At 46.8% G+C, this 144,179-nt stretch overlaps 1 protein-coding gene across 1 annotated transcript; it reads left to right on the forward strand.

Moving 5' to 3' along the window:
* Positions 1 to 24,818: 24,818 nt before the first annotated feature.
* On the forward strand, positions 24,819 to 92,845 carry LOC141153066 (adrenodoxin-like). The gene is made up of 4 exons (XM_073637741.1): positions 24,819 to 25,057; positions 88,392 to 88,519; positions 88,651 to 88,780; positions 92,450 to 92,845. Exons 1-4 carry the CDS (start codon positions 24,891 to 24,893, stop codon positions 92,565 to 92,567), a joined length of 543 nt encoding a protein of 180 aa, XP_073493842.1. The 5' UTR covers positions 24,819 to 24,890; the 3' UTR covers positions 92,568 to 92,845.
* Positions 92,846 to 144,179: the final 51,334 nt, after the last annotated feature.

Raw genomic sequence — 144,179 nt, forward strand, 5'->3', positions numbered from 1 at the left:
ACCATCCAATTAGTAGGGGACCGCAGAACACCACTATTAGACCCAGAGCAGTGTCAAAAGGTTGTTTGTTGGATAGCAGATAATGCTTCAAGTCACTTTGCAACGACCACCACCCTGTCTTCCACACGGTCAAGTCTCAGTAGCCGTGAGTCTGGACCGCAAATTCCTCACCCTGATCCTCTCTCTTCCCACCATGCCGAGTGCCCGGAGACAACTGATCCCACACTTGGACACTCCGAAGAGTTGTTCACATTTTCGTTTGTAGATTCGGGCCTCTCGCCCGGCCAGCTTCAAGCGAGTCAAGAGAAGAACGTGTGTAGCAATGCCCAAATATTTGACCAGCCACGGTCACACGAAGGAAATGGTGGGAAAGTGCAATTACTGTCGCAAGAGGTGGATGATGATGATACACAATTGCCAGAATGTCAGGAGGAGGACCAGGGTGCCGAAGTGGAAGATGAGGTGGTGGATGATATAGCAACTGACCTAACCTGGCAGGGGGACATGCAGAGCAAGGACAACAGCACACAGGGGAAGGGAGGCATAGTACCACAACAGGCTGGAAGAAGCAGTGTGGTGGTCGCAGACACAAGGTGCGAAAGCATTCCCTGTAATGCCAACACGACAGAAGTTGCCAGTACAACTATTAGGTCTTCCCGAGTCTGGTTGTTTTTTAAAGACTCTGCCGATAACCCCAAAAAGGCTAGTCTGAACGGAGACCTATAGAATAAAGGGAGGGGTCCCTAAAAGAACTAAGGACTGGGACAAAAATGGGACACCTCCTAACAGAAGTTGTTGCAGAGCAAAAGACAAACAGACAAAAAGTACTAGAGGTCCCAGAGGACCAAGCGAACTAGACAGAGATAGGCACCGAAGCACCTGGCTAGAGAGACAGGCAAAAAACACTGAAGTCCAGCAAAGCCAGAAGGGCGGAGCTGGAAAATATAGGCAGCTGGTCACGTGACCGCAAAACACAAGATAGCAAAAACTAACAGGAGGGTTCTAATAGCAGGAGCTTAACAAAAGACGGTTTTAATGCCTCTTGGAAGAGTGATGGAGGTCGCAGTAGCTTAACAAGACAGTTTTAATGCCCCTTGGAAGAGCGGTGGAGGTCGCAGTAGCTTAACAAGACGGTTTTAATGCCCCTTGGAAAAGTAGTGGAGGTCGCAGTAGCTTAACAAGACGGTTTTAATGCCCCTTGGAAAAGTGTTAGAGGTTGCTGTAGCTTAACAAGACAGTTTTAATGCCCCTTTGAAGAGCGGTGAAGGTCGCAGTAGCTTAACAAGAAGGTTTAAATGCCCCTTGGAAGAGCGGTGGAGGTCGCAGTAGCTTAACCAGACGGTTTTAATGCCCCTTGGAAGAGCGGGGGAGGTCGCAGTAGCTTAACAAGACGGTTTTAATGCCCCTTGGAAGAGACGTGGAGGTCACAGTAGCTTAACAAGACAGTTTTCATGCCCCTTACAAGAGCCATGCAGTACAGCATATTGAAAACATTATTCCTAATATTGGGGAGTGGGTCTCCCATAGTCTTTGCCTATGCCTTCCAAGCAAAAGCTGCCAAAAATTAGGATGGAGGAACTTGCAATGCTGGCAACACGGAACATGGTCACCCTGGTGGTATAGTGGTGGTGGAGGCTGAGGATAAGGAGAATAGCAAAAAACAGCCGAAATGAGGAAGCGTATATCCATGTGTGGGTGTGAAGTGGTGCATGGGAATACACCTCCCGAAATAACACAGTGGATTTGACTTTATGTTACTCTGGGGTCATTTGGTGGTGATGAGAAGTCTGGCCCAATCCAGCCCTTGTTCATTTTGATACGGGTCAGCTTGTCAGCATTGTCAGTTGACAGGCGAGTGCGCTTATAAGTTATAATCCCCCCAGCGGCACTAAAAACACGCTCCGATAACACGCTAGCGGCAGGGCAGGCCAGGACCTCAAAGGCGTACAGAGTGAGTTCATTCCAAGTGTCCAGCTTGGATACCCAATAATTAAAAGGCACAGAGGAATCATGGAGGACGCTGGTACGGTCGGCAAGGTACTCCCTCACCATCTTTTGAAACTTTCCACTCCTTGTGAGAGTACCCCGCGCCTCAGGGCCTGTAAGCTGGGCAGATCTCAGAAAACTGTCCCAGAACGTTGACAGTGTTCCCCTGCCTCTGCTGGATTGGAGTTGCATCTCTCTCACCTGTACGCCTTGGTTGGTCAACGAACTGTGACCTCTGCCGCTAGTGTGTTCAGATGGGAACTTTTTTAACAGTTCTGCCACAAGGACCTTCGGGTACTGCCCCATTTTTGTACACCTCTCCACCTCAGGAAGAAGAGAGTGAAAGTTCTCCTTGTAGCGGGGGTCTAAAAGTGCCACCAACCAGTAATGACTGTCACGCAACATTTTGACAACGTGAGGGTCACGGTTAAGGCAGCGTAACATAAAGTCAGCCATGCGTGCCAGACTGGTAACGGGCAAGACTTCCGTGTCCTCACCAAGATGACGACTGACCATGCTCTCTTCCTCCTCCTCCTCCCCCCTGTCCTCAGGCCACCCACACTGAACCGACGGTATGACAGTGGTACGGGTACTACCGTCTACAGCGCATGATACCAGCTCCTGTTCTTCCTCCCCCTCCTCCTCCTCTCCCTCATTGTCTCCCAATGCATGTTGGGATGAGATGAGGCTGGCTTGTGTGTAATCGCCCATTAAGGCTTCTTGATCCATCTCATCATACTCTGGCTGCAATGCCTCCTCTTTAATTCATTGCAGAGAGCATTGCAAAAGAAAGACAAGTGGGATGCTGATGCTGATGATGGCGTCATCACCACTCACCATCTTGGTGAACTCCTCAAAGTTTGTCAGGATGGTACATATGTCAGACATCCAGGTCCTCTCCTGAGGTCTTATGTGTGGAGTCTGACCTGAATATTGACTGCCTTGTTGCAGCTGGTACTCCACAACTGCTCTCTTCTGCTCACAAATCCTTTGCAACATGTGGAGGGTAGAGTTCCAACGTGTGGGGACATCACACACCAGTAGGTGTGACGGAAGCTGCAAATGCTGCTGCAACACAGCAAGGGCGGCGAAAGCTGTAGCTGACTTCCAAAAATGAGCTGACAGGTGGCGTACTTTGACGAGCAGATCTGGCAACTCGATTTAAGAAACTGCTGAACCAGAGCCAGGCATGGTACATGTGTGATCTCGACTCGCCTCAAAGCAGCCACCAGGTTACGGCCATTGTCACACACGACCATGCCTGGATGTAGGTTCAGCGGTCTCAGCCACAGATCTGCCTGCTCTTTCACAGCTGTCCACAACTCACAAGCAGTGTGAGGTTTATCACATAAGCTTATGAGTTTCAGCACAGCCTGTTGCCGCTTGGCTGAGGCAGTACTGCAGTGCTTCCAGCTTGTAACTGATGTGGTGATATCTGAGATGGAGGCTGAACATGAGGAGGAGGAGGATTATGCACAGGAGCTGTACACTGTGGGGGCAACTCTGACTGACATAGGGCCCACAATCCTCGGTGTGGGGAGGATGTGTTCCATCCCAAGGTCCGACTGGGTCCCGGCTTCTACTATGTTTACCCAGTGTGCCATCAGGGATATGTACCGTACCTGGCCACAAGCACTTGTTCACGTGTCCGTTGTCAGGTGGACTCTCCCAGTAATTGCGTTGTTGAGGGCAAGGCAGATGTTTTGGGACACGTGCTTGTGTAGTGCGGGGATGGCACACCAGGCAAAATAGTGTCGGCTGGGGACCGAGTACTGATGGACGGCCGCCATAAGGTTGCGGAAGGATTCCGTTTCCACCTGCCTAAAAGGCAGCATTTCCAATGCAAGCAGACGTGAAATGTGCGAATTTAGGACTATGGCCTGTGGGGCGTTGGCTGCGAATTTGTGCTTTCATTCAAAGCTCTGGGATATGGACAATTGAATGCTGCGGTGGGACGTGGACGTTGATGCTGTTTCTTGAGAAACTGCCATAGCAAGTGAAGACTGAGAGGAGGGGGCATCTTTGCATGCAGTATGGACAGGGGATTGCCTTGCATGTGACTCGCCACCTGGGCCGTGGGGCACTCGGATCCGGGCAATAGGGAACGATGGGGGTAGTAGTGGCAACCCGGTTCCGTGGCTCAGGGTGGTCAGACCGGTGGTAGTCTGCGATGCGCTGTTGGTATGTCCGACTACGCCACCCGTGGATTGCGGTCAGTGCGGACCGCCGCTGCCAGGCAGACCGCTGGGGCTGATGATGTATGCAGCTGGGATGGTGTGACTCCCCACGGGAAGAGTGCGGCCCCAGGTCAGTATAATGGAAGATGGGGGTGATGGTGTAGGGCGTCCCAGTACTGTTAGTGCTGGAGGAGCAAGGAGCACACAGACAACAGGTTGCAGTCCAGGGTCTTTACTAGAACAGGTAAACTGACCCACAAACAGTCCTGGCTAGGAGGGGACCTGGATGTCTGAGAGCAATTGGGAAATTGGCCCTGGTCAGGGTGAGGGTGTAGGCCTACCGTGCTTTCTGCGCTCCTTCTGGCTATCTCCTCCTTATAGGGTAACAGCCTACGTTTCTGAGCTCTCCGTGTATTCTCGCCTGTATGGTCTGCAACGTGGGTTCCTTTCTACTCCCGGCCTTGTACGGCTTTGCTGGTCCCTTCTGTTGTGGCAGAGCCTCTGGGCTTCTTAGGCCAAGGAACATACAGTCCCCTGCGGACTGGTTATCTGCTGTAGGATGTGGAATCCTCCCAGCCTCAGACACCAAAGTCTGGTAAATTGAGTTCTTTGTCTGCCAAGACAGGCTCACTTCGCCTCTTGTCTCTGGCTTGTGGCTCTCCTACTGCCACACTTCCTCTTAGGGTGCAATACAACTGTCCCTTTCTGCTCTGGGACACTTCTCAGTGCTGAGACAGGTCGTCCAGTTCTCTCTAACCCTGCCCCCAGTTCCAGCTTTTATAGGGGCAGCCTGCTCCCCCTACTGGCCTGAGACAGGAGGTATTGCATGCTAATCAGACACAGCTTTATTAGATTTTGTGCCATCCAGGCCAGGGTGACACATTCCCCCCTAGTAGAATTTAGTACTCCGGGACTAAACAACAAACAAAGATAATATACATGACTATAAAACATTAGTAGACAAAAGACGCGCAGGTTGAGTTCTTAAGGTCACAGTGTGGTCTGTGACCGGGTGTCCATATCACCAACACAACGAGGAGCCTTAACCAGGTGGGGGTCTGTCCTACCCCAAGTCCTTTACAGTCTTAGTTCATTCCTGGGTTAGGCTCCGAACGCAGTCCATACAAGGTCCCGGTTATAAAAAGTCCATAACCGTTGAGTCCTTACGGTAACTGCAAGAAACTGAAACACAGAATTACCAAACATGCATGTAACTTTGCAAACATTTCAACATTTGGCAACAGGGCTATTTACAATTTTAGTGCACTCTATATTCTCCAGCGAGCGGGTATCTGCCCCTTTGTGCTCCTGGTTGATCTCCTTAACCCACTGTCTGGTTGTGAACTGACCTGGCTTTCCCCACTAGCATTAGGGGTACAGCTACCAGCTGGACTTACAGGCAGGGCAGGCAGCTGTCTGCGGGTCCTTTGGCTTACCGCAGGCATGGCAGGCTCACTGTCAGCAAAGGGTTGACTCTCCTGGGCTGCTGGTACAGGCTCCTCCGCCTCTGGAACCGCTTGCTCCTCTTCACCCTCCGGCTCTGGTGTAGGTTGTTGCTGAGCCGGTTGCAGGAAATGCAGGACGGGTACCACTATGGCATCATTTATGCGAGTCCAGGACTGAGGGAACTCTCAGAGAACGGTGCTGATCATTTCTTCCTTGTCCTCTGTGGGTTCAAGGTCACTCTGATCCTCTTCTGCACTACGGAGTTGCTCGGGGCACCTTTTGAGGTGGTCTCTGGGGACGGTACTAGTGCTTTCTCCTCCGTCCTTGGTGATCACGCACACCTTCGGGTTGTCGTGATCAGACTGCAGTACGGTGTAGGGTTCCCTTTCCCACTGGTCGTCCAACTTATGTAGCCTTCTCTTTCGCTTCAGGACCTGCTCACCAGGTTCCAGGGGATCAGCAGGGGCGTGTTGGTTGAGGAGTCTTTCTTGCCTTTCTCTCACCTGGGCCAGGCTCCTCTCCACACTCTCCTGTACCTTCTTGTACTGCAGTTGCCTTTCCGTATCCCAGTCTGCATCCGGGGAGGTGTCCTCAGGCATTAGGACTCCCATCTCCAGGTCTACGGGCAGCTTACCTGGTCTGGCTTGCATCAGGTAAGCCAGGGTGCAGTTGGTAGCATTCACCGGGATATGATTGTATAAGTCTATCAGGTCCGGCAGTTTTTCTGGCCACAGGCTGCGTTCCTCCAGGGGCAACGTCTTCAGGAGATCAATGACTATATTGTTCATTTTCTCACACATCCCTTTGGTTTGTGGGTGGTAAGGCGTTGTCCGAATCTTCTTACAGCCATAGAGGTTGCGGAACTCTTGGAAGATTTCGGCTTCGAACGCTGGACCCTGGTCTGTCAGGACCTGTTCCGGATATCCGTGTGGACGGCAGAAGTATTGCTGGAAGACTCTGGCTGCTGTTTGGGCTGTCAAGTCTTTTACCGGGACCACCACTAGAAAACGGGAATAGTGGTCCACGATTGTCAGGGCATAGATGTATCCTGACCGGCTTGGAGCCAATTTGACGTGGTCCAGAGCTACCAGCTCAAGAGGCTGCGTGGTGACGATGGGCCTCAAGGGTGTCTTCTGGCTGGCACGGTCCTTCCTCCTTAGGTGACAAGGGCCACAGTCTCTGCACCACTTCTCTACAGCCCCTCTCATGCCGACCCAAAAGAACCGTCCTCTTAGCAGGAACTCCAGTTTCTTCCAACCGAAGTGTCCCGCTCTGTCATGGTAAGCCCCCAGGACCATAGCTGCATCCCGCCTTGGGACCACGACTTGCCAGGTCAGCTCCTGCGTCCGGTGGTTGACAATCCTTCTGCACAGCTTGCCTTCGTAGAGGAACAGCTTGCTCTTCTCTTTCCATAGCTGCTTGGCTTCCTCTGGAGCATCCGGATCTATGCGGGCATCTTCCTGGGTCAGCAGATCTTTCACCAGGCGGATGGCAGGGTCACTATCTTGGGTCTCGGCCCAGCTGTGGTGAGGTAGGGGATTGATCATCACGGTTGTTAGATCCTCCTCCTTCATGCGGTGGGAGTATTGAGCGGCCCCATACCGGTGAAACAAGGGGAGTTCTACCTCCTCCAGCTCTTCTGGGTCTTCGTCACCTTCAGGTAAGTGAGGCATTCTTGATAGGGCGTCAGCGTTGGCATTGGTTTTGCCTGCCCGGTACTTGATCACGAAGTCATAATTAGAGAGACGGGCCATCCACCGCTGTTCCAGGGCACCCAGTCTTGCATTGTCCATGTGTGTCAACGGATTGTTGTCCGTGTACACGGTGAACTTTGCGGAGGCCAGGTAATGCTTGAAGCGTGTTCCGTCACTGCCCACACCACCGCGAAGAATTCTAGCTTGAAGGAGCTGTAATTCTCCGGGTTCCTCTCGGTGGGCCTCAGCTTCCGGCTGGCGTACGCGATCACCCTTTCTCTGCCCTGTTGGTTTTGGGACAGTACGGCTCCCAGTCCCACATTACTGGCGTCCGTGTGGAGAATAAAAGGCTGGCCATAATCAGGGTAGGCCAGGATCTCATCGCCCTTGAAGGCCATCTTCAACTGGCGGAAGGACTCCTCTTCCGGTTTATCCCACTTGAAGGGTGGCTTTTGACTTCTGGACTTAGACTGTCCGATCACGAGGTCCTGCATAGGAGCTGCCATCTTAGTGAACCCGGGGATGAACCTTCGGTAGTAGCCTACCAACCCGAGGAACTGTCTCACCTCTTTGATGTTCGAGGGGCTTGGCCAGCTCTTGATTGCCGTGACCTTGTCAGTGTCGGGGGCCACTCCTTCCGCGCTTACCACGTGCCCTAGGTACTGGACCTTTGGTTTCAACAGGTGGCACTTCGATGGTTTCACCTTCAGCCTGCCAGGGCTTCGAACACCTCGGACAGGTGCTTTAGATGGTCCTCGAAGGTCTTCGAATAGACGATCACGTCGCCCAGGTACAGGAGGACTGTCTCGAAGTTTCGGTGCCCTAGACAGCATTCCATCAGCCGCTGGAAGGTCCCTGGTGCGTTGCAGAGCCAAAAGGGAATACAGTTGAACTCACTCAGTCCCATCGGGGTGATGAAGGCGGTCTTCTCCTTGTCAGCCTCTGCCACAGGAACCTGCCAGTACCCGCTAGTAAGGTCCAAAGTAGAAAAGAAGTTAGCTGATTTTAGTGCGGCTAAAGACTCCTCTATTCTGGGCAGCGGGTATGCGTCTTTATGGGTGATACGGTTGATTTGTCTATAGTCTACGCACATTCTCATGGTGCCGTCTTTCTTTTTCACCAGAACCAAGGGGGCTGCCCAGGGGCTACAGCTATCTCTAATGACCCCAGCTTCTTTCATTTCTCTTAGCATGCCCTTTGCGTTCTGATAATGTGCAGGGGGTACAGGTCTGTGTCTCTCTTTTATTGGTGGGTGGCTCCCTGTGGGGATGTGGTGTTCTATCCCTTTTACTCTGCCGAAGTCTAGCGGGTGCTTACTAAAGACTCTCTCGTACTCCTGTACCACCCGTAGGCTCCTTGTTTTTGGTGCAGGGGAGTGGAGTCAGCACCCACGTGGAGTTTCTGGCACCAGTCCTCCTTTTGTTTCTGGGAGCCATTACCCTCCGCCTGTGGAGATGGAAGCAAAGGCTCCACGGCCCTGATAGCCTTGTGTTCGACAACAAACAGTTTGGCAAGTGTAGCGTACCTGGGTAAGTGTACCTCCCTCTCCCCAATGTTGAGAATGCGGACGGGCACCCTCCCATGACGGACATCAACCACCCCCCGGGCTGTCAAAATGGTGGGCCTGCTGTCTGAGTACACGGGTTCTACCATGGCTTGGTAGTCTCTACCTCTCAACCCGATTGCAGCCCGACACCAGATCATCATTTCACTTTTGGGAGGCATGGAAATGGGGAATGGGTCACTCAGTCTTACGCTACCGATCTCACCACCAGACAGTTCTACCTGCTGCCGTCTCATCAGGGCTTTTATCTCCTTGTTGAGGACTCTCTGTTGGCTGGAACTAGCATTCACCGCCACCTGTTGTAGAATTACAATTACCTCTGAAAGACAATTTTCAATCACGTTAGTACCCACAGTTATTTTAGGGTGACTTTCACGACGGTCAATGTCCACGATAATCACTCCCTGTGCCGGTAGTTCAACTTTACCAATTTTAATGGTCATCTCCTTGAACCCTATCAGCGGCACGGGTAAGCCATTACTGGCGATGATGCTCAAGTTACTGTCTGGATACCGTGTGATATCAGCATCAGTCTAATACTGCTTAAAAAGTACATAAGGGATAGTGGTTACTTGCGACCCAGTATCCAGCAAGGCGCTCATGGGGATACCGTCCAGCACCACGGGTAAAACCGGGCGCCCCCCCATGTACTTATCACGCCAATTATAAGGGCCTGGTGATCTTATGCCTGGGGGTCGGCCCTCTGCCCCAGGTTGGACCCGTTTAAATTACAGTACCTGGAAATGTGTCCGGGCTGGTTGCATCGATGGCAAATGGGCTGTCCATCTTCTGCGCAGCGGTCTGTGGGCCTCCCTCGGAACGACGGGATCCTCCTCTGTCGACGCCACGGGACATCCTCCGGACTTGAAGCCAACTCGATGGGTCTTGACGGGTCCACTTGTAACGCCTGGACGGTCCTGGTCAACGCCGCGACGCTCCTGGTCAGCTCCTGGACTTGGTGGTGCAGGTCTTTCGACGGGGCTTGGTTCAGGGCCTGTGCGTCAGCCCCCACAGATTCTATAGAGGAGGGCGCTGCCTCCTGGTGGTAGGTGAGAGCAGGACGCCGGGGGTTTATGGCGCCACTGGTTGCAGGTTCACGGAGCACCCTTATGGTCCTGTCCTTAAATTGGGCAAAGGTCAGATCAGGGTTCTGAAAGAACATGAGGCGCAGCTGGGCCCTGTGGGCGCTAGACAGCAGACCTTCTATGAATTGTTCTGTTAGTAGTTTATCCGTCTCCTGCACACTGTCAGGGTCAGTTTGTTGGATGGCCCTTAAGGCTTCCTGCAAATTTAGGGCATAGTCTCTGATGCTGTCCTGTGCCCGCTGCTTACATCCATAGAACCTCATTTTAATTTCAGCAGAGGTACGTGTGTCATAGGTACCCCGCAGCCGGGCCAGAATACCCTTCACGGTCCTTTTCTCCTCAGTGGGCCATGATTTTACCTCCCTTTGGGCTGCGCCAGTTAACTGCCCTGTTAGTATGCTGACCTTCTGTTCCTCTGTCAGGGGGTAAACTTGGAACAAACGGTACAGCCTTTCCTTAAAGTCAGTTAGGGCATGGGGCTCCCCTGAATACTTAGGCAGCCAGGCCGCTCCAGGGATGTAGGGTAGGGAAAATGGCATCACCGCTGCCGCAGCTGCGTTGGTGGTAGTGGGCGCCTCTGTGTCCGACATCTTCATCCCCCCTAGTTAAGCGTGGCCTACCTTCCGACGATCCTCTTCTGTAGGCAGCGGCACCGCTGGTGCTGCTCCGGACGAGGACCTTGCTTCGCGTCCTGGTGACATCAGCGTCGATCTCTCTCCCTTCCAGGACCTTGCGCAGTGTCGGTGCGTGGGGCGGAGCTGCCGACTACACCAAAGCTGACTCGCCCCCTGGGCCGTGGGGCACTCGGATCTGGGCAGTAGGGAACGATGGGGGTAGTAGTGGCAACCCGGTTCCGTGGCTCAGGGTGGTCAGACCAATGGTAGTCTGCTACGTGCTGTTGGTATGTTTGACTACGCCACCCGTGGATTGCGGTCAGTGCGGACCGCCGCTGCCAGGCAGACTGCTGGGGCTGATGATGTATGCTGCTGGGATAGTGTGACTCCCCACGGGAAGAGTGCGGCCCCAGGGCAGTATAATGGAAGATGGGGGTGATGATGTAGGGCGTCCCAGTACCGTTAGTGCTGGAGGAGCAAGGAGCACACAGACAACAGGTTGCAGTCCAGGGTCTTTACTAGAACAGGTAAACTGACCCACAAACAGTCCTGGCTAGGAGGGGACCTGGATGTCTGAGAGCAATTGGGAAATTGGCCCTGGTCAGGGTGAGGGTGTAGGCCTACCGTGCTTTCTGCGCTCCTTCTGGCTATCTCCTCCTTATAGAGTAACAGCCCACGTTTCCGAGCTCTCCGTGTATTCTCGCCTGTATGGCCTGCAACGTGGGTTCCTTTCTGCTCCCGGCCTTGTACGGCTTAGCTGGTCCCTTCTTTTGTGGCAGAGCCTCCGGGCTTCTTAGGCCAAGAAACATACAGTCCCCTGCGGACTGGTTATCTGCTGTAGGACGTGGAATCCTCCCAGCCTCAGACACCAAAGTCTGGTAAATTGAGTTCTTTGTCTGCCAAGACAGGCTCACTTCGCCTCTTGTCTCTGGCTTGTGGCTCTCCTACTGCCACAATTCCTCTTAGGGTGCAATACAACTGTCCCTCTCTGCTCTGGGACACTTCTCAGTGCTGAGACAGGTTGTCCAGTTCTCTCTAACCCTGCCCCCAGTTCCAGCTTTTATAGGGGCAGCCTGCTCCCCCTACTGGCCAGAGACAGGAGGTATTGCATGCTAATGTTCCCCTGACTAGAGAACCTCCCCCTTGCTCTCAGAGACAGCTTTATTACATTTTGTGGCATCCAGGCCAGGGTGACACACATGCACAACAGGGGGTTCTCTTACAGGCACAACAGCGGAAGAAGCAGTGGTGACACCCACTGACACTGGTCGTGGACCCTGGGGTTCGCCCCACAAAGTCGGGTGCTTTGCTGCCATGTGCCTGATCATGCTGGTGGTGGTCAGGCTAGTAGTTTTGTCACCCCTGCTGATGCTGGCATGGCAGGTGGTGCAAATGGCCTTTTTGGGGTTATCAGCAGAGTCTTTAAAAAAATTCCAGACTCTGGAAGACCTACCGGTTGTACTGGCAACGTCTCTCGTGTTGGTGTTACGGGGAACTGTTGCCCGCCTTCTGTGTGCCGCCACCACACTGCTTCTTCCTGCCTGTTGGGGTACTCTGCCTCCCTCCCCCTGTGTGCTGCTGGTCTCGCTCTGCGTGTCCTCCTGCCACGTTGGGTCAGTTACTAGATCATCCACCACCTCCTCCTCTTCCACTTGCGCACCACGATCCTCCTCCTCACTTCCTGGCAATTGTGTCTCATCATTGTCCACCTCTTGTGACAAATTGCCAGCGTTGACTTCCTGTGGCCGTGGCTGTTCAAATATTTGGGCATCGCTACATGGGATCTCCTCTTCCACCACTTCAAGCGGAGCAGGCGAGGGGCACAAATATGGAAATGGACCAGTGAACAGCTCTTCAGAGTGTCCACGTGTGGGATCAGTTGCTGTCTGATGACACTCGGCATGGTGGGAGGAAGGAGCATCAGGGTGAGGAGGAGTATGCGGTTGAGACTCACGGCTACTAACATTTGACCGTGTGGAAGACAGACCGGAGGTGGTGGTGCCCAGGTAACTGGAAGTATTATCTGCTATCCAATTAATAACCTGTTCACACTGATCAGTTCGCAATACTGGTGTTGTAGTGTGCTTCTCTAGTAATTCGGTCAAGAAGTGGGAACGAGAAGATGTGGCTTTTGGATGTGGCACATTTTCACCTTGGCCACGGGCCCGTCCTCTACACGCACCATCACCAGAACGTCCAGTTCCACGTCCCTTGCCAAGCGCCTTGCCCATTGTAAATGAAGTAAAATAGCTTACACTATCAATGGAAAAAGGGTAATAAAAAGGAAACCACAGTTCTATTTCCCTGGCCTACAGCAGACTATTTTCAACAGATATATTTGTGTCTGAACAGTCTGGGAGACACTATTACTGTTTTTTGTTATGTAAAAAAGGCCAAAATCTGGATAATACAGAGATTTGAACCATGGAACTGCAAAACCAAACTTCTAGTTATCTGGCCTACACCAGAATATTTTAAACAGATCTGTTTGTGTCTGAACAGTCAGGGAGACACTATTACTCTTTTTTTATGTAAAAAAGGCCAAAAGCTGGTTAATTCTGAGATTTGAACCGTGGAACTGCAAAACCAAACTTCTAGTTATCTGGCCTACACCAGAATATTTTAAACAGACATATTTGTGTCTGAACAGTCAGGGAGACACTATTACTGTTTTTTTTAATGTAAAAAAGGCGAAAAGCTGGATAATATTGAGATTTGAACCGTGGAACTGCAAAACCAAACTTCTAGTTATCTGGCCTATACCACAATATTTTAAACAGATATGTTTGTGTCTGAACAGTCAGGGAGACACTATTAGTGGTTTTTTTTTGTAAAAAAGGCCAAAAGCTGGATAATACTGAGGTTTGAACCGTGGAACTGCAAAACCAAACTTCTAGTTATCTGGCCTACACCAGAATATTTTAAACACATATATTTGTGTCTGAACATTAATGGAGACACTATTACTGTTTTTTTATGTAAAAAGGCCAAAAGCTGGATAATACTGAGGTTTGAACCGTGGAACTGCAAAACCAAACCTCTAGTTATCGGGCCTGCACCAGAATATTTTAAACAGATATATTTGTGTCTGAACAGTCAGGGAGACACTATTACTGTTTTTTTTATGTAAAAAAGGCCAAAAGCTGGATAATACTGAGATTTGAACCATGGAACTACAAAACCAAACTTCTAGCTATCTGGCCTACACCAGAATATTTTAAACAGATATACACTGTGTGCAGAATTATTAAGCAAGTTGTATTTTAGAGGATTATTTTTATTATTGATCAACAACTATGTTCTCAATCAACCCAAAAGACTCATAAATATCTAAGCTTAATATTTTTGGAAGTTGGAGTGAGCTTTTTTTCGATTTGGCTATCTTAGGAGGATATCTGTTTGTGCAGGTAACTATTACTGTGCAGAATTATTAGGCAACTTAATAAAAACCAAATATAATCCCATCTCACTTGTTTATTTTCACCAGGTAAACCAATATCAGTGCACAAAATTTAGAAATAAACATTTCTGACATGCAAAAACAAAAACAAAAAAAATTAGTGATGAATATAGCCACCTTTCTTTATGATGACACTCATCAGCCTTCCATCCATAGATTCTGTCAGTTGCTTGATCTGTTTTCGATCAACATTGCGTGCAGCAGCCACCACAGCCTCCCAGACACTGCTCCGAGAGGTGTACTGTTTTCCCTCCTTGTAGATCTCACATTTTATGATGGACCACAGGTTCTCTATGGGGTTCAGATCAGGTGAACAAAGGGGCCATGTCATTATTTTTTCTTCTTTTAGACCTTTACTGGCCAGTCACGCTGTGGAGTAGTTGGATGCATGTGATGGAGCATTGTCCTGCCTGAAAATCATGTTTTTCTTGAACGATACCGACTTCTTCCTGTACCACTGCTTGAAGAAGTTGTCTTCCAGAAACTGGCAGTAGGTCTGGGAGTTGAGCTTCACTCCATCCTCAACCCGAAAAGGTCCCACAAGTTCATCTTTGATGATACCAGCCCATACCAGTACCCCACCTCCACTTTGCTGGCGTCTGAGTCAGAGTGGAGCTCTCTGCCCTTTACTGATCCAGCCTCTGGCCCATCCATCTGGCCCATCAAGAGTCACTCTCATTTCATCAGTCCATAAAACCTTTGAAAAATCAGTCTTAAGATATTTCCTGACTCATTCTTGACGTTTTATCTTATGTTTCTTGTTCAAAGGTGGTCGTTTTTCAGCCTTCCTTACCTTGGTCATGTTCCTGAGTATCGCACACCGTGTGCTTTTTGATACTCCAGTAACGTTGCAGCTCTGAAATATGGTTGCGAATGGCATCTTGGCAGCTTCACGCTTGATTTTCCTCAATTCATGGGCAGTTATTTTGCGCCTTTTTTGGCCAACACGCTTCTTGCGACCCTGTTGGCTATTTGCCATGAAATGCTTGATTGTTCGGTGATCACGCTTCAAAAGTTTGGAAATTTCAAGACTGCTGCCTCCCTCTGCAAGACATCTCACAATTTTGGATATTTCAGAGCCCATCAAATCTCTCTTCTGACCCATTTTACCAAAGGAAAGGAAGTTGCCTAATAATTAAGCACACCTTATATAGGGTGTTGATGTCATTAGTCAACACCCCTCCTCATTACAGAGATGCACATCACCAGATTTACTTAATTGGTAGTTGGCTCTCAAGCCTATGCTGCTTGGAGTAGGACAATATGTATAAAAAGTATCAAAGTGATCAAAATACGCATTTGCCTAATAATTCTGCACGCGGTGTATTTGTGTCTGAACAGTCAGGGAGACACTATTACTGTTTTTTTTATGTAAAAAGGGCCAAAAGCTGCATAATACAGAGATTTGAACCGTGGAACTGCAAAACCAAAACTCTAGTTACCTGGCCTACACCAGAATACTTTAAACAGATATGTTTGTGTCTGAACAGTCAGGGAGACACTATTACTGTTTTTTTAATGTAAAGAAGGCCAAAAGCTGGATAATACAGAGACTTGAACCGTGGAACTGCAAAACCAAACTTCTAGTTATCTGGCCTACACCAGAATATTTTAAACAGATATATTTGTGTCTGAACAGTAATGGAGACACTATTACTGTTTTTTTTATGTAAAAAGGCCAAAAGCTATATAATACTGAGGTTTGAACCGTGGAACTGCAAAACCAAACTTCTAGTTATCTGGCCTACACCAGAATATTTTAAACAGATATATTTGTGTCTGAACAGTCAGGGAGACACTATTACTGTTTTTTTATGTAAAAAAGGCCAAAAGCTGGATAATACAGAGATTTGAACCGTGGAACTGCAAAACCAAACTTCTAGTTATCGGGCCTACACCAGAATATTTTAAACAGATATATTTGTGTCTGAACAGTCAGGGAGACACTATTACTGTTTTTTTTTGCAGAAAAAAGGCCAAAAGCTGGATAATGCAGAGATTTGAACCGTGGAACTGCAAAACCACAGTTCTAGTTATCTGGCCTACACCAGAATGTTTTAAACAGATATATTTGTGTCACTCTCCATAAGGAGAAACGCTAACCCTTAGACCTCATTTAATTGGAATCAGCTCTATTAATTTTCTGGATGTGACACTTAATTTGGATTCTGTGAATCAAGTTGTAGTGTCCCCCTATCGCAAAAGTACAGCCACAAATTCCACCTTACTGGCATAGTCATGTCACCAGAAAAATGTAATTAAGAACGTTCCTCTTGGAGAGTTGTATAGGTTCAAAAGGAATTCATCTCTGCAGGAAACGTCTGAAGAAGCTAAAGATGAGGTCCGAGTCAGACTGACAGGAAGGGGTTACTCCAAGTGGATGTTAGACAGAGCTGAAGACATAATCAGCCACAAAGACAGAGCAGAGATGCTAAAAGAAACAGGAGAAAGGAAAAAATGTCACAAATATAGGTCCAATCATATAGATAAAAACCAAGGAGTAGTTTTTTTTACCATATAAAGTCCACACTTCTCAAATATTACTAACATTATTAAAAAAAATTACCTATATTATATCAAGATAAAAAACTAGAGAAAATCCTGACAAATCCTGTGAAATTTATTGCAAAAAAAGCCTCCACTTTAGGAGATATTCTGTCTCCAGCCTCTATCTCAATGATAACAATAATAAAAAGGAGAATTGGCTCCGTACTAGAGGGTCCTACAAGTGCGGGCTCAATATATGCACCTGCTGCAAGTATATGAAGAATACTAAAACATCTGTCTCTTGTGCAAATAAAAAACTGCAACACAAGCAGCGTGGTGTATACTGTGCGATGCGGTCTGTGTGACCTCCAATATGTTGGCTTTACAGGGGGGCCGCTGAAAATCAGGATAAGACGTCACCTCTCAGACGCCATCAGCAAAGTCATTAATAAAAGTCCAGCAATTTCCAAACATTTTATTAATAGCCATGGAGGTGATGTGTCTTCTTTTGAAGTGTCAGGCATAAAAAGGGTTAAAATCCCATCCAGCGGTGGTGATATCAAAAGAAAACTAATAAGCGGGAAACCTGGTGGATCTACCAGCTGAACACTAGGGGGCACCACATGGTATCAATATCAGACAGGATCTGATTTACCATTATGAATAGAGATATGCATATTTGATGTAATGTGTGTTTTCAGTCTGTAAGGGGTTAATCCCCGCCAGGTTTCTCTGCACAGGTGTTCCCATCTAGTGGCCGGATCTGGTGAGTGGGGACTGTATGGTGAACTAGTGTAAAATGTTCAGTCTGCCATCAGATCCTTGTCAATGATTGAGACGCACTGCTTTGCGTCGAAACGCGCATGTTTTTAATGTCTGGACTGTGACTTAATGGATTTTATACCATTTGAAGTTATGAAATCAATGAAGAATGGATTTTTAATGGACTTAAAGCGCTGGACTTATTCTTTTCTAAGACTTTGTATGTTCCCCCCTTGTTTGCGTGGGTTTCCTCCTCAGTAAAAAAGCAGCCATAGAGAGTCCGGGAACCTTCCCACACACTTTTCTTAGCCAGGACTGCTTCTCGGCAGGGTTGGACGGTCCCACCAGAGAATCCTCTGGTGTGCCTTGGCTTCTACCTCAGGAGAGTTCATGATGGCGCTAACTTTGCAGCTGCTATGGGGCTCTTGAGCGGGGGAGAAAGGTGAGCCCTCAGAATCAAATCCTCTGGTGGGCACAATATTTTTCAATCTGAAACAGCATCTCAGTGTGAGTTGTATTTCACCACAGCCATATTCTTTAGCTCGGTGAAAGGACTGGCACAGAGGGAAACCGTATCTACTCCGGCTATCATTTCTCCGTCACCAGGTTCCGCCCATTGTCACACACGACCATGCCTGGCTGTACAGTCATGGCCAAAAGTATTGAGAATGAGACAAATAGTAATTTTTCCAAAGTTTACTGCTTCATTTTTTGTAATGGCAATTTGCATATACTCCTGAATGTCAAAGAGTGATCAGCTTAACAGCAATTACTGTACTTGCAAAGTCAATATTTGCCCAGAAAATGAACTTTAACCCCCAAAACACATTTCAACATAATTGCAGTCCTGCCTTAAAAGGAGCAGCTAACATCGTTTTAGTGATTGATCCATTAACACAGGTGTGGGTGTTGATGAGGACAGGGCTGGCGATCAATCCGTCATGATTAAGTATGAATGACATCACTGGACACTTTAAAAGGAGGCTGGTTCTTGGTATCATTGTTTCTCTTCAGTTAACCATGGTTATCTCTAAAGAAACACGTGCAGCCATCATTGCACTGCACAAAAATGGCCTAACAGGGAAGAGTATCGCAGCTACAACGATTGCACCTCAGTCAACAATCTATTGCATCATCAAGAACTTCAAGGAGAGAGCTTCCATTGTTGTCAAAAAGGCTCCAGGGCGCCCAAGAAAGACCAGCAAGCGCCAGGACCGTATCTTAAAACTGTTTCAGCTGCGGGATCGGACTACCAGCAGTGCCGAGCTTGCTCAGGAATGGCAGCAGGCTGGTGTGAGTGCTTCTGCATGCACTGTGAGGCGGAGACTCTTTGAGCAAGGGCTGGTTTCAAGGAGGGCAGCAAAGAAGCCACTTCTCTCCAGAAAAAACATCAGGGACCGACTGATATTCTGCAAAAGGTACAGGGAGTGGACTGCTGAGGACTGGGGCAAAGTCATTTTCTCTGATGAATCCCCTTTTCGATTGTTTGGGACATCTGGAAAACAGCTTATTCGGAGAAGAAGAGGTGAGCGCTACCACCAGTCTTGTCTCATGCCAACTGTAAAGCATCCTGAAACCATTCATGTGTGGGGTTACTTCTCAGCCAAGGGAATCGGCTCACTCACAGTCTTGCCTAAAAACACAGCCATGAATAAAGAATGGTACCAGAATGTCCTCCAAGAGCAACTTCTCCCAACCGTCCAAGAGCAGTTTGGCGCCCAACAATGCCTTTTCCAGCATGATGGAGCACCTTGCCATAAAGCAAAGGTGATAACTAAATGGCTCATGGAACAAAACATAGAGATTTTGGGTCCATGGCCTGGAAACTCCCCAGATCTTAATCCCATTGAGAACTTGTGGTCAATCATCAAGAGACGGGTGGACAAACAAAAACCAACAAATTCTGGCAAAATGCAAGTATTGATTATGCAAGAATGGACTGCTATCAGTCAGGATTTGGTCCAAAAGTTGATTGAGAGCATGCCAGGGAGAATTACAGAGGTCTTGAAGAAGAAGGGGCAACACTGAAAATATTGACTTGCTGCATTAACTCATTCTAACTGTCAATATAACCTATTGGTACTCATAATATGATTGCAATTATATTTCTGTATGTGATATAAACATCAGACAAACACTAATAAAAACCAGAGGCCAGCAGATCATGTGAAAATATAATTTTGGTGTCATTCTCAAAACTTTTGGCCATGACTGTATGTTCAGCAGTGAGAGACACAGATCAGGCTGCTGTGTTACAGCTTTCAACAACTCAGCAGCACTGAGCGGTTTGTCAATTAAGCATTAAGCATGTTATCTTCAGCACAGCCTGTTGCCACTTGGCCAAGGCAGTGCTGCAGTGCTGTCAGCTTGTGACTGATGTGGTCATTTCGGAGATGGAGGTGCAGGAGCTGAACAATGTGATTACATTGTTGTTAAATTGGTGACGCTGTTTTTTTATACTAAAGAAAGATCCTATTGTTTTGTTTTTTTAAGACAAATGCATTCACTGGGAAATGTTATTTTAACATTTTACAACCTTATCTGGCCATGTGGTGTGTGACACATCATCAGACACTTCCTGTTTTACTTATGATGGAGGGACTCTGAAAGTCATAAAGCCTATTTTTATAGGGACATCAGACGGCCCTTACTATTCTTAAAAGGCCAGCAGTCGACCCTAGCTGTTGTTAGAGAGCCATCAGCCGGCTATGCTTTGTTGTTCCCATTATTAACAAGTGGGTCTCCTATACTGTTATTGCGTATCCAGTGACTGCAAGGGCTGCCAAAAATTTGTACGCAACCCAATACCCCTTTGAAGAGATTATAGAGGAGGGTCTCAGTAAAATAAATGTTCCCATTATAAAGAAGCAGGTCTCCTATAAGTGGTGATGCCCATGCCAAGACTGCAAGGGCTGCCAAAATTTGGGAAAAACCCCACTAAGAATTTAAAGACACATAGAGCAGGGCCACAGTAACAAGTACGACATGTTCCCATTAGAAAGGAGAGGGTCTACTATACAGTTATAGGGTATGCAGGAGTCCAACGGCTGACAATTTTAGGAAAAACCCCACTAAGAATTTAAAGACACACAGAGCAGGGCCACAGTAACAAGGTACGACATGTTCCCATTAGAAAGGAGAGGGTCTGCTATACAGTTATAGGGTATGCAGTAAGTTCAACGGCTGACAATTTTAGGAAAAACCCCACTAAGAATTTAAAGACACATAGAGCAGGGCCACAGTAACGACAAATTCCCATTAGAAAGGAGAGAGTCTCCCATAGTGTTGGCCTATGCAGTGAATGCAAGGGCTGCCAAAAATTTGGAGACACTTCAATGCCCCTTGGAAGAGATGTGGAGGAGGGCCTCATAAAAAAATGTTCCCATTAGAAAGGAGTGGGCCTCCTTAACTTGTAATACCCATGCACTAAGTGTATCGACTGACAAACATTTACCCCTGGGGGGTATACATGAACATACTGTATCAAATTTTTTTTTTATGGGCATCATAAACACCCTTTAAAAAAATTAGGTGGGTGTTGCATCACGGACCACGGTCACCCTGGTGATTTGGTGGTGGAGGATGAGGAGAAGGAGGAGGACAAGAGCAAATAGCCAAAATCAGGAAGCGTATACCCATGTGTCGGTGTGAAAATGTGCATGGGAATACACCTCCCAAGGAAAGACACTGGATTTGAGTTTATGTTGCGCTGCTATCATTCGGTGGTGTTGAGAAGTCTGGCCCAATCCAGCCCTTATTCATTTTTATAAGAGTCAGCTCAGTTGACAGGTGGATGCGCTTATCAGTTATAATTCCACCAGCGGCACTAAAAACCAGCTCTGATAATACGCTGGCGGTAGGGCAGGCCAGGACCTCCAAGGCGTAGAGAGCCAGTTCATTCCACGTATCCAGCTTGGATACCCAATAATTATAAGGCACAGCGGAATCACGGAGGACGTTGGTACGGTTGGCAAGGTACTCCCTCAGCATCTTCCCAAACTTTGCACTCCTTGTGAGAGTACCCCACGCCTCAGGGCCTGTCAGATGGGAGAGTCTGAGAAAACTCTCCCAGAACTTTGACAGTGTTCCTCTGCTGGATCGAAGTTGAGTCTCTCTCGCCTGTGCTCCTTGGTTGTCCAACGAAGTGTGCCCTCTGCCACCAGCGTTTTCAGATGGGATTTTTTTTAATAATTTCGCAACAAGGGCCTTCTGGTTCAACCCCATTTTTGTAGACCTGTCCACCTCAGGAATAAGAGATATAAAGTTCTCCTTGTAGCGTGGGTCTAGAAGTGTCACCAACCAGTAATCGCTGTCACCCAAAATATTGAGAACGCGAGGGTCTTGGGAAAGGCAGCGTAACATAAACTCAGCCATGCGTGCCAGACTACTAACAGGTAAGACTTCTGTGTCCTCACCAAGAGAATGACTGACCATGCTATCCTCCTCCTCCTCCTATCTGTCCTCTGGCTATCCACACTGAACAGACGGTATGACAGCTGTGCAGGTAGTACCGTCTATAGTGAATTAAACTAGCTCCTGTCCTTCCTCCTCCTTCTCCTCTTCCTCATTGTCACCCAATCCACGTTGGGATGAGAGGAGGCTTGGCTGTGTGTAATCACCCTGTATGGTTCCTTGCTTCATATCATCGTGCTCCGCCTGCAATGCATCCTCTTTGATTGTGAGCAGAGAGCATTTCAGAAGACAGAGAAGGGGGTGGTGATGCTAATTATGGCACCATCGCCACTCACCATCTTGGTGGAGTCCTCAAAGTTTTGGAGGATAGTACATATGTCTGACATCCATGTCCACTCCTGAGGTCTTATGTGTGGAGTCTGAACTGAATACCGACGGCCTTGTTGATGCTGGTACTCACCAACTGCCCTCTTCTGCTCACAAATCCTTCCCAACATCTGCAGTGTAGAGTTCCAATGCGTGGGGACATCACACACCAGTCTGTGAGCCAGAAGCTGCAAACGCTGCCGAAACATTGCAAGGGCTGCGGAAGCTGTAGCTGACTTTCTAAAATGGGCACACAGGCGGCGTACTTTAACAAGCAGATCCGGCAGCTCCGGGTAGGATTTGAGAAACCGCTGAACCACGAGGTTAAGCACATGGGCCAGGCATGGTACGTGTGTGAGCTCGCCTCGCCTCAGAGCCGCCACCAGGTTCCAGCCATTGTCACACACGACCATGTCTGGCTGTAGGTTCAGCGGTGTGAGCCACAGATCTGCCTGCTCTTTCAGAGCTGTCCACAACTCTTCAGCATTGTGTGTTTTTTCACCTAAGCACATTAGCTTCAGCACAGCCTGTTGCCGCTTGGCCGAGGCAGTGCTGCAGTGCTTCCAGCTTGTGACTGATGTGGTCATTTCGGAGATGGAGGCTGAAGAGAAGGAGGAGGAGGATGAGGTGCAGAAGCTGTAGACCATGGGGGCAACCCTGATTGACCTAGGGCCCACAATCCTTGGCATCGGAGGACGTGTTCCGTCCCAAGGTCTGACTGGGTCCCGGCTTCCACTATGTTAACCCAGTGTGCCATCAGCGAGATGTACCATCCCTGCCCACAAGCACTTGTTCACGTGTCCGTGGTTAGGTGGACTTTACTGGTAACTGCGTTGTTGAGAGCACGGCTAATGTTTTGGGACACGTGCTTGGGTAATGCGGGGACGGCACACCGGGAGAAATAGTGGCTGCTGGGGACCGAGTACCGAGGGACGGCCGCCACCATCAGGCTGCGGAATTCTTCCGTCTCCACGAGCCTTAAAGGCAACATTTCGAGCGCAAGCAGTCAGGAAATGTGAGAATTTAGTAGTGTGGCTTGTGGGGCATTGACTGCATATTTGCGCTTGCGTTCCAAGGACTGGGGTATGGACAACTGAACGCTACGCTGGGACAAGGACATGGACGTGCTTCCTGATGCTGCTACTTGAGAGTGTGCAACGACAGGTGCAGGGCAGGAGGCATCTTCACATGCACCATGGACAGGGGATTGGCTTGCATGCACAACAGCGGAAGAAGCAATGCTGCCACCTGCAGACACTGTTCCTGGACCCTGGGGTTCGGCCCACAAAGTCGGGTGCTTTGCTGCCATGTGCCTGATTATGCTGTTGGTGGTCAGGCTGGTCGTTTTGCCACCCCGGCTGATAATGGCCTGGCAGATGGTGCAAATGGCCTTTTTGGGGTTATCGACAGAGTCTTTAAAAAACAACTAGACTCGGGAAGACCCAACAGTTGTACTGGCAACTTCCTTCGTGTTGGTGTTACGGGGAATGGTTGCGTGCCTTCTGTCTGCGGCCACCACACTGCTTCTTCCTGCCTGTTGGGGTGCTCTTCCTCCCTACCCCTGTGTGCTGCTGTCCTCGCTCTGCATGTCCTCCTGACAGGTTGGGTCAGTTACTATATCGTCCACCACCTCGTCTTCCACTTCCGCACCCTGGTCCTCCTCCTGACTTTCTGACAATTGTGTCTCATTATTGTCCACCTCTTGTGACACTTTCCTACTGTCGCCTTCGTGTGACCGTGGCTGGTCAAATATTTGGGCATCGCTACACGCGATCTCCTCTTGCCCCACTTCAAGAGGACCGCGCGAGAGGCCCGAATCTATAAATGGATAAGTGAACAGCTCTTCAGAGTGTCCAAGTGTGGGATCAGTTGTCTCTGGGTACTCGGCATGGTGGGAGGAAGGAGGATCAGGGTGAGGAATATGCGGTCCAGACTCACGGCTACTGAGACTTGACCGTGTGGAAGACAGGGTGGTGGTGGTGGCTAAGTGACTGGAAGCATTATCCGCTATCCAACCAACAACCTTTTGAGACTGCTCTGGGTTCAATAGTGGTGTGCTGCGGTCCCCTAGAAATTGGGACAAGAAGATCAGGCGAAAAGATGTGGGTGTTTGTTGTGGCACAATTTCGGTTTGCCCACGGCCTTATCCTTGGCCTCTGCATGCACCATCACCATCACGTCCAGTTCCCTGTCCCTTGCCACGTGCCTTGCCCATTTTAAATAGAGGACAGTATCTTCCATGCTCACTACAAATGACTGAGTTTGGAGCGAACTTATATGTGATCCATGTGATGGAGAAAACACAGTATTAAATACCTGGCCTGTAGGAGCCAGAACTCATAATGGTCTGTAGAGCATCAAATACTTATTTCTCACTGTAAAATGCAAAAAAATTTATCTAATTTATACAATGTGATTTTCTTGATTTTTTTTTTTTGATATTTTATCTCTAAATGTAAAATTAACCTACCATTAAAATTATAGACTGTTCATGTCTTTGTCAGTGGGCAAACCTACAAAAACAGCAAGGGATCAAACACTTATTTCTCCCACTATATCTATCTATCTATCTATCTATCTATCTATCTATCTATCTATCTATCTATCTATCTATCTATAATGTGTGTGTGTATATATATTTGCAGCACAGTATTTTACTGAGAAGCGTAGAAGTAGATATTGCCGCTGCGGCTGTGTATGTTTCTATGCTGGATTGATGGATCCTACGTGAGGTCACACCCATAGTGGGATGGCTCGGTCTGACTAATACCTGCTGGTCTTTATATCTCAGCTTTCATTTAGTTCCAGAGACAACTTGCAGTCAGGATTTCTGCCAATGATCATGGCTCGCTCAGCCTCAACACTCTTGAGGACCTTATATAGCCGACTTCATGGTCCCATATGTTGTAAGAGTTATACAACAACCCAGCAGGCACTATCCAAGAACTACACAAGGAGCTTCACTACTTCTGCCAAATGTCAGGATGCAAAGTCCAACCCTGGGTAAGACTCTTCAGTAATGATTGGGAAAACTTTTCTGGATGCATTTGTAGCATTCCCCTTTGTGTTACTACTTCTGCTGAATGCCAAGATGCAAAGTCCAAAACTGGGTAAGCCTATGTGCCCACGTTGCATTTATGAAGCAGAAAATTTCTGCTGCATAAATGCAAGTCCTCTCCCGGAAAAACGCATGCGGAATTCCGCACGCGTTTATCGCGCGTTTATCACGCGTTTTCCACATGCGGAATTGCCTTGCGTTTTTTATGCATTGGACAAAGGCAATTCCGCTTGCGGAAACGCAAAATTAAATGACATGCTGCGGATTTTTGAACGCGGCATAAACGCTGCGGAAAAATCCGCAGCATGTGCATAGAACTTGCGGAATCCCATTGGGGAACATGGGGTGCGGATATACATGCGTTTTTCAAGCGTTTACGCTGCGGAAATTCCGCAGCATATACGCTTGAAAAATGCTACGTGGGCACACAGCCTAAGAATCAATATTGCAATGACTTGGAAAAAAGTGCAGGAGAATTTGTGTCCCCCCCTCGGCTTTTTCTTTTTCAGCTCGTTATATATAACTATGGTTTTGTGCTCTTTTCAGTACGATATATTAAGACAAACATTTCTGTATTTTTCTTCTAAGGTTAAGTTACATAATACAGATGATATCTTTACACACTGCACGGCAGAAGGGATTTTTAGTATTATGGAAGTTTTTGAAAGAGACAAAAATGGATCCAAGGAAGTGATGAAGGATAACTATGTCAGTTTATAAAATCCCTGCCCCTGTCATACTAAATGGCATTAAATTTACTAACTATTTCTATATTCTGTAATGGATAGTGTTGGAAAATTGCTTATAAAAACAAGCACTTCCATTGTTTGGCCTTCCGAGATCGCGCAGATGTCTTCCGATATCTGAGCAGAACAGGACAGAACAGGAGAATCCTAATGTTTGATGAGGTCAGATGTTGGATCAGAAAGGGTTTAAGTTCCCCTCCGTGCCCCTGATAATTACAATTATATGTTGTATTGCTTATGGTTGATGTCTAGCAGAAGTAGGCAAACATGAGCAGTGCAGGCTGTCACATCTGTATCTGAACATGCTGCAGCCCCTGCCCTAGTCATGTGAGGACGGCTGTGTGTGACAGCTTATCTGTTAGACTGCTGACAATAGTTGTCCCTTTCTCGCTCACCTGTGTTTTTCTGCACTAAGCTGGTATGTAATAAGCTCTCTGCTGGGAGCCATGGGACAGGCTCCTTCTGTATGGACCCAGCAGACTGACTCCAGCTGACAGCTATTTAGTTCAGCTAAGACCTGGTCACTCTGATCCAATGCTATTCCTGTGTGCTATTTTGCAGGGCCGGCATCAACATCTGGCGCAACCGGGCAAGTGCCAGGGCCCTGGACTATCAGGTGGGCCCACTCGCCGTTGGGGCCCGGGCCGCTCTCCCAGCATCTGTGCAGGACCGCCGGCACTTGATTGCTGTCACTTTACCAGACATGGTCATGTGCAGTGCACTGTGCAGCTGTGTCTGGTAGTAATGACATGGCAGGGGCGACACTGTGCCTTTAATTGTGCTTGTGTGTCGCCCTTGCCACGTCATTACTAGCAGACACTGCCGCACAGCGCACTGCGCGTCGCCATGTCTGAAGTCCCGGCAATCAAGCTGCGCCAGAAATCCTGCACAGCTGCTGGGGGAGCGGCCCGGGCCCCGACGGCGAGTGGGCCCCCCTGATGGTTCAAGGCCATGTCTATGACGGCCATCAAACACACACTGGCAGCCCCGCAATGCCACATGCCTGAGGAGCTGGACGGGACACAGGCCGGGGGCAGGTGAATGAGGCTTTTTGCCAGCTTCCCCAATCCCCATATTAAAAATATTTCTAATGTGTCTGTGTGTGTGCATGTATGATGTGAATATCTGTGTACGTCAGTGTATATGACTGTGTATATATATTTACAGTGGGTACGTTAAGTATTCAGACCTCTTTACATTTTTCACTCTGTTTCATTGCAGCCATTTGGTAAATTCTAAAAAGTTATTTTTTTTCTCATTAATGTACACTCTGCACCCCATCTTGACTGAAAAAAAACAGAAATGTAGAAATTTTTGCAAATTTATTAAAAAAGAAAAACTGAAATCTCACATGGTCATAAGTATTCAGACCCTTTGCTCAGACACTCATGTTTAAGTCACATGCTGTCCATTTCCTTGTGATCCTCATTGAGATGGTTCTACTCTGTCTGCGTAGTGTGTGTGCGCATGTCTGTGTACTTTGTGTGTGCATATCTGCATACCGTATGTGCATGTCTGCGTACAGTGTGTGTGTGTGCGCATGTCTGTGTACTGTATGTGTGTGTATGTCTGCATACTGTGTGTGTGCATGTCTGTGTACTGTGTTTGTGCATGTCTGCGTTCTGTGTGTGTGCGTGTCTGCGTTCTGTGTGTGTGCGTGTCTGCGTTCTGTGTGTGTGCGTGTCTGCATTCTGTGTGTGTGCACGTTTGCGTACTGTGTTTGTGTGCATGTCTGCGTATTGTGTGTGCATGTCTGTGTACCGTGTGTGTGCATGTCTGTGCACTGTGTGTGTGCATGTCTGCATACTGTGTGCGCGCATGTCTGCATACTGTGTGTGTGCATGTCTGCGTACCGTGTGTGTGTGCATGTCTGCATACTGTGTGGGCGCATGTCTGCATACTGTGTGTGCATGTCTGCGTACGTGTGTATGCATGTCTGCGTACGTGTGTATGCATGTCTGCGTACTGTGTGTTTGTGTACTGTGTGTACATGTCTGCATACCGTGTGTGTGCGCATGTCTGCATACCATGTGTGTGCGTATGTGCATGTCTGCGTTCTGTGTGTGTGCATGTCTGCGTTCTGTGTGTGTGCATGTCTGCGTTCTGTGTGTGCGCATGTCTGCATACTGTGTGTGTATGCATGTCTGGGTACCGTGTGTGGGTGCATGTCTGCTTACTGTGTGTGTGTATGTATGTCTGCGTACAGTGTGTGTGCATGTCTGTGTACTGCGTGTAGGTGCATGTTTTGGCCTGCAGTACAACTGTCACTGCCACTGTCCAAACTGCCAATCAAGCAGGCGTGCCTTCCCTTAAGCAATCTGGAAAACGGATGGCTTGGGACCAGTGTACTCCTGAACAGAAAATGTGGGACCAACCTTTTGCACAACCTTTTGTATAACGTCAACAATGTGCTGTCAAACAAATATTTTAGAACTGGAATGTGGCTGTTAAATAAAAAAAACAAATTGCATAAAGGCCAATGTAGCGCGGTGCGGGGTGGAAGCCGCAAGACGAGGCACTCGTCTGCCTTTACGCTCTGGAGTAGTATATGAAAATGTGGGTCCTGGCTGTGTGTGGACTTGTGCACGCCCGGGCAGGCCATATGTAGCCAGTGTTGTGGGCTCTCCAGGACCATAGGTTCCACAGTTCAATTAGCGAGTCCGCCTTTCAAAAATAAAGTCTTTACTGAACAGTAACTTGGTAAGGGATATATAAAAGGATAGTGGATACAAAGTCATATAGACGTTTCTTCTACAGTACGAAGCATTCTCTTTCAAGCAGTATCCTCCTTCTGTGGTCTACTCCGGGGCCAGTGAACCACAGTGTTTTGTCCTACTTCACCACAACCCAGCTTTAACGCTACAGTCCTGATCAGCAAGTCTCCTTACTTGCTCAGCAGTTCGGCATCCTATTTCTTCCACTACTGGCGACATGTCCTTACCACTCGGGACCCTCACTAGTCCCACGTACTCAGTCCTGTTTTGGGCCTTTAACTTCTGCTTTATAAGCTCTGGGGTTCGTGATTCAACGTCTTCTCCAAAGATTCTTCTCCAGAAGGCCACTCTGTTTCATCGGTAACTTCTCATCAAAATCTTGCTATCCCTAGCCTTTGGTTTCCTGTTACTATGGATCACCCATTAGGCATCACTAATGACTTTGCACGCCAAACTCGAACTGACCAACTATCAGGAAGCAGTCACTTGCCCTAATACTAACCCCACCCTTGTAGGCTAGTCCCAAACAACTTCACTACCTATGCTACAGTCCACTATCTACATCTTACATTATACTGTAAGGTGGCTAATGGTCGTGTAGTCGATGGGAGGTGTCACAGAGATGGCTGGTCTCTGTGATGTAGCCCGGAGTGTTTTCTCTAGTGCACATAAGTACTAAGAGGATCGCTATTGCACCTGGGACCAGGTTACGGGGAGCTGAGAGAGCTGGGTGGGTCTAGCTACCCACATACCTCACCTCTGGGTGTGGTTACCAGCCTATATAATGGAGGCTGTTATTTGGGACATGGTCTGTGTGTTTGGAGGGAGAAGACCTCCTGTGTATGTTTGTCTTCTGACCGAGCCAGGATACTGGACGCTACCCTGCCTGTGTGCCACACAGGCCTGGCTGAGCAGAGACCTGCTAAGGACATTTTTCTTTGTTTGCCTGATCTAATGGCGGTTTGCTGTTCTGTTTGGCTTCTGGGTTTATGATGTAATAAACCCACATGAACTTTTAAAGGAACAATCCTCCTGTCTTCCTACCATAGCACCCAAATGAGTAAAACCCCTACAATACTGTACATTACAATTCACACTACACAATATATACAAAAGACGCACGACATAACACACACAACGCGATTGGCGTCTTCAGGAGCAGGAACGCGATAGCACAGTCCACCACCCTTACACCAACAGCATTTTTTCAGGAGAGTTTAGTCCCTTAATGGCCTTGTAGTGCTTTTACTTTGATCATTGAAGGCCTTTATTCCTCAGCACCCCTTTTTTATGGAGCTGAGGAATGAGTGAATAGTGCCACCCAGCGGGTGCAGGTTGAGCTGGAGTAAGCTGGCACCTTGTTGCCCTGGCCAAGATTGACAGCAGCGTCTAGATGGTTAACAGGCAGGGGCTCCTTCTTTCACCCAGGTGATTGCCTTGGTTTGACATATCATACATAGAAATCATGGGGCCCCATAGCAGAAGTTTTAATGGCCACCCCACTCCCCGCAAAAAAAAAAATGTTTGATGGTGCACAGAAAAGCATATCTCACAACTTTGCAGCCCTTACATAGTAATTTACGTCATTTTGAAGCCCTATAGTTCCCTTTCTCTGCCCCCATGAAGTATGATGCCAACAAAAGTTCCCCCCAAACATAGTATGATATCCACACACTGTATTCTTACACAGGACTCTCCAAATGCTGGCTTTTCACTTTTTTCCTCCAGATGCACAATATGATGACCCTACTGTACCCACCCGGGAAAGTATGGTGATCTCAACACCTTATTATTTATTATTATTTATTATTATAGCGACATTTATACATGGCGCTTTACTTGTGAAAAAGGGATATACATCGCAAAAACAATTACAATAATCTTGAACAAAACTTATTATGCCCCCACTGTGACCCCAACACAGCCCTCCGCACAATACGATGGCCCCCACACAATATGATGGACCTCAAATAAACCTCCACACTTTATAATGGCCCCCACTCGCCCTCCAAATAGTATAATAGCCCCCACATTGCCAGCAAGATAGTATAAGGGCCCCCACATAGCCCTCCAAACAGTATAAAGGCCCCCACATAGCCCTCCAAACAGTATAAGGGCCCCCACAGAGCCCTCCAAACAGTATAAGGGCCCCCACAGAGCCCTCCAAACAGTATAAGGGCCCCCACATAGCCCTCCAAACAGTATAAGGGCCCCCACATAGCCCTCCAAACAGTATAAGGGCCCCCACATAGCCCTCCAAGCGGTATAAGGGCCCCCACATAGCCCTCCAAACAGTATAATGGCCCCTCCCCCTCACATAACCCTCTTAACAGTTAATGACCCCTCCCCCACATAGTCCACTAAAAAGAATAATAGCCCTTCAAACAGTATAACGGTCCATACATAGAATTCCATATAATACTGTATAATAGCCCCACATAACCTTCCATATAATATAATGTGCCCCACATAACCCTCCATATAATATAATGGCCCCTCATAGCGTTCCATATAATATAGTAACATAGTTTTTAAGGTTGAAGGAAGACTCAGGCCTCAGAGTAAAAAGATCAGTAGAAAGGTCTTTGTACTGTCCCCTCATATACTTGTATATAGTAATAAGATCACCCCTAAGCCTTCTTTTTTCCACAGTAAATAACCTCAAGTGTAATAACCTGTCCTGGTATTGCAGACCCCCAGTCCTCTAATAACCTGTCTTGGTATTGCAGACCCCCCAGTCCTCAAATAACCTTGGTCACTCTTCTCTGCACCCGCTCTAGTTCAGCTATGTCTTTCTTATACACCGGAGACCAGAACTGTACACAGTATTCTAAGTGTGGTCGCACTAGTGACTTGTATATAGGTAAAATTATCTTCTCCTCATCAGCATCTATGCCTCTTTTAATGCATCCCATTATTTTATTTGCCTTTGCAGCAGCTGCCTGACACTGGCCACCAAACGTGAGCTTGTCGTCCACCAATACACCCAGGTCTTTTTCAGTGACAGTTTTGCCCAGTGTTTTACAATTAAGTATATAATTATACATTTTATTTCCTCTGCCCAAGTTCATTACCTTACATTTATCCCCATTAAAGCTCATTTGCCATTTATCAGCCCAAGCTTCTAGTTTACATGGATCCTCCTGTACTATAAAATTGTCCTCCACTGTATACATTACCCTGCCGAGTTTAGTGTCATCTGCAAATATTGAAATATTACTCTGTATGCCCCCTTCAAGATCATTAATAAATATGTTAAAAAGAAGGGGGCCCAATACTGACCCCTGTGGTAACCCACTGTTAACTGAGACCCAGTGTGAGTGTTTTCCATTAATAACCACCCTTTGTTTCCTATCACTGAGCCAATTCTTAACCCACATACATATATTTTCCCCTATCCCCATTGTTCTCATTTTATGTATCAACCTTTTGTGTGGAACCGTATCAAAAGCTTTTGAAAAGTCCATATACACAACATCCACTGCATTTCCTTGGTCCAGTCCGGAACTTGCCTCCTCATAAAAGCTGATCAGATCAGTCTGACAGGAATGGTCCCTTGTAAACCCCTGTTGATATTGGGTCATGAGGGTCTTCTTCTTCAGATACTCTAGTATAGCATCTCTTAGGAAACCCTCCAGGATTTTACCCACAGTAGAGGTTAAGCTTACTGGCCTATAAATTCCAAGTTCAGTTTTTGTCCCCTTTTTGAATATTGGCACCACATTTGCTATACGCCAGTCCTGTGGTACAGACCCTGTTATTTTGGAATCTTAAAAGATTAAAAATAATGGTCTATCTATGATGTTACTTAATTCCTGCCGTACTCGCGGGTGTATCCCATCCGGGCCTGGGGATTTGTCACCTTTAGTGATTTTTAGACGCCGCCGTACTTCCTGCTGGGTGAAACAAGTTACATTTAATGGGGAATTTTTGTTATCACTGATCACGTTTTCTGTCATGCGATTTTCTTGTGTAAATACGGTTGAAAAAAACTCATTTAGCATATTGGCTTTTTCCTCATCCTCATCCACCATTTCACCCAGACTATTTTTAAGGGGGCCAGCACTATCATTTTTTAGTTTCTTACTATTTATGTAGTTAAAGAATATTTTGGGATTATTTTTACTTTCTCTGGCAATGAGTCTCTGTCTCAGTCTTTGCTGCCTTGATTTGGTTTTTACAGAATTTATTTAATTTTCTATATTTATTTAATGCCTCATCACTACCTACTTGCTTTAGTTCTCTAAATGTTTTCTTTTTGTCACTTATTGCGCCCCTTACAGCTCTATTTAGCCATAGTGGTTTCCTCCTATTTCTAGCATGTTTATTCCCATAGGGTGTATATTGTGCACAGATCCTATTCAGGATGCTAATAAATGTCTCCCATTTGCTTTGTATGAATAAAAAAAGAAAAAGGAGAAAAGAGAGGGGGGCGCAGATCTAAGTGTAGTATTTTAGTAATATCAAATTAGAATTAAAAATTGCTCTCACCTTTGTGGTGTCTTGTTATCCAGCATGTAACCCTGTCTTTAGGGAGTGGAGCAGTCTGGATCTGCTGGCCTGCAGCTCAAAAACAGGTAAAATGAGCTCCCTTGCAGGAGACTCGTCTGAAAGTGCAAAAAAGAGTTTCCAGTTTGTCAGGGAGCGCTTCCAGGTGATTCATTACTTACTCCAAATCTTCCAGGAATAATCCAGTTTATTTTTATACAAACAACTCGTTTCGGCTATACATAACATTAGCCTTCATCAGGTAAAATCATAGTTGTCTTTTAAGGATACATTTATATAGAATAAAAAGAGGAGGAGGAACTAATCCAACCCCTCAATCAATTTTCATCAATTTAAAACACATGTGCACTTCTAAAAGGTATTAAGCAGTTAATTAAAAGTGAACTCTATATTGATTAATAAAGGGAAAAAAAACAAAAAACATCACTACATATTGTTCTTTCCTATTCAATAAAAAAAAAATTTCTCTATAAAATTAATACAATTATTTGTCATATGACTCCATTTACTATCCTATTTACTACTTCACTGATAAGGGAAAAATATTTTTCCCGATTCTAGAATATAACGATGTCATCAACATTAAGAACTCCATTTTTTATCTTATCTACTACATCACCAATAAGGGACAAATATTTCTCCCAATTCTAAGGTATAACGAATTTATCACCAATAGATGAACCAGTATCTGCCGGGATTAGATCTCATACATTTAGATTCCCCATATCTACAATACTTGCGTATTTACTCCATTGAGCCCCTCGCAGTTATAGTCTCTGGGGGCTTAATTTTTCTTTTTATTCTCTTTAGCTTTTCTCCCTCTACCTCATTTCCGAGGTTTGCAGACTTCAATTTTTATCCCCAAAAATTTAACGGTATTGTATGTTCTCTAATTTATCGTTGAGGCCGTCTGGGTACAGAGTCCTCAATCTGTATATCCAGAAGGAATCCTTTTTATTTAACTGTTGTATCCTATTGGAGACATCTCTAGGGATCTGTTCAATCGGTGTCAAAGTAACATGGAATTCTTTTTTATGTGTTAGCAGAAGGTATCTTGATAGACTATGGATAAGGAGCCCGCCTCTGGTGTTGTGTCTGTGGCCATTCGGTCGGGTTCGGACCATTTGGGTGGTCCTCCCCACATACTGGAGGCCACAGTCACAATTTATAACATATATAACAAAGTTGCTTGTACATGTCAAATGTTGTTCTATCTGAAATATTTCACCTGTGCTCTTGGACACTATTTGCTGTTGTATATTGTATATTATAGCAGCACTGACATTTTTTCTGGTTGCATTTATATACTCCAGGTGTATTCACCTTTTTTGAGCAATTGTGGTTTTTCATGAGGTTTTTCAATCGGCTGGGAGCTACCATGTTCCTTATTGCTTTTCCCCTTCTAAATGTCATATTGGGGACTTGTGGTAATACATTTTGTAGCAAGGGATCTTGTTTTAAGATATACCAGTGTTTTTTCAAGATTCCACGATTTTTTTCGTTATCTTTATTGTAGGTTGTAATGAAATTGAACGGCCATTTCTCATCATCAGATTTCAGTTGAGATTTGGGTATATCCATAACAGCATCTTCTCTCACAGTTTTTTCAGTGCTTTTTTCTCTAGTATTTTCAAGCGTTTTTTTCAAACATTCACCCTGAGTTTTTGCTACGTTTACCTTATAAGCTTGTTGTATTAGGGTTTTTGGATACTTTTTTTTCCGAAATCTGTTAGTCAGGATCTTGCTTTGTGTTATATAATCCTGTTTACTACTATTATTTTTCCTTATTCTTAAATATTGACTGAATGGAATATTATTCTTCCATTCAGTATAGTGTGCACTGTTATAATGTAAATATCCATTGATGTCTACTTTTTTAAAATGTGTTTTTGTTACTATTTTCTTTTTCATATGTGAAATCTCTAAATCCAAGTAAACTATTTTTTCTGCGCTGATAGTGGACGTAAAGGAAATACCCCATGTGTTTTGATTCATTTCTCCCACCAGCAGATGGGCTTGTTCTATATCCCCCCTCCAGATGATTATTAAGTCATCTATAAAACGTTTATACATTGCTATGTTGTCTTTGTATTTTTCTGAATTAAGTGGGGATAGGGACTCGAATAGCCCCATAAATAAATTTGCAAAACTTGGGGCTACCCGAGTCCCCATCGCGGTACCCTGCTGCTGCAGGTACATTTGTCCATCAAACTCAGAGACATTATGACGCTAAATGAATGGCAAACCAGTCAGAAGGAATTCTACTTGTTCATCTGGCATTTTTTCATTTTTCTCCAAATAAAATCTGTCAGCTCTTATACCCAAATTATGTTCTATATTTGAATATAACGCTACCACATCTAGGGTTCGAAATAAAAAATTCTCCTCCCAATCCATTCCCTCCAAGAGACTAATGAGGTGGCTCGAGTCTTTCAAATATGAGGGTAGTGATGTGACATGTGCTTGTAAATGTAATCCAGATAGTGTGACAAACAGCTAGTGAGAGAATTGATCCCCGAGATAATAGGTCGTCCAGGTGGATTTACGAGGTCCTTATGGACTTTGGGGAGATGGTAAAAAAAAGCCACAGCCGGTTCTTTGTTAATTAAAAAAATTTTCTCTCTTTTTGTTATAATTCCTTTCTCCGAGGCCTCATTCAGAAATAGGTGATATTCTTTAGAGAAATCACTAGTAGGATCCTTTTCCAATTTTTTGTAGTATTTTCGATTAGATAGTATTTATAATCCTTCCTATCTTGGATAACAGTACCGCCGTCTTTATCAGCCTCTCTGATTATTATTTCGGTGTTCTCTCTTAGATTTTTTAAGGCTTCTCTTTCTTGGGGGGTAATGTTATATTTAGCAATTTTTTTGGCAGTTTTTGATTTCTTACGTAGATTTTTACATTTTTTATCTTTCCTCTTTATTTTATCAATAGTATCCAACTTACGGAAATCATCACCTACTAGAGATAAAAATGTTTCACTATAGCTACCCCTATGATGTATGGGATTAGAGGCAGATCGTGGTTTCACTTCCATATGTATATATGGGGTTTCATTCCTTGCCGTTTGTTCCAGCTCTTTCTTTTTTTTAAAGCAACGTTTTTGTAATTTTTCCCTTTATTATGATCTTGCAATACAAAGTGTCTTTTTAGGGTAAGACGCCTTATATAGTGATTAAGATCAATAAAAAGCTCAAAATTATTGCTATGTTGTGTGGGGCAAAAATGTAACCCTTGACTCAAGACCTTTTCTTCATCTTGTGTAAGTACATGCGAGGACAAGTTGAAGATTTTTTGAGAGGATTTAGGGGAAATTTTATTTTTGAAAAAAGACCCTTTTGTTGAGTTAGTTATAATAAACTCGGATTTTTTATCTTTTTTGAATTGGACTCTTCTACCACCCCTGCAGCCCCTGGTACGTCTTTTCTTTTTTTGGGGACTAAAAGTGTGGGGAAGAAGCTGGTTATTTGTCTTTGAGCAGCTATTATTTGAGGGGATATAGTCTCCAAATTCTGTGGCCGAAATTGAGCTATAGGTGTTAAAGAGGGGGCTTGTAGGGATTTGGCTACTATTTTGGGTACTAATGTTTCTAGCAGAAGGGGAGTTTGGAGAGGGCCTATTTCTAAAAAATGAAATCTGTGAGTTAAGGGATGATTGAGATGGGCCCAGAGCTTGTAAAGCTGTAATGGGGGGTACATGTGTCTCCTCAGTACTATGTGTAGTTAAGATACTAAGATCAAAGGAACATTCTTCCTCATTTTTCTCAGTATCATAAGTTATTGTGTTATTATCAGGAATAAATATCTCGCAGTCAGGGATATTTTTTAAGAATTTTTTTTTTTTAGTGCACATTAGTGTTGAGCGAGCATGCTCGACACTGCTCGTTACTCGCCCGAGCATCACGCTACTCGGGATGTTCGGCGAGCATCGAGCATTTCCAGGTTCCTCGGGCGGGAGCTCGGGTCTACGCCCTGCACGTTTGGTGCTCTTTACAGAGCCAATGAACATGCAGGGATTGCCAGCCAGTCACTGTAATGCCGCAGCCATATTGTTTGTGGCATTACAGTGATTGGCTGGCCGCACAGCGTCACCTCGAGTATTTAAAACCGGGCGCCGCCATCTTGGACACAGTCGCTCCGGATCAGACAGTGTAGGGTCAGTGCTGCTCAGCTAGGGAGAGATTTATACTGCGAAATAGTTAGTGTAGGGTCTGTAAAGGCTGCCAGATCAAACAAACAGTCCTTCTCAGGACTAATATCCATCCCAGATATCAGGCAGGCAGGCAGGCTGTATAGGAGACGCAGTGGTTATACCAGCAAACGCTGCATTACAGTCCTGTGTGCTCCTGCTGGTCAAATTGCTAGACTTACCCCGGTCTCAGGGGCCAGGAAAAAATTTTTTTTTTTTCATCTAAATCCTGTATTTTTTTTTTCCTCAGTCAGATTGTCCAAATACGCATCTTATTAACCTTTTGGTATTCCGCCCCCCCCCGCCCCAAAAAAAATTGAGTGTGTCTGTGACTGTTCAGACACCAATTTAAAAGAGTCTGGTGTAGGCCAGAAAAATAGAACTGTGGATTTGCAGTTCCATGGTTGAAATCTCTGTATTATCCAGCTTTTGGACTGTTTTACGTAAAAAAAAAAACAGTAATAATGTCTCCCTGTCTGTTCACTCACAAATATACTGTATCTTTTTAAAAGATTCTTGTGTAGGCCAGAAAAATAGAACTGTGGTTTTCCTCTTCCACGGTTTTAATCTCCTTTTTATTACCCTTTTTCCATTGATAGTGCGAGTGTAAGCTATTTTATTTCATTTACAATGGGCAAGGCGCGTGGCAAGGGACGTGAAACTGGACGTTCTGGTGATGGTGCATGTGGACGACGGGGCCGTGGCCAAGGTGAAAATGTGCCACAACCAACAGCCACATCTTCTCGCTCCCACTTCTTGACCGAATTACTAGGGAAGCACATTACAACACCAGTATTGCGAACTGATCAGTGTGAACAGGTTATTAATTGGATGGCAGATAATACTTCCAATTACCTGGGCACCACCACCTCCAGTCTGTCTTCCACACGGTCAAGTTTTAGTAGCCGCGAGTCTCGACCGCATACTCCTCCTCACCCCGATGCTCCTTCCTCCCACCATGTTGAGTGTCGTCAGACAGCAACTGATCCCACACTTGGACACTCTGAAGAGCTGTTCACTGGTCCATTTCCATATTTGTGCCCCTCGCCTGCTCCGCTTGAAGTGGTGGAAGAGGAGATCCCATGTAGCAATGCCCAAATATTTGAACAGCCATGGCCACAGGAAGTCAACGCTGGCAATTTGTCACAAGAGGTGGACGATGATGAGACACAATTGCCACGAAGTGAGAAGGGGGATCGTGGTGCGCAAGTGGAAGAGGAGGAGGTGGTGGATGATCTAGTAACTGACCCAACGTGGCAGGAGGACACGCAGAGCGAGGCCAGCAGCACACAGGGGGAGGAAGGCAGAGTACCCCAACAGTCAGGAAGAAGCAGTGTGGTGGCCGCACACAGAAGGCGGGCAACAGTTCCCCGTAACATCAACACGAGGGACGTTGCCAGTACAACCGGTACGTCTTCCAGAGTCTGGAATTTTTTAAAGACTCTGCTGATAACCCCAAAAAGGCCATTTGCACCACCTACCATGCCAGCATCAGCAGGGGTGACAAAACTACCAGCCTGACCACCACCAGCATGATCAGGCACATGGCAGCAAAGCACCCGAGTTTGTGGGGCGATCCCCAGGGTCCACGACCAGTGTCAGCAGGTGTCACCACTGCTTCTTCCACTGTTGTGCGTGTAATAGAACCCCCTGTTGTGCGTGCAAGGCAATCCCCTGTCCATACTGCATGCAAAGATGCCCCCTCCTCTCAGTCTTCACTTGTTATGGCAGTTTCTCAAGAAATAGCATCAACGTCCACGTCCCACCGCAGAGTTCACTTGTCTATATCCCAGAGCTTTGAATGAAAGCACAAATTCGCAGCCAACGCCCCACAGGCCACAGTCCTAAATTCGCACATTTCATGACTGCTTGCGTTGGAAATGCTGCCTTTTAGGCTGGTGGAGACGGAATCCTTCCGCAACCTTATGGCGGTGGCCGTACCTCGTTACTCAGTCCCCATCCGACACTATTTTGCCCGGTATGCCATCCCCGCACTACACAAGCACGTGTCCCAAAACATCTGCCGCGCCCTCAACAACGCAGTTACTGGGAGAGTCCACCTGACAACGGACACGTGGACAAGTGCTAGTGGCCATGGACGGTACATTTCCCTGACGGCACACTGGGTAAACATAGTGGAAGCCGGGACCCAGTCGGACCTTGGGACGGAACACATCCTCCCCACACCGAGGATTGCGGGCCCTATGTCAGTCAGAGTTGCCCCCACAGTGTACAGCTCCTGTGCATCATCCTCCTCCTCCTACTCATGTTCAGCCTCCATCTCAGATATCACCACATCAATTACAAGCTGGAAGCACTGCAGTACTGCCTCAGCCAAGTTGGCTACAGCTTCCGCTGCCCTTGCTGTTCTGCAGCAGCGTTTGCAGCTTCCGGTACACCGACTGGTGTGTGATGTCCCCACACGTTGGAACTCTACCCTCCACATGTTGCAAAGGATTTGTGAGCAGAAGAGAGCAGTTGTGGAGTACCAGCTGCAAGAAGGCAGTCGATATTCAGGTCAGACTCCACACATAAGACCTCAGGAGTGGACCTGGATGTCTGACATATGTACCATCCTGACAAACTTTGAGGAGTCCACCAAGATGGTGAGTGGCGATGACGCCATCATTAGCGTCAGCATCCAACTTGTCTGTCTTTTGCAACGCTCTCTGCAGAGAATTAAAGAGGAGGCATTGCAGCCAGAGTATGATGAGATGGATCAAGAAGCCGTAATGGGCACAACCCAGCCTCATCTCATCCCAACATGCATTGGGGGACAATGAGGGGGCGGAGGAGGAGGAGGAAGAACAGGAGCTGGTATCATGTGCTGTAGACGGTAGTACCTGTACAACTGTCATACAGTCGGTTCAGCGTGGGTGGCCTGAGGACAGGGGGGAGGAGGAGGAGGAGGAGAGCATGGTCAGTCGTCATCTTGGTGAGGACACGGAAGTCTTGCCCGTTACCAGTCTGGCACGCATGGCTGACTTTATGTTATGCTGCCTTAACCGTGACCCTCGCGTTGCAAAAATGTTGGGTGACAGTCATTACTGGTTGGTGACACTTTTAGACCCCCGCTACAAGGAGAACTTTCACTCTCTTATTCCTGAGGTGGAGAGATCTACAAAAATGTGGCAGTACCAGAAGGCCCTTGCGCAGAACTGTTAAAAAATTCCCATCTGAACACGCTAGCGGCAGAGGTCACAGTTCGTTGACCAACCAAGATGTACAGGCGAGAGAGACGCAACTCCAATCCAGTAGAGGCAGGGGAACACTGTCAATGTTCTGGGACAGTTTTCTGAGATCTGCCCAGCTTACAGGCCCTGAGGCGCGGGGTACTCTCACAACGAGTGGAAAGTTTCAAAAGATGGTGAGGGAGTACCTTGCCAACCGTACCAGCATCCTCCGTGATTCCTCTGTGCCTTTTAATTATTGGGTATCCAAGCTGGACACTTGGAATGAACTCGCTCTGTGCGCCTTGGAGGTCATGGCCTGCCTTGCCGCTAGCGTGTTATCGGAGCGTGTTTTTAGTGCCGCTGGGGGAATTATAACTGATAAGCGCACTCACCTGTCAACTGACAATGCTGACAAGCTGACCCTTATCAAAATGAACAAGAGCTGGATTGGGCCAGACTTCTCATCACCACCAAATGACAGCAGAGTAACATAAAGTCAAATCCACTGTGTTATTTCGGGAGGTGTATTCCCATGCACCGCTTCACACCCACACATGGGTATACGCTTCCTCAATTCGACTTTTTTTTGCTCTTCTCCTTATCCTCAGCCTCCACCACAGCTATACCACCAGGGTGACTGTGGTCCGTATTGCCAGCATTGCAAGTTCCTCCGTCCTAATTTTTGGCAGCTTTTGCTTGGAAGGCATAGGCAAAGACTATGGGAGACCCACTCCCCAATAATGGGAATAATGTTTTTAATATGCTGCACTGCATGGCTCTTGTAAGGGGCATTAAAACCGTCTTGTTAAACCACTCTGACCTCCACGTCTCTTCCAAGGGGCATTTAAACCGTCTTGTTAAGCTCCTGCAACCTCCACGTCTCATCCAAGCGGCATTAAAACCGTCTTGTTAAGCTACTGCGACCTCCACATCTCTTCCAAGGGGTATTTAAACTGTCTTGTTAAGCTACTACAACCTCCACGTCTCTTCCAAGGGGCATTAAAACCGTCTTTTTAAGCTAATGCGACCTCCACCACTTTTCAAGGGGCATTAAAACCGTCTTGTTAAGCTAATGCGACCTCCACCACTATTCCAAGGGGCATTAAAACCGTCTTGTTAAGCTACTGTGACCTCCACCACTTTTCCCAGGGGCATTGATATTGTCTTTTTATTCCACTGCGACCTCCACTACTTTTCCAAGGGGCATTAAAACCGTCTTGTTAAGCTACTGCGACCTCCACCACTTTTTCAAGGGGCATTAAAACTGTCTTCTTAAGCTACTGTGACCTCCACCACTTTTCCCAGGGGCATTGATATTGTCTTTTTATTCCACTGCGAACTCCACCATTCTTCCAACGGGCTTTGCATTTCCTCCTAATTTTAGTCAGCTTTTGCTTTTCAATGCATAGGCGAACACTAAGGGAGACCCCCTCCCCAATAATGGGTAGAAGGTTTTTAGCACGCTGTAATCCACGTCTGTTTCAAGGAGCATTACAGTTCCTCATAATTTTTGGAAAGCCTTCCATTCACTGCTTAGGCCAACAGTGCACAGGAGACCCAGTTGCTATAAATGGAAAAAACGGTTTAGTTAAGTTAATTGAGCTATAGGTGTTAAAGAGGGGGCTTGTAGGGATTTGGCTACTATTTTGGGTACTAATGTTTCTAGCAGAAGGGGAGTTTGGAGAGGGCCTATTTCTAAAAAATGAAATCTGTGAGTTAAGGGATGATTGAGATGGGCCCACAGCTTGTAAAGCTGTAATGGGGGGTACATGTGTCTCCTCAGTACTATGTGTAGTTAAGATACTAAGATCAAAGGAACATTCTTCCTCATTTTTCTCAGTATCACAAGTTATTGTGTTATTATCAGGATTAAATATCTCGCAGTCAGGGATATTTTTTAAGAATTTTTTTTTTTTAGTGCACATTAGTGTTGAGCGAGCATGCTCGACACTGCTCGGTACTCGCCCCAGCATCACGCTACTCGGGATGTTCGGCGAGCATCGAGCATTTCCGGGTTACTTGGGAGGGAGCTCGGGTCTCCGCCCTGCATGTTTGGCGCTCTTTACAGAGCCAATGAACATGCAGGGATTGCCAGCCAGTCACTGTAATGCCGCAGCCATGTTGGTTGTGGGCATTACAGTGATTAGCTGGCCGCACAGCGTCACCTCGAGTATTTAAAACCGGGCGCCGCCATCTTGTACACAGTCGCTCCGGATCAGACAGTGTAGGGTCAGTGCTGCTCAGCTAGGGAGAGATTTATACTGCGAAATAGTTAGTGTAGGGTCTGTAAAGGCTGCCAGATCAAACAAACAGTCCTTCTCAGGACTAATATCCATCCCAGATATCAGGCAGGCAGGCAGGCTGTATAGGAGACGCAGTGGTTATAGCAGCAAACGCTGCATTACAGTCCTGTGTGCCCCTGCTGGTCAAATTGCTAGACTTACCCCGGTCTCAGGGGCCAGGAAAATTTTTTTTTTTTTCATCTAAATCCTGTATTTTTTTTTTCCTCAGTCAGATTGTCCAAATACGCATCTTATTAACCTTTTGGTATTCCGCCCCCCCCACCCCCCAAAAAAATTGAGTGTGTCTGTGACTGTTCAGACACCAATTTAAAAGAGTCTGGTGTAGGCTAGAAAAATAGAACTGTGGATTTGCAGTTCCACGGGTCAAATCTCTATATTATCCTGTTTTTGGCATTTTTTGCCATAAAAAAAAAACTGTAATAGTGTCTCCCTGACTTGTCAGACACAATAAATCTGTTTAAAAGAGTCTGGTGTACGCCACATAACTGTGGTTTTGCAGTTCCACGGTTCAAATCTCTGTATTATCCACTTTTGGGCCTTTTTTACATAAAAAAACAGTTTGAGTGTGTCGCTGACTGTTCAGCCCCAAATATATCAATTTTAAAAAGTCTGGTATACGCCAGTAAATTAGAACTGTGGTTTTGCAGTTCCATGGTTGAAATCTCTGTATTATCCAGCTTTTGGACTGTTTTACGTAAAAAAAAAAACAGTAATAATGTCTCCCTGTCTGTTCACTCACAAATATACTGTATCTTTTTAAAAGATTCTTGTGTAGGCCAGAAAAATAGAACTGTGGTTTTCCTCTTCCACGGTTTTAATCTCCTTTTTATTACCCTTTTTCCATTGATAGTGCGAGTGTAAGCTATTTTATTTCATTTACAATGGTCAAGGCGCGTGGCAAGGGACGTGAAACTGGACGTTCTGGTGATGGTGCGTGTGGACGACGGGGCCGTGGCCAAGGTGAAAATGTGCCACAACCAACAGCCACATCTTCTCGCTCCCACTTCTTGACCGAATTACTAGGGAAGCACACTACAACACCAGTATTGCGAACTGATCAGTGTGAACAGGTTATTAATTGGATGGCAGATAATACTTCCAATTACCTGGGCACCACCACCTCCAGTCTGTCTTCCACACGGTCAAGTTTTAGTAGCCGCGAGTCTCGACCGCATACTCCTCCTCACCCTGATGCTCCTTCCTCCCACCATGCTGAGTGTCGTCAGACAGCAACTGATCCCACACTTGGACACTCTGAAGAGCTGTTCACTGGTCCATTTCCATATTTGTGCCCCTCGCCTGCTCCGCTTGAAGTGGTGGAAGAGGAGATCCCATGTAGCAATGCCCAAATATTTGAACAGCCATGGCCACAGGAAGTCAACGCTGGCAATTTGTCACAAGAGGTGGACGATGATGAGACACAATTGCCACGAAGTGAGAAGGGGGATCGTGGTGCGCAAGTGGAAGAGGAGGAGGTGGTGGATGATCTAGTAACTGACCCAACGTGGCAGGAGGACACGCAGAGCGAGGCCAGCAGCACACAGGGGGAGGAAGGCAGAGTACCCCAACAGTCAGGAAGAAGCAGTGTGGTGGCCGCACACAGAAGGCGGGCAACAGTTCCCCGTAACACCAACACGAGGGACGTTGCCAGTACAACCGGTACATCTTCCAGAGTCTGGAATTTTTTAAAGACTCTGCTGATAACCCCAAAAAGGCCATTTGCACCACCTACCATGCCAGCATCAGCAGGGGTGACAAAACTACCAGCCTGACCACCACCAGCATGATCAGGCACATGGCAGCACAGCACCCGAGTTTGTGGGGCGATCCCCAGGGTCCACGACCAGTGTCAGCAGGTGTCACCACTGCTTCTTCCACTGTTGTGCGTGTAATAGAACCCCCTGTTGTGCGTGCAAGGCAATCCCCTGTCCATACTGCATGCAAAGATGCCCCCTCCTCTCAGTCTTCACTTGTTATGGCAGTTTCTCAAGAAATAGCATCAACGTCCACGTCCCACCGCAGAGTTCAATTGTCTATATCCCAGAGCTTTGAATGAAAGCACAAATTCGCAGCCAACGCCCCACAGGCCACAGTCCTAAATTCGCACATTTCATGACTGCTTGCGTTGGAAATGTGGAAATGCTGCCTTTTAGGCTGGTGGAGACGGAATCCTTCCGCAACCTTATGGCGGTGGCCGTACCTCGTTACTCAGTCCCCATCCGACACTATTTTGCCCGGTATGCCATCCCCGCACTACACAAGCACGTGTCCCAAAACATCTGCTGCGCCCTCAACAACGCAGTTACTGGGAGAGTCCACCTGACAACGGACACGTGGACAAGTGCTAGTGGCCATGGACGGTACATCTCCCTGACGGCACACTGGGTAAACATAGTGGAAGCCGGGACCCAGTCGGACCTTGGGACGGAACACATCCTCCCCACACCGAGGATTGCGGGCCCTATGTCAGTCAGAGTTGCCCCCACAGTGTACAGCTCCTGTGCATCATCCTCCTCCTCCTACTCATGTTCAGCCTCCATCTCAGATATCACCACATCAATTACAAGCTGGAAGCACTGCAGTACTGCCTCAGCCAAGTCGGCTACAGCTTCCGCTGCCCTTGCTGTTCTGCAGCAGCGTTTGCAGCTTCCGGTACACCGACTGGTGTGTGATGTCCCCACACGTTGGAACTCTACCCTCCACATGTTGCAAAGGATTTGTGAGCAGAAGAGAGCAGTTGTGGAGTACCAGCTGCAAGAAGGCAGTCGATATTCAGGTCAGACTCCACACATAAGACCTCAGGAGTGGACCTGGATGTCTGACATATGTACCATCCTGACAAACTTTGAGGAGTCCACCAAGATGGTGAGTGGCGATGACGCCATCATTAGCGTCAGCATCCAACTTGTCTGTCTTTTGCAACGCTCTCTGCAGAGAATTAAAGAGGAGGCATTGCAGCCAGAGTATGATGAGATGGATCAAGAAGCCGTAATGGGCACAACCCAGCCTCATCTCATCCCAACATGCATTGGGGGACAATGAGGGGGCGGAGGAGGAGGAGGAAGAACAGGAGCTGGTATCATGTGCTGTAGACGGTAGTACCTGTACAACTGTCATACAGTCGGTTCAGCGTGGGTGGCCTGAGGACAGGGGGGAGGAGGAGGAGGAGGAGAGCATGGTCAGTCGTCATCTTGGTGAGGACACGGAAGTCTTGCCCGTTACCAGTCTGGCACGCATGGCTGACTTTATGTTATGCTGCCTTAACCGTGACCCTCGCGTTGCAAAAATGTTGGGTGACAGTCATTACTGGTTGGTGACACTTTTAGACCCCCGCTACAAGGAGAACTTTCACTCTCTTATTCCTGAGGTGGAGAGATCTACAAAAATGTGGCAGTACCAGAAGGCCCTTGCGCAGAACTGTTAAAAAAATTCCCATCTGAACACGCTAGCGGCAGAGGTCACAGTTCGTTGACCAACCAAGATGTACAGGCCAGAGAGACGCAACTCCAATCCAGTAGAGGCAGGGGAACACTGTCAATGTTCTGGGACAGTTTTCTGAGATCTGCCCAGCTTACAGGCCCTGAGGCGCGGGGTACTCTCACAACGAGTGGAAAGTTTCAAAAGATGGTGAGGGAGTACCTTGCCAACCGTACCAGCATCCTCTGTGATTCCTCTGTGCCTTTTAATTATTGGGTATCCAAGCTGGACACTTGGAATGAACTCGCTCTGTACGCCTTGGAGGTCATGGCCTGCCCTGCCGCTAGCGTGTTATCGGAGCGTGTTTTTAGTGCCGCTGGGGGAATTATAACTGATAAGCGCACTCGCCTGTCAACTGACAATGCTGACAAGCTGACCCTTATCAAAATGAACAAGAGCTGGATTGGGCCAGACTTCTCATCACCACCAAATTACAGCAGAGTAACATAAAGTCAAATCCACTGTGTTATTTCGGGAGGTGTATTCCCATGCACCGCTTCACACCCACACATGGGTATACGCTTCCTCAATTCGGCTTTTTTTTGCTCTTCTCCTTATCCTCAGCCTCCACCACAGCTATACCACCAGGGTGACTGTGGTCCGTATTGCCAGCATTGCAAGTTCCTCCGTCCTAATTTTTGGCAGCTTTTGCTTGGAAGGCATAGGCAAAGACTATGGGAGACCCACTCAATAATGGGAATAATGTTTTTAATATGCTGCACTGCATGGCTCTTGTAAGGGGCATTAAAACTGTCTTGTTAAACCACTCTGACCTCCACGTCTCTTCCAAGGGGCATTTAAACCGTCTTGTTAAGCTCCTGCAACCTCCACGTCTCATCCAAGGGGCATTAAAACCGTCTTGTTAAGCTACTGCGACCTCCACATCTTTTCCAAGGGGTATTTAAACTGTCTTGTTAAGCTACTTCAACCTCCACGTCTCTTCCAAGGGGCATTAAAACCGTCTTGTTAAGCTAATGCGACCTCCACCACTATTCCAAGGGGCATTAAAACCGTCTTGTTAAGCTACTGTGACCTCCACCACTTTTCCCAGGGGCATTGATATTGTCTTTTTATTCCACTGCGACCTCCACTACTTTTCCAAGGGGCATTAAAACTGTCTTGTTAAGCTACTGCGACCTCCACCACTTTTTCAAGGGGCATTAACACTGTCTTCTTAAGCTACTGTGACCTCCACCACTTTTCCCAGGGGCATTGATATTGTCTTTTTATTCCACTGCGAACTCCACCATTCTTCCAACGAGCATTGCATTTCCTCCTAATTTTAGTCAGCTTTTGCTTTTCAATGCATAGGCGAACACTAAGGGAGACCCCCTCCCCAATAATGGGTAGATAGTTTTTAGTATGCTGTAATCCACGTGTTTCAAGGAGCATTACAGTTCCTCATAATTTTTGGAAAGCCTTCCATTCACTGCTTAGGCCAACAGTGCACAGGAGACCCAGTTGCTATAAATGGAAAAAACGGTTTAGTTAAGGCCCTCTTACCTCCATGTCACTTCCAAGGGGCATTGGAGTGCCTCGAAATTTTTGGTAGGCATTGCACTCACTGCATGCCCAATAAATGTGCAGCCGAACCGCTCCTTTTGGTACAGAAACATATCCTACAAGACATGTGTGGTTGACTGGCCTGATGTTGATGTGAATGGTCCCTGTTCCTCCTGCTCTTTCTCCTTTGCCCCCACCTCATCCATCATTCATCACCAGAAGCTTTGTTTTAGCGGGAGTCATAGAACTGGGATAGTACCAGGAAAACATCCAGCAGTCCTCGGAGGAGGTAGGATATGCGCTAAAACGCTGACCACTCCAAACCTAGCCGCTACTACATACCTGCGCTTGCATTCCAAGAAAACAAAGCAGATGCTAACTTCTATCATCATCATTATGCTCCTCACCTTGGCACTCTCAACTCCCCTGATGGAGAAGCCAGGGCCCACTGGAGGAGTCTGGTTCTCTGGTGGGCTCGTCCAATGCTGCCCTAAAGCAGGCTAAGAAAAGTTTGGGGGGGATGTTCCAAGGAGAAATAGGGGCGGCTGGGGACCGTGTGTGGACACCCGGCCGCGGGGCGGCTGGGGACCGAGTATGGACACCCGGTCGCCCCCTGGCAGCTGGGGACCGAGCTTGGACACCCGGCCGCCGGGCAGCTGGGGACTGAGTATGGATACCAGGCCGTCGACGCAGCCATGACATCGTGGCCGGCGCCTGCCTCCACATGCCTAAAAGGCCCAATTTCAAGTGCAAGCAAGCTAGCAGTATGGTATTGCAGCCTGGGGGTGGGTGGGTGGCAGGTTGCACACTTAAGCTTGCATTCCAAGAAAACAAAGCAGATGCTAACTTCTATCATCATCATCATGCTACTGGGATAGTAGCAGGAAAACATACAGCAATCCTCGGAGGAGGTAGGATATGCGCCAAAACGCTGACCACTCCAGACCTAGCCGTTACTACATACATGCGCTTGCATTCCAAGAAAACAAAGCAGATGCTAACTTCTATCATCATCATCATGCTCCTCACCTTGGTACTCTCAACTCCCCTGATGGAGAAGCCAGGGCCCACCGGAGGAGTCTGGATCTCTGGTTGGCTCGTCCAATGCTGCCCTAAAGCAGGCCAGGCAAAGAAAAGTGTGTGGGGGGGATGTTCCAAGGAGAAATAGGGGCGGCTGGGGACCGTTTATGGACACCCGGCCGCCCCCAGGCGGCTGGGGACCGTGTGTGGACACCCGTCCATGGCGCGGCTGGTGACCAAGCATGGACACCCGGCCGCCCCCTGGCGGCTGGGGACCGAGCATGGACACCCTGTCGCCGGGCGGCTGGGGACTGAGTATGGATACCTCGCTGCCGAAGCAGCCATGATGTATTGGTCAGCTTCGGCCTCCTCCAAACTAAAAGGCCCCATTTCAAGTGCAAGCAAGCTAGCAGTATGGTATTGCAGCCTGGGGGTGGGTGGGTGGCAGGCTGCATACTTGCGCTTGCATTGCAAGGAATGGGGGAGGTACAATTGAACACTGCCCTGGGACAAGGACTTGCACGGGGATAGTTGCAAGTCTGCATCTTCTGATGCGGAAAGGATCACTTCTGATGGGCACACTTTTATGCAGTGACCTGGGTGTCAGAGATGCTTCCAGGGGTCTTCCCCATGCTGTTCCCATGTCTTTTCAGCACTGTATGCATGTGTCACACAGCACATGGCCAGATAAGATTGTAAAATGTTAAAATGACATTTCCCGGTGAATGCATTTGTCACGGTTGAAAGCAATACAAAAGTGCAAAAACGCATAAAAAATGCTACTTGTGAACATAGCCCAAGGTGTGGAGGAGTATTTTTGTTTTTGGTTATTTATTTTACCTTATACACAAGTCTTTACCCTGGAAAGGAAGTTCCTTAACATATTTCACAGGAAAACCGTTTAGTTTCGTTTTTGAACGTTTTATTGTGAGCCCCTAAAAGTGGCTTAACCCTCCGTCAGGGGCAATATGTTTCAAAACGAGTTTAGGGGCATTGCGCCTGTCCGGCACAGGCTATATTTTCCTTTTTTAAAAATTTCAATGCTCTAAAAGTGATCAGTTACCTTAATAGGAATGTAATAAATGAGAATACACATAATCAGGTGGAAAAAAAAATGTTTACTAACCAGAAAAGTAACACTAACCAGACAAACCACTAAAAATAGAGAAATGAAACTAAGCGAGCTGCGCTTGTCAGATCAGTTGCCCCTGACGGAGGGTTAATACCTCTGACCACGTTGTTGACAGCAGTGACCTGGGGGTCAGAAATGCTTCCTGGGGCGATCCCCATGCTGTCCCCATGTCATTTGAGCACTGTCACTATCGTTTTGGGCACTTTTTAGGCTTTCTACAGACTTCCGGGGGTGCCGCTGCAAAAATGCTCGGGTCTCCCATAGACTAACATTGGGTTCGTTGCTCGGGTCGAGCACCCGAGTATCACGGTGAGTTCGGCCCGAGCTTCGAGCACCCGAGCATTTTAGTGCTCGCTCAACACTAGTGCACATGTGTTTTAAATTGATGAAAATTGATTGAGGGGTTGGATTAGTTCCTCCTCCTCTTTTTATTGTATATAAATGTATCCTTAGACAATTATGATTTTACCTGATGAAGGTTAATTTTATGTATAGCCGAATAAAAAATATAAAAATAAACTGGATTATTCCTGGAAGATTTGGAGTAAGTAATGAATCACCTGGAAGCGCTCCCTGACAAACTGGAAACTCTTTTTTCCCATTTGCTTTGTGTAGTTTTATGTCTGAGGATATCGTCCCAGTTTATTGCACTAAGATCATCTCTCAACCGTTGGAAATTTGCCTTCCTGAAGTTTAGTGTCCTTGTAACCCGTCTACTACACATCTTATTAAAGGATACATGAAAACTTATTATTTTGTGATCACTATTACCCAAGTGACCCCCAACTCGTATATTTGATATGCGGTCTGGCCTTTTGGTTAATATTAGGTCTAGCAGTGCCCCCCTTCTTGTTGGGTCCTAAACCAGTTGTGAAAGGTAACTGTCTCTCATAGTTGTCAAAAACCTATTACCTTTGCTTGAACTACATGTTTCTGTCCCCCAATGTATTTCAGGGTAGTTGAAGTCCCCCATAATAATGACTTCTCCTTGAGTCGCTGCTTCATCTATTTGCTTTATGAGGATATTCTCCGTTGCTTTCCTTATTTTTGGAAACTTATAACAAACCCCTATCAGTAATTTATTATTTTTCCCCCTCCCCTTATCTCCACCCACAGGGACTCTACATTTTCATTAGATTCACATATATTCTCACGCAAGATGGGTTTTAAGGATGATTTTACATATAAACACCCCCCCCTCGCTTGTTTGTACGGTCATTTCTGAACAGACTATAGCCCTGTAAATTAACTGCCCAGTCATGGCTCTCGTCCAGCCATGTCTCAGATATCCCTACCATGTCATAATTATTTTCCAACAAAATTAATTCTAATCCCTCCATTTTGTTGGTGAGGCTTCTGGCATTAGTGTACATGCATTTTATGTATCTCTCTGTACCTCTAGTCCTTCTTACTATATTGAATGTTCTAACCCCACCCCCAATTTCTTTATTTGTGCCCAGGTCACTATCTGCACTATCTTCCCCACCTATAAAATGAATACCCTCCCCCCAATCCCTAGTTTAAACACTCCTCCAACCTTCTAGCCATTTTCTCCCCCAGCACAGCTGCACCCTCCCCACTGAGGTACAGCCGGTCCCTAGCGTAGAACCTGTAGCCAATTGAGAAGTCGGCCCAGTTCTCCAGGAACCCAAACCCCTCCTTCTTACACCAGTTCCCTTAACCCTGAGCCACTTATTTATCTCCCTAATCTCCCATTGCCTCTCTAGCGTGGCACGTGGTACAGGTAGTATTTCAGAGAACACCACCATGGAGGTCCTTGCTTTAAGCTTGCAGCCTAATTCCCTGAAATCATCTTTAAGGACCTTCCACCTATCTCTAACTTTGTCATTTGTGCCAATGTGCACCATGACCGCTGGGTCCTCACCAGCCCCTCCCAGTAATCTGTCAACCTGATCAGCGATGTGCCGGACTCGAGCCTTCCATATAATATAATGGCCCCACATAGCCTTCCATATAATATAATGGCCCCACATAGCCTTCCATATAATATAATGGCCCCACATAGCCTTCCATATAATATAATGGCCCCACATAGCCTTCCATATAATTTAATGGCACACCTTGATTTCCATATAACATAATTGCCTCACATAGCCCTCCATATAATATAATTGCCCCACATTGTCCTCCATATAATATAATTGCCCCACATAGCCTTTTATATAATATAATGGCCCCATATAGCCTTCCATATAATATAATGGCCCTACATAGCCCTCCATATAATATAATGGCACCACATAGCATTCCATATAATATAATGGCCCCACATAGCATTCCATATAATATAATGGCCCCACATAGCCTTCCATATACTATAATGGCCCCCCTTAGCCCTGCATATAATATAATGGCACCACATAGCCTTTTATATAATAAAATGGCCCCACATAGCCTTCCATATAATAGAATGGTCCCACATAGCCCTACATATAATAGAATGGCCCCACATATCCTTCCATATAAGATGATGGCCCTTTATAGCCCTACATATAATATAATGGCCCCACATAGCCCTACATATAATATAATGACCCCACATAGCCCTACATATAATATAATGGCCCCACATAGCCATCCATATAATATAATGCCCCACATAGCCTTCCATATAATATAATGGCCCCACATTGCCCTACACATAATAGAATGGCCCCCCACAGCCTTCTATATAATATAATGTTCCCACATAGCCATCTATATAATATAATGGCCCCACATAGCCCTACATATAATATAATGGCTGCACTCTACAGAAGAGACAGGGGGCCCGGCTCACCATAAGAGCCTGCACTCTATAGGAGAGAGAGGACCCCGCTGACCCCAAGAGCTTACACTCTACAGGAGAGAGAGAGAGGACCCCACTGACCATAATAGCCTACACTCTACCGGAGAGAGAGGACCCCGCTAACCATGAGAGCTCACACTCTACAGGAGGGAGATAGGAGCCCGCTGTCATGCACAGTGTGGGAAAGACTAAGTGCAACACGAAATGATGAGGGGAAGGAAGCTCAGACACTAGGGAAAGGGGAAGTGGAGACCCCTTCGCAGATCTGATAACACCCTGCCTAGCCTACCGTACCTATATTGGTTCCACACCATTTGCTGAGCAGGAAACCTAAGCCCTGTATATCCCTAGAGCTATGCCCTAGATAGGGAGAGGGATGTGAGCACTGGTTAGTCACCACTAAAAACTAAAGACAACAAGGCGACAAACAAAGGGGGAAAACTTAGCTTGAGCAGACACAAGAGGGATAACATCAAATGTCCTCCAGGGGCACCAGAGAGGAAGCTAGCCAACTGCTATAGCTCCAAGCCTTCACAAGGGAAAATGAGAATATCACCGGCAACTCCCTGAAGCAGACTGAGAGTTTATAAACACCCAGACCAGGGTGTGTCAATCAGAGCAGGAGGGAGATTGCTGCTGGATCCAAAAGTCAGAGGGATTAAGAAGGCGTCTGCAATGCCTAACGCAGTGACCTTCTGCAGCCAGATCCAGAGCGACTGTCTGTTACATCTGACACACCCGTGACACCCGCTGACCATAAGAGCTTATACTCTACAGGAGAGAGATAGGACCCCACTGACCACAAGAGCTTACACTGTACAGGAGAGAGAGAGGACCCTGCTGACCATAAGAGCTTACACTCTACAGGAGAGAGGACCCTGCTGACCATAAGAGCTTACATTCTACAGGAGAGAGAGCGGACCCCGCTGATCATGAAAATTTACACTCTACAGAAGAGAGCTAGAGAGGACCCCACTGATCATAAGAGCTTACACTCTATAGGAGAGAAACAGGGGACTCTGTTGACCATAAGAGCTTACACTCTACAGGAGAGAGAGAGAGAGAGAACCCCGATGACCATTAGAGCTTACACTCTATAGAAGAGAGAGAGAGGACCCCACTGACCATAAGAGCTTATGCTGTGCAGGAGAGAGAGAGAGGACCCTGCTGACCATAAGAGCTTACACTCTACAGGAGAGAGAGAGGACCCCACTGACCATAAAAGCTTATGCTGTTTTCAATAGAGAGAGAGAGGACCCTGCTGACCATAAGAGCTTACACTCTACAGGAGAGAGAGAGGACCCCACTGACCATAAGAGCTTACACTCTACAGGAGAGAGAGGACCCCACTGACCATAAGAGCTTACGATGTGCCGGAGAGAGAGAGGACCCTGCTGACCATAAGAGCTTGCACTCTACAGGAGAGAGGGAGTGGGCCCCACTGACCATAAGAGCTTCCACTCTACAGGAGACAGAGAGGACCCCGGTGACCATAAGAGCTTACACTCTACAGGAGAGAGAGGACCCCACTGACCATTACAGCTTACACTCTACAGGAGAAAGAGGTCCCTGCTGACCATAAGAGCTTACACTCTATAGGAGAGAGGAACCCCACTGACCATAAGAGCTTACACTCTACATGAGAGAGAGGACCCCACTGACCATAAGAGCTTACACTTTACAGGAGAGAGAGAGGACCTCACTGACCATAAGACCTTACACTCTACAGGAGAGAGAGAACTCCACTGGCCATAAGAGCTTACACTCTACAGGAGAGAGAGGACCCTGCTGACCATAAGAGCTTGCACTCTACAGGAGAGAGAGAGGACCCCACTGACCATAAGAGCTTGCACTCTACAGGAGAGAGAGAGGACCCCACTGACCATATGAGCTTACTCTGTGCAGGAGAGAGAGCGAGAGAAGGCCCTGCTGACCACAAGAGCTTACACTCTACAGGAGAAAGAGGACCCTGCTAACCATAAGCGCTTATACTCTACAGGAGAGAGAGGACACCACTGACCATAAGAGCTTACACTCTACAGGAAAGAAAGAGGACTAGAGATGAGCGAATGTTTCAATATTCGATTCGGATTACGATCACCAAATTTGCGATATTCGCCTATTTGTCGAATGTTCGTCGAATGTTACCGAACGCCATAGGATTCAATGGGGGGACAAAAAAAACCGCATACGCAACACCTTAAAACCGGCCCATAAGCTGCCAAAACACATCAAATTAGGAGTAGACACCTGGAAAGTGCCATCAATTGACCCAGAGTACAAGTACTATAATTATTATTACTATTATAGTGACATTTATTCCGTGGCTCATTACATGTCAAAAGGGGTCACCGACTGGTACAAGAGGAGAGAGGACCCTGCCCGCGAGGGCGCACAAACAATCAAGGGATGGGTGAGGGTACAGTACGTCAGGGTACAGCAAGTCGTGCTGGAGCAAGGGTTACCGCAGATTGTACGCTTGTCACGAGAAGTGGGTCTTCACCTTCCTTTTCAAGGTTTCCACGGTAGGCGACAGTCTGATGTGTTGGGGTACAGCGTTACACAGTAGGGAAGATGCATGGGACAAATCTGTCGAGAGCCTAACTTACGTTAAGCTTCCAGGAGCTCACAACTGAACAGATTAACCCCGGCACCGATTAATATGAAGGCGTAAGGCTTCTTTTTAATGACTGCAGCAGTGGGAGGAATCAGATGCTGAGGTCTTCTGGCTCCTCTCTGTCACGCTAAACCCGTGACACCGTGCAAGCTTCAACACAATGTTCACAAGGTAGGGCAGCGGTGGTCGGTCTCCTAGACAACGAGCTAACTCCTTTATGATGATAAAGGACAACATCTGCAAGTAGTTTGTATGTTCTCCCCGTGTTTGCGGGGGTTTCCTTCAGGTTCTCCGGTTACCTCCTCAGTAAAAAATCAGCCATACAGGAGAGTTCACAAATCAAAAAATTAGGGCCTGACACCACCATGTCCGTGGCCAACAGATTGGAGATGGTGGATTTCCCCCTCTTAGCTTTGTCATGTGTGGGAGGAAACAATTTTTTACGTGACCACAAATGCGGGACTGAGGACTGGCTGCAGTGCTGAGAGAGGGCAGAGTACGGTGAAACGGACAAACGGGTGGACTGTGAGTGAGGTGCAGGCGGAGATGTTACGGTGGATTGAGAAACATGTGGTGTGCTCGGTGAAAGAAACACAGCAGGCATGTCCGCTTCACTTAGAGCTGATGGGCTCTCACTCAGCCTGACTGGAGCAGGTAGAGAAGCAGAGGTTCTGCGGTCAGAGACCTGCGTGACAATACTTGGCACGGTAACAGAGGAGGAGGAAGAAGCAGCGGATGTGGTTGATGGGGCTGCTGATCTTGTTGAGGTCCGCTGGTCTGCATTTTAGCGATATTCCCAGCGTAATGCATGTTGTGTGCGCATGTGAAGGTTCATGCACGTAGTAGTCAAATTATTGTGCTTTTTCCCTCTACTGAGTTTTTTCTGTGCAGATAACATGAGTTGGCTCATCCTTTGCGGTCTCAAAAAAGGCCCAGGCTAGGCAACCCTTGCCACCGGTGCAAGCTGCAGACCTTCCGCAGCTGCTGGCCACAGCCACAATTGTGCCTAAGGATGCAGTGCTCCTCATGCTTGCATCACTCCGTGTCTGCGCCGTAAGGTGAAAGTTAACCTCCTCGTCTTCCTCCTCCACCTCCTCAGATGACCTACTCGGCTGCATGACTCTGGGTTCACACCAAATAGGATCTTCAACCTTGTCATCATCCAATATGTTATCCCATTCCTCTGCCTCAGAGTGACCCTTCTCCTCTTGTTGCCCTGACAGAACAGTACAGTCCGCATGAGCCTCAGGTATCTGAGTCGCATCAGGATCACCTCCCTCCCGGGTGGTTAACGTCTGGTGACGAGGGTCAGGAACCTGCTCAGATCCTACTCAGTCCTGCCCCGAATTCAACGTAAAAAAAATTTTGGGCATGCTTTCTTCCTCTTCTTGACTCTGCGAATGTTTGGAGTACACTTCTGATGCCCATGATATAGAATGGGTGAACAGTTCTACAGACTCGCCCATGTGTGGTTCGCTAGAGTTAGTTGGGCAGTTGGCCAGTTGTGACGGGGGGGGGAAGCAAGGGTAATTGGGGTGCCAACTCTGTGGACTGTACTGTGTGTGATGTTGAGGTGGAGGAAGAAGAGGAGAGGCCACTTGAAGCAGAGCTTGCCATCCACTCGAGCACCTGCTCTTTCTGGCTCTTATCAACAAGGAATATCGCTGTGCGGCTGCCAAAGAAAGGGAGTGGAGTAGCCCGTCCACTAACATAAGTTGTCAGTTGTCTATGGATAGGACATGACGATGTTGGTTCACTAGTGCTTTCACTAACATTACCACCTACCCCACGTTTACCTTGAACACAAATCCTATTCCCCCTTCCACCACGACCTCTCTTTTTCCCACTCATCTTGCTCAGATATTATAGTAGAAGCACGTAATTAACTAAACAAAAATCGATTTTTTTCCTCTGCAACAGCTCTGCACACACCTCAATTTCAGAGGCACTAAATGACAAGGTAAGATATGGCCTGCTGTATAACGTTACTAACCGAACAAAGTATTTTTTTTACTGTGGATGACGCCTGTATAACATAGGAGTAGTGATGAGCGAGCACTAAATTGCTCGGGTTGAGCAAATTGGAATACTCGGGTGCTCGACCCGAGCAACGAGCCCAATGTAAGTCTATGGGAAACTCGAGCATTTTTCTGGTGACTCCCCCCGGCGGTCTGCAGAGGGCCTAAAAATTGCCCAATTCGATGGGAACAGTGCTCAAATGACATGGGGACAGCATGGGGAAGACCCCTGGAAGCATTTCTGACTCCCATGTCACTGCTGTCAACAAAGTTGTCAGAGGTATTACGCCACTTTTACGGACTCACAATAAAACATACAAGATCAAAACCAAAATGAATTTTCCTGGGAAATATATTAAGGAACATCCTTTCCAGGGTAATGACTTGTATATAAGGCAAAATAAATAAACAAAACCAAAAATACTCCTCCACACCTTGGGCTATGTTCACATGTTGCGTTTTTGATGCGTTCTTGCACTTTTGCATTGCTTTCAACAAAGACAAATGCATTCACTGGGAAATGTCATTTTAACATTTTACAACCTTACCTGGCCATGTGGTGTGTGACACGTCATCAGACACATGCATAGAGTGCTGAAAAGACATGGGAACAGCATGGGGAAGACCTCTGGAAGCATTTATGACTCCCAGGTCACTGCCTAAAAGTGTGCCCATCATAAGTGATCCTTGACGCATGCGAAGATGCCTCCCGCCATGCACCTGTCATTGCAGACTTGCAACAATCACTGTCCACGTCCTTGTCCCAGTGCAGCGTTCAGTTGTCCCTACCTCATTCCTTGGAATGCAAGCACAAGTATGCAGCCAGCCACCCACCCACCCGCAGCCTGCAATACTATACTGCCAATTTTTTGACAGCTGCTTTCACTTGAAATGTGGCCTTTTAGGCTCGTGGAAGTGGAAGCTTTTCATAACCTCATGCTGGCAGCGGCCGGGTGTCCATACTAGGTCCCTAGCCGCCACTGTTTCTCCCGGTGTCGTCTCCGCCTTCCACAAGCACGGGTCCCACAACATTACCCGTGCCCTCCCCAGTGCACTTAATGAAAAGGACCGCCTAACCACAAACATGTGGACAGGTGAATGTGGCCAGGGACGGTACGGAGCCAGTGCACAACTTTTTTTGATGAGAGTTGTATTTAACTCGGTGAAAGGACTGGCATAGAGGGAAACTGTATCTACCCTGGGTGTCATTTCTCCCAGGAAGTCCTCTAATGCAGCTTGTTACAGAAGCAATGGCAGCCCGTCCAACATCAACTCGCACTTGTCGGTGGTGCTTTCACACACAAACATCTTTCTTTGCGCATTTAATTTCATGAATACAGAGTTGGACAATTGCCTGATCTGCAATGCAGTTTAAGAAATAACATGCATAAGCATGTCCGATCCACATTAAAAAAGCAGCCATAGCGTGTCCGGGAACCTTCCCCCACACTTTTCATAGCCAGGGCTGCTTCTTGGCAGGGTTGTACGGGCCCACCAGAGAACCGGAGACTCCTCCGGTGGCCCCTGGCTTCTCCTTCAGGAGAGTTCATAGTGCCGAGGTGAGGCCATGATGATGATAGAGGCCACCATCTGCTTAGTTTTCTGTTACTTGGAATGCAAGTGCAAGTATGCAGCCAGCCACCCACCCACCCACAGGCCGCAACACTAAACTGCCAGATTTCTGGGTAGGTGCTTGCACTTGAAATATGGCTTTTTAGGCTCGTGGAGGTGGAAGCTTTTCACAACCTCATGCCGGCGGCGGCTGGGTGTACTCACTCGATCCCCAGTCGCCGTCTTTGCCTTCCACAAGCACGGGTCCCACAACATTACCCATGCCCTCCCCAGTGCACTTACTGGGAAGGACCGCCTAACCACAAACACGTGGACAGGTGAATGTGGCCAGGTGAATGTGGCCAGGGATGGTACGGAGCCAGTCCATAGCTTTTTTTGATGAGAGTTGTATTTAGCTCGGTGAAAGGACCGTATCTACCCCGGCTGTCATTTCTCCGTCACCAGGTTCCGCCCATTGTCACACATGACCATGCCTGGCTGTATGTTCAGCGGTGAGAGCCACAGATCAGGCTGCTGTGTTACAGTTTTCAACAACTCTGCAGCGCTGGGCGGTTTGTCAATTAAGCATTAAGCATGTTATCTCAGCACAGCCTGTTGCCGCTTCGCCAAGGCAGTGTTGCAGTGCTGTCAGCTTGTGACTGATGTGGTCATTTCGGAGATGGAGGAGGAGGTGCATGAGCTGAACAATGTGATTACATTGTTGTTAAATTGGTGACGCTGTTTTTTATACTAAAGAAAGATCCCATTGTTTTGTTTTTTTAACGTTATTTTTTAAGACAAATGCATTCACCGAGAAATGTCATTTTAACATTTTACAACCTTATCTGGCAATGTGGTGTGTGACACATCATCAGACACATCCTGTTTCATTTATGATGGAGGGACTCTAAAAGTCATAAAGCCTATTTTTATAGGGCCATCAGACGGCCCTTACTATTCTTAAAAGGCCAGCAGTCGGCCCTCGATATTGTTAGAGAGCCATCAGCTGGCTATGCTTTGTTGTTCCCATTATTAACGAGTGGGTCTCCTATACTGTTATTGCGTATCCAGTGACTGCAAGGGCTGCAAAAAATTTGGATGCAACCCAATACCCCTTTGAAGAGACATAGAGGAGGGTCTCAGTAAAAAAATGTTCCCATTATAAAGGAGCGGGTCTCCTATAGTGGTAATACCCATGCTGTAACTGCAGGGGCTGCCAACATTTGGGAAAAACCCCACTAAGAATTTATAAACTCATAGTGCAGGGCCACAGTAACAAGGTACGACATGTTCCCATTAGAAAGGAGAGGGTCTGCTATACAGTTATAGGGTATGCAGTGAGTCCAACGGCTGACAAATTTTAGTAAAAACACCACTAAGAATTTAAAGACACACGGAGCAGGGCCACAGTAACAAGATACGACATGTTCCCATTAGAAAGGAGAGAGTCTACTATACATCTATAGGGTATGTGTAACGCCCTGAGGCTGCAGGCTGTCACAGAACTCCTTGGTGTTGCACAGATGGGATTCTGTGGCCTCAATACATGCAGACACCTCCACCCAAGTCCACTAGATGGAGCCCTGTCAGGTATATATATATACTGGGGGTGGAGTTCAGCAAGTCAGTCAGTGGGAAGCAGTGAGTGTGACACGATGCTGCAGCACCAGACAAGCTGAAGTCTGTGTGGCTAAAAGCCAGGCTAGGCCCAAGCTGCAAGCTAGTCTGGCCAGTGAGAGCCTAGAGTGGGCTAGAAGGCGAGAAGAGAAGAAAATAGCCATGAGGGACAGAGGAACCACAGAGAGTTCGTCCCCTGATGCAAGCCGGGCATCGGGCCCGGGCCTATTGGGATCTCTATGCCCAGTAGGGAATCCTGCATACTGAGGAGGATTTCATATCCCTCAGTCCACCCTTGAATAGTACACACTCAGAGGACTAGGTACCACGAAGGCTCCAGCATCCAGGGATCATGGTAACCAGTGGGAAAACCCTCGCCGCCAAGCACACGGGTGAGAGAAACATCAAGGGAGCTAGATCCTGTTCCAGGCAGGTCAGACGCTCCAGGGAGAGAGACAGGAAGATACAGAAAGGAGGCCTTACACCCGCTCACTGGGGAGCAAGACCAGAAGTGCACACTACATACAAGTACCCATGATCTACCTGAGGAAGCACTGAACCCCTGCCTGGTGAACGCAGCGCGACGCGGGAGGCTGTAAACTCATAGTGCACCCTGAGGAACTAAAGAACTGTGAGTAAAGACTCAGATGACTGCACCGCACCGCCTCTGTCCATTATTTAGTCTGCGCCACCTTTCCCTCACTGCACTACAACGCCCAGCGCAACCACTTTTCACATTCTACACTGCCCTGGAGCTAGCTCTACCTGTGGAGAGGCACACCATCTCTGCTGCCGCAACACCAGCTCCAGAGGACTGCTCCGCAGCGGCGGCTTCCTCTAACCGCAATCCACAGGTGGCGTCACGAAAAATCCCCCAAAACCCCATATAAAGTATCCCCCTTTTTGCACTAACCGCCCTGGGTCACGGACCGAGCCAGCCACTGTGATATCCCCTATACCGGCAACCAGAGGCCCGGCTGCAGAGTACCCCACGGCCCTGGGGGCGCGTCATATGTAGTGATTCCAACGGCTGACTAAATTTAGAAAAATCCCCACTAAGAATTTAAAGACACACACAGCAGGGCCACCGTAACAAGTACGACATGTTCCCATTAGAAAGGAGAGAGTCTGCTATACAGTTATAGGGTATGCAGTGAGTCCAACAGCTGACCAATTGTAGGAAAAACCCCACTAAGAATTTAAAGACACATAGAGCAGGGCCATAGTAACGACAAATTCCCATTAGAAAGGAGAGTGTCTCCCATAGTGTTGGCCTATGCAGTGAATGCAAGGGCTGCCAAAAATTTGGAGGCACTTCAATGCCCCTTGGAAGAGAGGTGGAGGAGGGCCTCATAAAAAATGTTCCCATTAGAAAGGAGCGGGCCTCCTATACTTGTAATGCCCATGTACAAGGGTATAGGCTGACAAACATTTACCCCTGGGGGGTATACATGAACGTACTGTATAAAAAATTTTTTTTACGGGCATCATAAACACCCTTTAAAATAATTATGTGGGTGTTGCATCACAGACCACGGTCACCCTGGTGATATGGTGGTGGAGGATGAGGTGAAGGAGGAGGACAAGAGCAAATAGCCAAAATCAGGAAGTGTATACCCATGTGTGGGTGTGAAAAGGTGCATGGGAATACACCACCCAAGAAAAGATGCTGGATTGGAGTTTATGTTATGCTGCTATCATTCGGTGGTGTTGAGAAGTCTGGCCCAATCCAGCCCTTGTTCATTTTTATAAGAGTCAGCCTGTCAGCATTTCCAGTTGACAGGCGGATGCACTTATCAGTTATAATTCCACCAGCGGCACTAAAAACCCGCTCTGACAAAACGCTGGCGGCAGGGCAGGCCAGGACCTCCAAGGCATAGAGAGCCAGTTCATTCCACATATCCAGCTTGGATACCCAATAATTATAAGGCACAGAGGAATCACGGAGGACGTTGGTACGGTCGGCAAGGTACTCCCTCAGCATCTTCCAAAACTTTGCACTCTTGGTGAGAGTACCCCGCGCCTCAGGTCCTGTGTGATGGGAGGGTCTGAGAAAACTCTCCCAGAACTTTGACAGTGTTCCCCTGCCTCTGCTGGATTGAAGTTGTGTCTCTCTCGCCTGTACTCCTTGGTTGTCCAACGAAGTGTGCCCTCTGCCGCCAGTGTATTCAGATGGGAATTTTTTTAATAGTTCCGCAACAAGGGCCTTCTGGTACAGCCCCATATTTGTAGACCTGTCCGCCTCAGAAATAAGAGATATAAAGTTCTCCTTGTAGCGTGGGTCTAGAAGTGTCACCAACCAGTAATGACTGTCACCCAAAATTTTGAGAACGCGAGGGTCATGGGAAAGGTAGCGTAACGCAAACTCAGCCATGCGTGCCAGACTACTAACAGGCAAGACTTCCCTGTCCTCACCAAGAGGATGACTGACCATGCCCTCCTCCTCCTCTCTGTCCTCTGGCCATCCACGCTGAACAGACGGTATGACAGCTGTGCAGGTAGTACCGTCTATAGTGCATGAAACTAGCTCCTGTCCTTCCTCCTCATCCTCCTCCTCTTCCTCATTGTCACCCAATCCACGTTGGGATGAGATGAGGCTTGGCTGTGTGTAATCACCCTGTATGGTTCCTTGCGCCATCTCATCGTGCTCCGCCTGCAATGCATCCACTTTGATTGTGAGCAGAGAGCGTTTCAGAAGACAGAGAAGCGGGATGGTGATGCTAATTATGGCGTCATCGCCGCTTACCATCTTGGTGGAGTCCAGAAAGTTTTGGAGGATGGTACATATGTCTGACATCCATGTCCATTCCTGAGGTCTTATGTGTGGAGTCTGAACTGAATACCGACGGCCTTGTTGATGCTGGTACTCACCAACTGCCCTCTTCTGCTCACAAATCCTTCCCAACATCTGCAGTGTAGAGTTCCAATGCGTGGGGACATCACACAGCAGTCTGTGAGCCGGAAGCTGCAAACGCTGCTGAAACACAGCAAGGGCGGCGTAAGCTGTAGCTGACTCTCTAAAATGGGCACACAGGCGGCGTACTTTAACAAGCCGATCCGGCAGCTCTGGGTAGGATTTGAGAAACCCCTGAACCACGAGGTTAAGCACATGGACCAGGCATGGTAGGTGGGTGAGCTCGCCTCGCCTCAGAGCCGCCACCAGGTTCCAGCCATTGTCACACACGACCATGCCTGGCTGTAGGTTCAGTGGTGTGAGACAGATCTGCCTGCTCTTTCAAAGCTGTCCACAACTCTTCAGCATTGTGCGGTTTGTCACCTAAGCATATTAGCTTCAGCACAGCCTGTTGCCGCTTGGCAGAGGCAGAGGCAGTGCTGCAGTGCTTCCAGCTTGTGACTGATGTGGTCATTTCGGAGATGGAGGCTGAAGAGAAGGAGGAGGCTGAGGAGGATGAGGTGCAGGAGCTGTAGACCGTGGGGGCAACCCTTATTGACCTAGGGCCCACAATCCTAGGCGTCGGGGAAGACGTGTTCCGTCCCAAGGTCCGACTGGGTCCCGGCTTCCACTATGTTAACCCAGTATGCCGTCAGCGAGATGTACCGTTCCTGCCCACAAGCACTTGTCCACGGTTAGGTTGACTTTCCCGGTAATGGCATTGTTGAGGGCACGGCTAATGTTTTGGGACACGTGCTTGTGTAATGCGGGGACGGCACACCGGGAGAAATAGTGGCGGCTGGGGACTGAGTACCGAGGGACGGCTGCCGCCATCAGGTTGCGAAATGCTTCCATCTCCACAAGCCTAAAAGGCAACATTTTTAGGGCAAGCAGTCGTGAAATGTGAGCATTTAGTAGTGTGGCCTGCGGGGCGTTGGCTGCATATTTGCGCTTGCATTCCAAGGACTGGGGTATGGACAACTGAACGCTGCGCTGGGACAAGGACATGGACGTGCTTCCTGATGCTGCTACTTGAGAGTGTGCAATGACAGGTGCAGGGCAGGAGGCATCTTCACATGCAGCATAGACAGGAGATTGGCTTGCATGCACAACAGCGGAAGAAGCAATGGTGCATCCTGCAGACACTGTTCCTGGACCCTGGGGTTCGGCCTACAAAGTCGGGTGCTTTGATGCCATGTGCCTGATCATGCTGGTGCTGGTCAGGCTGGTCGTTTTACCACCCCTGCTGATGCTGGCCTGGCTGGTGGTGCAAATGGCCTTTTTGGGGTTATCGGCAGAGTCTTTAAAAAGCACCCAGACTCGGGAAGACCTAACAGTTGTACTAGCAACTTCCTTCGTGTTGGTGTTACGGGGAACGGTTGCCTGCCTTCTGTCTGTGGCCACCACACTGCTTCTTCCTGCCTGTTGGGATGCTCTGCCTCCTTCCCCCTGTGTGCTGCTGTCCTTGCTCTTCATGTCCTCGCTATGCATGTCCTCCTGCCAGGTTGGGTCAGTTACTATATCATCCAGCACCTCGTCTTCCACTTCCGCACCCTGGTCCTCCTCCTGACTTTCTGGCAATTGTGTCTCATCATCGTCCACCTCTTGTGACACTTTCCCACTGTCGCCTTCGTGTGACCGTGTCTGCTCAAATATTTGGGCATCGCTACACGCGATCTCCTCTTGCCCGCACTTCAAGTGGACTGGGCGAGAGGCCCGAATCTATAAATGGAAAAGTGAACAGCTCTTCAGAGTGTGGGATCAGTTCTTTTTGGGTACTCGGCATAGTAGGAGGAAGGAGGATCAGGGTGAGGAATATGCGGTCCAGACTCACGGCTACTGAGACTTGACCATGTGGAAGACAGGGTGGTGGTGGTGGCTAAGTGACTGGAAGCATTATCCGCTATCCAACCAACAACCTTTTGACACTGCTCTATGTTCAATAACGGTGTGCTGCGGTCCCCTAGAAATTGGGACAGGAAGGCCAGGTGAGAAGATGTGGGTGTTTGTTGTGGCACAATTTCAGCTTGCCCACGGCCTTGTCCTCGGCCTCTGCATGCACCATTACCATCATGTCCAGTTTCCTGTCTCTTGCCATGTGTCTTGCCCATTTTAAATGGAGGACAGTATCTTCCACGCTCACAACAAATGACTGAGTTGTGAGCAAACTTATATGTGATCCGTGTGATGGAGAAAACAGAGTTTTAAATACCTGGCCTGTAGGTAACTATTTTGAACAGCAAGCTGGTGTGAATTGCTTCACTGACACACTGAAGGAAATTTTTAATGGAGGCCAGAAATGGCAGTATTTTCTGAAAACGTATATGTGATCCGTGTGACGGAGAAAACACAGTTTTAAATAGCTGGATTTCTAGTGCTGTAATATGGAAAGGACCTGGCTGTATTCTGCAGTGCCAACAAGCAAATGGCGCAGAAAAAACGTGTTCTCTGGATTGCTTTTTAAGCAAATAATGAGGATTAAGATCCAAAAAAAAGTATTCCTGGCCCCTGAGACCTGGGCCTTTGCATAGAAATATCTTACAGCAGCAGAAGGCAGAACTGGAATGGAGCCTCTTGTGCTATATGCACTGCAGTCTGCTATATACCCTGCCTGCCTGCCTATATACACTGCCTGCCTGATATCTCTGCAGATGGATTAATCCTCAAAAAGACTGTTTGTTAAGATGGATATGTGTAATGTACGGTTTTTCTCCCTACACTACCTAATACACAAGCAAATCTCTCCCTGACGCCGCAGCACCTCTCCCTACACTGCCTGATTCCGGAGTGACTGTGATGAGCATGGCGGCGCCAGGTCTGATATAGACCTAATGACGCTATGCGGCCAGCCAATCACTCTAATGCCACAACCAACTTGGCTACTGCATTACAGTGAGTGACAGGCAATCCCTGCATGTTGATTGGCTCTCTAAAGAGCGCCAAACATGCAAGGAGGAGACCTGAGCTCTCACCGAGCAACCTGGAAATACTCGCCGAGCATGCTCGCTCATCACTTCATAGGAGATATTCTCCAAACTATTTCAAACTGAGATGTTCCTGCTGTAAAACGTTAGGAACAGCAAAAAATAGATTTTTTTGACTCTGCGTAAGCTCTGAAAACAGCTGAATTTCACCGCCACTAAAAGGACTACATGGCTTATAGCAGAGTGTAACACGTCCGCGACACAAAATAATCTTTGGTGGACTGTGGCTAGCAACAGAAAAAAAATATTTGTTTCACTGTGCATAATGCTGAAGTTCATCCACCAAAAAAATGACAAACTGGGCTAACATAGTGTGCACTGTCATATTAGCAAATGAAAAAAAAAGTTTTTTGTGCTCTGCACTGACAAGCTCTGCAGATAGCTGAATTTCACCCCCACAAAATCAATAAGTGGCCTACAAGGGCTTGCTTGCTTTATCACATTAGCAAGTGCAGACATAGATTGAAGGTCTGCATGGAGCACAGTACAACCGGTGCACAGCACTGTTCTATGGCATGGGCCCTGCTCTTTCTGTCAGAATCTCAGTAATTGCACAAAAGCAAAAAAAGTGCTGCAAGGTCGACTGAACAGGTACACAGCACAGGACTTATCTACACTATCTGACTTCCACACAAGCACCCATCTATCTAGCTAATATCTCTCAGTATACAGGCACACACTCAGCAGCATCTGTCTCCAGCAGTGACATGCACAAAATGGCGCTGGGGGAACATGGTCGGTTTTTATATGGAGAGGACATGTGATTTCAGCAGCCCTTGTGTCTGGGACACTGTGGATGGTTCCTGCTCTCTGATTGGCTAGCCGCGCTTTTCTGACTTAAAGTTACCGCCTACAGGAAGAAAAAAAAACAAAAAACACCAGACTTTAAGAAAGAGTTTGTGGTCCAGACAGACGCTTCAGAGGTTGGCCTAGGAGCCGTACTCTCTCAACAGATAAATGAGGAAGAGCATCCCATTCTCTATCTGAGCCGGAAACTTTCATCATGCGAGAAAAAGTACGCAATAGTAGAGAAAGAGTGTCTAGCCATAAAGTGGGCCGTAGATACACTAAGATACTACTTACTAGTCCGGAAGTTTAAGTTAGTGTCAGACTATGCCCCGTTGAGATGATTGAAGGAAAAGAGTGGTTAAAAAGGCCCGGGTAACTAGATGGTTCCTAGCTTTTCAGGACTTCAACTTTCATGTAGAGCATAGGCCCAGGAAGTTACATGGGAATGCTGATGACCTTTCTAGAATTTTCTGTCTGGTATCGGAATGTGCCCAAACCCCCGGCTTTTTGCAGAGGGGGAAATATGTGACAGAGTCACTGGTATAATATGTGAGGGGTGGTACTTGTCACGCAGGTGGCTAGCCTTTGTGAACTAAAACCAATCAACTTTCTGCCATCATGTTATATGCTGGGGGTTAACTCTTTTAAAGGGTGTGGTTTTATGGGAATGATGTAGAGATGGGAGGGAAGTCATTCCCCATACCTCCCCTCAGGGTGTGGCTGAGCAGGCTTAAAATGCTCAGTCAGCTTTGTTTCTCTGGAGTGTGTGGTCTGGAGAGTGAAGTCTCCAGTCTGTGTTTAGGTGAAACCAGAGAGCAACACCGGAGTACTGGTGTTGCTGAAGACTTCACCGTGCTTCCTGCAGCGGGCAGAGCCTCGCTTACTATTGGACTCTGTCATACCTTATCTTTTGTGTTTCCCGTTAACCCTGAGAGGGTCTGTTTATTTTTATGGGACACTGCTGGAGTTTATGCCGCAGAATAAAACAGCAGGAAGTTAACCCAAAGCGTGTGTCCTGTGTCTGCCTCTGGAGAGCCGAGCAAGTCGCTTTACCACACCACATAAATTCACCGAACCTTACCGATTTTCCTGAATTTAATAAATTTTGCTCGCCTTTCCGATCACGAATCCGAATGTGCCACATTCGTGTCGAACTTAACATTTGAGATCGGATTTTGAACATATTCGCTCATCACTAGAGAGGAATCCGCTGACCGTAAGAACTTACACTCTACAGGAGAGAGAGAGAGGACCCCACTGACCATGAGAGCTCACACTCTACAGGAGGGAGATAGGAACCCACTGACCATAAGAGCTTACAGTCTAAAGGAGAGAGAGTACCCCACTGACTATAAGAGCTTACACTGTACAGGAAGAGAGAGAGGACTCTGCTAACCATAAGAGCTTACACTCTACAGGAGAGAGAGAGGACCCCACTGACCATAAGAGCTTACACTGTACAGGAAGAGAGAGAGGACTCTGCTGACAATAAGAGCTTACACTCTATAGGAGCGAGAGAGGACCACAATGACCATAAGAGCTTACACTCTACAAGAGAGAGAGGACCCCACTGACCATAAGAGCTTACACTCTACAGGAGAGAGAGAGGACCCCACTGACCATAAGAGCTTACACTCTACAAGAGAGAGAGGACCCCACTGACCATAAGAGCTTACACTCTACGGGAGAGAGAGGATCCCACTGACCATAAGAGCTTACACGCTACAGAAGAGATAGAGGACCCCGCTGACCATAAGAGCTTACACTCTACAAGAGAGAGAGAGGACCCCACTGACCATAAGAGCTTACACTCTATAGGAGAGAAAGAGGACCCCACTGACCATAAGAGCTTACACTCTACAGGAGAGAGAGAGGATCCCACTGACCATAAGAGCTTACACTCTACGGGAGAGAGAGGACCCCACTGACCATAAGAGCTTACACTCTACAGGAGAGAGAGAGGACCCCACTGACCATAAGAGCTTACACTCTACAAGAGAGAGAGAGGACCCCACTGACCATAAGAGCTTACACTCTACAAGAGAGAGAGAGGACCCCACTGATCATAAGAGCTAACACTCTACAGGAAAGGGAGAAATTTAACCAGTGACTATGAAGTTGGAAAACGACTCTATTGTAAAAACTGTGCTTCACTTAGAACTGCTGATCTGTGATGGCCCCGGTGCTGATCACCACTGTACAAGGTCCAATAATCCACTTGATGTCATAGCTGCAGGGGATTATGGGGAAGCTCGTGCAGCAACATAAGAGGACATCAGCCTGCTCTCTAATGTATCAGTAGTGTGGGGAATGGTGGTGTGCAAGTTTTTTTTTTTTTGCGAACTGTGAATCGAATCTCAAAATGTTCAAATTTGTGTGAAGCCAAGAATTTCATGAAATTCGACTCAAATTCGATCTTCTGCGGATCGATCCTCCCATTTCTAATAGCAATGCTTTTTGTCATATGCTTGATAGGTGAATATTTGCTAACACTTACATGCCTAATTCATTGCCCGAAGGAAAAGAGGATTTTCTGGCACTTCCATCCGTAAAATCAATCTTTTTATTAGAGATTCATTATAAAACAGAAGGATCCATCATGAGAATAAAACCTTAAGGGCATAGTGTACAGAAACACGTAATGTTTTATCCTCATGAGGGATCCTTCTGTTTTATAATGAATCTCTAATAAAAAAGATTGATTTTACGGATGGAAGTGCCGGAAAATCCTTTTTTTCTTTGGTTCTACAGTAGCTGAGCTTCACCGGCAGGGATTGGCACCTATTCATCAACTTTCCGGTGTATTCTGAACCATACTGGCATGGTGAGCTTCTTTATTTCTTTTTTTATGCTTAATTCAGGGTTGCCAATGAGAAAGTTTAAGTCACTAGTTATATATTATATATTATTATAGTTATATTATACAGTAAGTGCTGATAAAGAACTCAATTTTATACTACATGCATTGTTTTTTTTTACTATATTTTTCTTCTGTAATGTATCTCTTTCAATTAACAAGCATTTTACAGATAAAAAATTCAGGGTTGCAATAATACACCAAGGTCAGAATGCAATAAAACTTCTCGATGTCAGGACATTCAAGGTTCCCCAGAAAAGATAGCAGCGGTCCCTGACTTTCTGCAATTCAAAGTTTAAATTCCGTTCCTGCACCGGAGTATACAGTCCTTCTCATGGTTAATGGCACCCATGAAGTGTAAGTACATAATGTGGAATAGCTCCTGAAAAAAATGAATCAAGTGAAGCAGTGTTTTTGTATAGAGACTCGTGTTAAATACCAAAGAGCAGATGAGAAACAATAATTTAAAACCAAAAACAATGGGAGGGAAAAATAGAAAAAACTAAAGCTGCTGTCACTGGTATCGGCACCTTTACATTCATTTAGTATGGAAACACATTTTGACTCGCCTGTAGTAAATCACAAAAGAGATTCACTTGTGATTAATTGTCGGTGCCCATGTGACATAAATTAGCCAATGAATGATGATTTCAGTGTTTTAAGAAGCCACATGGTAGGCCCTCATCCTTTGTCACAATGGTGAAGACAAAGGAGCTGACTGGACATCAGAAATGCTATTATTAGCAAGCACAAGACTTACAAAGGGTATAAGGCAATCTCTAAAGACCTTGGTGTCCCAGTTTCAACAGTGCACAATGTTATTAAGAAGTTTGTCAAGCATGGAACCATCAAGAACCTCCCTGGACACGGGGGAATAGGGAAGATTGACAAGAGATGTCTTCGAAGGTTGGTGCGAATGTTGAAAAAAACACCACGTCTAACATCCAAAGACCTGAAGGCCAACCTGGAACAGTCTGGGGTGATGGTTTCAACAAGTACCATACACCGCACACTAAACCTAGCAGAGCTTTATGGGCGAAGACCAAGGAAGAAACCATTGCTGAAGAAAAGACATAAAAAGGAACGACTCATCTTTGCCAAAGAGTACCTTGACAAACTACAATCCTTCTAAGAAAATGCTCTGTGGAAAGATGAAACAAAAATACAGATGGCGCAATGAAGTTTATAAGGAAAAAAGAACACCTTACCAACAGTTAAGCCTGGTGGAGGATCCATAATGCTGTGAGGTTGCTTTGCTGCATCTGGTACTGGAGGCCTTGACCATATCACAGGAATCATGAAATCAGAGAATTATCAAGAGATTTAGAGCAAAATGTCCTACCCAGTGTAAGAAAACTTGGTTTGAGTCGAAGATCAAGGGTCCTCCAGCAAGGCAATGTTCCAAAGCACACATCCAAAATTACACAGGAATGGTTGAAAAAGAAAAAATGAACTTTTTTAATGGCCAGCAATGTGTCCTGACCTCAATCCCATTGAAAATCTTTGGGGTGAGTTGAAATCTTCCATTGGGAAAAAGAACCTGCAAACATTCAAGAGCTCAAACAAACTGCAAAGGATGATGGGAGAAAACTCCAGCTGAGAAGAGCAAGAAGCTTATAGATGGCTACAAGAAACGTGTGGAGGCCGTCAGCAATGCCAAAGGGTGTGCAACCAAGTATTAATTTTGGGGGCAACCAAGTATTAATTAGGGGGGCCTTCATAGCTGCACAATCTGTTTATTCTTTTTCTTCTTTAAAATTGCAACATGGAAGTTGAAAAACAATGTTTTATTGTTGTATTACTTTGGACCGCTAATTAAAAAATCCTGAGGATATATCTTTGGTACATTTCCATTTATTTCTGAAGATATTGTACAGTCTATGAAAAAATTAAGGGGTGCCAATAATGGTGAGCAGCACTTTAATTGTACATCAAGGGTATGATAGACTTTGGGCAATTCAACGTACAATGCAGAAGGTATAGTTACATAGTTTATAAGGCCGAAAAAAGACAAGCGTCCATCCAGTTCAGCCTATTTCTTGTGCACTGCAGCTATTCCGCTATTCCTATACCATGCGGTATAGGCCAATTTACATCATTGAGGAAAAATTCACTTCCCGACTCCAATCTGGCAGTCAGATTAAATCCCTGGATTAATTAACTATCACTAAGCATAAGATGTAATTTTATTGTTCTCAAGAAAGGCGTCCAGGCCTCTCTTGAACTCATTAAGTGAGTTGGACATCACCACTTCTTCTCCCAGAGAGTTCCAGAGTCTCACGGCTCTGACCGTAAAGAATCCCCTTCTATGCTGGTGCAGGAACCTCCTTTCCTCCAGACGCATAGTGTGCCCCCTCGTCTTTGTCACCATCCTTGGTATAAACAGTTCATGGGAGAGATCTCTGTACTGCCCCCTGATGTATTTATACATGTTTATGAGGTCTCCCCTAAGCCTTCTCTTTTCCAACGTAAATAGGCCTAATTTTGACAACCTCTCTGGGTATTCTAGTCCTTCCATTCCCTTTATTACCTTAGTCGCCCTCCTTTGTACCCTCTCTAGCTCCAATATGTCTTTCCTGAGCACCGGAGCCCAGAACTGTGCACAATATTCTAAGTGCGGCCTTACCAGCGCTTTATACAGAGGAAGAACAATGTTCTCATCATATGCCCCTATTCCTCTTCTGATGCATGCCATGACTCTATTTGCCTTCGCAGCTGCTGCCTGACACTGGGCACTCCAATTTAATTTGCTGTTAACCAAGACGCCCAGGTCCTTCTCCATGTCAGATTTCCCCAACGGTTTCCCATTTAATATGTATGGGTGACTGCTGTTTTTCTTTCCCATGTGCATGACCTTACATTTATCGGCATTGAACCCCATTTGCCATTTTTTGGCCCAACTCCCCAATTTATCTAAATCCTCCTGTAGCTGTGCCCTATCCTCATCTGTATTAACTACTTTACAAAGTTTAGTATCCTCTGCAAATATTGCTATTTTACTATGCAACCCTTCCACTAGATCATTAATAAATATATTAAATAATATAGGGCCCAAGACAGACCCTTGAGGCCCCCCGCTAGTAACCCTGACACACCCTGAGCTTACTCCATTGATAACCACCCTCTGCTTTCTATCACTCAGCCAGCTATTTACCCACTTGCACACATTATCAGCTGTCAAATCCAACTGACAGACTGGTGCAATGTCTAGATGAGGAATTTTAGTTTTTACGCTTTTATTTTTGCCTTCCCTTCCTTCCAAGAGCTGTAACTTTTTATTTTCCTTCTGTCAAAGCTTGTTTATTGTAGGATCAGTTGTACTTTGCAATGACACCATTCATTTTATCATAAAGTTTACTGGAAAATGGAAAAAAAAGACAAGTGAAGTTGTGAAAAAGAAAATCAATTCTACAGTTATTTTTAGGGGATTTGATTTTTTGACGTTGATTCTGCAGTAAAAATGACCTTGGAATACGATTGTTGAGGTCAGTACGATTACGATGATACTAAACTTGCATTTTACAGAACCCTTAATATTTGTATATTCCGGTCAATGGAGCTGTGCTTTGTTTTTTGTGTGGTGACCTGATGTTTTTATTGTTACTATTTTGAGGTAGATATGACGCTTTGATCGCTTCTTATTCTGGCTCCATGACTAGGCTCCTTAGACAGCATTTGTGTGAATGTCTGCATGGTACAAGTACTCACACTAAGAACTTCATCTGATAGCTTCAACTCGACTGCTGAGGTAAGTATGAAGACTCCAGATGAAGTTTATTAGGGCTTTGAATAGTCGATGGGCCGTTAGTTTCCCCAGACTAGTCGGCCCTCTTTTCATGTTATCATACACCTGTGGGCTTGATAACATAATTTGAACGAGCTGATGTCATCGCCAGCTCATGCAAATCTCACAAATGCGTGCCGCTTATTTCGGCATCGTCACCACACCTCTGTAGCCGAGTTATTCAGAGGTGCACTGCGCATGACCGGAGGTTCAGAAGACGGCTCTTCTGAACACCCAAAGCTCTTACCTCATCATTTACACATGGATGATATGCTAAATATTTGTGAATTCAGCAAATTGAAGAAGTAAAGGAGTTGATGGATTTCCATTTCCAAGTCCTGCATGACCTTAGATGAAGTTTGGTCATCTTCCCTGTAAGACCGACCATGTGCCTGCCATTATATATGCCTGTTAGCTCCTGCTGAATACCATAGGCTAAATACAATAGGCTGAATACTATAGGCTGAGTACAATAGGCTGAGTACAATAGGCTGAGTACAATAGGCTGAGTACAATAGGCTAAATACAATAGGCTGAATACTATAGGCTGAGTACAATAGGCTGAGTACCATAGGCTGAGTACCATAGGATGAATACCATAGGATGAATACAATATCCTGAATACAATAGCATGAATACAATAGGCTGAGTACAATAGGCTGAGTACAATAGGCTGAATACCATAGGCTGAGTACAATAGGCTGAGTACAATAGGCTGAGTACAATAGGCTGAGTACAATAGGCTGGATACCATAGGCTGAATACCATAGGATGAATACCATAGGATGACTACAATATCCTGAATACAATAGGCTGAATACAATAGGCTGAATACAATAGGCTGAATACAATAGGCTGAATACAATAGGCTGAAGACCATAGGCTGAATACAATAGGCTGAATACAATAGGCTGAATACAATAGGATGAATACAATAGGATGAAGACAATAGGCTGAAGACAATAGGCTGAGGACAATAGGCTGAAGACAATAGGCTGAATACCATAGGCTGAATACCATAGGATGAATACAATAGGATGAAGACAATAGGCTGAAGACAATAGGCTGAATACAATAGGCTGAATACAATAGGCTGAAGACCATAGGCTGAATACAATAGGCTGAATACAATAGGCTGAATACAATAGGATGAATACAATAGGATGAAGACAATAGGCTGAAGACAATAGGCTGAGGACAATAGGCTGAAGACAATAGGCTGAATACCATAGGCTGAATACCATAGGATGAATACAAAGCTTAACAGTAAAACCTTGATGAGCAAAATGACGCTGCAATACTGGAGTAAAGTTTGAGTGATTTCTTAATCTAACAGAGGGATTAACAAAAAATAATAAGAAGAAACAGTTAATAAAAAAGTTATATAAAATAAAATGTACCTTTTCTGTTAAAACACACTGCAAAGCACACAGCCGAGGTGAGGAGGCCGAGGCCGACCACCACTGAGCAAGACACAGATGTACAAAGTGATTAGTGCTCAGAGACACGGTTGAGGTGAGGAGGCTGAGCCCGACCACCACTGAGCAAGACACAGAAGTACAAGGTGTTTAGTGCTCAGAGACATGGCCGAGGTGAGGAGGCTGAGCCCGACCACCACTGACCTAGACACAGAAGTGGAAACATTAAGATGGACAAAGAAATATCTATAGATAGATGTTTGAAAGGTTTTATGGACTGAATTATGAGAATGACTCTTGACCGACTGGATGGTTGGGTCTGTGGTTGGATCAATAACTGGCAGAAATGTCCACTTGGCTTAGACCCCAGCAATATTGATGTGGGGTCGTGCTATGGGCTGGGATTATTATGGATGAGAGCCTTCTTGGCTAGACATTTCTTGGCCCAGTCTTTGAGCCAGGAACATCTTGTACTATCGTATCTTACAATATCAAGGTTATGTCTCACATTGAGGCAACATTGAATGATTTTCATGTTTGAAGATTTGCAGCGAGAAAATAGTTTTTAGATAAGAAATAGAACCTAGAATAAAACAAGACACAGAAACCCTAAGTAAATGAATAGTAACACATGTGAAAAGCAAAGTGCAGCCAGTCTGGAGGGTCAGTAACACCAGTAACGCCGGCCGCCGCCGCCGAAACAGGCAAGGACAGAGCAGGAGCTGAGCGTGACTGTGATTTACACCTACATGTGGAAAGATGAGTGTATAATGGTGAACAGCCAAAAGGGGGCGATCACACCCCAAATATACATACAGCAAGTAAATAGTAACACATGACATAAGCTAAAGTAACAAATCCAACCTAGAGGATTGTAGGCGTAAGGTTCAACACCAGTAGTTGTAGTGGATTTTGGAATACTTGGGATAGGGTTGTAGGATCTGATTGTAGTTGTGGAGTACTTCTCAAATATATTAACAAAAATCTATGAAAAATGCATGGTCTCAGTTCCCTCTGATCCTTCAGCGTGTGTGGTTAGCCACACTGGGCGACTGGTCTCAACCAAGGCTGACCCTAGAAAATGAGACGCAACACCAAGGGATCGATTCATTAAAGTGATTACGCCAGAATTCTGCCATAAAACACCTTAATAAGTCACAATATTTTTACGCAACTAAGTTTGTGACGCGCCCCCTGGGCCATATTCTTTAGGGGAATATCCGGAGCCGGATCAGATGGGAGTTGTAGTCTTCCGAGTGGCTGTGACCCGGTCCGTGCCCAGGGTGTCAAACTCAGTTGTATGTGGCAGTCCTACAGATGTTATAAGTTCTTTATTGTCGACTACGCCACCCGTTGTGTTGCGGTCACTATAGCCGCCGCTGCAGCAGGGTCCGCTGAGGCTGATGGTGTAGGTGCAGCTTGTGATGGTATAACCCCCAACGGGTGGGGTATAGCCTCAGGGGGTCAGGTGCAGAGGATGGGGGTTGTGGTGGTGCAGCATAGGTGTTAAAGGAAGACAGAGTCGGGTTGTGCAGTTTAGGGTATTTACTCACTGCTGATGTTCCGGTCACTCCAGCTTCAAGTGACCTCCCGAGCCGTGCTGCGTCCACCAGGTCCTGGATCCAGCCAACCCCCAAGCGAGTCCGGAGCGTGACCCTGAGCTCTCCTTCTGTCCTTTCTCTGGCCGTCCCCACTAGTGATCCACCCAGGTCCAGCTCCCTCGGGCCCTCTGTTGGGTGACCCTTGGCCTTGGGTTCCCTGACCCTCCGCGTGGTATGCCTTCGTGGTGGATGTGGTGGGTGGCCGTGGCAGACGCTGCCCACGGCCTCCGGTCTCTGGCTGGGGTGTGTTTTTGCCCCCACCAGCTTGGGTTCCGGTACCCTAATGCCGACTCTTCACCCGTGGATTGGATTTGGGGTCTTAGAGTCCTCTCTTCTGCTTCCCCCTCTGGGTCTCTCTTCTTTCTCCTCTCTCACTCTCTCTAGGGCTCTGCTCTGCTCCTCTTCCTGACTCTGACAGACTGACCGATTGTGGCAGACTGACTCCTCTGCAAAGACTGACCCTGTTCTTTGATGGTGCCCACCTTATATACTCCCTCTATGTGTGAGCTCAGGTGACCAGCACCCAATGAGCTCCTATCTTTACCCAGGCTGCTCCCCCTATCTGCCCCTACACTACTTGGGATGTACCACCCCCCTCCCACTCCAGCCAGGAACAGACTCGGTCGTACCTGCACATTTCTAAGTGGGAGTACCGTCGGCCTGTTCCTCGGAAATGGGATGTATGTAGTGCATGCAGCCTACCGAGCTCAGATCCACACTCCATCCTTACCCGGGAGTGGAATATCACACCTCTGGGTTGAGGTGCAATACCCCTGTAGCAGCCGAATCCTCAGGGTGCTACATTTGTCCTAAAATACTGTGACGTTATGTCTTTTCACCTCAGTCCTGGCCCGCTGCACCAACATAAGTGGAGCATGGGCAGAACGGGGTGTGACGTCACCCACCCATCAAATTGATGAAAGTTCTGCCTCGTTAGTTGTAGAAGGTTCTCCAGCGATGCAGTCCCTGACTGGAGTGCGATTCCTGTCCACGCGCTCGCCTGCTAAGAGATGTACCTTACTCCTTAGGTGGCCTGCACCTGCCAATGAATTTGACACCTTGTACTTCATCAGCCTGGTCAGTAAGACAACACCAGAGTTAATGAATCGGCCCCTAGACTCGTGTGCCTTGGTAGGTTAACCATTGCCAGGAGTGGGGTGGTCCCAAGCGCTCACTGTTACTCAGCGAAGCTCCAGGAACATGCTGAGATTGTGAAGGATGGTTTCTTGATACAATGTCACCTCTTCTCATTTTTTGATATCCTTTTTCTGACTCTTTTTCTCAAGTTTTGGCTTTGGGAAGGTTTTTCAATTAAAATTCGGATTCTATTGCTGTTCCTATGGGTAATGCCTAATTATAGATGTAAAATAAAGTTACTAAGCATGGCTGCTTCCTTCTAGACATGTCTGTAAATTCTGTGTGGTGGTGCAGCTCAGCTCTATTCACTTCAATGGAGCTGGACTGCACTGCTGTACGTGGCTGATGGGGGGCGCCACTGCTTCTGGAAGCAAACCATCATTATTTACTAATTCTGTACAACAATGAGACATTTCAGAAGTTATATTATGAAGATCTTTTCTTTCAGGCAATTCATATCGGATATTTGAAGAATATTTTTGATTATTCTTTTGGTTGTGTCAGATAATAACTGGGGGGATATGAAAGAAAAAGAGATGTAGCAATTCAGTCCTTCTTTTGCTTCTGCTTATTGTGAATAAGATATTCCGGGGGTTGTTTTTCAGCTATTCAAGTAACTGCAGTAAATTCTCTATTTTTCCTTTCCGTAACATGCTGTATCATTGTTCACTATGTATTACTGTTCAAATATACATAAAAAAGCGGAGTTCAGCACCACCGTTGTTCTCATTGTAGTTTCCTTCATTTCTGGAAAATTTTGTCCTCAAATGCAAAAAGATTATTGTTGAGAATGAACTGGAGACAGTTTGATTATTGATTAACTTGATCAGAAGAGATTCTTCTGACTGTACCTCTTTCACCTACATTGTACAATACACTTGTTGGACTTTAAACAGCTTTATCTCAGACTGTCCAAAGCTCCTGCTCAATTAGTTGCTAAGTTTGTAATTTCTTCTTTTCAATCTGTATTGTACGTGCCCTGTAAACCACAGCGTCCTGGATCAGGTGTTAGTGGATGGTGCTCAGAAGATGAGCCCTCTGCTTACACAGTGGTCCTGACTGTTTTTCAGCCATCACTTGCCTCTAACAGCAGCGACTGGAGCTAGCTCCGAACACTGCTGTTAAAGGGAACCTATCATGTCCTGTCTACTATGTTAATTTCCCCCATAGCGTTGTTAGTGATGCAATATGCATCACTAATGCTTTTTTATTAAAATTGGTGCTAATATCATGAGTTTATAACATTTTATACACTTATATCCTACCTGCTCGTTCAGTCATAGAGGTGTGATCTTCATATTCAGTCAGGGGCGGTCGCCGCATTCAGTCACTGCTGGCGCTGCCCACACATTTGAATTTTGCTCCCGGCTTGCGCTGATGTAAGTGGGGAGCTTGCGCAGTATGACATGGCTAGCCGTGACTCCCTGCATGGGAGCAGTGAGGCTGTGTAGTTCCCAGCATCACTGCGAATGCACTGTGATGACTGGCTCCCAGCACGTGCGCAATGAAGTTCCAAATTTCACTGTGTGCGGCCGGAGCCGCTTGTCACAGGTGAATGAGGGACTAGAAGCTGCAGGCAGCCGGGAGATGTCTTGAAGAGACCGCAGACAGGTTGCGGAGATACTGAAGGCTGCAGGCAGATGGGAGATTGAGGGATAGAAGCTGCAGGCAGCCAGGAGATGTTTTGGAGAGACTGCAGACAGGTTGCAGAGATGCTGAAGGCTGCAGGCAGACTGGAGATTGAGGGATAGAAGCTGCAGGCAGCCAGGGGATGTCTTGGAGTGACCACAGACAGGTTTCAGAGATACTGAAGGCTGCAGGCAGACCGGAGATTGAAGAACTAGAAGCTGCAGGTGGCCAGGAGATGTCTTGGAGAGACCGCAGACAGGTTGCGGAGATGCTGAAGGCTGCAGGCAGACCAGAGATTGAGGGATAGAAGCTGCAAGCAGCCAGGAGAAGTCTTGGAGAGACCGCAGACAGGTTGCAGAGATACTGAAGGCTGCGGGCAGACCAGAGATTGAGGGACTAGAAGCTGCAGGCAGCCAGGAGATGTCTTGGAGAGACTGCAGACAGGTTGTGGAGATACTGAAGGCTGCAGGCAGACCAGAGATTGAGGGACTAGAAGCTGCAGGCAGCCAGGGGATGTCTTGGAGAGACCGCAGACAGGTTGCAGAGATACTGAAGGCTGCAGGCAGACCGGAGATTGAGGGACTAGAAGCTGCAGGCAGCCAGGAGATGTCTTGGAGAGACTGCAGACAGGTTGCGGAGATACTGAAGGCTGCAGGCAGACCAGAGATTGAGGGGTAGAAGCTGCAGGCAGCCAGGAGATGTCTTGGAGAGACCGCAGACAGGTTGCAGAGATACTGTGGGCTGCAGGCAGACTGAAGATTGAGGGATTAGAAGCTGCAGGCAGCCAGGAGATGTCTTGGAGAGACCGCAGACAGGTTGCGGAGATACTGAAGGCTGCAGGCCGACCAGAGATTGATGGATAGAAGCTGCAGGCAGCCAGGAGATGTCTTGGAGAGACCGCAGACAGGTTGCAGAGATACTGAAGGCTGCAGGCAGACCAGAGATTGAGGGGTAGAAGCTGCAGGCAGCCAGGAGATGTCTTGGAGAGACCGCAGACAGGTTGCAGAGATACTGAAGGCTGCAGGCAGACCAGAGATTGAGGGACTAGAAGCTGCAGGCAGCCAGGAGATGTCTTGGAGAGACCGCAGACAGGTTGCAGAGATACTGTGGGCTGCAGGCAGACTGAAGATTGAGGGATTAGAAGCTGCAGGCAGCCAGGAGATGTCTTGGAGAGACCGCAGACAGGTTGCGGAGATACTGAAGGCTGCAGGCCGACTAGAGATTGATGGATAGAAGCTGCAGGCAGCCAGGAGATGTCTTGGAGAGACCGCAGACAGGTTGCAGAGATACTGAAGGCTGCAGGCAGACCAGAGATTGAGGGGTAGAAGCTGCAGGCAGCCAGGAGATGTCTTGGAGAGACCGCAGACAGGTTGCAGAGATACTGAAGGCTGCAGGCAGACCAGAGATTGAGGGACTAGAAGCTGCAGGCAGCCAGGAGATGTCTTGGAGAGACCGCAGACAGGTTGCAGAGATACTGTGGGCTGCAGGCAGACTGAAGATTGAGGGATTAGAAGCTGCAGGCAGCCAGGAGATGTCTTGGAGAGACCGCAGACAGGTTGCGGAGATACTGAAGGCTGCAGGCCGACCAGAGATTGATGGATAGAAGCTGCAGGCAGCCAGGAGATGTCTTGGAGAGACCGCAGACAGGTTGCAGAGATACTGAAGGCTGCAGGCAGACGGGAGATTTTAGATGCGTTTTTGCATGCGTTTTTTTCAAGCATTTTTCCAAGCGATTTTGAGCATCACTTGGAAAAGGGCTTGACAAGTTGATCACACTATATAAATCCATGCAACTGGAATGGATTTATATTGTGTGACCAACTTATGAGGAGATTTCTGATTCAAATACTGCATCTAAAGTAAAAAAAAGAATTAAAAAGTAAAAAGAAACAAAAAAACCTTATATTCACCTCTCCGGTGGCTCCGGGGCCATCCTCTCTCCTCGGCGTCCCGCAGTGTACTGGCAGGACCTGCGGTGACGTCATTTAGTCAGCTGATGGTCACTCGACCATCACCTGACCGCTGATGTCAGCAGTCGCGTGACCATCAGCTGACTAAATGACGGCGGGACCCTGAGGAGAGAGGACGCTGCCGGGAGGAGACCGGGGGCCGCCGGAGAGGTGAGTATGAATATTTTTTTTTTATTTTTTACTTTATTATTCTCTTTTTACTTGTAGGTACGATGGTACCTGGGTTGGAGGAGAGTCTCCTCTTCTCCAGACCCGGGTACTATCAACACCTTGAACCGCATAATATCCGCATGCATACATGCAGATATTATGCGGTTTAATGCAAGTCAATGGGCGCGATTTTGCGGTGAAATTGGTTGTGCTGCGGATTTTTCCGCAATGATAATCTGCAATGGAAATTTCCGCAGCATGTGCACAGCACATGCGGATTATCATTGGGATACATCCCAGACCTCTTAACAAGCGTTTTTTAATGTGTTTTTGCGGCGGAAATGCCGCCGTGGAAAAGCATTAAATCCGCATCGTGGGCACACAGCCTGACACCTTCACCCTCGGGCGATTTTCCATTTTTTGTTTTTTCCTCTCTGTCTTCCAAGAGCTATATCTTTTTTATATTTACATCCACATAGCCTTATGAGTGCTTGTTTTTTGTGGGACGAGTTGTACTTTTGAATGACACCATCCATTTTATCATGTTGTTACACGTACGCCACCTAAGTTCAGATAGGGGCGAGACGGGTTTCATGAATTCTTTGGAATCCGGGAGGAACCGTTACTCAGGGCGACCATAGACCATGTGCTGCAGCTTCTCTCACACACAAACATGTAGGTGGATTCACTTACTGACCAGACACATCTGACAAGAGTCCTCATAAACAGTTTAACAGTAACTCTTTTGAGCAACAGGCTTCACCACAGTACAGTCTCATAAAGCAGGCACAGTAATGTGTCTCTTCAGTAGCACAGTTCAGCACAGATCAAATCTCTTAGCAGCACACCTCTATTCATACACAACAGCAGTGCTCCCACCAGCAGCTTTACCTTCTAGTGCTGTGAGGTACGAGGGGGGGTTAGAACAGAATGATGAGTCCAGTCCTCAGACTTGGTGTTGAATCCTTGCTTCTGTGGCGCCCCTGAGGGTTCGACCGCCACAGGAATGCTGCACTTCTTCAATGGAGTGTGGTGTTCCTCCTCTGAGGTAAGTCCGGTGTGATGGTAGTAACCTAGCCTTTTGCATCCAACACCACATTTCCACCAGAGGGAGCTAGTATGCACTAGGTGCTGCTCCCCTGGTTACAGGGAGACTGGGGAACACAAAGTGGTAGGAACCAGTTAGTGGGTGTGGGTGGAGGAACACTAGTTAGTTACACTTCAAATTTCATATTTAATAGAATGCCATCTTTGATCTTGGTCCTTCTTGTTCAGGGTTCTTCTCTGGTCCTTCAGTCCTGTCTCTGGGTCTTGGTCTGTAAAGCGGTCTAAACTACTGTGTGTTATGTGACCTCCCTCCGGGAGCGCAGATCCTGTGTGGGCCTGCACCGAGAAGGGACACAGCCCTCGTACCCTGATCTTGGGACGAGAGGAAGGTTGCAGACAAGGAATGTCTCAACCCGGCCGAGGACCAGGATCAAGAAGGCCCGGGAGCTTTAGAGTGTGACTCCCTAGCAAATGGGTCCCGGGAAGGATGCAGACGGAGCGGAGCACGCCACCTGTCCTCGCCTACCTGATCTATTCAGAGGGATTCCGGCTGCAAGAGGGGTACCGGCCCCCGACACCCGACCTAGTACTCTACGTCCAGGATGGGAAAGCCCGGTTAGGCCCTGAGGATCCCGCCGGGCATCGGATGGAGAGGAATTGCCACCCGAGTCCTACACCTGAGAGGAGCTCAGAGGGAGACCCGGCCTATCTACACACGCACAGACGGGAAAGGGTGAAGTCTGTAGTGCAGGAACACTCTGGTGTAGGGTCGCTACCGAACACTGGACTTTCTCGGAGGTAGTCGGACCCCCGTCCCTGGTGGCCACAGGACTCCGCGAGGAGCAGGGAGTCGCCTTCCCGCTAACATCTCTGAGTGAGTAAAGCCTTGGAAGTTCACCCCTATGGCCTCCGGACTGTTCATTACGCGCCATACCACACGACGCGGTGCCCGTACTCCCCGCGCTACTACTTCCCCCCTTCATCCTGTTTGCCTGCCCCGAGGCCTTGCTCCGCCTGTGGGGAGCAGTGAGAACCTTGGCCGCCATGACACCGGGCCTCAGTGGACTGCTAGCGGTGCTGGTGGCCCTTCACCAGACACCACAGGTGGCGTAGTCGTTAATCAGCCACTCAACCCGGACAAGCCCACACCATCTCTTTCTAATGTGACGGCCCTGAGCACGAGTCGGGCCCGGGCCACTGCTGCATCCCATCTCTTCGACACAGGGCCCGACACCGAGTCCCCCCAACACCCAGGGTAAAACGGGCTTTCTGAGTAGAGGCGTCACACTTCTGCTAGACAACAGTTGACTTCTTTCTCCACTATTTCCTCCTGTAGATACCACTAGCAATCAGATGGCAGTTGCAGTGAGAGAGTCCCAGGACCCTCATCAGCCGGGTGAAGAGGTCTGCATCCTTTATGCTTGCTCTCCAGCTCAGAACTGACTCTGCTCAATCTCTCTGAGGCAGGCCTAGCCACTCCCCGTAGCCGCACCCTGTTAACCCCTCCGGTTGCTGGATGCTTCTGCACTATGTGTGTTATCTACCCGTCACAATGTGATGCGCTGGAAAGCGTGAAAAAAAATCCAAGTGCGTTGAAGTTGCAAAAAAAAAGTGCAATTCCACAATTCTTTTTTTAATTTACCCTGTTCACAATATGGTAAAACTGACCTGGCAATATGATTCTCCGGGTCAGTATGAATACGCAGATACCAAACATGTTGAGGTTTTTTTTATTTAAGTGGTGAAAAATTTCTGGGGGAAATTTGTAAAAAAAAAAAAAAAAGGAAATATTTTGCTTGTGGCGCCATTTTCCGAGACCTGTAACGCTTTCAATTTTTGGGATATGGGGCTGGGTGAGGGCTTTTTTTTTGTACATTGAGCTGACTTTTTACTGATACCAATTTGGGATAGATACGATGTTTTGATCGACTCTTATTGTATTGCAACGCTGCGACAGACAAAAAACATAATTCTTGCATTTTGATTTATTTTGTCGTTACGCCATTTACCAGTTGGATTAACTCACTTTATATTCTGATAGAACGGACTTTTACGAACGCAGCGATACAAAATATACATATTTTTTTAATTGTTTTATTTTTGATGGGGCAAAAGGGGGGGTTTGAACTTTTGTTTTTCTGTTTTTATACTTTAAGAAAAAATGTTTTGAACTTTTTATGGTATTTATTAGTCCCCTTAGGAGACTTGAAGCTCTGATTGCCTCATCAGTCATCACTTGTTCTATACGTAGCAGTATATCAGCACTGATATGTATATAAAAAGCACGATCTCCTATGAATGGCAGCTAAACGCTGGCTTTCACAGGAGATTTGTCATGACAAGCACAGAGGTCTTCAGCAGACCCCCTGTTTTATGGCAACCCATAGGCGTCCCTATGATCACGTCACATGCACGCTGATGGGCACGTGGAACAATGCGACCTCCTGCCGATGCCTGATAAATGCTGCTGTCAGATATTGACAGTGGCATTTATCAGGTTAAGACCGCGGCCCCACTATCAGTATTCGGTCAGTATTCAGTCAGTATTTATTCTCAGGAGTGGGAGCCAAAACCAGGAGAGGGTGATAAATGCAGAATTGGTGACTTGTTTCTATTATACCTTTTCTCTGATTGTTCCTCACCTGGTTTTGGCTCCCACTCCTGAGATAAAATACTGACCGAATACTGACCAAATACTGATAGTGAGGTCGGGGCTCCGCTCCTCCAGCAGCTGTTAAAGGCACATGATGGCTAATTAAATCAGTCATCATCATCTGCTGGGAAAATTGCATCAGTCAGGGACACGATACATGGATAAATATACATCATATGTCATGAAGGAGTTAACTTTTGACCAATTTTTCACTCCATCTTTATGAACATATATTACATTTTTGAAAGTGGCTACCATTAATAAGCAAAAGATTTCTGAAATGTCAGTGGCCATTTGGGAAAGCACAAGAATGAAATAATGGCAGGGACATAAATGGGGTTTATTGCCTTATACTTAATGGATGATCTAGTAACATTGCATCTTACTAAACTGCTGGCACAACACTGGCGTTTTATGGCTTTATGCAAAGATAGGGTTAATCGCATGTATTTTTGTTGGTATATAACTGTTAATTATATTATGTGTACCTGTGAATACTCTTATATAGTGTTATTGAGAGTAACTGCTGTCATAGTATTTGTCATTTATTCACTGTTTACCGGCCATCTTTTCCTTTATTTTTATAAACTGTTTAGTAAATATTTATCTAATCTCGTCCTGTGGTCGTCATTCGGCCTGTGGTCGTCCCTCATCCTGTGGCTGTCCCTCGCCCTCGTCCTGTGGCCGTCCCTCGTCCTGTGGCCATCCCTTGTCCTGTGGTCGTCATTCATCCTGTGGTCGTTCCTCATCCTGTGGCTGTCCCTTGTCCTGTGGCCGTCGCTCGTCCTGTGGCCGTCCCTTGTCCTGTGGTCATCATCCGTCCTGTGGCCATCCCTCGTCCTGTGGTCGTCATTCGTCCTGTAGTCATCTTTCTTCCTGTAGCCGTCCCTCGTCCTGTGGCCGTCCCTTGTCCTGTGGTCATCATTCATCCTGCGTCTGTCCCTCGTCCTGTGGTCGTCATTCGTCCTGTGGTCATCATTCGTCCTGTGGCCATTCCTCGTCCTGTGGCTGTCCCTTGTCCTGTGGCCATCCCTCGTCCTGTGGTCATCCCTCGTGCTGTGGTCGTCTTTTGTCCTGTGGTCGTCCCTCATCCTGTGGTTGTCCCTGGTCCTGTGGCTGTCCCTCGTCCTGTGGTTGTCTTTCGTCCTGAGTCGTCCCTCATCCTGTGGTTATCCCTCGTCCTGTGGCTGTCCCTCGTCCTGTGGTCATCCCTCGAGCTGTGGCTGGCCTTGGGCCTGTGGCCATCCCTCATCCTGTGGCCATCCCTCGTCCTGTGGCCGTCCCTTGTCCTGTGGTCTTCATTCGTCCTGTGGTCGTCCCTCATCCTGTGGCTGTCCCTCGTCCTGTGGCCGTCCCTTGTCCTGTGGTCGTCATTCGTCCTGTGGCCGTCCCTCGTCCTGTGGTCATCTTTTGTCCTGTAGCCGTCCCTCGTCCTGTGACCATCCCTTGTCCTGTGGTCATCATTCATCCTGTGTCTGTCCCTCGTCCTGTGGTCGTCATTCGTCCTGTGGTCATCATTCGTCCTGTGGCCATTCCTCATCCTGTGGCTGTCCCTCATCCTGTGGCCATCCCTCGTCCTGTGGTCATCCATCGTGCTGTGGTCATCTTTTGTCCTGTGGTCGTCCCTCATCCTGTGGTTGTCCCTGGTCCTGTGGCTGTCCCTCGTCCTGTGGTTGTCTTTCGTCCTGAGTCTTCCCTCATCCTGTGGTTATCCCTCGTCCTGTGGTTGTCCCTCGAGCTGTGGCTGGCCTTGGGCCTGTGGCCGTCCCTCATCCTGTGGCTGTCCCTCGTCCTGTGGCCATTCCTCATCCTGTGGCCGTCCCTCATCCTGTGGTCATTTTTCGTCCTGTGGTCATCCCTCATCCTGTGGTTGTCCCTCGTCCTGTGGCTGTCCCTCATCCTGTGGTTGTCGCTCGTCCTGTGGCCATTCCTCGTCCTGTGGCCGTCCCTCGTCTTGTGGTCATCTTTCGTCCTGTGGTCATCCCTCATCCTGTTGTTGTCCCTCGTCCTGTGGCTGTCCCTCGTCCTGTGGTCGTCCCTCGTCCTGTGGCTGTCCCTCGTCCTGTGGTTGTCCCTTGTCCTGTGGTCGTCCCTCGCCTGTGATTGTCCCTTATCCTGTGGCCTCATCCTGTGGTCGTCCCTCGCCCACGTTTCATTTGTACAAATCTCTCACTATAAAAATCCTTCATCTCCATTCTGGGGTCATTTTTTATGCATCAATGTTTCAGATTCAGTCTCCCACATCTCTTTAGCCTCCTGTGATGGTTTCTCTGTTTGTTTTTTCTTACTTTTATAAAGTATGTAACATTTTCATCATGTGTGCTCATTTTGTCTGATATGGAGGCTCCTTCAGTCTCAAACCTAATACCTTATACACTAAATAAAGCAACTTCTAGAACATTAGAGGGGTTGTCCCATGTCCCTGCTTAGATACTGGTGACTCAGGGAGCTTTCACATTGCGTATAGTTACACGTGGGTCCCGTCAGGCTTGCGTCTGAACCCCCCCCCCCACAAAACAAGACGTATGCACTGACGGGGCTATAGACTACAATGGTGCTGGCAGAGTGACCGTGCGTTCTGCCGTGCATCATTTTCCAGCGTGTACTCCTACTTTCCAGCCCCCTGCACTTCCACCTAATTAGCGTAAAACTTCAACTGGTGATCACAGAAAAATGACAAAACATATTTCCTCTACAAAGGTATCATTTTACTCTGCATTACAGCACCATTATTGCCATGTCTTTACTTTAGATTCCAGATTGGTGCTGACAGATCCCCGTCCTCATGGGACACCCCCTTTGTAGTATGATTCAATATCTGGACTATTTTAGATGTTTTTTTTTTTGCTTTGGAAGCGCTGAATAAGACATTACTTGTTTTTAAAACATCCAGTTTGATAAATTTTTGCATGGTTAGAGCTGCTGACATGGACCTGTTAAGTGCTGATCCATATAATACAAAGAAATAATTCACACCTTTTTTGCAGAAGTTCAGAAGAAAACTTAAAGGTTCATTTCGTCAACCGTGATGGCGAGACTCTGACGGCCACAGCTAAAGAAGGGGAGAGTCTACTGGAGGTGGTTATCCGGCACAATCTGAGTATTGATGGCTTTGGTAAGCATTGCAGGTTTCATAGGTATTTTACTTATTGGGGCTACTGACAATAGAACAATCACCATGTTATACTTGACATCCGAAGAAATTGCTCAGATTGTATAAACTATTTCCGTCCTTTGTTCTCTCAGGTGCCTGTGAAGGAACTTTAGCTTGTTCCACTTGTCACCTCATATTTGATCAGAAGGCCTTTGACCAGCTCACTGCCATTACAGATGAGGAGATGGACATGTTGGATTTGGCTTTTGGATTGACTAAAACGTATGTTTTCATGTATTTATGAATATAAGCCGACTTAGTAGCCTACTAGCCAGTGATGATTATTACTGAGATCAAGACTGGGTCATTTTCCCTGTTCCTAATCAGGTTGGGTTTCATCATTTGGTCATTCAAACAATATTTGAATGCCTCTATTTCTCATCTTATGTGGGGTCTTATTTTTAGGTATTTTTCATATTCCTTTTTTTGCTGCTAAAATGAAATATGTGTTTGTTTTTCACAATTTTGCAATTTTTATGATCACAAGGTGCCAATAAATTATAATTGAAATTGTGTTTCCCTTAGGCTGTGTGCGCACTATGCATTTTTTAAGCAATTCCGCTGCATAAACGCTTAAAAAACGCTTGGTAGAAGGTCTGCCATGTTCCCCAATGATAATCCGCATCTGCTGTGCACATGCTGCGGAAATTTCCGCTGCGGATTATCATTGCAGAAAAATCCGCAGCATTACCAATTAGTTTGTGGAATCGCGGCGTTTTCGCCGCCATTGACTTGCATTGAATAGCATAATATCCGCATGAATACATGTGCACAAGCGGATATTAAGCAATTCAATGTGCGGATGGCACCCGGGTTTGGAGAAGAGGAGACTCTCCTCCGGACCCAGGTACCTTAGTACCTGTAAAAAAAAATGAATAAAATAAAAAATATACATTATACTCACCTTCTGATGGCCCCCAGTCTCCTTATCCGATCCGTCCTGGCTTACCGGCAGCTCGCGATGGTCTAAAAGGAGCTGCCATGACGTCATTTAGTCATGTGACAGGTCACGCGACTGCTGACGTCGGCGGTCGCGTGACCCGTCACATGACTAAATTATGTCTTGGAAGGTCCTTTTAGACCACCGCGAGACATCGGGGACACCGGACGGATCGGATAAGGAGACCGGGGGCCATCAGAAGGTAAGTATAATATTTATTTTTTATTTTTTACCATTCTTTTACGGTCACACTATATATGCCGGTTGCATGGATTTATATAGTGTGACCAAGTTGACAAGCACTTTCCAAGTGATGCTAAAATCGCTTGTCAACCCGCATGCGGAAATGCTAGTGAAGAACGCTTCACATCCGCATGTCCCTGGCAGGAAAAACGCATGTACAATCCGCATGTACAATCCGCATGCGTTTTTTTCTGCCAAGGAGATGCAGAAACGCTCAGGAAAAATCCGGAGCATTTCTGCATCGTAGGCACATAGCTTTACAATTACATATGTTTTTACACATAGTACATAATGATATTTTGTGTTGGTAATAGAAACTGTGGTTAGCATTGGCCCTTCTATCCTTCCTTCCCCACATCCCTCCTTTCTTCTGACCCTTCCTGATTCCCACACTCCCTTTCTTCCTCCTTCATTCCCTTCATTCCCTTCATTCCTTCCACCTCTAGATTTGTTCCATCCAGCCTCCCTCCCCTTCCTCTCTCTTTTCATACCACATTTCAAACTTTAAAACATTTGATTTTAATGCTGATTACCCCTGTAACTGGGGTTGGTATATCATCCCTAGTTACAGGGCAAATTCAGCCCTCTGCTTTCACTATAGAGCTGATCCCAGGCAGCTAAGACACAGCAGATCCCACTCACTCGTGGCACCAGGTGATCATATGATCACTAGCACAAGAGGAGAAAGCAATGTTTCTGTTTTTGCTTCCTATATGCAGATTTTATCAGCGCTGTATATTCAGGAAGGTAGAGGTGGTAATAAACCATCTCTGCCTTCTATTGGGAGTCCGGCCAACTCTACCACATATTTCCCTACTTTTGCACCTGCACAATCTCCGTCGCTGCTGACTTTATGGTACCATACCATTATAAATGTTCCTGCAGTCATATGCTTTGGACATTCAGTAAGTTATTCATTGCTACATGTTATTTGATTATGAAAAGAATATTTTACTGTTAACACTACCTTCGATTAAATTAGAGAGTGTAATAAATGTACAATTTCAGGGGATGGTCCAGGACTTTGATATTGGTGATCAATGCTTATGTTCCACAGATCAGCGGTTTACCAGCCTGCTGGGGCCGCTCTCAGCTTCTGCATTTTAGCTCCCTATGAAGTGAATGGAAGCTGAGCTGCAGTGTACAGGACAGTGTACAGGACAGTGTATACAGTGTATAAATCTGGCTGCTGCGAACGTGGCAAACAGCTGATCTTCAGGGGTACCGGGTGTCGAACCCCCACCAATGTCATATTGTCGCATTGATTACTTATTATCTAAGTCTTGGACAACCTCTCTAATGAATATTGTATTGAGGTGTAGACTAGTATTACAATATTATCTCAGTAGTAAATGGTTTGTTTTTAACAAAATTAAATAACAGTTAAAGAAAATAAGTTATAAAATCTAATAAACCTAATCTAAAACATGCAACACCCCTTTAAAACAAATGAAAGAGGTTGTCCACTATGTTAGGATTGATAATGTATCCTTAGGGTAGGTCATGAATGTCTGATCGGTAGGGGAGCAGCACCCGGCACCGCCGCTGACCCGCTCTTATCGGTGCCGGCTGGAACTGACCAGTTATGGAGCTTCACAGCGCAGCTCCATCTACCAGATAGTGGCCACAGCCAGGTACTGCACATCGGGTCACTATTTAAATCAATAGGGGTGGATGTGCAGTACCTAGCCACGGCCACTATAAAGTAGGTGGAGCTGTGCTGTGTTGCTCCATAACTGGTTAATTCCGTCCGATGCCAACACCAAGAACAGCTGATCGGCGGGGGTATCAGGTGTTGCTCCCCTACCAATCAGATATTGATGACATTGATGACCTACCCTAAGGATAGGACAACCTGTTTACCTCCCCATTAGGTATGCAAGTTCCCAGGTTCTGGTTGTGTAGAGGTTTTCGCCATGATAATTGCGTTGGAGTCCATAAATCTTGCTGATTGAGTAGAGTGAGCCTTGATTTCTGCCATCTCTTTTGAATTGTAACCTTCCTGTATATTGAAACTATCCGAAAGATTGTAGAATATTGCACAAGATAGTCTGACCAGGGTTTCAATATTTTTTGGCTGCTTTTGAACCACACTGATCCTGCCGATGTGTTCATGTGGAGCTAAGCTGTGAAAAAGACTCAAATGATGCCGTGATTTTCTCATTCTATGGCTTCGTCCACACTGCGTATATGAGCCCTACATTCCCTACGCTGGAGGTATAGCTTGGGAGAATTTCCAAGATTATACTTTTGATGGAAGGCTCCATTGTTGTGTCTACAAATCCATACATTGACCATACAACATCTATTCATTCCCTTCTTGGACCCACCAGATATCCCACCGCTGGGTCCACATCCATCAAGCCTTTTATATTTGGGTCATGCAGTCAAAACTGCTTCTACACAATCTGGCCTAAAATCGATAATGGAAGCTAAATGAATATGATTCATACATTAAAGAGGATTAACAGTGAAATGAATAGGAGTCTTTTGAGTGTTTTCTATGCAATTTTTGTGGCATTTTTAAGAGCAAATACAGGGCAAAAACAACTGAAGAATCGCCATCTGCACATAGCCTGATAGTGCTGCCGAGTACGGCACAGTCGCTTTTGTATCAATGTATTTCAATAGACGATTCATTGAGAAACGTGATGTTAATGTTAACATTTGATAATAAAGTCCCTACAAAGATCTTTCTTATTTTATAGGTCTCGACTTGGATGCCAGATCTGCATGACAAAATCGATTGATGGAATTACAGTTCGAGTTCCAAAAGATTTATCTGATGCAAGAAGAGACCAAGCTGAACAGCAAAGCAAACAATAACTAATTAACGGCTATATGTCCGCGCGTCTAACGAGATGTACGCAGTGGATGACGAGTCCTTCCAGGGACCGTGCCAATCGTAAGGGATGTTACCATGTTCTAATTGATCAGAACTGATTTGGAGAAGGATCCAGCGGTTCTGTCGCAGCGTCTGACATCTACATCACCTTTCCATACAGTTCATTATCATGCCATGTATTTAAGTCTATATCTGTATGATAAAATATATGTGTTGACTTTAATACATGAAATATAATATATATTACTACCACTGTAAAGCCTCCTGACTTGTATTTTCCTGATTTTTTTCAGCACTAATGAGTAATTAAATTGGTTAATCAGGTTTTAAACATTGATGATGATCCTTAGAATAGGACATCAATCTTAGATTCATGGGGGTTAAGTACACTAGCTTCTATTGCACATTAAATATTTTTTGTACCGGTTGTACATGATTTGACATAGTCATTGTTTAAACAAAAATGCCAGCAGCTTCTTCATTAATTTATGGAGTGAAAAAGAATTGCTGAAAAAAGACAGAAAAAAAAACATGGGAGAACCCTCCAAAAAACACCACTTTCCCCAAACAGTCAGAAAAGCGCTCAAAACCTAAAATATATCACAGAAGATTTCTGAAAGCATCTTCTTCTTCACCTGAGGATCTTAGACTGTGCGCACACACAGGTTTTTTTGCTGAGTTTTTCAAGCAGAAAGTTTTTGAAAAGTTCTCATCTTAGTTTCTACTCCAAAATCTCCTTGAAAAACTCCTTGTGCACATAGCATAACTCTCAAGGCCGACATACACATTAGACTAACTTCAGCAGAACCCGTTGATACCAAGGAGTTCGGATGACAATCTAATGTGTATTGGGGCATCGGCCAACGGATGGTCAGCGGAGAGGTCGATTATATTGTTCTCCAGTAGATTAAACAATGTGAAAAACAAGGAGAGATCCAGCATCCAGAAGTCTCTTTACAATCAATAATCCTTTATTGGAAAAGTATTTTAAAAATCATAAGCAGAAAAGTCCCAGCCCCCATGGGAGGAGGCGATGGACAGACGCGTTTCAGACCTTATGGTTCCTCATCATTGTATGAGTGTCTTGTCCAAACTCACAGATATTTATGCTGAGTCCGGCTTAAACACACAGAGCGACCAATGAGAAAACAAATGGTTAAAAACCCTGAGTGAATCCACATAGTGAACGCTGATTGTCTCCACAGCAGAATGGGTGTAACTACCCAATACCTGGAAAGCTGGTGCTATTGTAACAAAAACACACTAAGATATAGAAAAATATAATACGATATTTCTGGTGGGTAACCACAACTTTTTCAGAGGAGTTTAATAATATCTTGAGTGACTGCTCATCTAACTGATGGAACTGATAGTTTCACATGAAGAGCAAATTTGGATAACTATTAAAGAAGATATAGAGGAGCTCCAGAACTTGCTTAAAGAGTTCTCTACCTCCACGGAGTATGACAAATGGATTCCACCATACAAGATAATATTAAATACTAGGAAGATAAAATTACAGCTACTAAAACATCCAAGTTTAATCGAGATCTCTTGGATTTCTCTAGATGGAAACATAAGACTCCCACTAATCTAACCAAACCCATTTCAAGATCACAAGGACATAATCGACGCTCTAAACTATTTTTTTCTAAAAGAGTCAGATTCTCAGACACAAATTCATCAATGGATTTATTGGATAATAATACAGAAGAGACGATCTCCTTCTCTCCATTGGAAACCATGGGTTCAAGTACCAGACGAAGGAATACTATCTACAATAAAAATACTACACCTGTAAATACAAATCATCTACAGGATCCTTCAAAAAACGGAAGAGGAGGAAGCAGGGGGGGGTCAAAAACATAAGAAACCTGCAATCGACCCCTCGGTGATACAAGAAAACTCACCGCAGGTTGGGAATAACCTGTCTAGTTATATCTTCACACAAGATCAAATTTCTGTATCATCCAAAGGATTGTCTTTCGCCCCAATGAATGAATTTGACATTTATAATGCCATACTAGATGTTAATAGATTCGCCAGATCATTGACATCGAGGTGTCATTTTCAAGATGATGACACATGGATTAATAGTGACAATATTTGCAATTATGCACTAATCATAGTTAGCAATAACCACACAAGCAATATTGGAATTAAGACTGCTAGCAAGTGAAAGTGTAAGAGATGTCCACGATTCCCAATCCACTTGGACTCCAAAAACCCCCCGTTATTACCCCATTCAGTCTCGTCCCTCAGTTCTGGATATCTTCCAGGAGACTCTTGAAGGAAGTAATAAGAAATCAAACCTCACACAGGGAGAAAGAAAAGCCATTGCAGAACTCAGAAACAATAAGATCTGATTGTCAGACAAGCGGATAAAGGAGGAGCAGTGGGACGTCTTGATGGAGGACTTTATGAAAAATGTCATTATGAGTTATTGAAAGATACCAAAGTTTACAAGGCTTCAGAGATGATGATGATGATGATGAAAAGGCTTTTTATTTACAACGCGTTTCAACGCCGTTCCGGCGTCTTTTTCAAGTAAAAAAAACAACAAATGTGTACAGCATGAGAATGGATGGGTTTTAAAGGCCCAAAATGGATGGCAGTTACATAGAGAACACCCACAAGAACACTTAAACCAATGAGGAAATTAGGAAGGGGAGGGATGTTCAACTGGTAATTTCAATAGATTAAAGTTGGGGAAAAAAAAAGGACCATCCTTAATACTGATAAAATGTGAACAGTTGAATGATTACAATGTGGGAGACGTGGGATAAGAATCCAGGATGGGGCAGTGAATAGAAGCCACGCTTTTTCCATTGAAATCGGCGTTAATATCATGAGTAAAAACCACTTTATATAGTTATATCATACCTGTTCGTTTACTGATAGTGGTATGATTCATCACATTCAGTCAGGGTTGTCACCGTCCACGTATTTGAGTTCTGTTCCCGCACTTGCGCTGACGTCACTAGTATCGGAGTTTAAATCCCACGCTTGCGCAGTGTCATGGCCGCTTCCACATTGTCGATCTGGGAGTCACGCATGCACCGTGGCGAGCTGCTTCGGCTGCACCGAACTACACATAACTTCACTGCGAATGTGCGGGAGCCGATTGTCAAAGCGCATGCGCGGCTTCCAGATCGACAATGCACATGCACGGCTTGCCGATATGTTGACTGCACAAGTGCGCCTGGCCATGACACACTGTGCAAGTGCGGGATTTAAACTTCACTACTAGTGATGTCAGCGCAAGCCCGGGAACAGAATTCAAATGGCGTGGGCAGCGACAACCCTGACTGAATGTGATGAATCACACCTGCTTGTTTTCCCGCTTCCTTCTCCATTCTATGACTCTATCAAGCCAGAGCTGTCAATCAAAGAAAAGATAGATGGGTTGTAGAGAGATAGGGAGAAAACAAGCAGGTGGGAAGGTGTAGGCAAATACTTGGCCACTCCATGTTGCACCAAGTGCCTATACTTGGTTTGAACAGTCATTCTATGCTGACAGTCCCTTTAACAACTGTCTCAGGGATGGGAAATAGCTAGTGATGAGCGAACGTGCTCGCCACTACTCAGTACTTGCCCGAGCATCTCACTGCTCGGTGCTCTGCGAGTATTTCCAGGATTCTCTGCGGTAGCTCAGGTCCCCTCCCTGCATCTTTGGCGATCTTTAGAGAGCCAATGAACATGCAGGGATTGCCTGCCATGCACTGTAATGCCACAGCCATGTTGGTTGTGGGCATTACAGTGATTGGCTGGCTGCACAGCGTCATCAGGTCTACATAAGACCTGGCGCCGCCATGCTCGTCAGTCACTCCGGAATCAGACAGAGTAGGTAGAAGTGCTGCTGCGTCAGAGAGAGATTTGCTAGTTTATAGTTAGTATAGGTATTCCACAACATATATCTATATCCATCTGAGCTAACAGTCCTTCTGAGGACTAATCCAGCTGCATATAATCAGTGGTGATAGCAGGAGGCAGGCAGGCAGGCAGGGTATGTGAAGCCTACAAAAGACAAAAAATATATCTCATACCCTACCATCATTATATATAAATGTAAAGCAAAGTTGCATATGAAATATAGGGTACTTAGTGAACTATTTTTGATCAAAAAAAGTATACAAGCCGTCCCACCAGCGACAAGGTGACCCTAAATTGGGACGGTACCTACACTGTCTATATTAATAACCTTACTGTATATCAAAGTTGAAGTAATGCATATAAAAGGGTAGACAAATAGGACCGGGTCCCAACTCCAGACCACCTAGGCCCGTGGTAAGCTACATATATACTAACCAGCTCAACAAAGGAGATGCCACACCCTTAAATTGCACAGAATGCAAACAAGACAAAAAACCAAGCAATGTGAACTGAGGTCTAAGATGGTACACATGCATGGTTAGTATATATGTAGCTTACCACGGGCCTAGGTGGTCTGGAGTTGGGACCCTGTCCTATTTGTCTACCCTTTTATATGCATTACTTCAACTTTGATATACAGTAAGGTTTTTAATATAGACAGTGTAGGTACCGTCCCAATTTAGGGTCACCTTGTCGCTGGTGGGACGGCTTGTATACTTTTTTTGATCAAAAATAGTTCACTAAGTACCCTATATTTAATATGCAACTTTACTTTACATTTATATATAATGATGGTAGGGTATGTGATGTATTTTTTGTCTTTTGTAGGTTTTGCTTCTTTTTGCTAGTGTGAACATGCTCCTATTTCTTGCATGTGTACCATCTTAGACCTCCGTTCACATTGCTTGGTTTTTTGTCTTGTTTGCATTCTGTGCAAATTAAGGGTGTGGCATCCCCTTTGTTGAGCTGGTTAGTATATATGTAGCTTACCACGGGCCTAGGTGGTCTGGAGTTGGGACCCGATCCTATTTGTTTACCCTTTTATATGCATTACTTCAACTTTGATATACAGTAAGGTTTTTAATATAGACAGTGTAGGTACCGTCCCAATTTAGGGTCACCTTGTCGCTGGTGGGACGGCTTGTATACTTTTTTTGATCAAAAATAGTTCACTAAGTACCCTATATTTAATATGCAACTTTGCTTTACATTTATATAAAATGATGGTAGGGTATGAGATATATTTTTTGTCTTTTGTAGGTTTTGCTTCTTTTTGCTAGTGTGAACATACTCCTATTTCTTGCATGTGTACCATCTTAGACCTCAGTTCACATTGCTAGGCAGGGTATGTGGCAAACTGCAGTGCATGATAAAACATAAAAGGGTCCATTGAACATCCCGTTAGTATAGGTATTCCACAACATATACAGTATATATATATATATATATATATATATATATCCATTTGAACTAACAGTTCTTCAGAGGACTAATCCAGCAGCATATATTCAATGGTGATAGCAGAAGTTAGGCAGGCAGGCAGGCAGGCAGGCAGGCAGGCAGTGTATGTGGCAGACTGCAGTGCATACAGCACAAGAGTGTCCGTTGAACGTCCTGTCTGCTGCTGATGTAATTACAGATATTTGTAGACATAGCCCCAGATATATGGGGACAAGGCTATTTTTTTTATCTTAATCCTGGTTATTTGCTTAAAACGCAAGGCAGGCAGGGAATGTGACAGACTGCAGCGCATGATACAGCACAAGAGGGTCCATTGCATGTTCAACTTCTGACTGATCCTGCTGTGACAAATATTTGTAGACATAGCCCCAGGTATGAGGGGCCAGGCCTAATTTTTTTTTTATCTTAATCCTGGCTATTTGCTTAAAAAGCAATCCACAGTACACCATTTTTCTGCTCCATTTGCTTGTTCTCACTTCAGAATACAGCCAGATCTTTTCCATATTCCAGCGATAAAAATCCAGAAATTTGTAGCGAACAAGGAAAATATCGGCCTCTTTTTCCATTTCATTGCAGTGTGTTGGTCAAGCTATTCACACTAAGTCCCTGTGTAGAATAATATTAGTAACTTACAAGCCTGCTATTTAAAACTGTGGTCGTGTAAAACATATAACTGTCACACATATAACTGCGTTCCAAAATCAGCCATTTTTTAGCGACCGTGAAAAATATTGTCCTCCATTTAAAATAGGCAAGGTGCATGTCAAAGGTCGGGGAAGTGGACATGATGGTGATGGTGCATGCAGAGGCCGAGGCCGTGGGCAAGCTGAAATTGTGCCACAACAAACACCCACATCTTGTCGCTCAACCTTCCTGTTCCAATTACTAGGGGACCGCAGAACACCGCTATTGAACACAGAGCAGTGTAAAAAGGTTATTGGTTGGATAGCAGATAATGCTTCCAGTCACTTTGCCATCACCACCACCCTGTCTTCCACATGGTCAAGTCTCAGTAGCCGTGAGTCTGGACCGCATATTCCTCACCCTGATCCTCCTTCCTCCCACTATGCTGAGTGGATCGCGTGTAGCCATGGCCAAATATTTGAGCAGCCACGGTCAAACGAAGGCAACGGTGGGAGAGTGCAATTACTGTCGCAAGAGGTCAGAAAGTCAGGAGGAGGACCAGGGTACGGAAATGGAAGATGAAGCGGTGGATGATATAGTAACTGACCCAACCTGGCAGAAGGACATGCAAAAAGAGGACAGCAGCACACAGAGGGAGGGAGGCGTAGCACCACAATAGGCAGGAAGAAGCAGTGTGGTGGCCACAGACAGAAGGTGGGAATGCATTCCTCGTAATGCCAACATGACGGAAGTTGCCAGTACAACTGTTAGGTATTACTGAGTCTGGTTGTTTTTTCAAGACTCTGCCGATAGCCGCAAAAAGGCCATTTGCACCACCTGCCAGGCCAGCATCAGCAGGGGTGGCAAAACGACCAGCCTGACCACCACCAGCATGATCAGGTACATGGCAGCAAAGCACCCAACTTTGTGGGCCGAACCCCAGGGTCCAGGAACAGTATCTGCGGGTGGCACCACTGCTTCTTCTGCTGTTGTGCATGCAAGCCAATCCCCTGTCCATGGTGCATGCGAAGATGCCTCCTGCCCTGCACCTGTTGTTGCACACTCTCAAGTAGCAGCATCAGGAAGCTCGTCCACGTCCTTGTCCCAGTGCAGCGTTCAGTTGTTCATACCCCAGTCCTTGGAATGCAAGCGCAAATACGCAGCCAACACCCCACAGGCCACACTACTAAATTCCCAAATTTCGCGACTGCTTGCGCTAGAAATGTTGCCTTTTAGGCTCGTAGAGACGGAAGCATTCCGCAACCTAATGGCGGTGGCCGTTCCCCGGTACTCGGTCCCCAGCCGCAACTATTTTTTGCCCATTTTAGAAAGTCAGCTACAGCTTCCGTCGCCTTTGCCGTGCTTCAGCAGAGCTTGCAGCTTCAGGCTCACAGACTGGTGTTTGATGTCTCCACATGTTGGAACTCTACACTGCAGATGTTGGGAAGGATTTGTGAGCAGAAGAGGGCAGTTGTTGAGTACCTGCAACAACAAGGCCGTCGGTATTCAGTTCAGACTCCACACATAAGACCTCAGGAGTGGACATGGATGTCAGACGTATGTACCATCCTTTAAAAACTTTAAGGACTCCACCAAGATGGTGAGCGCCGATGATGCCATCATTAGCGTCACCATCCTGCTTCTCTGTCTTCTGAAACGCTCTCTGCTCACAATCAAAGAGGATGCATTGCAGGCGGAGCACGATGAGATGGAGCAAGGGTGATTACACACAGCCTAGCCTCATCACATCTTAATGTGGATTGGGTAAGAATGAGGAGGAGGAGGAAGAACAGGAGCAAGTTTCATGCGCTATAGACGGTACTACCTGCACAACTTTCATACCGTCTGTTCAGCGTGGATGGCCAGAGGACATAGAGGAGGAGGAGGAGAGCATGGTCACTCGTCCTCCTGGTGAGGACACGGAAGTCTTACCTGTTAAACTCAGCCATGCGTGCCAGACTGCTATGTTACGCTGCCTTTCCCATGACCCTCGCGTTCTCAAAATTTTGGGTGACAGTCATTACTGATTAGTGACACTTCTAGACCCACGCTACAAGGAGAACTTTATATCTCTTATTCCTGAGGCAGACAGGTCTACAAAAATGGGGCAGTACCAGAAGGCCCTTGTTGCGGAACTATTTAAAAAATTCCCATCTGAAAATGCTGGCGGCAGTGGTCATAGTTCGTTGAACAACCAAGGACTACAGGCGAGAAAGACACAACTCCAATCCATCAGAGGCAGAAGAACACTGTAAAAGTTCTGGGAGAATTTTCTCAGCCCCTCCCATCGCACAAGCCCTGAGGCGCGGGGTACTCTCACAATGAGTGCAAAGTTTGGAAAGATGCTGAGGGAGTACCTTGCCAACCGTACCAACATCCTCCGTGATTCCTCTGTGCCTTATAATTATTGGGTATCCAAGGTGGATGCGTGGAATGAACTGGCTCTCTATGCCTTGAAGGTCCTGGCCTGCCCAGAGTTTTATCAGAGCGGGCTTTTAGTGCCGCTGGTGGAATTATAACTGATAAGCGCATCCACCTGTCAACTGGAAATGTTGACAGGCTGACTCTTATAAAAATCAACAAGGGCTGGATTGGGCCAGACTTCTCAACACCACAGAATGATAGCAGCGTAACCTAAACTCAAATCCAGTGGTTTTTTTTGGGAGGTGTATTCCCATGCACCTTTTCACACACATGGGTATACGCTTCCTGATTTTGGCTATTTGCTCTTGTCCTCCTCCTTCTCCTCATCCTCATCCTTCACCACCATATCACCAGGGAGACTGTGGTCCATGATGCAACACCCATGTAATTTTTTAAAGGGCGTTTATGATGCCCGTAAAAATTTTTTTTTTATATAGTATGTTCATGTATACCCCCCAGGGGTAAATGTTTGTCAGCCCATACACTTAGTGCATGGGCATTACAAGTAAAGGAGACCCGCTCCTTTCTAATGGGAACATTTTTTTATGAGGCCCTCTAAGTCTCTTCCAAGGGGCATTGGAGTGCTTCCCAATTTTTGGAGGCCCTTGCATTCACTACATAGACCAACACTATGGGAGACCCACTTCCTAATAATGGGAACAATTTTTCATAAGGCTCTGTACGTCTCTTCCAAGGGGCATTGGAGTGCCTCCCAATTTATGACAGCCCTTGCATTCACTGCATAGGCCAACACTATGGGAGACCCTCTCCTTTCTAATGGGAATTTGTCGTTACTGTGGTCCTGCTCTATGTGTCTTTAAATTGTTAGTGGGGTTTTTCCTAAATTTGGTCAGCCGTTGGACTCACTGCATACCCTATAACTGTATAGCAGACCCTCTCCTTTCTAATGGGAACATGTAGTACTCGTTACTGTGGCCCTGCTCTATGTGTCTTTAAACTCTTAGTGGGGTTTTTCCTAAATTTGGTCAGCCATTGGACTCACTGCATACCCTATAACTGTATAACAGACCCTCTCCTTTCTAATGGGAACATCTCATACCTTGTTACTGTGGCCCTGCTCTATGTGTCTTTAAATTCTTAGTGAGGTTTTTCCTAAATTTGCTAAGCCATTGGACTCACTGCATACCCTATAACTGTATAGCAGACTCTCTCCTTTCTAATGGGAACATGTCGTAGTCGTTACTGTAGCCCTGCTCTATGTGTCTTTAAATTCTTAGTGGGGTTTTTCCCAAATTTTGGCAGCTCTTGTAGTCACAGCATGGGCATTACCACCATAGGAGACCCGCTCCTTTATAATGGGAACATTTTTTTTACTGAGACCCTCCTCTATGTCTCTTCAAAGGGGTATATGGTTGCGTCTGAATTTTTGGAAGCCTTTGCAGTCACTGCATACGCAATAACAGTATAGGAGACCCACTCATTAATAATGGGAACAACAAAGCATAGCCAACTGATGGCTCTCTAACAATAGCGAGGGCCGTCTGCTGGCCTTTAAGAATAGTAAGGGCCTCCTGATGGCCCTATAACAATAGGCTTTGTGACTTTCAGAGTCCCTCCATCATAAATGAAACAGGATTTCTCTGATGATGTGTCACACACCACATGGCCAGATAAGGTTGTAAAATGATAAAATTAAATTTCCCGGTGAATGTATTTGTCTTAAAAAATAACGTAAAAAAAAATAGGATCTTTCTTTAGTATAAAAAGCAGAGTCGCCAATGTAATATCAATGTAATCACATTGTTCAGCTCCTGCACCTCCTCTTCCATCTCCGAAATGACCACATCAATCACAAGCTGACAGCACTGCAGCACTGCCTTGGCCAAGCAGCAACAGGCTGTGCTGAAGATAACATGCTTAATGGTTAATTGACAAACGCCCAGCGCTGCAGAGTTGTTGAAAGCTGTAACACAGTAGCCTGATCTGTGGCTCTCACCGCTGAACATACAGCCAGGCATGGTCGTGTGTGACAATGGGCGGAACCTGGTGACAGGGAAATGACCGGCGGGGTAGATACATTTTCTCTCTATGCCAGTCCTTTCACCAAGCTAAATAATATGGCTGTGGTGAAATACAACTCCCACTGAGAAGCTTTTTCAGATTGAAAAACATTGGACCCACCAGAGGATTTGATTCTGAGGGCTCACCTTTCTTCCCCGCTCAAGAGCCCATAGCAGCTGCAAAGTTAGCGCTATCATGAACTCTCCTGATGTAGAAGCCAGGACACACCAGAGGATTCTCTGGTGGGACCGTCCAACCTTGCCGAGAAGCAGTCCTGGCTAAGAAAAGTGTGTGGGAAGGTTCCCGGACTCTCTATGGCTGCTTTTTTACTGAGGTGGAAACTGTGAACCCTCCTGTTTGTTTTTCCATTTTGTGTTTTGCAGTCATGTGACCACCTGCCTTTATATTCCAGCTCCGCCCTCCTGGCTGTGCTGGACTTCAGTGTTTGACTATTTCTTCAGCCAGGTGCTTCTGTGCCTTTCTCTGTCTGTTCGATTGGTCCTTCTGGGACCTCTAGTACTTTTTTGTCTGTTTGTCTTTCTGTGTTCTGCAACAACTTCTCTGTTTAGGAGGTGTCCCATTTTTTGTCCCAGTCCTTAGTTCTTTTAGGGACCCCTCCCCTTATGCTATAGGTCTTCGTTCAGACTAGCCGAGGACTAAGGCGGGTCTGTTCGCTAGGAACAGGCAGCCCGCTACATCGTAGGGATTCAGCTTAGTCTTACTGTAGGGACAGCTTTCCCCTATCTTTCCTTAGTACTTGTTGCAGATCATAACAGTAAGTCCAGCCTAAAAAAAAAAAAAAAAAGGAAAGAAATTCGGGGATCAGTATGGTTTCCATCCAGGATTTGGCTCAACGCCTGCAGTGATTGCCTCTGGAGGTAGCCAAGTTCCAGCAACACGTGTGTAGTTGTTCTGAAGTGCATTTCGTGGAACCCAAGGTAGGACTGCCTGATGTTTTTTATGGTAAACAGCAAGATTTTTTTTCCTTTAAAAATGATTGTTTGTTATATATTCATTTGAGACCAAGGTCCTCTGGGAATGAATCACAGAGCATTGGTTTTATTATGTCACTTTTGCGCAAAGAACCACAGGAGTGGGCCTTTTCAATCCAACCTAATGATCCATGTTTAAGGTCTGTAGAATTTTTTTTTTCTGCTATGGGGCTATTATATGATGATCCTGATCGAGTCTCATCTGCTGAGGCAGAACTCAGGCTTTTGAATCAGGGGTCAGGTGATGTTGAAAATTATTGCACACACTTCAGAAGATGGGCCTCAGAAGTTAGATGGAATGATCCTGCTCTGAAATGTCTATTTCTTGCTGGTCTGAGTGAAAGGGTTAAGGATTTGCTAATTGCATTCCCTGCACCTGAGACTCTGCAGGATGCCATGCAATTAGCTGTTCGTGTGGATAGGAGACTGAGATTTAGACAGAATGAGGTAAAGACTCCTGTGATGCCAGGTCCTAGTCTCCAGAAAATCTGCTCTGATGGCGGAGAACCGATGGAGGTTGGGGCAATGTCACTCCGCTCTCAGGAAAGAGACCGGAGGTTCGCAGAGGGATTGTGTCTTTATTGTGGTAAAGCTGACCATTTGATTAAGTATTGTGAGCTTCATTTAAGTAAAGAAAAAAAAAAAAAGGTCAGCTACGCCCGTATAGCTTGTTTACGCTCTGTAGGAGTATTTCTTTCTGGGAGTACTACTTTGCAGGAAAATTTGATTGAATTTCAGTTATTTGTGGATTGTGGTTCAACACTTAATGTGATTGATAAAGGGTTTTTGGAAAAACTTAAATTGAAATCCAAACCTTTGTCATCACCTATTTCTGTGATTGCAATTGATAACACTCCCTTGAAATGTATTACTCACGAGACTGTGGCATTTCCCCTCACTATCAATGGAGTTCACCAAGAAATTTTGGACTTGGCTGTATTAGATAATTTACCCTCTCCAGTCGTTTTAGGTTTGCCTTGGTTAAAACTGCACAATCCTTTTCTGGACTGGTCTACTAATGTGATTAATTCTTGGACTCCGAAGTGCTATGATAAATGTTGTAATGGTCGCATTGCGGCTGTGGAAAAAGGGGAATTACCTGTACCTATTCAAGATTTTTGGAGGGTTTTTTTCAGAGGAGGAGTCGCAAGTTTTACCTCCTCATAGGGATTATGATTGCACCATTGAGTTTGTTCCGGGAGCTACTCTTCCCAAGAGTCGCTTATTTAATCTGACTATCCCTGAAAGAAAGGCCTTGGAGGAGTTCATAGAGGCTACCCTGGCTGCTGGTCACATTAGACCTTCTAAGTCGCCTGTGGCAGTTGGATTTTTCTTTGTTAAAAAAAAGACGACGGTTTACGTCCATGTCTGGATTTTCGTGAAATTAATAAGATTACCATACGCAATTCCTACCCTTTGCCGTTAATTCCTGACTTGTTTAACCAGTTATTGAGGGCCAAGTGGTTCTCTAAAATTGATCTCCAGGGGGCATACAATTTTTTACGAGTGAAGGAGGGTGATGAATGGAAAACTGCTTTTAACACTCTGGTAGGTCATTTTGAGAATCTGGTGATGCCTTTTGGTCTTACCAATGCACCTGCATTTTTTCAGAACCTTATTAATGACATCCTGAGACCTCTGATTGGTAAGAATGCGGTTGTGTATTTGGATGACATTTTGATTTATTCACCAGATCTGGAGTCCCATTGGCAGAGTGTACGTGAAGTTTTGCAGTTATTGAGTGATAATTCACTCTTTGCTAAGCTGGAGAAATGTGAGTTAGCTGTGCAGAAAATTAGTTTTTTGGGCTACATTGTCTCCAGCGAGGGCTTTGAGATGGACCCGGTGAAGGTTCAGGCTGTGCAGGAATGGCCTAGGCCTATTGGTTTGAAATCTATACAGAGATTTTTGGGTTTTGCCAATTATTACAGGAAATTCATTAAGAATTTTTCTGTAATTGTTAACCCTTTCGCAACCTTGGGTTTTGTCGTTTTTGCTTTTTCGTTTTTTGCTCCCCTTGTTCCCAGAGCCATAGCGTTTTTATTGTTTGGTCAATATGGCCATGTGAAGGCTTATTTTTTGCGGGACGAGTTGTACTTTTCAACGCCATTACTAGTTTTACCATATTATGTACGGGAAAACAGGAAAAAAATTCCAAGTTCGGTAAAATTGCAAAAAAAGTGCAATACCACAGTGGTTTTTTATTTATTTTTTTTACCACGTTCACTGAATGCTAAAACAGACCTGCCATTCTTATTCTACAGGTCATTACGAGTTCATAGACACCAAACATGTATAGGTTCTTTTATACTTAAGTGGTGAAAAAAAATTCCAAAATTTGGTTAAAAAAAAAAAAAAAATAGCGCTATTTTCCGAGACCTGTAGCCTCTCCATTTTTCGTGATCTGGGGCTGGGTAAGGGCTTATTTTTTGCATGCCGGGCTGACGTTTTTATTGATAACATTTTCGGGTAGATCTGATGTTTTGATCGCCCGTTATTGCATTTTATTGCAATTTTGTGGCGGCCAAAAAACGTAATTCTGGCGTTTTGAATTTTTTTCTCGTTACGCCGTTTACCGATCGGATTAATTCTTTTTTTATATTGATAGATCGGGCGATTCTGAACGCGGCGGTACCAAATATGTGTATGTGGGGTTTATTTTTTAATATTTTATTTTGAATTGGGCAAAAGGGGGGTGATTTAAACTTTTATATTTTTTAAATTTTTTAAATTTTTTAAAAACTTTTTTTTTCACTTACTGCATGCTTCAATAGTCTCCATAGGAGACTAGAAGCAGCAGTTGTCTGATCGGCTCTGCTACATACAGGGGACCAGCAGGTCCCCTGTATGCAGCAGAAATGGTCCTGTGCTATGAGCGCTGACCACTAGGTGGCGCTCATAGCGACCAGATCATGACAACCACAAGGCGTTTGCTGCAGACCCTGGGTTGTCATGCACGCCCATCGCTGACCCGCGATCACGTGACGGGGTCGCCGGTGGGCGGGGCTTAGGACGCGCTTCCAGGAAGCGCGCGTTAAATGCCGCTGTCGGAGATTGACAGCTGCATTTAACAGGTTAACAGCCGCGGCTGTTGCGGGCACATGTCAGCTGTAAGAATCAGCTGACATGTGCTCGGTTCAGTGAGGGCTCAGCGCAGCAGCCCTCACTGAACGGGCTGTACGCAAATGTGCGTACTAAGACTTCATGGGTTCTAAAGGGGTTAAGCCTCTGACCGATCTCACCAGGAAAGGTGCGAATACGGTCCAGTGGACTACTGAGGCCATTGAAGCGTTTGAGCCTGATGAGACCAAGCCTTTTTTGGTCGAGGTCGATGCTTCATCGGTGGGGGTCGGAGCAGTTTTGTCTCAGGAGAGCAAGGGTGGAGTACATCCTTTTGCATTCTTTTCGAAAAAAATTTCGTAAACCGAACTGAATTATGATATTGGAAATCGGGAGTTGCTGGCTATTAAACTTGCGCTTAAACATTGGCGTCATTTTTTGGAAGGCGCTAGATTTCATTTTTCTGTTACCTATTGTAGCATCGGCGTCTCTGCCCACTGCTAGGCAGAGACGGCGTCCCTCTCACCTTCCCGCTCCTGGCGCGGTGTCCTCCTGCGCTCCCCTCCTCACTGCTGTCGGCGCGCGCTCCTCCCCGGGCTCTGTGCTTAGGGCGCGCTCCCCCTCTCTTAAAGGGACCGCGCGCGCCGTCCTAAGGAGTCCCCGGCCAATGGCCGGAGGATCTCCCATATATAAGGCACCTCCTCCAAAATGGAGGTGCCCGAGCAAAGTTGTTTGCACTGTGTCTGATCTGTGCTTCAGCCCTCAGGTCCTGCTGCTAGCCTGACTCCTCGTCCTGCCTGCCAGCCTGTTATCTGCCCGTTACCTGCTGAGCCTGCCAGCCTGCTCACCTGGAGCGCTCACCTGTTACTTGCCTGTTACCTGTCTTGGCTATCAGTCCACTCACCTGGGAGCATCCGCCTGCCCTGTCTGTCAGACCGCTCACCTGGGAGCGCCCACCAGTTACCTGCCAGTTACCTGCCTCGTCTGTCTGCCCGCTCCCCTGGGAGCACCCGCCTGTTACCTGCTGTGTCCGTCAGCCCGCTCACCTGGGAGCGCCCACCAGTTACCTGCCTCGTCTGTCTGCCCGCTCACCTGGGAGCACCCGCCTGTTTCCTGCCAGCCTGCCTGGAGACCCTGCCGTCACTTGCTGTGACCACCTTCCTGGTAAACCTAAAGACTGCTACTTGCCCTGCTTTCTCGAACTGTGTCCACCTGTCAGCTACCAGAGACTTCCACCTGCTTGCCGTGTCCATCCACCATACCGGTCTGTCCCAGCCATCTGACCCGTGGGAGCCACCTGCTCTCTTACAAGGTCGTCCTCAGAGTAGCACCTGATCCCTCAGCCCGGATCCTCCCTGGTCACGGTGTCGTTAGCTGCCATACGACCAGGGTCGGTTCGGGTGGATACTTAGTCACGCCCCTCTGGGTCCCTCCTTGCACCTCGGCACAGAGGTTCCACCACCCGGACCCGTAACAGTTTGCTCGGGCCATGGAACCCGGTGGCACCCAAGCTCCCTCTCTCTCTGACCTATACCAGGAAGTCTCCCATCAGAGATCCCAGCAGGAGTCCATCCTGATCCACCTGCGGAATGTCAACTCCCGCCTGGACACACTGACTGCTCCACCAGCAACCACCGCTAGTTGCACGACTCGCACCCCGGCAGCGCCGCTGCCCACCAACACCATGGCATCCTGCCCCAGACCCCGGCTTTCTGCACCTCCTCGTTTTGGATGCGACCCCGCTCAAGCTCGGGGCTTCATAAACCAGTGCACCCTGTACTTTGAACTCTTGGCTCATCAGTTTATCTCCGACCCTGCCAAAGTGGCATTCATCATGTCCCATCTCACTGGGGAGGCACTGGCATGGCTTAACCCCCTGTGGTAGAGAGGGGACCCCCTGGCGTCCGACCTGTCGTCTTTCCTCACTGCTTTCCGGAGAGTCTTCGATGAACCGGGACGTAAGACCTCATCTGCCTTCTCTCTGCTACGTCTCCACCAAGGGAGTCTCACTGTGGGTCAATATGCCATACGGTTCCGCACCCTCACTTCTGAGCTTGCCTGGGATAACGAGGCCCTGGTGTCCGTCTTCTGGGAGGGTCTTTCCGGTCGGATTAAAGATGAGCTCGCCGGTCGGGACATTCCTACCACCCTGGATGACCTGGTGTCACTGGCTACCCGGATTGACATCCGGTTTCAAGAGCGCACCAAAGAGACCACCCGTGAGAGAAAGTTTCCCCGCCTAGCTCCTGCTTTCCAGGGACCTGTCTCCTCTTCTGTCACTCCCTGGGCGCACTCACCCGAGCCTATGCAGATCGACCAGACCATGATGGTCAAATCTCGCCAAGAGTCACGCCGAACCGAGGGGAGCTGTTTCTATTGTGGCAGTAAGGGGCACCTGATCCGTTCCTGTCCGGAGAGGCCGGGAAACTCCAGTGTCTAGGACCGCTCGGAGAGGTCGTCCTAGACAAAAGTAAGTTCTCTCCAACCCTGACTTTGTCTGTCTCTATCTCCTGGGGAGAGAACCGTCACTTTGAACTCGCCCACCTGGATCTGGATCCGCTGGAAACCTCATCTCCCAGTCCCTGGTTGAGAAATACCGTATTCCCACCAAGTCTCTGGCTGAACCATTGTCAGTCGCCTCCGTGGATGGAAGACTTCTCCCGGTGACCATCCTGCTCATCACTGAACCCATAACCCTGCAGGTGGGAATGCTGCGCTCTGAGGAAATCTCATTCCATGTGCTGTCCGGACTCTCTCACTCCCTATTGCTTGGTCTACCTTGGCTACAGATACATGAACCCGTATTGAACTGGTGATCCGGTGAAGTACTTCGGTGGGGACCAGACTGCCATAAGACCTGCCTGGCCCCGGTCCGCCCAGCTCGCCCTCCGCCTACTCCAGCTAATCTACCCGGTCTCCCGGCTCCATACTGGCCCTTTGCGGACGTCTTCGGTAAAAAGGAAGCAGAGACGTTGCCACCACATAGGCCATATGATTGCCCGATCGACCTGGTACCTGGCGCCACTCCTCCCCGTGGGCGTATCTGTGGCACCCCAGGGGTCTGGTTTCCACAGTAATAGCAATATTATGTCTGAGAGCAGGTGGGAGGTCTCTTGGTCAGGAATCCTATGCATGCCACACCTCCTGCCCAGTCCTGGGAGGGGAAGAACTTCCCCTATATAAAACTGGGGCTGAGGCGGGGTTAGTTAGTTAAGAAGAGGAGCAGCTATAGGAAAGAAAGATCAGGAGCTCAGTGGGAGCAGTGCTACAAGGAATCAGGGGCTGGCAGCTGTAGAGCTCGCCCTGATTGAAGAATTATCACCGGACCCGGAATCCGAGGCTGTGGGGACTAACCCTTACCCAGCAGCAGAAACCGATCGGCAGGGGATTTCAGGTCCTCTGGCCAAGAAACCCGAAGGCACGGTCACACGCGTGGGACCAGCACCGCCGTCGTGGAGCGGAAGCCACTAGAAGGCCCCGAGTCACCGGCCATACGGGTGAGCACCACACGGTACACTCAGGGACGTGGGCTACTTTTACCCGCCTCTAGCAAGGTAGCCAGAAGAGTACAATTAGTTGGGGAGGCCTACAACTCCGCCTGGCCATGGGAGATCCCATCTGCTCAAGGACTGACCAGGCCCCAATCGCTAGCCAGTACTCCGGGAGGGTCTATCTTTGTCACCAGTAAAGACCCTGAACTACACCGCATCGTCTCTGAGTGGTTCCTGCTACCCCCATCATCCACGTCGGCTGCCCTGAGGCCATACCCCTCCCGTTGGGGGTTATACCATCCACGCTGCACAATCCTACCACCGGCCTCAGCGGTCTGCCCTGCAGCGGCAGCTCCATAGCTGCATTCAACGGGTGGCGTAGTCGTCCAACATCTACTGCTAATATACTGCCACTCAGTTTGACACCCTGGGCACGGACCGGGTCACCGCCACAAGGACTACTACCCCTATCCAGATCCGGCTCCGGGTATCCCTTGAACATGGCCCAGGGGGCGCGTCATATCTACCCATTGCCTGCGGCCGAAACCCGGGCCATGTCTGAATACATTGAAGAGAATCTGGCTAGAGGATTTATTCGAAGATCTACCTCCCCGGCTGGAGCCGGATTCTTCTTTGTCAAAAAGAAAGACGGCTCACTACGTCCCTGTATTGACTATAGAGGACTCAACCTAATCACGGTAAAAAACAAATACCCCCTGCCGCTCATCTCCGAGTTGTTTGATCGCCTCAAAGGCGCCAGGATCTTCTCCAAGCTGGATCTTCGGGGAGCATATAACCTGGTCCGTATCCGTCAAGGAGACGAGTGGAAGACAGCATTCAATACCCGGGACGGTCATTATGAGTACCGTGTGATGCCCTTCGGTCTCTGCAATGCTCCCGCCGTCTTTCAAGAACTGTTCAACGACATCTTCCGCGATCTCCTGTACTCCTGCGTGGTGGTATACCTGGACGATATCTTGGTCTTCTCTCCGGATCTCCCCACACACCGGAGGGATGTTCGTCAGGTCCTGCTTAGGCTCAGGCAGAACCACCTCTATGCCAAGTACGAGAAGTGCCTCTTCGACCAGACCTCCCTTCCATTCTTGAGCTATGTTATCTCCCAGACAGGCTTGCGAATGGATCCCGAGAAGCTCTCTGCTGTCCTGAGGTGGCCCCGTCCGGAGGGGTTAAAGGCGATACAGCGATTCCTGGGCTTCGCCAATTACTATCGTCTCTTCATCCCACACTTCTCGTCCCGGACTACTCCCAAATCTGCGCTCACCCGTAAGGGGGCTAATCCCAAGGTAAGGTCGTCTGAAGCCGAGGAGGCCTTTCTTTCCTTAAAGAAAGCCTTCGCCTCTGCCCCAGTCCTGCACCGTCCGGACTGTAATAAACAATTCTACCTGGAGGTTGATGCCTCCTCCTCCGGAGCCGGAGCGGTACTCACCCAAAAATCTTCTACCGGGAGAATGGTAACCTGTGGCTTCTTCTCCAAAATCTTCTCCTCGTCTGAGCGCAACTACTCCATAGGAGACCGTGAATTGCTAGCCGTCAAATTGGCGCTGGAGGAGTGGCGCTACCTGCTTGAAGGGGCTCTATACCCGGTGATCATCTACACGGATCACAAAAATCTGGCATATCTCCAAAATGCCCAGAGACTTAATCTACGTTAGGCCCGGTGGTCTTTATTTTTTGCCCGTTTCGACTTCATCTTACATTTCCGCCCGGCGGACAAGAATGTCAAAGCTGATGCCTTGTCCTGATCCTTCCTGTCCTCCGATCAAGAGGAAGAGCCTATGCACATCATCGACCCCTCCAAGGTGATGAATGTGGCCCCCTTGGATCTGACTCGTCTTCCACCCAGTAAGACATTTGTAGCTGTACCAGATCGTGAGAAGGTTCATCGCTGGGGTCATTCTTCTAAACTAGCTGGCCATGTGCTGGCCAAAAGAAGACCTTCCTGCTCATTACCCGGCATTACTGGTGGCCTACCCTGCGTAAGGATGTTGTAGACTTCGTCACGGCCTGTTCGTCTTGTGCCCGCAACAAAGTTCCCAGACATCTACCAGCCGGTCATCTTCTGCCCCTTCCCGTACCCACTGCTCCATGGCAGCACATTGCTATGGACTTTATCACCGACCTTCCTGTTTCTGCCGGGTGTACAGTCATTTGGGTGGTCGCTGACCGCTTTTCTAAAATGGCCCACTTCATTCCCCTGCCTGGTCTCCCATCTGCACCCGAGCTGGCTAAGGACTTTATCCGCCACATTTTCCGTCTCCATGGCCTACCCCTCCACATCGTGTCGGATCGAGGGGTTCAGTTCACCTCACGCTTCTGGAGAGCCACATGTAAGCTGTTGGATATCACCCTGGATTTCTCCTCCGCTTACCACCCACAGTCCAATGGCCAAGTGGAGCGGATCAATCAGATCCTTACCAGCTACCTCTGGCATTTCGTTAATACTCACCATTCCGATTGGGTGGACCTCCTACCTTGGGCCGAGTTCTCCTATAATAACCATGAGAGCGAATCCTCTTCCTAGTCCCCGTTCTTTATAGTTTGTGGCCAACATCCCCGGATTCCGGTTCCCGTCTCCGCTTCTGTGGACAACCCTGCTGCGGAGTCTCTTGTCAGTGAATTTTCTACCATTTGGGAGAGTACTAGGTCCGCTCTTCTTCTGTCTTCTGAGCGAATGAAGAGATATGCTGATAAGAGACGTCTGGATCCACCTCTATTTCGTCCAGGAGACAAGGTTTAGCTCTCCTCCAAACATGTGCGGCTCAAAGTACCCTCCTACAAGTTGGGTCCTCGATTCATCAGTCCTTTCGAAGTCCTCAGTAGAGATGACCGTTGTTCGACTCGAACTGCTCGCCAATCTCAAATTCGAGCTGTTTTGGGCGGTGTTCGAGCCGTTCGGCGAACACGAACGATTTGAGAAAAATTCGGCTGTTCGAGGTTATGTTCGATAACTGTTCGTGCACCAAAATCATAACTGGATTTTTTCTCAGTAATGATGAAAATTAATGTTAATACGCAGTTTGAGTGTACAGCGGGGTGGGGGGAGGGGCAGGGGATGGATCTCTGCAGGAATAATGAAGATCTCCATTTTTTTTTCTCTTTCCCGCATTTACAGTGGGGAGGTGCAATCTGTCAGCCTATCAGCAGCGCACACACGGAGCGAAGTGCTTTTTTTCACACAAGCAAGGGCATGTGTCATTGGCAGTGTATGTCACATGTCCTTGCCCTATAAGACCAAGCCATTTTCCCCGTCGCCACCATTTTCTCACTGCTGCAGCTGCGTGTTAGACGGCACCGCTGTTGCTGTGTGCGCTATACCTTGTTAATTTAAAGCCAATTTTTGCACAAATCTACAGATAGCTTGGGAGTAGGGAATAGTTGTGATTGCAGTCCTTTTAAGGACTAGGTTACAGCATTTCCTACGACTTTTATCAGGCAGGTCTGTGCTCTTAAATAGATAGATTGTGGGAGTAAAGACTAATTGTAATTGCAGTCCTTTTCAGGACTAGGTTACATCAGTTCCTATCAGTTTTTGCCAGGCAGGTCTGTGCCAGTGCTGTGCAAGTTTTTTTCACAGCATTTGGCTGCATCTAGCAAAGCTAATCCTTTTTGGCCTATTGCAGAGTGTGTTAGTCAGTGGAGTAGCCTATCTGTGTTGCAAGATATACCACCTGTGTATAGAATACCAATTTTTTTACTGCACCTAGTGAAGTAAAATCTTTTGGGCATAGCATCATTCTATTAGTCCATCTATACTGACCTCCATCAGGTTAAAAATTGAATATAATTTTTTTCTGCATCTAGCTCTGAAAAAATATTTGGGCTTCTAGCAGTGTGTGGGACTTGTTCTATTAGTCCATCTATACTGACCTCCATCAGGTTGCAAACTGAATATAATTTTTTTCTGCATCTAGCTCTGAAAAAATATTTGGCCTTCTAGCAGTGTGTGGGACTTGTTCTATTAGTCCATCTATACTGACCTCCATCACGCTGCAAATTCAAAATAATTTTTTGTCTGCATCTAGCTCTGAAAAAATATTTGGCCTTCTAGCAGTGTGTGGGACTTTCTCTATTAGTCCATCTATACTGACCTCCATGAGGTAGCAAATTAAAAATAATTTTTATCTGCATCTACCTCTGAAAAAATATTTGGGCTTCTAGCTGTGTGTGGGACTTGTTCTATTAGTCCATCTATACTGACCTCCATCAGGTTGCAAACTGAATATAATTTTTTTCTGCATCTAGCTCTGAAAAAATATTTGGCCTTCTAGCAGTGTGTGGAACTTTCTCTATTAGTCCATCTATACTGACCTCCATCAGGTTGCAAATTAAAAATAATTTTTATCTGCATCTAGCTCTGAAAAAATATTTGGCCTTCTAGCAGTGTGTGGGACTTTCTCTATTAGTCCATCTATACTGACCTCCATCAGGTTGCAAATTCAAAATAATTTTTTGTCTGCATCTAGCTCTGAAAAAATATTTGGCCTTCTAGCAGTGTGTGGGACTTTCTCTATTAGTCCATCTATACTGACCTCCATCAGGTTGCAAATTAAAAATAATTTTTATCTGTATCTACCTCTGAAAAAATATTTGGCCTTCTAGCTCTGTGTGGGACTTGTTCTATTAGTCCATCTATACTGACCTCCATCAGGTTGCAAACTGAATATAATTTTTTTCTGCATCTAGCTCTGAAAAAATATTTGGCCTTCTAGCAGTGTGTGGGACTTTCTCTATTAGTCCATCTATACTGACCTCCATCAGGTTGCAAATTAAAAATAATTTTTTGTCTGCATCTAGCTCTGAAAAAATATTTGGCCTTCTAGCAGTGTGTGGGACTTTCTCTATTAGTCCATCTATACAGACCTCCATCAGGTTGCAAACTGAATATATTTTTTTTCTGCATCTACCTCTGAAAAAATATTGGGCTTCTAGCTGTGTGTGGGACTTGTTCTATTAATCCATCTATACAGACCTCCATCAGGTTGCAAACTGAATATAATTTTTTTCTGCATCTACCTCTGAAAAAATATTTGGGCTTCTAGCTGTGTGTGGGACTTGTTCTATTAGTCCATCTATACTGACCTCCATCAGGTTGCAAACTGAATATAATTTTTTTCTGCATCTAGCTCTGAAAAAATATTTGGCCTTCTAGCAGTGTGTGGGACTTTCTTTATTAGTCCATCTATACTGACCTCCATCAGGTTGAAAATTAAAAATAATTTATATCTGCATCTAGCTCTGAAAAAATATTTGGCCTTCTAGCGGTGTGTGGGACTTTCTCTATTAGTCCATCTATACTGACCTCCATCAGGTTGCAAATTAAAAATAATTTTTATCTTCATCTACCTCTGAAAAAATATTTGGGCTTCTAGCTGTGTGTGGGACTTGTTCTATTAGTCCATCTATACTGACCTCCATCAGGTTGCAAACTGAATATAATTTTTTTCTGCATCTAGCTCTGAAAAAATATTTGGCCTTCTAGCAGTGTGTGGAACTTTCTCTATTAGTCCATCTATACTGACCTCCATCAGGTTGCAAATTAAAAATAATTTTTATCTGCATCTAGCTCTGAAAAAATATTTGGCCTTCTAGCAGTGTGTGGGACTTTCTCTATTAGTCCATCTATACTGACCTCCATCAGGTTGCAAATTCAAAATAATTTTTTGTCTGCATCTAGCTCTGAAAAAATATTTGGCCTTCTAGCAGTGTGTGGGACTTTCTCTATTAGTCCATCTATACTGACCTCCATCAGGCTGCAAATTAAAAATAATTTTTATCTGCATCTACCTCTGAAAAAATATTTGGCCTTCTAGCTGTGTGTGGGACTTGTTCTATTAGTCCATCTATACTGACCTCCATCAGGTTGCAAACTGAATATAACTTTTTTCTGCATCTAGCTCTGAAAAAATATTTGGCCTTCTAGCAGTGTGTGGGACTTTCTCTATTAGTCCATCTATACTGACCTCCATCAGGTTGCAAATTAAAAATAATTTATATCTGCATCTAGCTCTGAAAAAATATTTGGCCTTCTAGCAGTGTGTGGGACTTTCTCTATTAGTCCATCTATACTGACCTCCATCAGGTTGCAAATTAAAAATAATTTTTTGTCTGCATCTAGCTCTGAAAAAATATTTGGCCTTCTAGCAGTGTGTGGGACTTTCTCTATTAGTCCATCTATACAGACCTCCATCAGGTTGCAAACTGAATATATTTTTTTTCTGCATCTACCTCTGGAAAAATATTGGGCTTCTAGCTGTGTGTGGGACTTGTTCTATTAATCCATCTATACAGACCTCCATCAGGTTGCAAACTGAATATAATTTTTTTCTGCATCTACCTCTGAAAAAATATTTGGGCTTCTAGCTGTGTGTGGGACTTGTTCTATTAGTCCATCTATACTGACCTCCATCAGGTTGCAAACGGAATATAATTTTTTTCTGCATCTAGCTCTGAAAAAATATTTGGCCTTCTAGCAGTGTGTGGGAATTTCTCTATTAGTCCATCTATACTGACCTCCATCAGGTTGAAAATTAAAAATAATTTATATCTGCATCTAGCTCTGAAAAAATATTTGGGCTTCTAGCTGTGTGTGGGACTTGTTCTATTAGTCCATCTATACTGACCTCCATCAGGTTGCAAACTGAATATAATTTTTTTCTGCATCTAGCTCTGAAAAAATATTTGGCCTTCTAGCAGTGTGTGGGACTTTCTCTATTAGTCCATCTATACTGACCTCCATCAGGTTGAAAATTAAAAATAATTTATATCTGCATCTAGCTCTGAAAAAATATTTGGCCTTCTAGCGGTGTGTGGGACTTTCTCTATTAGTCCATCTATACTGACCTCCATCAGGTTGCAAATTAAAAATAATTTTTATCTTCATCTACCTCTGAAAAAATATTTGGGCTTCTAGCTGTGTGTGGGACTTGTTCTATTAGTCCATCTATACTGATCTCCATCAGGTTGCAAACTGAATATAATTTTTTTCTGCATCTAGCTCTGAAAAAATATTTGGCCTTCTAGCAGTGTGTGGAACTTTCTCTATTAGTCCATCTATACTGACCTCCATCAGGCTGCAAATTAAAAATAATTTTTATCTGCATCTACCTCTGAAAAAATATTTGGCCTTCTAGCTGTGTGTGGGACTTGTTCTATTAGTCCATCTATACTGACCTCCATCAGGTTGCAAACTGAATATAACTTTTTTCTGCATCTAGCTCTGAAAAAATATTTGGCCTTCTAGCAGTGTGTGGGACTTTCTCTATTAGTCCATCTATACTGACCTCCATCAGGTTGCAAATTAAAAATAATTTATATCTGCATCTAGCTCTGAAAAAATATTTGGCCTTCTAGCAGTGTGTGGGACTTTCTCTATTAGTCCATCTATACTGACCTCCATCAGGTTGCAAATTAAAAATAATTTTTTGTCTGCATCTAGCTCTGAAAAAATATTTGGCCTTCTAGCAGTGTGTGGGACTTTCTCTATTAGTCCATCTATACAGACCTCCATCAGGTTGCAAACTGAATATATTTTTTTTCTGCATCTACCTCTGGAAAAATATTGGGCTTCTAGCTGTGTGTGGGACTTGTTCTATTAATCCATCTATACAGACCTCCATCAGGTTGCAAACTGAATATAATTTTTTTCTGCATCTACCTCTGAAAAAATATTTGGGCTTCTAGCTGTGTGTGGGACTTGTTCTATTAGTCCATCTATACTGACCTCCATCAGGTTGCAAACGGAATATAATTTTTTTCTGCATCTAGCTCTGAAAAAATATTTGGCCTTCTAGCAGTGTGTGGGAATTTCTCTATTAGTCCATCTATACTGACCTCCATCAGGTTGAAAATTAAAAATAATTTATATCTGCATCTAGCTCTGAAAAAATATTTGGCCTTCTAGCAGTGTGTGGGACTTTCTCTATTAGTCCATCTATACTGACCTCCATCAGGTTGCAAATTAAAAATAATTTATATCTGCATCTAGCTCTGAAAAAATATTTGGCCTTCTAGCAGTGTGTGGGACTTTCTCTATTAGTCCATCTATACTGACCTCCATCAGGTTGCAAACTGAATATATTTTTTTTCTGCATCTACCTCTGAAAAAATATTGGGCTTCTAGATGTGTGTGGGACTTGTTCTATTAATCCATCTATACAGACCTCCATCAGGTTGCAAACTGAATATAATTTTTTTCTGCATCTACCTCTGAAAAAATATTTGGGCTTCTAGCAGTGTGTGGGACTTGTTCTATTAGTCCATCTATACTGACCTCCATCAGGTTGCAAACTGAATATATTTTTTTTCTGCATCTACCTCTGAAAAAATATTTTTGCTTCTAGCTGTGTGTGGGACTTGTTCTATTAGTCCATCTATACTGACCTCCATCAGGTTGCAAACTGAATATAATTTTTTTCTGCATCTAGCTCTGAAAAAATATTTGGCCTTCTAGCAGTGTGTGGGACTTTCTCTATTAGTCCATCTATACTGACCTCCATCAGGTTGAAAATTAAAAATAATTTATATCTGCATCTAGCTCTGAAAAAATATTTGGCCTTCTAGCAGTGTGTGGGACTTTCTCTATTAGTCCATCTATACTGACCTCCATCAGGTTGCAAATTAAAAATAATTTTTTGTCTGCATCTAGCTCTGAAAAAATATTTGGCCTTCTAGCAGTGTGTGGGACTTTCTCTATTAGTCCATCTATACTGACCTCCATCAGGTTGCAAACTGAATATATTTTTTTTCTGCATCTACCTCTGAAAAAATATTGGGCTTCTAGCTGTGTGTGGGACTTGTTCGATTAATCCATCTATACAGACCTCCATCAGGTTGCAAACTGAATATAATTTTTTTCTGCATCTACCTCTGAAAAAATATTTGGGCTTCTAGCAGTGTGTGGGACTTGTTCTATTAGTCCATCTATACTGACCTCCATCAGGTTGCAAACTGAATATAATTTTTTGCTGCATCTAGCTCTGAAAAAATATTTGGCCTTCTAGCAGTGTGTGGGACTTGTTCTATCAGTCCATCTATACTGACCTCCATCAGGTTGCAAATTAAAAATAATTTTTATCTGCATCTAGCTCTGAAAAAATATTTGGCCTTCTAGCAGTGTGTGGGACTTTCTCTATTAGTCCATCTATACTGACCTCCATCACGCTGCAAATTCAAAATAATTTTTTGTCTGCATCTAGCTCTGAAAAAATATTTGGCCTTCAAGCAGTGTGTGGGACTTTCTCTATTAGTCCATCTATACTGACCTCCATCAGGTTGCAAATTAAAAATAATTTTTATCTGCATCTACCTCTGAAAAAATATTTGGGCTTCTAGCTGTGTGTGGGACTTGTTCTATTAGTCCATCTATACTGACCTCCATCAGGTTGCAAACTGAATATAATTTTTTTCTGCATCTAGCTCTGAAAAAATATTTGGCCTTCTAGCTGTGTGTGGGACTTTCTCTATTAGTCCATCTATACTGACCTCCATCAGGCTGCAAATTAAAAATAATTTTTATCTGCATCTACCTCTGAAAAAATATTTGGCCTTCTAGCTGTGTGTGGGACTTGTTCTATTAGTCCATCTATACTGACCTCCATCAGGTTGCAAACTGAATTTAATTTTTTTCTGCATCTAGCTCTGAAAAAATATTTGGCCTTCTAGCAGTGTGTGGGACTTTCTCTATTAGTCCATCAATACTGACCTCCATCAATTTGCAAATTAAAAATAATTTATATCTGCATCTAGCTCTGAAAAAATATTTGGCCTTCTAGCAGTGTGTGGGACTTTCTCTATTAGTCCATCTATACTGACCTCCATCAGGTTGCAAATTAAAAATAATTTTTTGTCTGCATCTAGCTCTGAAAAAATATTTGGCCTTCTAGCAGTGTGTGGGACTTTCTCTATTAGTCCATCTATACTGACCTCCATCAGGTTGCAAACTGAATATTTTTTTTTTCTGCATCTGTAGCACCCTGAGGACTCGGCTGCTACACGGGTATTGCACCGCAAACCAGAGGTGTGGTATTCCACTCCCGGGTAAGGATGGAGTGTGGGACTGAGCTCAGTAGGCTGCATGCACTACATACATCCCATTTCCGGGGGACAGAACTACGGTACTCCCACCAAGTAGATGTGCAGGTACGACAGCGTCTGTCCCTGGCTGGAGTGGGAGGGGGGGTGGAACATCCCAGTAGTGTAGGGGCAGATAGGGGAGGGGCTCTGGGCATAGAGATAGGAGCCCATTGGGTGCTGGTCACCTGGGCTCACACATAGAGGGAGTATATATGGTGGGCACCATCTAGAGATAGGGTGAGTCTGGCAGGAGAGTTCTGAGGAGGAGTTCAGCCAGGAGGGCTGACAGGGAGCTGTGGCTCCGGCTGGGCCCAGCTCCAGGGCCAGGCCTGAAGCAGAGAGGAAGAAGAAAGGCCCAGAGACGCAGAAAAGAGGGAACCCTAAGATCCCAGAAGCAAACCAAAAAGGGTGAAGGGTTGGCAGAAGAGGGCACCGGATCCCAAGCTGGCGGAGGCAAAAGTAACCCTTAACCAGGAACCGGAGGTCGTGGGCAAGCTTTGCCACGACCCTCACCACATCCACCAGGAAGGTACACCAAGAGTAGGGTCAGGAAAGCCAGAGAAGGTTTTACCATAGAAGGCCCAAGGGAACCGGACAAAGGTGGATCCCTGGTGGGGACGGCCAGGAGAAAGAGAGAGAGAGGGAAGCTCAGGACCACGCTCCGGAACTGCCTGGGGGTTGGCCGAGTCCAGCACCTGGTGGATGCAGCACGGCTCGGGTGGTCACTCAAGGCCAGAGTGATTGAAGGAACACCTGTGAGTAAAAACCCTGAAACTGCATCTCACGTCTCTGACTCTCCTTTCTGCACTATCACTACCCCCATCATCCGCACCAGCTGCCCTGAGGCCATACCCCTCCCGTTGGGGGTTATACCACCATCGCTGCACCCATACTACCGGCCTCAGCGGACTGTTCTGCAGCGGCGGCCTTGTGACCGCAAATCAACGGGTGGCGTAGTCGACACAGAAACAACATCTACCAAGACTGCCACACATTTAGTTTGACACCCTGGGCACGGACCGGGTTACCGCCACGAGACTACTACCCCCATCTGATCCGGCTCCGGGTAAGCCCCCATGCGCGCGATGCCGCGCGAAGCAGCAGGCCCAGGGGCGCGTCAACTTTGGCGTAGTCGGCAGGATTACGTGCCCGCAACCGACGGGTACTGCGTGCCTCAAGAGAAGTTCACATTTACCGTAAAAAGGAGTCTCCCGCCAATTCCAGAGGGTCCCCGCCATCGGACGCCATCTCGGATCGTTTCCCGCCGTTTGCCCGCCATCTGCAGTCTTTTCCCGCCATCTGAGAAGGTTTCCCGCCCTGGCAGAGCGGACGCCATTATGGGCGTGCCAGAGGGTGGTAAGAGACGACCTCCCATCGTGGGCCTGGTCCCAGAAGGGCGCCAAAAGCAAGGACCGCCCCCACCAGCAGAGGCTGCAATGATAGAGATGTCCATCAGCGTGGGGGGACTGCCCCTGGAACTGACAACCACCAAGTTGCCCCAGGACCGCCCTCAGTGTGGGCGGATCAAGAACAAAAGAGTGAGGATGGGTGCAGCCTGGAGGAGTCTGGGGAGGTCGCACCCGGAGATGGAGGGAGAGTCAGGCAGCACCGACCCTGTGGTCAGGAGCCTGTTGCAAGCCACCACCCCACAAGACCTGGTGGAGATCTTGGCACAGCTCCCCCGAGACCGGGAGCGTGCACAGACCGCGCTGGAGGGCCTCGCACGGAGGATGGCCCAGGTGCAGCGAGAAACGCTGACTGAGTGGAGTAGGGAGATGGCCCAGCAGGCTGGAACCCGCCAGCGGAGCACGCCACCCGAGACGAGGAGTCTGACCGCCTCTGAGGATCGTGCAGGAGGAATGAAGGCCGGAGACGACGCCGTGGAAGGAGCTGAAGAGACGGAGGCAGGTAAAGGGGACGTCACTACCCCAAGCCTAGAAACCGTGAGCCTGCCCCAGCTCCCCGTCACAGAGCCCGAAATTCCCCCTACCGTGCCCGTCGCTGCACCGCCACCGCTCCAGACTAGGCCTCAAGCAGGAGCCGCGGCCACGCCCCCTGTGACGTCACGCGCCTCAACCCCGAGCGCGGCCAAGCAGGAGACGCCACCGGCCTGGTCGCAGGGCCAAGTACCCCCGGGCGCCGCAGTTCCAACAGAGCCCTCTATCTCCACCAAGTCACTGGCCTGGTCGCAAGGTCGAGTGCCCCCGGGCGCCGCCGTCTCCACAGTGCCCTTTACCTTTAGAGCGCCACCGGCCTGGTCGCAAGGCCTGGTGAATCCGGGCGCCGCTACTACCATCGCGCCCTCAACCTCCACCGTGCTACCCTTGGGTGAAGACCTGTTCGCCCAGCACACTTGCCCGGATGGGCAGCCCTTTGAGTGGCCACCGGAGTACCTCCATCCCCGACTCCGGAAGGAAAGGCCTCTGTGTGAGCCCCTGATTCCGGCTCCGGCGCCCGCCAAGATCACCCCACTCCCGTTGGAGGAGGCGCAGTTCGAATGGGACCCCACCGGAGAAAACCTCATTGGGTTCACCCATGAGACCCGGGCGGCCGCAGCCCAGCGAGCAGAGTGCTGCCGGCAACAGCTGGAGGTCTTCGACCGGGAACGGCGAGAGAGGCGGGTCCGCGAGGAGCGGCTGCAAGTACAGAGTGCGGAACAGAAAAGTCGGACCAGACGAAACCCCCGTGCAGCCCATGGTCCCCGCGCCACCGGGACCGTAATCAAGTTTCAACTGCAGCACGGTTGGGGTTTTATCCGGGACCACAGAACCCCCGGCAACGTCTTTGTCACCCGCAGGGACGTCGAGAGCCATCTGCCGGAGGGACACAGAGGACGAGATCTGTACCTGGGTGATGAGGTCACCTTCACCCGGCATCAATGTGCCAAAGGTCCATATGCTCTCCATGTGCACAGATTGACTGAGGAAGAGCTGCGGTTTGAGGAAGGTCAAGAGGACCCGGACGGGTCTGAAGATTACCCTCAAGAAGGAGCAGGAGGATGCCGTTATTAAAGTACGGTACAGTGAAGCTGTAAATAGTTACCCGTAAGGATACAAGAACTGTTACCAGTAAAGTATAGTCCCCGTAGGGACCAGCAAACTGTTACCCGTGTGTCCCTATCCCTTAACAGGCTGAGGACTGTGAGCAGCCATCCCTTATTCCCACTGACCGAGGACTGAGAGCGGTCGTTCTTTCCCTCTACCTGGCCGAGGACTGAGAGCGGCCATACCCTTGTAAATAGTTGCGCTTCCTAAGGCGCCCCCTACCGGTTTTATAGGAGGATTACTGTTTTCCTCCCAGTGACTGTGGCACTTTACCTGGTCACAAGTGCACAGTGGCCAGAAGCTCAAGAACATTTTATATAAAAGAGTTTTATATGAAAAAGTTTATATTGCTAGAGTCTGACAATGTTTATAATGTTTTATATGTTGGTGTATGTTTTAAAAAGTTTGTATGTTTTGGTATGTTTTATTCTTTTACAGCCCGAGGACGTGCTGTGATTTACCAGGGGGGAATGTAGCACCCTGAGGACTCGGCTGCTACAGGGGTATTGCACCTCAAACCAGAGGTGTGGTATTCCACTCCCGGGTAAGGATGGAGTGTGGGACTGAGCTCAGTAGGCTGCATGCACTACATACATCCCATTTCCGGGGGACAGAACTACGGTACTCCCACCAAGTAGATGTGCAGGTACGACAGCGTCTGTCCCTGGCTGGAGTGGGAGGGGGGGTGGAACATCCCAGTAGTGTAGGGGCAGATAGGGGAGGGGCTCTGGGCATAGAGATAGGAGCCCATTGGGTGCTGGTCACCTGGGCTCACACATAGAGGGAGTATATATGGTGGGCACCATCTAGAGATAGGGTGAGTCTGGCAGGAGAGTTCTGAGGAGGAGTTCAGCCAGGAGGGCTGACAGGGAGCTGTGGCTCCGGCTGGGCCCAGCTCCAGGGCGAGGCCTGAAGCAGAGAGGAAGAAGAAAGGCCCAGAGACGCAGAAAAGAGGGAACCCTAAGATCCCAGAAGCAAACCAAAAAGGGTGAAGGGTTGGCAGAAGAGGGCACCGGATCCCAAGCTGGTGGAGGCAAAAGTAACCCTTAACCAGGAACCGGAGGTCGTGGGCAAGCTTTGCCACGACCCTCACCACATCCACCAGGAAGGTACACCAAGAGTAGGGTCAGGAAAGCCAGAGAAGGTTTTACCATAGAAGGCCCAAGGGAACCGGACAAAGGTGGATCCCTGGTGGGGACGGCCAGGAGAAAGAGAGAGAGAGGGAAGCTCAGGACCATGCTCCGGAACTGCCTGGGGGTTGGCCGAGTCCAGCACCTGGTGGATGCAGCACGGCTCGGGTGGTCACTCAAGGCCAGAGTGATTGAAGGAACACCTGTGAGTAAAAACCCTGAAACTGCATCTCACGTCTCTGACTCTCCTTTCTGCACTATCACTACCCCCATCATCCGCACCAGCTGCCCTGAGGCCATACCCCTCCCGTTGGGGGTTATACCACCATCGCTGCACCCATACTACCGGCCTCAGCGGACTGTTCTGCAGCGGCGGCCTTGTGACCGCAAATCAACGGGTGGCGTAGTCGACACAGAAACAACATCTACCAAGACTGCCACACACTTAGTTTGACACCCTGGGCACGGACCGGGTTACCGCCACGAGACTACTACCCCCATCTGATCCGGCTCCGGGTAAGCTCCCGTGCGCGCGATGCCGCGCGAAGCAGCAGGCCCAGGGGCGCGTCACATCTACCTCTGAAAAAATATTGTGCTTCTAGCTGTGTGTGGGACTTGTTCTATTAATCCATCTACACAGACCTCCATCAGGTTGCAAACTGAATATAATTTTTTTCTGCATCTACCTCTGAAAAAATATTTGGGCTTCTAGCTGTGTGTAGGACTTGTTCTATTAATCCATCTATACTGACCTCCATCAGGTTGCAAACTGAATATAATTTTTTTCTGCATCTACCTCTGAAAAAATATTTGGGCTTCTAGCTGTGTGTGGGACTTGTTCTATTAGTCCATCTATACTGACCTCCATCAGGTTGCAAACTGAATATAATTTTTTTCTGCATCTAGCTCTGAAAAAATATTTGGCCTTTTAGCAGTGTGTGGGACTTTCTCTACTAGTCCATCTATACTGACCTCCATCAGGTTGCAAATTAAAAATAATTTTTATCTGCATCTAGCTCTGAAAAAATATTTGGCCTTCTAGCAGTGTGTGGGACTTTCTCTATTAGTCCATCTATACTGACCTCCATCAGGTTGCAAATTCAAAATAATTTTTTGTCTGCATCTAGCTCTGAAAAACTATTTGGCCTTCTAGCAGTGTGTGGGACTTTCTCTATTAGTCCATCTATACTGACCTCCATCAGGCTGCAAATTAAAAATAATTTTTATCTGCATCTACCTCTGAAAAAATATTTGGCCTTCTAGCTGTTTGTGGGACTTGTTCTATTAGTCCATCTATACTGACCTCCATCAGGTTGCAAACTGAATATAATTTTTTTCTGCATCTAGCTCTGAAAAAATATTTGGCCTTTTAGCAGTGTGTGGGACTTTCTCTATTAGTCCATCTATACTGACCTCCATCAGGTTGCAAATTAAAAATAATTTTTATCTGCATCTAGCTCTGAAAAAATATTTGGCCTTCTAGCAGTGTTTGGGACTTTCTCTATTAGTCCATCTATACTGACCTCCATCAGGTTGCAAATTCAAAATAATTTTTTGTCTGCATCTAGCTCTGAAAAACTATTTGGCCTTCTAGCAGTGTGTGGGACTTTCTCTATTAGTCCATCTATACTGACCTCCATCAGGCTGCAAATTAAAAATAATTTTTATCTGCATCTACCTCTGAAAAAATATTTGGCCTTCTAGCTGTTTGTGGGACTTGTTCTATTAGTCCATCTATACTGACCTCCATCAGGTTGCAAACTGAATATAATTTTTTTCTGCATCTAGCTCTGAAAAAATATTTGGCCTTCTAGCAGTGTGTGGGACTTTCTCTATTAGTCCATCTATACTGACCTCCATCAGGTTGCAAATTAAAAATAATTTATATCTGCATCTAGCTCTGAAAAAATATTTGGCCTTCTAGCAGTGTGTGGGACTTTCTCTATTAGTCCATCTATACTGACCTCCATCAGGTTGCAAATTAAAAATAATTTTTTGTCTGCATCTAGCTCTGAAAAAATATTGGGCTTCTCGCAGTGTGTGGGACTTTCTCTATTAGTCCCTCTATACTGACCTCCATCAGGATGCAAACTGAATATATTTTTTTTCTGCATCTACCTCTGAAAAAATATTTGGGCTTCTAGCTGTGTGTAGGACTTGTTCTATTAGTCCATCTATACTGACCTCCATCAGGTTGCAAACTGAATACAATTTTTTTCTGCATCTACCTCTGAAAAAATATTTGGGCTTCTAGCTGTGTGTGGGACTTGTTCTATTAGTCCATCTATACTGACCTCCATCAGGTTGCAAATTGAATATAATTTTTTTCTGCATCTAACCCAGCCAATAGTTTTGGCCTAATACCACAGTTTGGCCACTCAGCTCTGCTCGGTTCCCATCCATTGTTTTTTTGTGCAAACAACTCCAGAGTTGTGAATTAGTTAACCACCAAAATGAGTGGAAAAAGGCCTGCTGCTGGTGGAAAGGGGAATAGGCGTGTTGGGAAGGGGAAAAAAGGTTGTGTCCGTAGGGTAGGTGTTAAAGCAACAGTAACATCTGCAGAAGAAAGACCATCTTCCAGCCAAACTAAAATGTCTACTTCTTTTAGCGGACAATGTGATAAGATCCCTTTCTTACGGCCACGCCAATCGCTACAAATTCCAGATGAGGCACAAAAACAGCAGGTGCTTCAACGGATATCAAGTGCTCCTTTAAGTGGGCTCTCCTCCACATCAACTTCAACATCACAAATACTCCAGTCCTCAAAGGTGTCACCCCAATCGCACTTGCTTCCTCACAGCTCCCAAATCTCCAGCTGCCCGTCTGAGTATGAGGTAGAACAGATGGTTGAGTCTGCAGAGCTGTTTACTCATACTATAGCCTGGGAATCAGAGGTCGACTCCAGCGCTTCTGTGAATCCAGACGAGGAAATGATCTGCACTGATGCCCAGAATCTTTATGAGTCGGATCCAGGACCAGACGCAGAAGGTTCTGACCATAATGTAGACCCTCATTCCCAAACTGTAACTCCTGTTGGTGGAGACAATGAGGAAGACGATGATGAGACTCAAATACCTGATTGGAGTGACAACTTTAGTTTTTTGTCAGGGCAGGAACAGGTTGGCTCTGAGGACGACGGGTGTGATAACGCACAGGGTGATGATGATGAGGTTGGAGATCCCACTTACTGTCAACCCACAGTCAGCCAAGAGATGAGGTCAGCAGAGGAGGTGGAGGAAGATGCTAGTGACGACGAGGTCAGGTTGCGCCTTCCTGGACAGAGACGTAGTACTGGAAGCACGTCAACAACTGCATCCTCGACACAACTCTGCCTCTGACCACAAGTCGTGGTGGCTCTTCAGGTCGCATGGGTGCTAAGCCTTGCATAGCCTGGGCATTTTTTCAGATCGATAAAGATGACCCAACTCGTGTTATCTGTAACATTTGTCAGCAAAAGCTAAGTAGAGGCCAAAAAATACATAGTTTGAGTACTTCATGCATGAACCGGCACATGGACATGAAGCATAAGTTGCAGTGGGAAGCTCAGTGTGCTACAATGCGGCCTAGCCGGCCGGGCCAACCACCGTCTGCCATATCTTGTGCATCCGCGGCCTCTTCATCCTCTGTGACTGGGGGGACAGCAGTCACACCTGTTTTGGGGCGCAGACCTGCCACCTCTTTACCCGCAACAGCCAGCGTGATTGGCAGGTCATCATTTTCTTTGGAGGTGGTAACACCAGCTGGTGTTGAGCGCTGTCCGACATCGATAGCACCACCTTTGGATCAAGGCAACCTAACATGTCCGCCTGCATCTTCCTCACAGACTGGCAGTTTGCCGGGGACACCCTTATCAACCCCGTCTAAGCACAATAGCCAGCCCTCGGTCCCTCAGATGTGGACAAGTAAAAGACCATTTCCTCCTAGCCATGAGAAAGCTAAGAGGTTGAATTTCACCATCTGCAAGCTCTTGGCTACAGAAATACTGCCTTTCCGCCTGGTGGACACAGAGGATTTTCTAGACCTTATGTCCGTCGCAGTGCTCCAGTACCAGATGCCCAGTCGGCACTACTTCTCAAAGAAAGGTGTGCCTGCGCTCCACCAGCATGACGCACACAACATCACCGCTTCTTTGAGAAACTCTGTGTGTGACAGGGTGCATTTCACCACAGACACTTGGACGAGTAGGCATGGACAGGGGCGTTACATGTCGCTGACTGGGCACTGGGTAACTATGGTGACAGCAGGACAAGGGGCTGTTGTCCAAGTCTTGCCGTCCCCACGAGTTGTGCGTCAATCCTCTTTATGTCAAAGTTCCTCCACTGCTTCTGCCTCCTCAACCTCCTCTCGGTCTTCCACCTGCACCCAAAGCCTGTCTGGTCATGCCACAAGCTTTCTAACTGCGCAGAAGGGATCCTGCACACCTCCTTACTATGCTGGCAGTAGGGCTCAACGTCATCAGGCGGTTTTTACTTTGAAATGTCTGGGAAATGTGAGTCACACAACTGAGGAGTTGTGGTCAGCTCTGGAGAACCAATTTCATGAATGGTTGTCTCCACTGGACCTGAAACCAGGGAAGGCCGTGTGCGACAATGCTGCAAACCTGGGTGCGGCCCTTCGCCGGGGCAATGTCACACACGTGCCTTGTATGGCTCACGTGTTGAACCTGGTTGTCCAGCAATTTTTAGCCCACTATCCCAGACTAGATGGCCTTCTTCAGAGGGCACGGTCGCTGTGTGCTCACTTCCGCCGCTCGCATCCCGCAGCTCAGCGACTTACATCTCTACAGAAGTCGTTGGGCCTGCCACTTCACCGGCTAAAATGCGATGTGCCTACCCGGTGGAATTCAACTCTGCACATGTTGCAGCGACTGTGGCAGCACCGACAAGCCCTGGTGCAATACGTTCTGACGTATAGCCTGGGCCAACGAGATCCAGAGGTGGGGCAAATCACGCTGGAGGAGTGGTCTCAGATCAGGGACCTATGCACCCTTCTGCACAGTTTTGAAATGGCGACGAAGATGTTTAGTGCTGACGATGCCATTATCAGCATGACTATTCCGGTGATTTACATGCTGGAGCACATGTTAAACAGAATTCGGAGTCAGGTGGTGGCACAAGAGGAGGTGGAGGAAGTAGAGGAGGAAGAGTTGTATGCGGAAGGGCTAACATCTGTAAGGTCCAGACGGTCAGCAGCACCAAGGCGGCAGGCATGTGAGGGTGGGGGAGATGGTTTTACCAGGGCGCATGGTAGCAGCCAAACTAGTGAGGAAGGTGCAGGAGCCCAGGAAGAAGTGGAGGACGAACTGATGGAAGACTCATCAGATGAGGGAGACCTTGATCACATTTCTGTTGTGCGAGGTTGGGGGGAGAGGACAGAGGAAGGAAGCATGATTGTTACCTCGCCACCAACACAACAGGGACTTGGTGCTCCTGGATGCGCAACACACATGAGTGCCTTCTTGCTGCACTACCTGCAACATGACCCTCGAATTGTGAGAATTAGAAATAATCCTGACTACTGGGTTGCCACACTGTTAGATCCCCGGTACAAAAGTAAATTTGCAGAAATTATTCCTGCCATAGAAAGGGATGCACGCATGCAGGAGTATCAGCAGAGACTGTTGCAGAATCTTACATGTGCTTTTCCACAAAACACCAGTGGTGCACGTAGTGAATCTCACAGTTCCAACTTGCCAACCGTGGGACCGTCAAGTGTTCAGCACTCAAACCGTAACAGAACCACAGTATCTGCTGGTAACATCAATTTTGCGGAATCATTTCACCACTTTTTTAGCCCATTCTTTGCAAGGCCACAGGAGACAGGAAGTCTGACACATAGGCAAAGCCTAGAGACGATGGTACAGGAGTATCTCCAAGTAAACATTGAAGCCATGACTGTGTCACTGGACCCTTGCTCTTTTTGGGCTTCCAATCTGGATAAATGGCCGGAGCTAGCCACTTACGCCTTGGAGATCTTGTCATGCCCCGCAGCCAGCGTTCTGTCTGAACGTGTGTTCAGCGCTGCTGGTGGTGTGCTGACAGATAAGCGCATGCGGCTCTCCACTGATAATGTAGACAGACTCACGTTCATAAAGATGAACAAATCATGGATCCGAAACGACTTTTCTACCCCTGTGTCATCCTGGGGAGAGTAAAAGCTTGATGATTGGTTAAAATCACCCTACCAACAGTTTTAAGCTTTCAAATTACTAATCATGTTTATCTGTATCTTGGCTGGAAAATAATTTGGGCTTTGTAGCAGTGTGCAGCACTGATTCTATTAGGCCATCTGTAATAAACTCCACCAGATTTAAAATTACTAATCCTGTTTATCTGTATCTTGACTGGAAAATAATTTGGGCTTTGTAGCAGTGTGCAGTAATGATTCTATTAGGCCATCTATAATAAGCTCCACCAGATTTAAAATTACTAATCATGTTTATCTGTATCTTGACTGGAAAATAATTTGGGCTTTGTAGCAGTGTGCAGCACTGATCCTATTAGGCCATTTATACTAAGCTCCACCAGATTTAAAATTAATAATAATTTTTAGCTGCATCTAGCCCGGAAAATAATTTTGGGGCTCCGAGATGCGCAAGACACATAAGTGCCTTCTTGCTGCACTACCTGCAACATGACCCTCATATTGTCAGAATTCGAAGTAATCATGACTACTGGGTTGCCACACTCTTAAATCCCCCAAACTTTTCGATCAACCTTTTCATTTTAATAAAGACCAAAAAAATGGTCATTTTTGAAATTATAAGTAGTGTTGAGCCACCCCCGTAGTGTTCGAGTTCGGTTCGGTTCGTCGAACACCCGTGTGTTCGCCGAACTGTTCGTCGAACTGTTCGTCGAACACCTTCGAACACCGTTAAAACCAATGGCAGGCAAACAAAAACACATAGAAACACATAGAAAACACCTTCAAAGGTGTCCAAAAGCTGACAAACTGCTCAGAAGACATAACTAACACATGGAAAAGTGACAAGTACATATAGTCATGCGAAAATAAAAGAGGTGGAGGAGTAAAAGGAGGGGGAGACACAGATATAGGCATGTCATGCCCTTCTAAAATCCAAAAAGTGAGAAGCCGACACGGCCAGTCCGCTCCTGCCCGTGCCACCTCCGTGTCGCCGGGTTTGTGCCAGAGCCGCGGTGAACCCTGACGGCCAGCCCCCCTCTCCCAATACTGGTGCCTGTCCGCTGGTGGGTCGAGCGAGCCCCCCTGTGGTGGAGGCAGCTCTAAGCTTTTTAATTTAAATTGTCTCTCTAATTTGAATGAATACACTTTAAATCCATTTACAAGGATCTATTGGAGGGCAAGTCTCATGCCAGCAGCCGCGGTAATTCCAGCTCCAGTAGCGTCCACTAAAGCTGCTGCAGTTAAAAAGCTTTTATAAGGATCGAGCTCGGCTGTCCACCGCAAGGCATCCTACTGCCAGTCCCAGCCCCTATGCCTTGGGGTGCCTCCTGATGCTCTTCACTAAGTATCCCATGGTCCCGAAGCATTTCCTTTGAAAAAATTAAGTGTCTAAACTACAGGTGGTGCAGCTTGCTTAACAGCCGGGATAATCCGCTCACTAGCAGACACTGCTACTAGGCACAAAGTATTTCCTGGGCTAGATGCAGTTAAAAATTTGTAATTAGATACTCTTGTTGGATGCTGAGAAAGCATTCCATAGAGTCTCCTGGCACGCCATATATGATTCTCTTAAAAAGCTTGGGGTAGGGGTCTAGGGGACCCTTTTATAGCCAAAATCACGGCCCTGTATCGCAATACGTCACCTAGGCTGAAGATAAATGGAACTGTAGCACCCTGAGGGCTCGGTTGCTACAGACGTATTGCACCTCACCCAGAGGTGTGATATCTCACTCTCAGGTAAGGATGGAGTGTGGATCAGGACCCGACACCTGCATGCATTACACCACATTGCCGTGGGGCAGGGCGACCAATATGCCCCTGAGATGGGCACGACAGTCCCTGTCCCTGGCTGGAGTGGGGGGAGGGAACACTGAGGAAGGGGAACCCTGTAGTGCAGGAGCAGGGAGGAAGCAGTTCCTGGGTGCATTGAGAAGGGAGTATAAAAGGTGGGCACCATCTTAGTTCAGTGCAGAGAAGTCTGAGCAGAAGTGGCAGGGAGCAGGGGCTCTGCATGAGCTCTGCTCCGGAGGCGGGCCTAGTAACAGAGGCCCAGGCCTGGAAGAGGAAGAAGGAAGGAAGAGGATCGGAGAAGGCACCATGGAACGAGGAATGAAGGGATCCCAGGGGTGCGGACGGGCGAGTCGCCACCGCACACCCGAATCCACCTGCGTGGAGGGGTCAGGCCAAAGGGGGAGACCGGTCCCCGAACTAGTGGAGGCAGGAAACGACCCTCAGCTAGAAACCGGAGGCTCTGACATTTTATGTGGCGCAGCCCCTCGCTACACCCGCTAGGAAGGCACCACATAGGGTCAGGGAAACTGGCGCCAAGTTTACCAAGAGGAGGCCCGAGGCAGCCGGACAGAAGTGTTGGTAAGAAAGGCCAGACAAAGGACACACAAAGGGGGTCCTGTGAAGTGCTCCAAAGTTATCTGGGAGTTGTCTGAGCCCCTCACCTGGTGAGCACAGTACGACGTGGGCAGCCGTTACCTGCAGACGTGGTCTGGATAATAAGAACTGTGAGTAAAGGCCCTGAACTGCATCACTGACTCCGTGTCGTTACTGCTGCTGCCCTGCACCATCACCCCCATCCTCTGCATACACTGCCCTGAGGCTATACTCCTCCCGTGGGGAGTTATGCTACGCTCTGCTGCACCCACAACACCAGCCTCAGTGGTCTGCCCTGTAGCGGCGGTTCACTCTGACCGCAATCCACGGGTGGCGTAGTCGGACATTTAAACATGAAAACCACATAAATAGTTCCGCCACTGGTTTGACCGCCCTGAGCCACGGAACTGGGTCGCCGCCACGAAGAATACAACCACCAGCATCCACCAAAAAGGGTCCGGCTCCGGGTGTCCCAAGGCCCAGGGGGTGCGTCAAAACATTTTCATCACCTTTCACAATCACCAATGGGACAAGGCAGTGATGTCCTCTGTCCCCTCTCTTATACATCCTAGTGACGGAGCACCTGCTCTCATCAATTCGCCATAACCCCAATATTAGGTGGATTGAGGTGGGAGGCACCGAGTACAAGTGCTCTCTATTTGCTGATGATGTCCTAGTATATATCACTCAATCACATATATCCATCCATGCTGTTATGGCTGAAATAGATCACTTTGTTACATGGTCAAATTTTAAAATCAATGCAGCGAAGTCTGAGGCCCTCGATGTCTCCCTCCCCAAATCCATATAGGATTCCATCCAGTCCAACTTTCCCTTTGCCTGGCCCTCACAGGGTATCAAATACTTAGGAATTCCTATTCATAGAGACCTCTCCCATCTATGTTATCTTAATTTTGGGCCCTTTATTGAACAACTCCATACAGACCACGGTTGGCAAGTTAGAACTGTAAGATTCACTACGTGAACCACTGGTGTTTTGTGGAAAAGCACATGTACACTGCGTTCCAAATTATTATACAAAAAGTGTTTAGGAGTGATAAGGGAAGAATTTGTTTGTTTGTCAGTTAAACTCATTGATGGTGATGTGTGTCAGGGCTCTTTATATCACTGTAAGCAATTGCAGACACCTGTGCTAATTAGTTTGGCAGGTGTGTCCAATGAAAGGCAAGACTACTTAAGAAGGCTCTCTCACATTATTAAGCAGCCTACATTTTCTGCCAAAATGGGAAAGAAAAAGGATGTGTCGGCTGCTGAGAAGCAACAAATTGTGGAGTGTTTAGGTCAAGGCATGACTACAAACAACATTGTGCGATGATCAGGATGAAGTGTCTTGGCAATCAAGAAGTATGTAGCTGATTCACAGTACACACGTGTGCGTGCTGATAAGGGCAAATTGAGGACTCTTTCCTACAGGCAATTACGTCAGGTTGAAAGAGCAGCGGCAAAAAAGCCTTGTCATAGCAGCAGACAAGTTTTTGAAGCTGCTTGTGCCTCCAAAGTCCCCCGAACAACAAGATGCAGGGTCCTTCAGAGGTTTGCAGCTGTGCATGCGCCATCCTGTCGACCTCCTCTATCCATTTCACACAAGCAGAAATGGCTCCAGTGGGCCAAACATTACATGAAGACTGATTTCAAAACTGTTTTGTTCACGGATGAGTGCCGTGCAGCGCTCGATGGTCCAGATGGATGGAGTGGAGGATGGCTGGTTGATGGACACCCCACGCAAACACGGCTACAGCGCCAACAAGGAGGAGGTGGAGTAATGTTTTGGGCTGGAATCATGGGGAGAGAGATTGTCGGCCCCTTTAGGATCCCTGAAGGCGCTAAAGATGAACTCCATAATGTATGTGGATTTTCTCAAACAGCACTTCCTGCCATGGTTCAAGAAGAAGAACCGTGTATTTCACAGCAAGATCATTTTTCTGCATGATAATGCACCATCTCATGCTGCACATAAAACATCTGCATCTCTGGCTGATATGGGCATAAAAGGGGACAAACTTATGGTGTGACCCCCATGCTCCCCTGACCTCTACCCCATTCAGAACCTTTGGAGCATCATTAAAAGGAGTGTCTATGATGGCGGGAGGCAGTTCACATCTAAGCAACAGCTCTGGGAGGGTATTCTGTCCTCATGCAAAACAATTGAAGCAGAAACCATCCAAAACCTGACAAATTCAATGGACGAGAGAGTTCAGAAGCTCCTTTCGAACAACGGGTCCTATGTGAAAATGTAACATCACCTAGAATAAAGTTTTGAGTTGAAAATTGTTTGATTTCAGTTTCTAACAACCTGCTAATGCTTATAATTTCAAAAATGACCATTTTTTTGGTCTTTATTAAAATGAAAAGGTTGATCGAAAAGTTTGGGGGATCTAAGAGTGTGGCAACCCAGTAGTCATGATTACTTCGAATTCTGACAATATGAGGGTCATGCTGCAGGTAGTGCAGCAAGAAGGCACTTATGTGCCTTGCGCATCTCGGAGCCCCAAAATTATTTTCCGGGCTAGATGAAGCTAAAAATTATTTTTAATTTTAAATCTGGTGAAGCTTTAGTATAGATGGCCTAATAGGATCAGTGCTGCACACTGCTACAAAGCCCAAATTATTTTCCAGTCAAGATACAGATAAACATGATTAGTAATTTGAAAGCTTAAAACGGTTGGTAGGGTGATTTTAACCAATCATCAAGCTTTTACTCTCCCCAGGATGACACAGGGGTAGAAAAGTCGTTTCGGATCCATGATTTGTTCATCTTTATGAACGTGAGTCTGTATACATTATCAGTGGAGAGCCGCGTGCGCTTATCTGTCAGCACACCACCAGCAGCGCTGAACACACGTTCAGACAGAACGCTGGCTGCGGGGCATGACAAGATCTCCAAGGCGTAAGTGGCTAGCTCCGGCCATTTATCCAGATTGGAAGCCCAAAAAGAGCAAGGGTCCAGTGACACAGTCGTGGCTTCAATGTTTACTTGAAGATACTCCTGTACCATCGTCTCTAGGCGTTGACTATGTGTCAGACTTCTTGTCTCCTGTGGCCTTGCAAAGGATGGGCTAAAAAAGTGGTGAAATGATTCCGCAAAATTGATGTTACCAGCAGATACTGTGGTTCTGTTACGGTTTGAGTGCTGAACACTTGACGGTCCCACGGTTGGCAAGTTGGAACTGTGAGATTCACTACGTGCACCACTGGTGTTTTGTGGAAAAGCACATGTAAGATTCTGCAACAGTCTCTGCTGATACTCCTGCATGCGTGCATCCTTTTCTATGGCAGGAATAATTTCTGCAAATTTACTTTTGTACCGGGGATCTAACAGTGTGGCAACCCAGTAGTCAGGATTATTTCTAATTCTCACAATTCGAGGGTCATGTTGCAGGTAGTGCAGCAAGAAGGCACTCATGTGTGTTGCGCATCCAGGAGCACCAAGTCCCTGTTGTGTTGGTGGCGAGGTAACAATCATGCTTCCTTCCTCTGTCCTCTCCCCCCAACCTCGCACAACAGAAATGTGATCAAGGTCTCCCTCATCTGATGAGTCTTCCATCAGTTCGTCCTCCACTTCTTCCTGGGCTCCTGCACCTTCCTCACTAGTTTGGCTGCTACCATGCGCCCTGGTAAAACCATCTCCCCCACCCTCACATGCCTGCCGCCTTGGTGCTGCCGACCGTCTGGACCTTGCAGATGTTAGCCCTTCCGCATACAACTCCTCCTCCTCTACTTCCTCCACCTCCTCTTGTGCCACCACCTGACTCCGAATTCTGTTTAACATGTGCTCCAGCATGTAAATCACCGGAATAGTCATGCTGATAATGGCATCGTCAGCACTAAACATCTTCGTCGCCATTTCAAAACTGTGCAGAAGGGTGCATAGGTCCCTGATCTGAGACCACTCCTCCAGCGTGATTTGCCCCACCTCTGAATCTCGTTGGCCCAGGCTATACGTCAGAACGTATTGCACCAGGGCTTGTCGGTGCTGCCACAGTCGCTGCAACATGTGCAGAGTTGAATTCCACCGGGTAGGCACATCGCATTTTAGCCGGTGAAGTGGCAGGCCCAACGACTTCTGTAGAGATGTAAGTCGCTGAGCTGCGGGATGCGAACGGCGGAAGTGAGCACACAGCGACCGTGCCCTCTGCAGAAGGCCATCTAGTCTGGGATAGTGGGCTAAAAATTGCTGGACAACCAGGTTCAACACGTGAGCCATACAAGGCACGTGTGTGACATTGCCCCGGCGAAGGGCCGCACCCAGGTTTGCAGCATTGTCGCACACGGCCTTCCCTGGTTTCAGGTCCAGTGGAGACAACCATTCATGAAATTGGTTCTCCAGAGCTGACCACAACTCCTCAGCTGTGTGACTCACATTTCCCAGACATTTCAATGTAAAAACCGCCTGATGACGTTGAGCCCTACTGCCAGCATAGTAAGGAGGTGTGCAGGATCCCTTCTGCGCAGTTAGAAAGCTTGTGGCATGACCAGACAGGCTTTGGGTGCAAGTGGAAGACCGAGAGGAGGTTGAGGAGGCAGAAGCAGTGGAGGAACTTTGACATAAAGAGGATTGACGCACAACTCGTGGGGACGGCAAGACTTGGACAGCAGCCCCTTGTCCTGCTGTCACCATAGTTACCCAGTGCCCAGTCAGCGACATGTAACGCCCCTGTCCATGCCTACTCGTCCAAGTGTCTGTGGTGAAATGCACCCTGTCACACACAGAGTTTCTCAAAGAAGCGGTGATGTTGTGTGCGACATGCTGGTGGAGCGCAGGCACACCTTTCTTTGAGAAGTAGTGCCGACTGGGCATCTGGTACTGGGGCACTGCGACGGACATAAGGTCTCGAAAATCCACTGTGTCCACCAGGCGGAAAGGCAGCATTTCTGTAGCCAAGAGCTTGCAGATGGTGAAATTCAACCTCTTAGCTTTCTCATGGCTAGGAGGAAATGGTCTTTTACTTGTCCACATCTGAGGGACCGAGGGCTGGCTATTGTGCTTAGACGGGGTTGATAAGGGTGTCCCCGGCAAACTGCCGGTCTGTGAGGAAGATGCAGGCGGACATGTTAGGTTCCCTTGATCCAAAGGTGGTGCTATCGATGTCGGACAGCGCTCAACACCAGCTGGTGTTACCACCTCCAAAGAAAATGATGACCTGCCAATCACGCTGGCTGTTGCGGGTAAAGAGGTGGCAGGTCTGCGCCCCAAAACAGGTGTGACTGCTGTCCCCCCAGTCACAGAGGATGAAGAGGCCGCGGATGCACAAGATATGGCAGACGGTGATTGGCCCGGCCGGCTAGGCCGCATTGTAGCACACTGAGCTTCCCACTGCAACTTATGCTTCATGTCCATGTGCCGGTTCATGCATGAAGTACTCAAACTATGTATTTTTTGGCCTCTACTTAGCTTTTGCTGACAAATGTTACAGATAACACGATTTGGGTCATCTTTATCGATCTGAAAAAATGCCCAGGCTATGCAAGGCTTAGCACCCATGCGACCTGAAGAGCCACCACGACTTGTGGTGAGAGGCAGAGTTGTGTTTGAGGATGCAGTTGTTGACGTGCTTCCAGTACTACGTCTCTGTCCAGGAAGGCGCAACCTGACCTCGTCGTCACTAGCATCTTCCTCCACCTCCTCTGCTGACCTCATCTCTTGGCTGACTGTGGGTTGACAGTAAGTGGGATCTCCGACCTCATCATCATCACCCTGTGCGTTATCACACCCGTCGTCCTCAGAGCCAACCTGTTCCTGCCCTGACAAAAAACTAAAGTTGTCGCTCCAATCAGGTATTTGAGTCTTATCATCGTCTTCCTCATTGTCTCCATCAACAGGAGTTACAGTTTGGGAATGAGGGTCTACATTATGGTCAGAACCTTCTGCGTCTGGTCCTGGATCCGACTCATAAAGATTCTGGGCATCAGTGCAGATCATTTCCTCGTCTGGATTCACAGAAGCGCTGGAGTCGACCTCTGATTCCCAGGCTATAGTATGAGTAAACAGCTCTGCAGACTCAACCATCTGTTCTACCTCATACTCAGACGGGCAGCTGGAGATTTGGGAGCTGTGAGCAAGCAAGTGCGATTTGGGTGACACCTTTGAGGACTGGAGTATTTGTGATATTGAAGTTGATGTGGAGGAGAGCCCACTTAAAGGAGCACTTGATATCCGTTGAAGCACCTGCTGTTTTTGTGCCTCATCTGGAATTTGTAGCGATTGGCGTGGCCGTAAGAAAGGGATCTTATCACATTGTCCGCTAAAAGAAGTAGACATTTTAGTTTGGCTGGAAGATGGTCTTTCTTCTGCAGATGTTACTGTTGCTTTAACACCTACCCCACGGACACAACCTTTTTTCCCCTTCCCAACACGCCTATTCCCCTTTCCACCAGCAGCAGGCCTTTTTCCACTCATTTTGGTGGTTAACTAATTCACAACTCTGGAGTTGTTTGCACAAAAAAACAATGGATGGTAACCGAGCAGAGCTGAGTGGCCAAACTGTGGTATTAGGCCAAAACTATTGGCTGGGTTAGATGCAGAAAAAAATTATTTTGAATTTGCAACCTGATGGAGGTCAGTATAGATGGACTAATAGACCAAGTCCCACACACCGCTAGAAGCCCAAATATTTTTTCAGAGCTAGATGCAGAAAAAAATTATTTTTAATTTGCAACCTGATGGAGGTCAGTATAGATGGACTAATAGACCAAGTCCCACACACTGCTAGAAGCCCAAATATTTTTTCAGAGCTAGATGCAGAAAAAAATTATTTTTAATTTGCAACCTGATGGAGGTCAGTATAGATGGACTAATAGACCAAGTCCCACACACCGCTAGAAGCCCAAATATTTTTTCAGAGCTAGATGCAGAAAAAAATTATTTTTAATTTGCAACCTGATGGAGGTCAGTATAGATGGACTAATAGACCAAGTCCCACACACTGCTAGAAGGCCAAATATTTTTTCAGAGCTAGATGCAGAAAAAAAATATTTTTAATTTGCAACCTGATGGAGGTCAGTATAGATGGACTAATAGACCAAGTCCCACACACCGCTAGAAGCCCAACTATTTTTTCAGAGCTAGATGCAGAAAAAAATTATATTCAATTTGCAACCTGCTGGAGGTCAGTATAGAAGGACTAATAGAACAAGTCCCACACACTGCTAGAAGCCCAAATATTTTTTCAGAGCTAAATGAAGAAAAAAATTATTTTTAATTTGCAACCTGATGGAGGTCAGTATAGATGGACTAATAGACCAAGACCCACACACTGCTAGAAGCCCAAATATTTTTTCAAAGCTAGATGCAGAAAAAAATTATTTTTAATTTGCAACCTGATGGAGGTCAGTATAGATGGACTAATAGACCAAGTCCCACACACCGCTAGAAGCCCAAATATTTTTTCAGAGCTAGATGCAGAAAAAAATTATTTTTAATTTGCTACCTGATGGAGGTTAGTATAGATGGACTAATAGACCAAGTCCCACACACTGCTAGAAGCCCAAATATTTTTTCAGAGCTAGATGCAGAAAAAAATTATTTTTAATTTGCAACCTGATGGAGGTCAGTATAGATGGACTAATAGACCAAGTCCCACACACCGCTAGAAGCCCAAATATTTTTTCAGAGCTAGATGCAGAAAAAAATTATTTTTAATTTGCAACCTGATGGAGGTCAGTATAGATGGACTAATAGACCAAGTCCCACACACTGCTAGAAGCCCAAATATTTTTTCAGAGCTAGATGCAGAAAAAAATTATTTTTAATTTGCAACCTGATGGAGGTCAGTATAGATGGACTAATAGACCAAGTCCCACACACCGCTAGAAGCCCAACTATTTTTTCAGAGCTAGATGCAGAAAAAAATTATATTCAATTTGCAACCTGCTGGAGGTCAGTATAGAAGGACTAATAGAACAAGTCCCACACACTGCTAGAAGCCCAAATATTTTTTCAGAGCTAAATGAAGAAAAAAATTATTTTTAATTTGCAACCTGATGGAGGTCAGTATAGATGGACTAATAGACCAAGTCCCACACACTGCTAGAAGCCCAAATATTTTTTCAGAGCTAGATGCAGAAAAAAATTATTTTTAATTTGCAACCTGATGGAGGTCAGTATAGATGGACTAATAGACCAAGTCCCACACACTGCTAGAAGCCCAAATATTTTTTCAGAGCTAGATGCAGAAAAAAATTATTTTTAATTTGCAACCTGATGGAGGTCAGTATAGATGGACTAATAGACCAAGTCCCACACACTGCTAGAAGCCCAAATATTTTTTCAGAGCTAGATGCAGAAAAAAATTATTTTTAATTTGCAACCTGATGGAGGTCAGTATAGATGGACTAATAGACCAAGTCCCACACACCGCTAGAAGCCCAACTATTTTTTCAGAGCTAGATGCAGAAAAAAATTATATTCAATTTGCAACCTGCTGGAGGTCAGTATAGAAGGACTAATAGAACAAGTCCCACACACTGCTAGAAGCCCAAATATTTTTTCAGAGCTAAATGAAGAAAAAAATTATTTTTAATTTGCAACCTGATGGAGGTCAGTATAGATGGACTAATAGACCAAGTCCCACACACTGCTAGAAGCCCAAATATTTTTTCAGAGCTAGATGCAGAAAAAAATTATATTCAGTTTGCAACCTGATGGAGGTCAGTATAGATGGACTAATAGAATGATGCTATGCCCAAAAGATTTTACTTCACTAGGTGCAGTAAAAAAATTGGTATTCTATACACAGGTGTTATATCTTGCAACACAGATAGGCTACTCCACTGACTAACACACTCTGCAATAGGCCAAAAAGGATTAGCTTTGCTAGATTCAGCCAAATGCTGTGAAAAAAACTTGCACAGCACTGGCACAGACCTGCCTGGCAAAAACTGATAGGAACTCATGTAACCTAGTCCTGAAAAGGACTCCAATTACAATTAGTCTTTACTCCCTCAACCTATCTATTTAAGAGCACAGACCTCCCTGATAAAAGTCGTAGGAAATGCTGTAACCTAGTCCTTAAAAGGACTGCAATCACAACTATTCCCTACTCCCAAGCTATCTGTATATTTGTGCGAAAATTGGCTTGAAATTAACAAGGTATAGCGCACACAGCAACAGCGGTGCCGTCTAACACGCAGCTGCAGCAGTGAGAAAATGGTGGCGACGGGGAAAATGGCTTGGTCTTATAGGGCAAGGACATGTGACATACACTGCCAATGACACATGCCCTTGCTTGTGTGAAAAAAAGCACTTCGCTCCGTGTGTGCGCTGCTGATAGGCTGACAGATTGCACCTCCCCACTGCAAATGCGGGAAAGAGAAAAAAAAATGGAGATCTTCATTGTTCCTGCAGAGATCCATCCCCTGCCCCTCCCCCCACCCCGCTGTACACTCAAACTGCGTATTAACATTAATTTTCATCATTACTGAGAAAAAATCCAGTTATGATTTTGGTGCACGAACAGTTATCGAACATAACCTCGAACAGCCGAATTTTTCTCAAATTGTTCGTGTTCGCCGAACGGCTCGAACACCGCCCAAAACAGCTCGAATTTGAGATTGGCGAACAGTTCGAGTAGAACAACGCTCATCTCTAATTATAAGCATTAGCAGGTTATTAGAAACTGAAATCAAACAGTTTTCAACTCAAAACTTTATTCTAGGTGATGTTACATTTTCACATAGGACCCCTTGTTCGAAAGGAGCTTCTGAACTCTCTCGTCCATTGAATTTGTCAGGTTTTGGATGGTTTCTGCTTCAATTGTTTTGCATGAGGACAGAATACCCTCCCAGAGCTGTTGCTTAGATGTGAACTGCCTCCCGCCATCATAGACACTCCTTTTGATGATGCTCCAGAGGTTCTGAATGGGGTAGAGGTCAGGGGAGCATGGGGGTCACACCATAAGTTTGTCCCCTTTTATGACCATATCAGCCAGAGATGCAGATGTTTTATGTGCAGCATGAGATGGTGCATTATCATGCAAAAAAATGATCGTGCTGTGAAATACACGGTTCTTCTTCTTGAACCATGGCAGGAAGTGCTGTTTGAGAAAATCCACATACATTATGGGGTTCATCTTTAGTGCCTTCAGGGATCCTAAAGGGGCCGACAATCTCTCTCCCCATGATTCCAGCCCAAAACATTACTCCACCTCCTCCTTGTTGGCGCTGTAGCCGTGTTTGCGTGGGGTGTCCATCAACCAGCCATCCTCCACTCCATCCATCTGGACCATCGAGCGCTGCACGGCACTCATCCGTGAACAAAACAGTTTTGAAATCAGTCTTCATGTAGTGTTTGGCCCACTGGAGCCATTTCTGCTTGTGTGAAGTGGATAGAGGAGGTCGACAGGATGGCGTATGCACAGCTGCAAACCTCTGAAGGACCCTGCATCTTGTTGTTCGGGGGACGTTGGAGGCACCAGCAGCTTCAAAAACTTGTCTGCTGCTATGACAAGGCTTTTTTGCCGCTGCTCTTTTAACCTGACGTAATTGCCTGTAGGAAAGAGTCCTCAATTTGCCCTTATCAGCACGCACACGTGTGTACTGTGAATCAGCTACTTACTTCTTGATTGCTAAGACACTTCATCCTGATCATCGCACAATGTTGTTTGTAGTCATGCCTTGACCTAAACACTCCACAATTTGTTGCTTCTCAGCAGCCGACACATCCTTTTTCTTTCCCATTTTGGCAGAAAATGTAGGCTGCTTAATAATGTGAGACAGCCTTCTTAAGTAGTCTTGCCTTTCATTGGACACACCTGCCAAACTAATTAGCACAGGTGTCTGCAATTGCTTACAGTGATATAAAGAGCCCTGACACACATCACCATCAATGAGTTT

This window comes from Phyllobates terribilis, unplaced genomic scaffold (genome assembly GCF_046119375.1).
Source record: "Phyllobates terribilis strain yellow unplaced genomic scaffold, ASM4611937v1 Scaffold_7__3_contigs__length_470593459, whole genome shotgun sequence".
Taxonomy (NCBI): domain Eukaryota; kingdom Metazoa; phylum Chordata; class Amphibia; order Anura; family Dendrobatidae; genus Phyllobates; species Phyllobates terribilis.

Bases quoted from the DNA above. Each gene is read 5' to 3' on its own strand.
- LOC141153066 (XM_073637741.1), top strand. From the start codon at position 24,891: ATGATCATGGCTCGCTCAGCCTCAACACTCTTGAGGACCTTATATAGC. The intron at 25,058-88,391 runs GTAAGACTCTTC...CCTTTTTTGCAG, and splicing joins GATGCAAAGTCCAACCCTGG to AAGTTCAGAAGAAAACTTAA. The intron at 88,781-92,449 runs GTATGTTTTCAT...CTTATTTTATAG, and splicing joins GCTTTTGGATTGACTAAAAC to GTCTCGACTTGGATGCCAGA.